Consider the following 130,915-nt stretch of genomic DNA (forward strand, 5'->3'; position numbering starts at 1 on the left):
GTCTGTTTACTGCATAGCTGACATTGTTTGGGGTTGTGGCTCAGTGGCTGCGGTGCCTCGAGAGGACAGAGAGCTGCCACAGAGGCTGGTGGTCAGGAGAAGGGAGGGCATGGGAGGGAGGAGGGAAGAGGTGAGGGTGGAAGGAGGGAGACATTGAGTGAGTTAGGGGAAGAAATAACTTCTCTCTGTTCATAACATAGACTATTAAAGAGAAAAAGGGAAAGTCAGCAGATTTAAAGTGCAGTAAGTGCCATATTTGGAAAAAATACAAAGACTGAAATGAAAGAGAGCAGAGTAAAAGACAGTTACAGTTAGATACAGTCCAGTAAAAGTAAAGCAAGAATCTGGGAAAAGACTGGAGATCTAGTAGGAGGCAAAGGGAGAGTAGGAAGGGAGGAAAGTATTGAGTCAGAACAATGGTTGTCTGTATTTATGTCTGTAGGAGTATATTTTGCCCTGCTGGCCATTGCTGCTGGGCGAAACTGTCTCAAGAGCTATTTTCAGCTCTAGTCCTGGATGGCAGGGTTGTAATCAAGTGAACATCAGGCCTGCTACTGTTGAATAATAGCTGCCTGATGCTTGGAAGAAATGAAGCAGTGAGCGTGTGAGAAAAGCAAAGATCACTGGGAGAAGAGGAGAATGAGAGGAAGAACGAGAGAGGGAGAGCACTTGAGAATAATTGGATGTTAGTGTCTTGTGCTCTGTGCTACATGAGGGGGGATGAATAAGAAGGAGATTGTGAATGGAGTACAAAAAAAGGACCATTACTGCTCCATCTGGTCATAAAATTTAGATTGGGTGTCCCACGAAAAATACCACAACCATACCTCAAGTGAGTGGCATTGCCAAAGTTTGTCAGTTGTGCCTCCAGAAATGAGGACTATGTCCATTATATTATTTGAAAACCACACAATAACCACTTACTACTTGTACAAAATGTCCTAACATGTATTTTTTATGTGTGTCTGGCTGGTTTAACTGGTTCTTCTCATTTTGATTTCATTTTATTTCATTTACCAGATTCCAATGGTCCTACCAGATAATGTGACAACAAACTGTTTGGAAAACTTAACAGAGATAAATGATGGAAGGACAAAATGGTAAAGAAAAAAAAAGTCCACAACATTACAACACAACAACATTATGGAATTTTACATTTTTTATTGGATACTAAATTTGTGTTTTAATGTTCACAGGAAATATCGCAGCTGATAAAACAACACAGAATGGAATCAAAGGGAAGCCCCCATACTCAGTGGAAACACCTTACGGTTTCCGACTTGACCTGGACTTCCTGAAGTATGTGGATGACATAGAGAAAGGCAACACCATCAAAAGAGTCCCAATCCAGCGTCGGAGCAAGGGTCCCCGGGCAAGCACTCTTCCCAGACTCCTCAACCCTTCTGCATGTGGCTACCGCCCAAACCTGTGGGGATCTACCGGAGCTCTTGGCCCCAGGTCCCGACTGTCGGACGTCCATCATCATGGTTATACCTCCTGGGCAAATGATCACAGATCGACTCTGTCTCCCACGGGGCTCAACTCCCTGGAAGAGATGGAGGCAAGAATCAAGGAGTTTGATGAGCAGCCTCTAGGTGAGCACATCAGACCTCATCTCCTCCGTGCCTCCAGTTTGCCTCTCACAGTATTACTGAGACAGGGCTCAGAGTCCACGGATGACCACAGCAGCCTCTGGAGTTCAAGAGATCACCTCGGAGGAAGGAACACCTCCTGTGAAGATGTTTTCCACTCCTCGGATAGCCCTCGACCCCAGGACTGCTCGGGGTTGCTGAGACGTCTGACCGAGGCCATTGAACGTGTTGGAGAGCTGGAGATGGAGGTGAGGGTCATACCGGAGCTCCGGGCTCAGATATGCATCCTCCAAGAGGAACGAGAAAGACTCCGCCTGGGCCTGAGTCCACATATCCATACACCTTCAATGAATGGAACCACTGACCCTCTTCCTTTGTCCCACTACAGCAATGTAGACAGCAAAAGGCCTCGGCATGAAAGTCATACCAGGTTTTCTAAAAATCATAGTGTCAGACAGGATGACTCTAATCCAAAACATGAGTGGAGAGCCAGTACAGATCTGGACGAGCTGTTGACAGTGACTTCCCTGCAGGCTAAGGTAGCTGTGCTGGAGCAGAAGCTCCATGAGACTGGCCTGGAGCTCCAGAGGGCCTTGGGTCTGCTGAGGGAACAACAGGAGGAGGGCAGAAGGAAAGACGAGAAGGTGGAACACCTTATCAAGAATCCTGGCATGTGGGTCCGGGCTGAGAGGGTGGTGGTAGACCAGGTTGGAAATGAGATGATGGTGAGATCCATTGAATCTGATTTTAAGAAAGCCCCTTCCTCAAGGAGCTCAGATGCATTTGGTGGAGCAAGAACTGTTTCCACAAATGGACAAAGGAGTCGACAACAAGACTCAGTATTTGATTTCATGTCAGCTGGAAGGAGTCCACCTCTATCTGGTGATTTTGGAGAGACTTTGAATGGGGACACAGCAGTGGCTGTCCACCACATTAAGAAGCTCAAAAGGCTCCTGGATCAGCAGTGGGAGTGTTTGTGTGCAGACAGTGAGTCAAGAGAGGAGGGTAAACCCTCAAAGCACCCAGATCCTAAGATAAACTCTCTACAGCAGGAGATGATGGGACTTGTTGATATCCTCACCTCCTACTACACCCAGCATGGAAACAATAATGAAGAAAGAACACAAGATAGAGGTACTGTCATCCACAGATACATGATATCAAGATTATCATTAAATCTCTTTTAGGGCAAACACACAGGGCTGAATTATGACGTCATTAGATTAGACTGTATAATCCACAAGACTCAACTGGAAGCAAATTATGTTACTGAAAAATGATTTGTGTCTCATACAGGCTTTCAGGCTTTTCTTCCCACAGACTATTTTGACCACGGTTGTTATAGTGAAGTAGCTGCACTGTAGAGAGGCAGTGCTCACACATTAAGACTAACTTGAATCGTAATAGTGTGGTTTGGACATGGTTTGGGAAAGAAGAAGTCAATCTGTTGGACAAAAGGGAGAACCTCAGAGCTGGACCTCCTCTCTTGACTTCATTCGTGTGAAGAAGTGATTTACATCACATTTAAATTATAAATCAGAAAAACTGGAAATCTTTTAGTTGACAACTTGTATTTAATTAAAGCACATGGTTGGTTGACTTGACTAGTTGACAGAAATGCTGGTTTTAAGTGTTTCTGAGCTGCTGCTACTTTGTTTTAGAGTTTTTCCCATTTGAATGGTCATATTTTCCAGCATGCTGAAAGCTGAAACACCAGATGTGAGTCTCTGAGGAGTGTAGTCAACACACGTCCCTTTAAAAACAAGTGATTTATGTTTCCTTAGTGTATGGTCTGAAGATAAAGCTTATATTACAAAAACTGCAAACAATACGGATAGAAAAAGGCTATCACAGGTATCATTATTTTAAGTTTTGAAATCCAACCTGTACTTTTAAAACCTTACTATCAACCTTAAATATTTACCAGTCAGGAATGCCATTAAGAAACAGGGGATGACGTGTTATCATTGTTTTATATGAGCCTGAAAGAATTGAATAGAGACTTAGCATGAAATGAGCCACTAAGCTCTATATAGAGCTGGTCCTATGCACAGAGTTCCAGTTAAATGTTGAAGTGAAATAGGAACCATCTCCTCTAGTCAATGCTAACAGCTGTGTCAACACAGGAATGAGAGCTTGATGAGTAGATGAGTTGTTGAAAAAAAATCCTCATTTGATTTCAACGAAGAAATACCATATATGTCTTCAAAAGGTAGGGACATTTGTTTGAAGTCGTATTCTCACATTTGTTTCATGGTACAGAAGTCCTGTCAAAATCAAGTGTGTTTGGTGAAACATTAAAGTTAATAAAGTAATTTGAACACTGTTTGCTTTAGAAAAGCTGACATCATTAAGTTCCTCTGTCAAATTCAGATCCACAATGTACTTATTAGGTGTAAAAGTAATGGAATTTGTTGGTTTGTTTTTTTTGTAGCCATAGTGTTTATAACTCTTGACAAGTAGGTGACCGACAGTTTTTGTGAAGAAACTGTGGCGTCCAAAAGAATTCTGTCAAAATGTTGTTGTTCAGCTGTGTTGATATTTCATCATCATCATTCTCTGTGTCTGTCTCTCTCCCTACAGCCTCTAAATCCATCACCAAGCCAGATGGATGTGGCCAGACGTCAAAAAAACAACTTTCAGGGGGTGTTAATGAAGGGTTAGTAAATAACTCTCTCTGACCTTAAAAGCAATGATTATCGGTTAGTGACTGTATTTGAGGTTCTTTAAGCGACTTTTCTGACTGAGGAAAACATCATAATTTAAATCTGAAAGATGAATACCAGTCATTTTAAAGCCTGGACTCCCATATCTTAGCAGGGTCATAGAGAACATTTGCCATTTTCCAAAGCCTCAAACAAGGATTTATTTTAATGGTAAAATAGTTGGACTAGTCTGTTTTCTAGCCCAGTTTTTATTCTAGTTGTGACAATCTGATGAATTGTCTTTCTTTTTTAAAACGAGGAAGCACTTTTTGTTTTGACTTTTGTCCAGCCTTTGATGCTCTAAAAAGATTGGATTCAAAGTATTGACTGAAATATTCTAGCCATAAATAATGCATCAGAGATCTCATCCAAGACTCTCGTTCCCGAATGAGCCACATGAGACATTGCAGGGGAAAATGGTTGATTGGCTTTCATGTTGATTCCTGATGCTGTAAATTTCAACTTTCAAACGAGTTTGAGGTTTTGAGGGGATTTAGTCAACTTTTTAGTTCCTCAGAGTCAGTGTTTCAGAGATCCAAGACTTTAGTGCTGACAATGACATGACACGTTTATTTTCCTGCCTCATTTTCATTTCTTTTAAAGATGTAAAGCAAGTAGAAATCTACTCGGGCAGGACGGTGTGAAGCGGAGTGTTCATGGTGATTGGGAGCAGAAGGAGAGCAGCAGCAGCCCTGGAGAGATGGCTGCTGCCCAGGTGGATGCAGACCCAGGGAAGAGGCGGATGGAGGGAGTGTGGCAAATTAACCCCGACAGACAGATGATATCTGGGGGTACAGGATCAGGGACAGATGGAGGAGTGGTGTCTGTAGAAGCTGAGGCTTCAGAGAAAATGGCCAAAGCAAAACCAAAGCCCCCAGGAGAACAGATGGAGAGGTACCCTGGCTCAGAAACAACCACAGGGGGCAGGTGAGAGCACCATAACAAATGCCTTGGAAAATGTAAATGTGCTGTTTACCCTGAGGGGAGCACTTTCAATGATACATTTGTGGAATATGGGAATATATTCCTACATGTAATGCTGTGAGGGAAGATTCTCCTTATTGTTTCTTTGTATCCTACATCAGACATGCATGATCTTTTTATCTTTCAGGGAGACTGTGAGTGCAGATTTCATGGCTGCTTGTCAGTTCCTTAGTGACCACATGGACAGCATGGATAACCCCAGTGATGATGTGGTATGTAACTCTGATTCAACCCTCAGAAACTCATGAAGGTGTTTACAGGAAGTTAATTTGAATGTTATGCTGAATAAGGATATTCCTCATCTTAATGGATTCTATATGATTTAAAAGCCTAAAGTTGATATCAACAATAGTTATTTCTGATATGAAAAGCAGCATTGAAGTCACAGAGTCATTAAAGCTCTAAAGCTCCTCTCAGCTCAGAGCAGTTTAGCATCTTTTAGTTCACTGTCTTGTTGGAGGGGTGTGAAATAGGCCAGAGAAGAATCTATCACATTTGGGGGAAGATCCTGTTCAATAATTATGAATTTGAATTTTTACTCTGAAGACTGATTGTTTGATACAGGCCACTGTGTTCTCTGATCCAGCTGCATTTAATGCGAAAGCTCTAATAAACTGTATGCAATGTGTGCAGAACTAAACATTGTAGCTGACGACAATTTCAAAGGCATGATGAATATAGCCTTTTGCATTAAGAGTAAGATATTTGGTGGGGGAGAGTGAATATTGGACTGGGTGAACAGAAACACCACATTACCACTACAGTAAATGAAAGCTTAAGTTGCTACGTGCTTTTAGATGTAAAGTAGGCATTTGTGGACATGTTTGTCTACAGAACACAATGTTAACACACCTTTAAGGCAAACAGATCAATTTACAAGGCTTTAAAGTGTGTCAAATCAGTGTCAGAGTCATCCTTCCTTCCTTCTTGCCTGTTTTCCAGAGAAAAGCCCTGGTCATGTTGTTTCAACACTGGTTCAGTGCGGCAGCAGAAGAGGCTTCAGTGGCCAGCAAGGTGGCTGTGTACCTGAAAGAGGTGAAGAAAGCCACACCTTCGCTGCTGGCATTCCTCATCAACCTGGCAGACGACAATGGCAACACAGTGCTGCACTACAGTGTGTCCCACTGCAACTACAGCATCGTCAGCCTGCTCCTAGACACAGGTAATGGCACTAGTGTGATCAGAGTCACTGCACAAAGATCAGCTGTCTTGGAAACATTAAACATGTTGATATTTCCTTTGCACCACCAGGTGTGAGTGATGTGAACCTTCAGAACAACGCTGGCTACACAGCGGTGATGCTGGCCTCGCTGACGGCCCCTGATGGCCCAGGTGGCATGGAGGTGGTCCGCAAGATAATGGAGCTGGGCAACATTAACATTCGCTCCAGCCAGGTAGTGCAAACAAGGAGAAATTACGCAAGTGGAGCTTGATTCCCAGCAGCAACAATCTAGTGCAATATCTAAGGGTCAATCTACTGATTTTATACATGAATATCAGTTTACGGGTGATAATGAGTACAGAACAGTTGTATAATATTTTAGCTCTGAAGGGAGCTTTTCTACGCAGATAAAATCAAATTAGACTTGAGTCAGGCTTGAAGCGGTAAATGATATAGGAATTTAACAGGCATGGAGGGTCTAATACACTATTACATTGGATTATGGGAAACACAAGAGACATTAGAGACTAGAAATCACAAATATTTGGCATCTTCTATTTGGCATCTTCTATTATTCTCTGCTTACATTGTCTCCTGTGACTTCCCAAGCTTAATGAGAGTGCAAAACTAAGTTGTTAGCATGCTCTAAGAGCTCCTTTAACAAGAACTGAGCTCTAAATTTTGTGTCTCTGTCCCATCGTCTCTCCCTCTCTGTACAGACTGGCCAAACAGCGCTGCACTTAGCGGTGAGACACGGCCGCGTTGTGATGGTTCGCCTGTTGCTGAGCTGCGGAGCCGACACAAATGTTCAGGACAGCCAGGGAACCACGGCCCTGATGTTCGCGTCTGAGAGAGGCCACACACACATCGCAAGGCTGCTGCTAGAGAGGAGCCAGTGTGACCTCACCCTCACTGACAAGGTGATCCTGCAGCAAACAAGTCCCATTATCAGCTTTTCATTTGATAAGAGAATATACAGTTTTAACTGCTACCAGTGTGAGATATAGGCAGTTGTTTGTGGTCATCATACCAAAAGAAAAACTGTTAACTGGACAATATTTTTTTTCAAATTCTACAGGCATCACTCCTGGTAATTAAATTTCATACTTGAAATAATGACTCCAACTCCATTTATCATATGAAATCCTGTTATATCTGTTTAAAAAATGGCATATGTCCCTTTCTATTCGCATAACTAAACACAAAAAGGAGCTTAGATGTGTGAAAGCTTGAATGTTTTGACTCGTGCTGTGTGGACGTGGGTGGACTGACAGTCTGGATGCAGCAGAATAGAGCTTCCCCAGGATTAATCAGGGCTACAGGAAGACAAATCTCCCTGGGCTGAGATGAGCTAATCCGCCAACAGTACCTTATCTGCCAGTCTGGAGCGAGTGGAAGCAGGGAAGAGAGCATGCATATGTATTTTCTACTTTTGACACAGCCTGCCTTTATAGCAGAGTTTAAGAGATGAAAAAAAAAAAATCAGCAGGTGTCCTATCGCAACCCTACAAAGTGTTTCACCTTGACACAAACCCAGATTGATTACACCAATTAAACTCTCATGAAATTAATTCTTAACCCATTTGTCTTTTGAACTAAAAATGCAAACTTGCTTTTAAATTTGCTATTTAATCTGTCCTTTGGGAGGCACAATTCTGCAGCTGGAAAATAGTCATATGCTATGCCAGTGGCTCTGTGAAGCTACACTTGAGCTAAATGCCAATGCCAATGTGATAATGACACTGAAGTTTAGTAAATATGTTTACTTTCTTCACCACAATGGTTACATTTGTCAAACTTGTGGTGGTGTCAGAGGAAAAGTCAGGGGGTGGACAAAGTTCATCCTCTGGGGATTGTGAATTTCTTCAAGTAAATTTATTAAGTCTAGTAACCATTACCTGGAACATTTATGATAACATGGCTAAAATTACATGTCTTTCTTTCTGTCCTCCAGCGTGGTCAGACTGCGCTCTCTGTCGCCATGCGAGGTTCCCACACGGACACGGCCGCCCTCCTGCAGGCCCACGCTAAAGCTCGAGCTCAGTAGTGCTGGAAAACTGGAAAAAGAATCAGCAGACGTATGATCCTCTTTTCTGTGTGAGGTTTAAGTTTGGCGCTCTGTGCTTCGATTAAGCTGTTTGTTCCAAGTTATTGTTTTTGAATCCTTTTTTGAGATGGGATGACATCATTTCAACAAAACTATGTCACCACAAGCGGTTGAAGCTTTAGATGAGTGTTTGGCACCATTGCCGGAGAAATCAATGTACAGTTGTCTGTTGTCTTTACTGTTGAAGTTTATAGTTTAGATCTGATCTTTGCACACCCAAGCAGCAGCTTCACTCAACAACTATGCAATGAAAAAATATATTTATTTTATGTTTATTGTATTGCCAAGTATTGCTATTTGCATTGTTGCAGCAGCTCAGCACTTTTAAAAAGAAATAAAATATGTAAAATATATCAAGTAATGCAAAGTACTTTCTTTGATGCTGCATGAAAGACAGACAAATCTAAATCAACCTGTTGATTTCACTCATTAATGATTTCTATCATGATGTTCACAATGTTTGTTTTTAATAAAAAATATGACTGAAAACTGTTGCCATTGTGTTGATTCAACCAAGGTAAGTTTACACATTGCAATGAAAACCCAGTGGTCAGCTTTGTTGCTGTAGTAACAAGCCCAACCAGCAGATGGCGTAGCTCCTCCATTCCAGCATCACTATTGTGAGTCAAATACAATAACACACAGAAAGCAACAATATACAAAAATCTGGAATTCTAAAATGAGCATATCCAAGGGATTAGATCTAATCCCTTTCAAGTGTGACAGACAATTATAAACATGACACCCACCAAAATGCTCTAATTCCACTGTGAGCGGGGACACAATGAGATTCACCTGCAATCCAGCTGTGGAACGGCCCAGTCAGGCATGAAAGCAGATGTGCTGCAAGTGGCCCCTTTGTTCCTCCAGCCCACGGGGGCACGGTAAGGGGCGACGGTGCTGTAGTCTCGCAGCAAGGATTTGAGATTACGTTTGTGAGATAAAACAAAAGGATTGAGAGTAGAGACTGGCAGGAGGCTGGATTTGTGACGGACAGAGCAAAGCCACCTCATTTCCCCTGAGGATTTTTTCCAGCCTGGCTGACTGACTGCCCTGCTGCTGTAATGACCCTGAGCAAATATAGGGCGAGAGATGGAGTCAGCTCCTTTACTATCAGTCAAGTGTCAAAGATATTAGCAACGCATATTATTTTATCAAATGGCATAAGTACTGAAATCTGTTTTTGTTTTATTGCATAAAACACTGTGTTTAAAATCGAGGATCAACGTTGATGAACTATAGATTTAAATCTTTTTGACTGTACGTATTCATGTCTGTACAGGCCCCTGTGCTGCCTCCACACATATATATTGTTGATGTAAACACACCATCCCCCACACAGACAGGCCTTCACACCACAATGAATCAAGGTGTACATCATATGTGGACCAGTGAATATCTGTGACACCTCTTTTGTCTGCTACAGGCACCACAAAACATTACATTGTATCCGAATGCAGCAACAAAGAAGATGAGTCTTATGGCATTTGCCCTACTTCACTAATAATGTTAATGGGTTTGCTTTATCTGATACTGTTGTTCTGTCTGCTGATGGATCACTTTGTCTGGATGGATGTAAAACAAATCTCAGTGAGTGTGGTTTACAAAGGGAGAAGCATGTTGTGTTCTGCTACAAAGAGTGACTAGATTTTGAATTGAGCCAATAACCCATTTTCCCTCTGACAAATAAAAATGTGGAATCATAAGAAATAAAACACACTTTTCTCAATTTAACATAAGCAGGAATCTTGCTGCAGTGGTCTTGGTAGCTCAGAACATGCTTCTTAGCAGATCAACCTTTAAGGAGCTTTATACAACAGTTAGTTCCGACCGGTCCCAACCGAGCAATTTGATTGGACAACGAGACATTCCATAGTGCTGATATACAGTACAACAGCACTGGGACTTTTCACAGACATAATCACTCCGCTGTTCAGCAGGAGCTAAGTCAGAGCCAGGCTCCCCATACAGGAGCTGCCCCATCTCTCTGCTGCTGCTGCTGCTGCTAACTTACAGTTATAAACGGACCTGAACATTAAAACCTGGACCTGACCTGGTCCGTCTAATTGGCGATAAATCTCTACTAAACCCGGCTGGAAAAAAAATCGCCGCGGGGGCAACTACGTTTTGACGGTGATGTGTTTTGATATTAGCGTCAGCTGTTGTTAGCCACGTAGCTCAGCTACTTAGCTTCAACTGTGTTTATATTGATTACATAGATGATAAACAAATGTAATACGGTATCGATAACGTCTCTGTGTGTCTTCACGCTGGTCCTGTTGCTGCGGTGCTGATCAGACACGGACTCAGAACCAGAACCAGCACTGGAAGCAGCTCGGTGGAGAAGCTTGTAGCTAGTAGCAAGCTAGTATGAAATGTTTATGTGCCTTGTCTCCCTTCCAGTTGCAGAACTATTTCTGTTGGCGGAGCCAAATAAATGATTAAATAAACAAACAAATCATAATCTCTTGTAGTTTATTACTGTTCTAAAAATGCGCTCGTAGCACTGTTGTATAAAAGCAATATCACACTCGAGGTCGTGCTGTTGTACTGTATATCAGCACGGTGTGATTATCTGCGGCACTCGGCCTGCGGCCTCGTGCCTACGACCGAATCACAGCCGTGCTGATATACAGTACAACAGCACTCCCTCTCATGTGATATTGCTTAAATAATGTTTTACATTTTACTATGACTAATTAGCCAATGTTAACATTGTTAGTTTTATGCCTACCACTCTTAGTTAAATACTGTACACCCTCTGATCAGCGCTATTAGTTCAGGGCAGACTGGGCGCCACAGTGACTATCGCAAAGTGATGAGGCTAACCGGTCCAGTTGCAGATGGATAGCATGCTAATTTCAGCTGAAGAAATGATGTGAAATGAAAGCGTTGCTTTCCACCACTGGAGACAGTTCTTGGTGAATAAAGGACATTTTTTCATGTACAGCATCATATTGTGCTACATGTAAGCAAATCACAGATAATAAAAAAGGTACATAGCAGTTCCACTAGATTTAAAGTCTCCTAAATACAACAATTTTAAAAACATTACAGTGATGGCCAAAATGTTAGTAAATAATTGTTTACAAATCTATATCACATTAAAATTAGAATTCATTTGGTGACCTAACAGAGGGTGACCTGATGAAAAGTCCAGTATTTTATCTCTGTTTTTTAACCTTGAACAATCCCTGAGGGAAATATCTGGCTCAGTAGCCACTAAATGCACTGCTGTGTTCATTAGCCTGCTCTTTGATGCTCAGCAAGGTGAGTGCATTTTTTTTTCTCCAACTGTTAGTTTGTGGTCTACTTTTTACACAATCATTTGGCTCATTTTAAAACATCAACTACTGCAGCCTTAAGGGACTGATGGCTGTGGTTCAGCAAACGTTACATAGGCCTGTTTTTGACAGTAGATCTATGATATGAGATTGTTTGTAGGAGGAAATGAAGCAGCACACACTGAGGAAATTTTCAGTCAGATTTTATATATCAATATATAGAGATATTCAAAAGTAATCCATTACAGAAAATCAAAAAGTGGAACCAGTTTGGTCTTATTACAGTATATCTTTGCATGTACAGCAGTTGGCTGATCCCTGTCTGTTCAATGAAAAACCCTAGAGGAAGATGAAAAAAGAAAGAAAAACAAAGGCACAAATAAACAAAACCAATCATTTCAATAACCATGAGGTTGGGAAGCGTTGCAAAGATGTGGGAGTTTTTTTTTTAAGAGAAGACACCATGTGTTACGTGGGTAAACAAAAAAAGAAAGGGTTGCACACAAAGAGGATGCTAAATGATGCACAGCAAGAAACAACACAAACCACTTTGGTGGATAATTCAAATTTCTTACAATCAGGGAATGCGGTGCTCTCCTTTATACAAATAAATTAATATACCTGTCAACACTTTATCTAAAATCTTATGTACATCTTTTCTTTTACATAATTGTATAATACATTATCAAAAACCTTATGAAAACATATTTACAAATCAATGAATCAAAAAGCACCCTCAGAGCTTCTCCAGTGTCACACATTCACACACATACAACACACACGCGCACTTACACACCTGTGTATCCACACACACTGTTTATCTTCCATGCAATACACAATACAGAAGGCATTCTAAGAGGGTTGTGCAACAAAGAGCATACAAAACAGTTTCAAATATGGCTGTGGGATGAAAATTAGCACTCACATGCATAATAATTAACACACGCGCACACACACACACACCTAGACTTTTGAGGTTTATGAATGGCATTATGAAACAGCTTTAATGACGGGACTAAACCAGCATGAAACATCTTCACCAAGTCGACCACAACCTCATTACATCAGAGTCTGATTTTGTTTTCTGTGGTTACATCACATAACAATTCGTACTCATCATGCAGCCACCAGCTGGGCCCTCCCACATGGCACGTTCCAAAACTGTCTACTCAGATATCGGCCATCTCAGGAGGAGGAGAGCAGGCGTGGAATCTAGCTCGCTTTTGTGAATTTGTGCGTGCATGTGCGTGTGTTTGTATCTTGCCTGGAACAATGAATGGCTGCATTGTCAGCTGGTGAGCAATTATGCATGCTATTTGTGTTTTTCGGAGGGCAAGTGCGCATTGTCTCCGTCCTCTGGAGAGCAGCATGAGTTTGCCATCACTGTGCCCCATGAGTATTCATGTGCACATTTCTCACAGTCAAAAGCAGGTGATCAAATAAAACTCTAAACACTCAAGGATTTCTGTCGACCATGTGACTCTGCAGCCTGACTAAAAGCTGCAGTCTATTGCTTCTCACAAACCATTTAACATAGAGAAAAAAAGAGTCAGTTAAAGAAGACAGAAACCCAACCTGTGTAACCACCTTTTCTCTGACCTCATGACCTCTCTACTGTGAAAAACAAACATCCCAACACTATGTATGTCCACTTACTCCCTTGCAGCCTGCAAACCTGCTGTACTCACAAAACTCTGGTGTGTTGGAGGTCAAATAAAAACGTAACCTCGCAAATCAATTGTATTGGACTGCACTCTGTACTGTTAGACAACTCATCCTGACAGGCTTGCCTCTGAACCAGGGAGAAAGCACAAATGTAGGTGGTAACCTTTCAAATCAATCAGAAAATGGAAAAAATCTCAAAGAAGAAACCATCCAACTGTTAACGTCACACGACAGCTCCAGTACTGACACTTATGATTGATTCTAACATGAATCTGTACAGATTGTCCCATCAACGCAGGTGCTGCCACGCTTCCACAGCTCCTTCACCTTCCTAAAATAGGGATAACACCCTACGTCAAATAAATATATCAAGGACGAAACATGACCTCCCTAGCCCTGTCACAAAATATAAGACACACAGCACACAACTCACTCAGTGTAATGTAAAAAGACTGACAGTATGACTCCATATTCATGTTTAGGTCAATGTTGGGAACACACATTAATTATTGGGAGCACACAGTAATAAACCTGTAATTAATTCTCAGCATTTACCAGAGAAAAAAAGACAGATCAAGCTCCAGCACAGAAAATGTATGAAATTACTTATATTAAGAATCATGTTTATCTCATTGAATACTGGTGTTTTTCAAATGGAAAATTGGCATAGTACATGGATATGAGAGTCTGCATGTAACACTTGATGATATGTTGTTTGTCCCTTCAGAAAACTCAGTCCATGTCACCCCTGACCTCACTGTGTGTGCGTGTGCCTGAGCGGCCATCTTCTTCTCCGGAAGTCGCCCTCGTGGGTCACTTTGCCGTGGAGAGCATGGGCTGCTCCGTGTACCAGTGAGTCCCGGGATCGGGCATGCTGCCCCCGAGCGGCAAGGCGATGAACTGCGGGCAAGTTCCGCCTCCCGCTCCCACCACGCCCACGCTGACGCCCTGCGGGTACGGGTGATGGTGCGCGTGGTGTCCCATGCCGTCGGTCCGCCCGATGTGGATCTCGTCCTCCTCGCCCTCGCCGGTGGTTTTGCGGTAGACGGGGTTGTCGAAGTTCATGCTTTTGGTGGAGTTGCGCCGCCAGTTGCGCCACACCAGGTAGACGCCGGCGCAGACCAGGCCGAACACCACTGTGGCAACGATAGGAACTGCATGCGTTTAACACACAGCGGCAGGGAAATGGGAAGGGGGGGAGCGTTAACGAGGCAGAACGAGTCCATGGCATGAAATGACCGGCACAGAGAGGAGCACAACAGGCATGCGGGGGACACAGAGGGCAGGGGGGCAGCGGTACGGAGGTTGTGTGTGTATGTGGCTCAGCCAAACACCGGGTCAAAGTCGGGTCAAACCACCTACCAACTGATTTTTAACACAGACTCTAAATCAGCCGTGCAGAACACCATTAGTGGCCTGGCTTTGGAGTAAATTACTTTTAAACTATCCTTGGGGAGAACAAATTTAAACTATCACATTACATCACAATCTCTTGGCGACTCATTCACAGCACATCTGCCCTTGAATAAGCAATGTAATTTAATAATGCCTTTTTAAATTGCGCCACTAAAGCACTAATAAAGCTTTCATGTTTTATTGGTGCCTTTTTTTTCTCTCCTGTACTATCTGTTCACCTTATGAAGTATCATGAGAGCAGTCCATCTGAGCTAATTGGCTGACTCATTTTGTTTAGGATCAATAGTATTAGTGTTGCATTTGTTTTGTTGTTTTCACCTAAAAGTATGCATGAATAGAAAAGGAGTCTGTGCTCAAATATGTTTTTTGTTTTTTTTGTTTTTTACAGACTTTTTACTTTGCAACAAATGGTGTCAAAGCAGGACCATTATTCCTGGGGGAAATGAATATTTTAATCAAAGTGTATAATTCTTTAAAAGAGGGTTTCTTTTTTCCCAGTGTTTTCCGTGTGAAAACACTTTAGTAAAAGTGGTAAGGAGTGGATTAAACTGTCTGTTTATCAGCTGTATTTAGTCTGTTTATTCTGCAGTGTCTGGCTATTTTCACCTCCTACTTACAGTCATGAACAAACATTACTCTGAGGGCTAATAGGCACATCATTAACACATTCACATTACAGTAAAAGACCTGTTTACAACGATCACATACAATTTCCCTAATGTTTGGATCCTATCAGAGTTTAGGCTAATGTTGGCAACTATGTTGAGCTTATTAACTTCCAAGGATGTTTACACTCAGGCAACATGAGCACTGTTACCAGAGATTTGTAACAACTGCTAAAAACAGTCTTCATCCTAAAAGTCTTTGGGTCCTTTATACATAAAATAAAGTTTCTTTGCATGTATCATCTAGTTCACATGGTTCACATGCTGACTTTTTGTCTGGGATATTCAAGGTTTAGCCTTAGTGTGTTAGCGTATTAACATGTCTGCCACCCATATCAAGTATTTGTATTTATAATAAGACTCTCCTTTAAAAAAACGTTGGAAACACACTGGACAGTTACAGTGTTTCAACCACCTAATAAAGCGGATGTTAGGACAATTAGTAAGTTAGTTACAGCTAGTAATAATTAAATGGGTCATTTTCAAATCGATTGATACTGGATAGAAAATTAGCAGATGATTTTGTCTATTGTGTGAAATTAAGAGTCTGTTATTTCAGGTTTACTGAGCCTTTTAGATGATATATCTTCCACCATTATCAGTGTAAACTACATATAGGATGAGAATAATGAGAAGGACAGGTGCAGCAGGAAGTAGTTCACCATTAGAGCTAAGTGAGAAGATTGTTTTTTTTTTCATATTGCCCTATACTATGTTAAACTAAAGGGAAACAAAAGGTCTACTGCAGGGAGTCCTGTGGCTGTAGCAGAACCCAACACAACAACACAGTGTGAAGTGAGTAATGCAGTGTGGCAGCAATGTCAGACTCACAGAAAATGACTTGTGAGAAAACTCGAGCGAGGAACACCTGTGGGCCAGGCTTCTCTCATCCTGCCACAGCAGGGTCAGTGTGAATGGACTACAAAGAGAGCGGCCATAGGCAGCAGGTAGACAGCAGCTTTACACAGCCCTGCGGGCCTTTAGTGTGGACAGACAAACATGGACAAGGAAAGCTTACCGATGGGGATGACCACTCCCAAAACAGCTACTGTCAGGTTCTCGCCCATGAGGAAATGTTCACCTCCAGCTGTACAGGGAGAGATGAAACGAGAAAGAGTTAGAGCAAGAGGATGAAAACACAGCGGAGCGAGAGAGGGTACGAGTGAGAAAGCGTCTAGGATATATAAAAAAAAAAGAATGTAAGAAATAGAGTGAGAGATAAGCAGGAGGGGAAAGCTGGTGGAAGAGAGGGGAGATAAAACAGCGAGGCAGGAGGCAGGTGATCATGCGTGTGCAGCCGTGAGTGTTTTACAAAGAAGTCAGATAGTGAAAAAGAGGCTGGAATAAAAATGAAAGAGGGAGCGAAAGATGATGAGTTGGTTGACATTTGCCGGGTGCGACCTTGACACTACCCTGTGACCTTCTACTCTTTATCCTTCTCTGCTCCGTCGGGCTCCAATGTCAGCTCACGGCTCGCACTCATTTACATAACACACGATTACTAACGCTCTTACACAACAGCACACATGCACTCTCCGGCATGCAACAGCCCACGCAGAGCACAATTTATGGAGGGAAAGGTGGCATTTCCTCTGCGACAAGGTACCATCCATCACTCTTATTAAAGTCAGTAGAGCGTGGTTGTTGGGTCTTGCAGATATCTCACTTTAATGTCATCATTACAGTCAGGGTGAGGTTGTTAGCTACATTACGAGTGTGAACAGGACTAGAGGATGTGGTACTTGGCGGGAGATGTGGGAGTTCAGGTGAAAGTGGCACTTTATCAGAAGACTGGGACTCATCTCGTGTACTCCTGAATGAGCCACTCTGCCCTTTCAAAATCATACAAGAGACTTCACATTAGAAATGTTGATCATTTAGGGTCGGAGATTATAATCTAAAGAGATACATTTCCAAATCTGAGTGTTCAAATGTGACAACAGGGCGCCGATGCCCATATCCTTTCTCTGTTGTTCGGGTCACCAGTGACTTTGTGAGGAACCTCAATTTAAACAAAATAAAACACAAAATTCTAAAATGCTCTGGTTAAAATTATGACATTTGTGGTGTTAGGGTCAATTTTGACCCAGTTATAACGATAAGAACAATAATGAGTATTCAAACTGAAATCATAAGTGCAAAACCAATATTTTCATGGATAAGGAAGCCTAACAATGTAACCAAGAGATGAGAAAAAAATGGGATGATAAATAATTGTTTTAGTGTGTTTTACAGCTGATTTAAGACACCATAGATGGTAGCAGAAAGAGGAAGGTTACATTGAAGCCAAGCGGTATACTGACAAAACAGGCCCAGGGGCCCACACCAAAAATATTAAAACCAAAATTTTCATGGATAAGGAAGCCTAACAATGTAACCAAGAGACAAAAAAACAAATTGGATGATTTAAAACACGGGTCAAAACTGACCCGAACACCATAGATGGCAGTAGAAAGCTAACACAAGACGAAGGATATGTCAGTTTTTTAGAATCTAAATAAGACATATTTGCAGTATTTGTAGATCATATATACAGGATAGAAGTATTTGCGGAAATCACACGGGCAGAATTGACCGACGATTTTGAATTCACTCACAATGTTGCGACACGCTGCTGTCACCCGCAGGTGTGGTGGAGATGACCATAGTGGTGGCCGTGGAGTGGGAGCCCAGCGCCTTCGACTCCTGTGACGACACAGGCTTAAGCGTGGAGAGGGGTGTGAGGGGCTCGGGGGCATCGGAGGGAGCTGTGGTCAAGTGGGGGGTGGCGTCCGCTTGTGATACTCCCCTGGAAGGCGGAGGGAGGTTTTCAGCGTCAGTCGCTCTGGTGCCGGGTGTGAGTCCAGTGGGAGGTGTGGACGTGGGTGTTGTGTCATTTCGTGGTGCGGCTACAAGGAGATAGAGGGCACAGCAAAGATGCTCAGCTCAGAAAAAATTAATTAGTGTAAATGTGTTAAAGATCCTCAAAGTTCGAGTTTTGAAATTCGAGCCTTTATAACCTGGGTAGCATTTTGACATTTTGGAAAATATGCGCTGTCTTGCAGAGACTTGGATGAGGTGATTGATATCACTCTCAGTTCAGTCTCTGTCTATTAAACACAAAGCTACAGCTGAGAGATGGCAGGCTTATCTCAGCGTGACTGGAAACAGCGGGCTTGTCTCAGTCAAACTGGAACAAGATCAGCCTATCATCAGCTGGTGGTAAACTCATTTAACTTTTGGAAAGAAATTGAAAAACCTCATTCAAACTATTCCATTAAAAATTATTTAAAGATCACAACTTATAATCTCAACTATTAGAGTTCAGGGACAAAAATCCTCAGACATGATTCATTGGCAAAACTCATCAAATGACTGACAGCCTGTCAACGTAAGAAAACAAACCTACAACTGAGGTCAAATTTTGATCAAAATATTCCAGTGAGATGAGTAGAGATAATGCCACAGATACTTCACATGAGAGATTTCTGTAAGATTGATGGTTTCAGGGCTTTTTGGTGTATCTTCTAGTGTTGACATATTATTACACATGGATATATTCATTGATATTTCTGTATGGCTGTAGTTGTCTGCATACTCCTGCTGTATGATCCATCATATGCAAAACAACCAAAAATCAACTTTTAACCTAACAGTATAAACATGAACTCAGACCAAGCAGCATGGAATTTATAATGCTTTGTCAATATACTGCTTTATAATTATGGGGCACACAACTGATCCTGGGTCTGTTAAAGCAGTTGTCTCCTCCCATGGGCGACAAGACAGCAGGCACACAGCACAGTCTGCAATAAAGCAGTGTGACACAATTTCATAAGCAATACCAAGGCTGTATTTGTTCCAGAGATGTTGTGTTAGATTGCATTACATTGCATAGTGGTCCATGTTATTGTATCTAACCACTGCATGTGTTGCTTAGCAACTACCTTTTTTAGTTCAGTAGCTACTGTACTGTATGTTGCTTCAGGAGGAAGCATATCTAATAAATTATTATCAATTATCACCTACTACAAATTAATTATTTATTGGTGCACTGCATGTACTGCATTACCTCTGATAAAATTCATAAAGCCACTTACAGAATTCTGGGCATTTTTCTTTCTTGAGTAAAATGTAAAATAACAGTGAAACAATTTTTGAATATTTTGTAATTTTACAGCTTGCCTCCTTATTGAACCCGAGCATGATGTTACTTACTCAGCTGATAATGACTTGGTAATTGTATTATACTTAGCTGATAATATGTACAGTATGACTTTGCAACTGTACAGTATGACTTTGCAACTGTATTACGTCATACAAGTCATACATATTTGCCAACTATAAACTATCCACTTACTAAACATTTGTCAACAGTCGGGTCTCTTTTTAATTCAGTAGGTGGCTGCTGAAAATCAGTCAAAGTTTCCCTCACTTGACACACAGAAAAAAGCTTCCTCGAGTGAGGCAAAATCAGATTATCTGCACAGTAAGCACTGTGGCGCTCTGCCCAACATGTCCCTTTAGGTGCTATTGATTATTAAATACTCTCAATTACCATTCATAAACACACTCACCTGGCACACAGCCTCTCATATCCGGGCCCAGGTCCTGTCCGTCGGGGCAGGCGCAGGTGTATTTGGGAGAGTGTTCGGTTATCTGTGGAGCCTTGAGACACAAGTACTCACATCGTCCATTGGCCACGCTTCCCAGATTACAGCTGTCTGGGCCTGGAGACAGTGACAGAGAGAAAGAGAGGCGACATGAAGAACATCGCAGCTATGGTTACATAAATAAGATTATCACTTATTCAGCTTGGGGAGATAGACAGAGTCAGACAGAGACAGAAGAAGCTGCTGTTCTCCAATGTTCCCTTTCATCAAAGCCTGTTACTTTGCTTAAACAAAACCAAGAAAACAAAGACGGAGGTCTGGCAACATACAGAAAAGTGCTGAAAAGCTTAACTACTGCTGTGCTGCTGTCCCAGGTGCAGCTCCACTGTGTTCATCCTAAATCCTTGTTAAGTACAACTCAGATAGACAAGACTGCATTGAAAGATGGTGATGAAATGCCGTGAAATATATAGAAATAGGCATAGACTATGCACTGGAAGGTAAGAGTAAGAAGAGGCAGGCAGATATGGAAACTGACACAGGAGGAAAACACAATCCGCCAACACATTTATTCAAGTGCTCTGTTCAGGTCAACTCAGATCTGGATTTGACAGACGTGCAAATGTGCTGCTGCTCCCACAGCTTTAATCACTCCACCACACTCACAAGCCTCACCATCATTTATTCATGTGCCTGGGTTGACACGAAACCCACGGAGGAAACTTGGTCACAGAGATGCGACCGAGCTCACACAGCGAGATGAGGTGTGATAGCACACGAACGGATATCACAGGCACACTAGCCCTTACACATTCTGCACACACACCTTGCGGCTGCCGGAGCTGGTGGAAGACCACGATGTCATGAGGGTCGTTGAGGTTTTCAGCCAGTGTGTGGATTTCTTGACCCGTCAGCCTGTTGGCCATGAACACTGCTGCTCTGTCTCTGTCTGTCCAGTAGATCCGATCCTGAGAAACAGGAACAGATATGTCTTGACATTAATAATACACAAGATCAGCAATGTTGTGTTGGGTAAACAGGATTTCATTAAGCTTTCTATGCATCATTTTAAAAAATATTGTATGTCTTATTTGCTGTTCAACTTGGAGTGAGTTTATTTATAAAGATATAGGCATTAGGTCTGTTGGGCTTGTTGGTAGTATGATGTCACCCAGCCACTCGGACTTAGTCATGATTATTCTTAGCAATGCTAAAGGCAGGGCTCTAGGATTGGCAATGTAGGTCTGTTGGTTTGCCCAGCTCTCCATGGATTTTCATGAAATTTTGTACTAATAGTCGTCATCTGTGACATAAACTGTAATCTGTCTTGTATGTAACATCTATTGCACGTCTGTCCGTCCTGGGTGAGGGATCCCCCCTCTGTTGCTCACCCTGAGGTTTCTCCGATTTTTCCCTGTTAAAAGGGTTTTCTTTTTTCTTTAAAAAAAATTTTTTTTTGGCGTTTTTGCCTTTATTTGATAGTGAGTGAGATAGACAGGAAAGGGGGAGGCAGAGAGAGGGGGAATGACATGCAGGAAAGGTCTGCCCGACGCGGGAATCGAACCGGGGACGCCTGCGTTGAGGACTCCACTGCGCCTCGCACCGCCCCGTTAAAAGGGTTTTCTATGGAGTTTTTCCTCAGTCAATGTGAGGGTCTAAGGACAGAGGATGTTGTTACGATGCCATGTAAAACCCTTTGAGACAAACTGTTTGTAAAAACGGGCTATACAAATAAAATTGCCTTGTCTTGCCTTGCCATCCCAGAAAATGAATCCTGTATTTGGTCATCCTTTGACTTTTCTTCTGGACACACCGTGAAGTTGACATTTGTGGTTTTAGGTGAAATGTCAGCAACTCTGCCCTTAGATTGACCACATCTGACACACTTATGATGTTGCCCAGCTTGCTTTTGACACTCAAAAGCTGATGCCCTATCTCAGCTGTGTTTTCATGGTTTGCACTAATTAGCACAGCCTATATCAGCATGCTAACATGTTATCCGCTGAGGTTAGCTTTATCTGTACGCATGTTAGCATGATGGTATTAGCATTTACATATACTCATTTAGTATCGATGCTTTCATGCAAAGCGACTTACAGATGAGATTCAGTGGGAGACTCTGGTGTAAGTGCTACCGGTACATCTAATGTACAGCCTCACAGAGCTGCTAGTGGGGATCAGTATTGGATTTAATCATGCTGTCCTCTATTAATTGAGTCCCTTTCTTCTCCTACTGTATGTCAAATAAACTGCACTAAAACTAGAAATAGTCTATTTTTTTCACACAGAATAGGCAAAACGTACTGACAAGGCTGGCTACAGTTCAGGTTCTGGAAGTAAAGAATGTTATATATTTGTTTTAATTCAGATGAAAGTATGTGGACAAATCAAACAAAAGAACAATGAATAAAACAGATGACTGAGAAGAAGCAACTAGGAACTAACAAATGACCCACAAAGAGCAGAGAAAGAGGAGGAATGCTGGGGAGGAAGGCAACTTAACTCATTGAGTGCCAACCACGTAATTTCTCGTTTTTCGTTCCCATGCGTTGAGTGCCAAAAACGTAATTTTACGTTTTTTGCTTTTTTTTTAAATTATGAAAATAGACACTTTAATACACATTATATGTAAATTTGGGGACTCTACGACGAGGAGAACTGAAATAGATGACGATCAAAGTCACATGACAGCTCATGATCTGGAAGTTTTTATCATAACTCGGCTTCTGCAAACGAGTTCTGCATGCAGATGCAGCGCAGCTGCTCTGCTCTCACCTGCGCTGCTGCTCCAGCTGCTCGAGCTGCTCGGAGCTGAACCAGGAAGCTCTCAGCCGACAGTCCGCCCGGTCTTCAGCTGGAGCAACACCGTGTCCTCCCCAAAGTCCTCCCGCGGTAAAATCTGATGGTCTCTGGGCCAAAGCAGACCGGTACCACCGACCTGTACCACAGAAGGACCGCGACCACCGGCGGGACCGGTCTTCCCGAGCCGCGGTGGCCGACTGACCCTCACGTTCAGCGGGGAGAAGCTGTGACACGGCACGGTGCGTCTGTGTTATTGTTGTTTAGTGGCGCCCCCCCCGCCCCCGATGGTGGTTTTGTGAATAGAACAACAACTGTTGTATATATTTATCTTATACGAGCCCTTTGATCCAGAAATGCGAGTGTGAGAAGAGCGACAGACACAAACAGCGCACCTTTCATAAAAGACGCTCCATCTCCTTTTCTAGAAAAAAAGGAGGGATTTTGGTGAAACCCAGCCATGTTTAGCTTGACTTTTCTCAGGAACGGAGGCACGTAGAAACAAACGGTTTGTGGCCACTTGAAGCATTAAGTTAAACCTTTCAATTGAGCCACAGTATGTGTTGGTGGCAATAATATAGAATACACTGTGGCTCTACATAAAAAGTCAAAAATGGTCTAAATTGCCGGTACACTTGACTAAAACTTTGGAAAGGAGCGCGGCACTCAATGAGTTAAATATGCTATACTGATACATATTTATTCATACAAAGACTGTAATTCGTTATCTTTTGTAGAAGAGGTGATGTTCATTTTTCTTTGCCAATAATACGAGGGAATGACTACAGTACATCAAGGAAACAAACATGCAGGTTTGGTGGCGACAGACGGGTTTTCCTTCAGTAAGCAGACATGAAAACTGGGACAGTGACATATTGTTGTAAAAGATGAGTCAATCGATCATTTGGTTTTCTTTTTATTGGTTTTCTGTGTCTGGCATATCCTTTGTGGTTTCTTACAGCCTTGGCTCTTAAATGATTAAAACATATCCTATTTAAATCAAAGTACAGTTGCTTAAAGGCACATTTTCACCATCCTTGTTGTTTATTAATTGATTTGTTTGCTTTGTTTCCCAAGTTCACTCCCACAGCAGTTTTAAAAAAAATGCTTTAGACAGAAGCTGATATTTTTTGTGGTTGCCTTAGAAACTACGGGCTAATCTCCAGCAAGTGGCGAGACAATATGCCTTGCAACATGAATGTGTGTGTTGAGTCAGTTATTGAGTCAGACAGACATGGTTATGTGATGTAGGCTACATCTAGCTAGGTTGTTCAGCTGTACGAACAAGAAGGTCACCTTGTCGTCACAACATAGAGCAGAGAATCCCAGATCCATTAAGTTTTACACCAGAGGGGATTTATCATTATTGCTCTGAGTGACGCTAAAAAGCAGTTGAGTCTGCAAGAGGGAAATTTGAATCCACTCTTGGTGATCTGAAATTAGGGATGTCACGATTATAAATTTTCTTGGTATGATTATTGTCAGAGAAAAAATCACGATCATCCTGATTAGTATGCACTAATTAATTTCACAACACTATGAATGTGTAAAATCAAATATAGTCAAAATATAACTGCATTACTCATTGTTTACATAAAATATTTCAAGTATCTATTAATATAGGACCAAGTATTAATCCCCAGGGGAAATGTTTGAAATATTCAGGTCATAAATTGTTATCTATACCAAATGTTTGTGTTTATTTGTTTTTTATTAAAAATGACACACTTAAATTCCTACCAATTCAATGTTACGTAACCTGTGCATTTACCTTTATTTTTGCGCACATCTGCCGATAAGGTTCCAACATAATCTTTTTGGGAAAGCAACAGTATTTAGGAATCTTTACAATTAATTAATTGTGGCGTTTAATACCACGATCAGACCAGTCTAAGGTCGTCTTAAGTGGAGGTGTAGTGGGGAATAGGCCATGGGTGATGTTGTTACCACTCATCTGAAACTGGCTGGGACATAGCTGCAGCTTCAACAACAGGGACATCCCAGACAGACACAGGCGAAAACCACAAGGTAGCAGCTTTGCTGGGCCGCTTGGCAACAAACCAGACTTAAGCACTCTGATGGCCCTGACATATCACATGCAGGGAGGCTGGCTGATGACCAAGAGCATGAGTGTGTGTGTGTTGCTTTAGGCTGCCCTCTGTTCTGTATAGCAGTCATCTGTTTAGTATGCTCAGCCCGTCAATCCCACAAGCAAAAAGAGCCTAAATGAGCAAACATGCACCCGCACACAAACACACTCTCAGGGAATACAATAAATTGAATTTAACAGTCATTACATTCAAATTCACTGTTACGCTGCAATGCCCTGAGCGGCTAATGAGAGAGATGTAGATATGATGAGTTGCGGGAGGCTGGATGAGATCATGGACAACTGCCCAAAATCCTTCCAGCCCATTGCTGAGTGTTACAGAATGAGAGACTGAGATATGTCTGTTACAGAGACACACGGACCTCAAACACAGCCAGAGCGTAGGGGTGTCCCAGTCTCTCTGCAGACGACATGTGTGTCCTGCGGTGAGCGCCGTTCAGGTCCACGCTGGCAATCAGGTGCAGCTTTGAATCCACCCAGTACAGACGCCTGTTGGCTACATCTGAGGAACACATACACAAACACACACGCACGCACACGCACACGCACACGCACACACACACACACACACACACACACACACACAAGATAAGACTCTCCTAAGCTGAGTAGAAATTGACTGTCTTCACGATAAGCACTCTGGTATACTAGCCAACAAATCCCTTAAGGTAATATTGATTAAGTTTTAAAATGTCAGATTTGTATGATTACATCACTGAAACATTTCAAATATTAGTCCAAAGCAAATGTGAAAATGTCATAAATCTGTGTTTTGACATTATCATTAAACATTTGTCCTTCATATTTCAATTTCATTTGCCCTTTACAGTACCTACAACGACTTGAATGAGTGCATCAGCTCCTTTCAGACACATGACACTTACAGATCAGTTTAAAATAAAGCACAATATAATCAGGTGTTCTCACCTAAAGTGATGCCATTGGGCCATTCAATGTTATCAGCCACCAAGACCTGTCGGTCAACTCCATTCATCCCGGCCTTCTCTATCTTGGCTCGCGTTCCCCAGTCTGACCAGTACATGAAGCTGGAATGGACAAAAGAAGAAAATGTAAACTTACGGTATTACTTACTAAGTCTGTTGTGTTGGTCCAACAATCATTTTGTTTGTTGGTTTTTTGTTGATGAAGTTTTGAGTTTCTACACAGTAGGTAGTGCTCTGTGTCTTCCAAAAAACATCCTAACTTTTAGGGGTAAAAGTCAGATATTTTTTTCTATAGTTATTGTAGGCACTCCACAACAGTTTTTGCCGAGCAAGATGAACAAAGCAGTGGTGCTGAAAATCTCTTATGCACTATGCCTACATAAGAAGGCAAAATACAGCAAAGAAATTAACGTTTTTAGGGATGGCAGCTAAAAACATGATTTTTGACCACGGACTGAACACTTTTTCAGGGAAAATGTTGTCTCTGGTTTAAATGGTAAATAGAACTGCACTTATATATTGCTTTTGAAGTCTTATCGACCACTCAAAGTGCCTTATACTACAAACCACATTCATCTATTCACACACACATTCATACAGTGCCTCTACTATACACACATTCACACACTGATGGAACAGCAATCAGAGGCAATTTGGGGTTCAGTATCTTGCCAGGAGACACTTTGACATGCAGACTGGAGGAGCTGGGGATCGAACCACCGACCCTCTGATTAGGGGACATTGTGACATCTGCGAATTCTAGAAAGAGTTCACATTTCTGAAAATAGCCCCTGGTACGACACAAGACCAGCTGTGATGGCAGATGCAGCAAGATTACTGCAGTAAAAGCGAGGATCAGTGTGAGGTGCAGTTCATGGGAGCTGTCCATTCAGCACCACGGTACCACAGTACCACAACACAGGTCAACTTGTCTCCCAGTTGCTTTCTGCCTTAATTTTCAATTACCTAGCACCTCACAGTAGTCGAGTTAACTGTTATATGCTGACCTATACTCAGTTCATGTAACTTTTCATATGCATTTTGTCGGTGAGTGTGAGAAATAGTCATTTTGCAAGGATGAGGCTCTTTAAATTATTAATTTTTTTAATGACTAAACCCCCCCCCCCCCCCAGGTTGCTCCTTAATAATTCCAGGAGGCCTCTGACCTTGGACAAGCTGACAGGAATATTTAACTATTTCATTACAGCTTTTGTCCTTGATGGTGGAGTATGTCCTTCTGCCTAATATTTCAAGTTTATTAGCAGGCTTACCAGCCCTCCATGTCATAATTAGCAGCCATGCATTCAGTTTCACTCTGTGGATGTGTTTAATCATAAGCATTATAAAATACTCAGCCAATTCAAATGCTGTTGCTGTGAGAGTTCAGCATAGTTTGAATGGTTATTGGACAATCAAAGATCATAGCAGGAAAAGTACACACTGATTTACACAGTTCATTTCCATGGAAATGATTATTACAGACATCAAGTGCATTCCTCGGCAAAGACAGAACTGTCGTTTTGTCGTCACAGTGAGCGGCCGGCATGTGCTGGATTCCTGTTAGGCAGTTATGATTGGGTCTGTGAACTGTGGACAAAGGCCCCATCCACACGAAAACGCGGCTTCACTGAATCCGATCTTTTTCTTAATCGTTTTGAAAAAAATCTCCGTAAACACGGCATCGTTTTCAAAAATATCTGCGTCCACACTGATCCAGTGAAAACGACCCAAAACGCTGTAGTACCTACATACTGCAGGCGTGTCTGTGGAGTGTGTGTGTCGCTGCAGCGCTGCCTGCCACACATAAACACATAAGACAGCTGAAGAAGACGGGAAGTCCCCGCTGTAATTCAATAGAAGAAGAAGTTCCCCGCTGTATTCAAACTCAGACATGGGATTAAATGTTGACAGGGAGTCGTGTCAGAGTAAATATGATGATCAGTGATGATTAAACAGGCGCGATTCAGCCGCAGCGTCTGAGCGATGCGACGTTAGTCGGCCGTTGTTGTTGTTACGTGCATAGACTGTCAGTGTGCAGCAGCTGCTGCAGCGGTGTGTGTGTGTGTGTGTCTCAGGTTACAGGTAGAGCGGCGGGGGGCATGACATCATCGTTTCTGAAAAAGTCCGTATTGGCCGTCCAGACGGATACGCTGGGGCGGCGTTTTCAAATTTTCCCACTCTGGGACCCGTTTTCAAAAAATACCGTTTTCACCCCCTGAAAACGACGGATCCGTGTGGACGCGAGGCCAATCCGATAAAGTATTTATCCGGATTCGAAAAAAACGGCATAGTCTGGACGGGGACAAAGTCTCACAGTGTGTATGCTTGTGTTGAGGCCATGTGCCTGCTTGTTTTAGTTTCATTTCTGTGGATTTTTGTTTTCATCTGGGTTTGGATCACCAGAACAAAAAAAAGCCGCAGAAGCACAAACTGACACAAATTCATAAAGCTTCCCAGATTAGGCATGATCATCTAGGACAGAATTTCTAAAAATTCATTGAGTCAGGATTCTAAATGGGTCACAGGCTTGTTACTCTGGATCTCCATGTGCAGCAACAAGACTTCTCTTATGTTTATCATTAGACATGGTCCCAGAAGAGGATTATCTTTATTCAATTTCTGGGTCCCGAGCTAAAATCACTTTACAAATCTTTATCTGAGGTCATCGACCAACATCTTCAATACTGCAGATGAGGAATAAAGTAGATCAGTGCAGTGCCTGCCAGCATATTCAACAAGATATGGAAGAATTTCTCAACAATTTGACATCAATATAAACAGCGTGACACCATTTTATCTTGGCATAGTGTCAGCTGTTATGTAAATTTACTGCATGTGGTTAAGTAATTAGCATACTTTTTTGAAATTAGAGGTAAACTGCAGGTCAGTAGTTTTTCAGACTCTATAGAGGTAATGGTTTAACAACTTTAATAATTGATCCATTCATTCAGATCTTTCAGACTGGGAGTTACATAGAAAAGGGATCAGTGTTTGATTTGTAAGCCTAAGGTGTTTGACATTGTATGCCAAGACACACACTCGAGACATCCCTCTTACCCATGGTGGGGGTCCAGCGCTATGGCTCGGGGCTCGCTGAGGTCAGTGTTGATGAGGACACGTCTTTTGGTGCCGTCCACTGAGGCCACAGAGATGGATTTATCTCCAGAGTCGGTCCAGTAGAGGTTGTGCTGGAGCCAGTCCAGAGCCAGTCCCACAGGGGTCTGCAGAGATAACTCCACCAGCAACACCTGCTGGGAGGGGTCACTGGCCTCGTGGATGAAGGCACTGCAGGGGAGGGAGGCAGGCGATGAGAAGAGGGCAGGGAAGACAAAGGAGGGACACAGAGGGCATGAGGAATACTCTGAGTGCAGGAGAATATGTAAGGCATCATCTGCAGGAAGCAAGCTATTATTGCTAAATCGATGCGAGGTGGAGGGAGGCTGACAACCTGGTGGGCCTTATTTTGTGATAATGGGTCTGTAAACACTATCATCCTTATTAAATGGCAGCCTACCAAAAACATTTATCCTTGTAAAATATTGACTCTGGTGATTTCATTGCAAGCAGTTTACAAACATTTCCTTATTTAGATTGAAAAAGTGGCTATAGAACAGTGACTATACAGGATGCAAGTCTAACAAAAATCTTGAATTGTGCCTTTGTGTTGAGTCTAGATTTAAATCTGTGTGGTGCATTAATTTGATAAATTGTGTGTATGGATATAAAGTGGATGTGTGGACCGATACAGGACAATCTCAAGCATCTACAATATAAATATTATATATGATCTCTGCTGACATGTGAAGAAATTCTCCACCCTCCACTGTGCTGTGAGGCGACAGAGAGCGCAGAGTGGGACTGGTGTGCGAGCTGTAGCCTTGGGCTGTACGCTGAGCAGGTTCATCCGGGGGTTAGCGTCCTTCTTAAGGTGGACCCCTTATCAGAATAGACAAGGCCTCACTCAGGGGTTGACCTGCGCGTTAATAACTTGGCCCCAGCAGAGGTGCAGGGTGAGGGCCAGGCAGCTGTGCTCCCAAACAGGAATTTCAGTTTCAATTTTAGTTTCCCCAGAGATCTTTTCTCTTAACATCCATTTTACGAGGAGAACGCAGTGCTCCAATTAGAAATCACTCTGGCGGGGGGGGGGGCGTAGTTGGGATAACAAAAGAAGAGCTAGAAATAATATGGAATAAAGGAGGTCTCAGACATAGACTTCAGCTTATTCATGCCAAAAACGGAAAAAATATGAACACATAAATAGACCAAATATGTGTTCTGTTCTTGGTTGACATAACATCACATGCACATAATTGCAAAGAATGAAAGTCAAGCTTTTATATAATAAGGAATCTATTGTATAGTCACACTAGCCTTTGTCTAGTGTCACTAGACAAAGGCTTCCTAGCCTTTGTCTCTGACCTACATTCAAATCAATGATCATGTTTGTTTTCAGTCCTAGGAACCTTGAGGAGCAGTTCACCACTAGTGGAGCTGGGGAGCAATGTTTTTTAAGAATGAATGAAGACATTCACCGCATTCCACTGACTGTCTGTGCATTGCTAAAATAAATCACCACCTTCAGCTTTCAAAGGCAGAGAAGAATAAGTTTTATTATGAAGGGAAAACATTTGACACCTGTATTTTGCATCGAAGATACACACAACACATTTTTGGAAAGGAACACTAAATATAAGTAAAACCTCAGTTGTTTCCAATACAACTCACCAGGGTAGCTAAAATAAATGTATTATACCAATGATTTTAACATTTTTTTCTGATTTTTGATGGGTCATATAGTTTTTGATCAATCCCTGATCAATGACCATGATCATTTTTGGAGAAATTATGAGATTATAATGGTTGTGTATTGCACGGAATGTTCGTGTCAGAGTGCGTCACATCATCGGTTAGAGTGGGAGAGATGCCAGAAAAACTCCAGATTTTTTCTCTTTCCACACTCGGCCCGGCCACAATTTGCACTCTACACAAATAATTTTTTCAGAATTTGTAAGACAAACTTGTTATCTCTCATATCATGTGCTCAAAATATCAGAGAGACTTACAGAATTTACAGAATCAGCCTCTGAGTGCGGCCACGTCTGTCTCTGCTCCTCATTGACTCCAATACAAATATTTTCTGAGAGAAGCAGAACGGACCGATGTTTTAAAACTAGGGCCCGACCGATATGGATTTTTTGGGGCCGATGCCGATTACGATTATTAGGGGGAAAAAAAACCGATAACCGATTAATCGGCCGATTATTATTATTTTTTTATTAAGTTTTAAAATTGTATTACTATAATAATATATCTATACATATTATATAATATATAAATTAGGGCTGCCTGGTCGACCAAAAAATCATTAGTCGACTAAAATTTCATTGGTCGATTGGTTGCATGAAAAAAAAAAACATTTGAAGCCCCGTCTTGTCAAAATGAAGTCAAAATCAATATGGGCTTTTATTTTGAAGGGCCAAATACAGGAAGTCATGACACGTGATACTTTTTTGTTGTTGTTTTTTTTACACGGCACGGCGTCTCTCTCTCTCTCTCTCTCTTTTCAATCAAAAGCGATCAGCGGTTGCTGCTGTGCCCGGCACCGTGTCAAAGCGCTCACTGGCGGTCAGTCTCACAGCAGTGTCACGGAGCGGATCCATGATAGTCCCCGCTGCAGTCAGAGTCCCGCAATGCTCCACACCGCGGACCCCCCCACCCGTCACACAGCCTCAGCTCAGTCACTCACCCTCAGCTACTGTGTTTATTGGTGATAAATGAGCATACTGCCGTGCCGGTATATAACGGTAAAACCCAACCCCGACTGGCTTGTTGAATCTCGGACCCAACGCGGCCGGAGACGAGCATTAATTAATTAATTCACAACCCGACCGCGGTAAAAAAAAAAAAAAAAAAAAGGGAAACAGAAAGCCAGTGGCAACACTGGTTTTGAGACAGATCAGTCACTCTGCTGTGTGCTGTGACTGAGGTGGTAGTGGATGGAGTTTGTCATGAGGTCGGCGCCGGTGCGGGGGAATCTTTTCAAAGTAAAACCAAGTTTTATTCCCTGCATTTTATTCCTGAAAATATCGGCGACAATCGCAGAGTTTTGGCCGATTACCGATTAGTTTCAAACGGGCTATAATCGGCCGATTTAATCGGCTCGCCGATAAATCGGTCGGGCCCTATTTAAAACTGCCAGCGTCTCCAAAATATTTACTGTAGAAACACCAAATCGTACCAATTTTTTCAGGAAGTCTTTAGAGCAACGTGATCTGTGTTTTGTTCTGATAGGAGTTACCGTTTTGTCATGCTAAGCCTAAATGTGAGACCGGTGCAGAGGCAGAAAATCGCTCTTTTTCTCCACGTTTCTGTCTGTCTCAGCATGGGGGGGCCCCTATCACCGTGGTAACCTCTGTGATTCTCAGGCCAGAGCTCGTTAACTTCATAAACAATCCACCTGGCTCTCGTTTAAATGTTTATAAACACAGACACAGCTAAATCAGACTGACACAGGATGCAGCTCATAACATGTGTCAAGTCAGTCACATACACACACAGACTAATGTGGTTACAGCTCCTCCATATCAGTGCTTATAGAAAGATGATCATGTGTCTGATCAGCTCTGTCTTGACCTTGATTCCCATGTTGACAGAGATGGCAAAACCGGCAGTAGCCCCGTGGGCCTTTCAAAATTTCCCCAGAGGAAATTTTCTAGTTATTATTATTATAATACCAAGTATGGATGATGCCAAATGAATGTGTAGCACTACCCCTGTATGGATGCAATACTATTTTTATTAATGCTTGCTCAGGTTGAACCCTTTGTTAAAAAACAAATCAAGTTGTGCCTTAACACTAGAAACACCCATTTAAATTTAAAGCATTGTATACTGCTGGGACTTTTCAGTGCAACACATTGTCACACTGTTGCTGACAGTTTGCTTACAATGAATGTTCAATATTTACAGGAAATCAATTCTCTTCCACTTACTGGCCTAAAACAGTAGTCACCAGTGGCTATACAGCACAACTACCTGTGTTACTTACTGTTTCAGGTCAGGGTAAAAACTGATTTCCAGATAGACTGCCGTTTAATCCAGATTTGAAAATAAAATCCATGGATAATTTAGGTGCTCTCAATGAAGCTTGCCAATACCCAGTCCAATATTTTAGGTAGTATCAGAGTTATTCCTAATACACTAATATTGGTACAACTCAATCCAAAAGTACAAATTCAAACATACAAAATCCAATTGAGATCAAGTTTCTGATCCACAACGGTGTCTCTAAAATGAACTGAAATCAGGAACTGTAGCTCTGGCCCCCGCTCTTCACTTACCTGTAGATTTTGCGGTGAAAGCGATCGCACCAGAACACACGGTTGTTGGCCACGTCCAAGTCCAGAGCCACTGCGTTCTTCTGCGTGGACACCACCTGACTGTAGTCCCTCTTCACCAGGTCGATGCGTCGGATCTCATGCCGGTTGGTGAACAGCAGGTACGGGCTTTTCCCTACACACAAAAGCAGAGCACTTTTATGGCTCCATTTGGTCACAAATGTGTCACAAAAGCAAACATGAAGTCAGCATCAGAGTGTGGATGAGTGCACGCAGCAAAGTTTTACGGTGCAGGGGCAATTTATAAAAAGGTGCTGAAGCAGGATGAATACATTGTTAGTGAGATGAATACATTAGAGTTGGGATGTGCTTCAGTAATGCCCAGTCAAATCAGCTCTGACAGCTTGGTCGTGGGCCAAAAGAAGAGCTCAAGCTTGTATCTCTTATTAGAAAAATGCTCTCGTCCAGGAGCTCCACTCATCATCTAAACAGAGCACTGCTAATGTGATTTAAATTCTGCAGCAAGGGCAGCATATTAAAACAATCCTGACCTTTATCTAGTGAAATCAAGTTCACTAAAACACATTCAGCAAAGATTGCCAGTTTTAGATTGAATCAGAAAAAAAGGCTGTGTCTGCACTGTCAATAATTAAACCCAGAACGTACAGCCCTGTTCTGGAGTAAAGGAAGGATATAAAACAAACAAAACAGAATATGCTGATAAGCCTGAGAGATTGGATTTCCATTCCAGCATCCAAATGTTTGTGTGTTGGACTCAAGACCGTCGACCCTGATGGGAAACGCTGCGTGTCAACGATGTGTGGACATTTCTCCACCAGCTCCGTGTCGAAAGGCTTCGCAGCCTAATGTGCTGCTGCACATCTGTACCACCAAAGTCAATGTCTTTCAATGTGATCTTTTCACACAGATAAATAACACGGCAAAGCTTGTGCGATACGGCTCAATATCCTCTTCTAACAAGAGAGCGGGGGACAATAATCCTTCATTAAAAACTGCTGAATAGTCGTCGTATTGATCAGTCCGTCTGTATGCATCATTAAGTTGTACGCTCCTTATTATTTCCTGCTTGCAAGTATAGATCAGTTGTACGTTAGCATTCTGCTGCACCTCCTTCAACAGCACACAGGCAGCAGAATTAAATATACGTGAATGTAAACACACACACACACACACAATAATAAACTATAATTTCCTCTGAGGTCTGATAAACAACCTTGAGCAAAGTGAAAGGAAGGAGAGTGCTCTCTCCTTATCCTAGCTTTGGCTAACACAGAAAGTCAGGATCAGTTATAGAGTTTCCTCAAACTCAAGTGACACGAACTTGAAAGCATTAATTCAACAAAATGATACTAAATGATACTACTAAATGCTGAGGCCAGCAAGGTCCATCAAGTATATTGGTCTCACCAGGCAGCACAAAGCACCTGAAATGCATCTTTTGTGATCACTTGTGATTAGATTTTCTGAGCTCACTGTGAGTCAACCAACCACTACTGGCAAAAAAACAAAAAAACAAAGGCCCAGTGTGTGTTTTTTCATGCAGTACTCACAATCACTTACACTGGATACAACTACAACAACAATGCAAAGTGACATAGACAAATTCACAGACTGAAAGTTTTTTGTAATCATGTCAAAGAGTTGACTTTGCATTTCCTTGCTTGGAAACACGTCCCCTGCACCTCAGCGCCTATATCCCAGAGTGTCCTTGGTTCATTTTGGGTACATTAACACCTATTTTTAGAGCTGTCCGCTTGTGATAAGGTCGACCAGGATGCATTATAATTAGAGTCAGACCTGCACAGGGGCCTTACACACATTTATATTATCATTCCTTGGCACTAATTCTGTTGTAGTGTGTAACGGACACAGCGTGCAAGCAGGGTTTTATCACTGGAGCTAGCGACCACAGCCCACCTTTGTCTTGTAACATCTATATTGAGTCTATATCTTTCTGACAGTGTATGGTAATGGGGCGGCAGCTGCAGCCAGTTATCTCCAGAGGCAGATATGAAAATCTCTCATTAACGGCCCGCTTGCCTCAGTTTCCCCCTTTGACAGTCTGTGTCACAGCCTCATTGTAGTATCGTACTCTTGCACGTGGCCTCTTCTTGTCCTTCCCTTCCTCTCCTGGCCCAAAGTCTGAACCATGAGAGAGCCGCTCAGGACTAAGTGCTCTCCAAAACTGGCTCTGGCAATGACAACATTTCCAACCCCCCTCTAAAGCAAGAAAATGGTCCCCCTGCTGCTTTTATGGGCTGTCAAGGCAACAGTAGTGCTCATTGCCTCAAAAACCAAGAGGTGGAACTGCTGCATTCATTGTGACTTCTACTTTAACACACAAGTCACACACAGTTTTCTGCCGGACACGCTAAACTGATAGAAAACACACAGGGCAGTCATGCACACAGAAATACATAAGAGTTAGACAGCAGCAGCGGGGAGGCAGATACAATCAGTGCACAAATACAGTACGGACAATGGAAATACACACACACAGATGCACACACCTAAACACACACACACATAAGTGCTGAGCTTTGATATCAGCTTGGTTCAATTGAGGGAAATAAAACCACAGCACTTGACAGCCACAGGGACCGAATCAACACATTTCATTTGACTCACACTTTCCTGCCAATTAAATAATGAACATTTTGCAGGAAATGAAGTGTAAACACATAAACTGGCCCCTCTCTGTGTAATCCTGTTGCTAATAGCTTTTGGCCGTAGTTGGAGGTCAAGAAAAATTAACTGGCCGCAAAGCTGTTCACTTTTTTCTCCACTAGTGTGACAACTGTTGTCAACAAGAAGCCTAATGGGAGAGCAGATTAAACTGATGTAATTAGCCTCCACCGTGACTCAGCCAGGTACCCCGAAGACTTGCTATACCTAATTATAAGCGTTCGGCGTGGCTAAACACATCGGCCTGTCACTCATGAAACTGTCTAATGGGACGGGACATTGGAGGACAGATTTGGCCTGGAAGAAAGTGAGTGGTTGCCTTGGGGATGTTGTATTTTTGTTTGTTTGGATTTTTTAAAATATTTTCTTTATTGTGATTTGGCAATTATGTCAAGTACACAAGCGGGTGCAAAACAATAATGAGAACCTAACAGCAGAAAGATGTTTGTGATTATGAGATGAGGAGGTTTTGACACCGAGGCCCAAAAGCAGCGAGAGAGAAGTGCTGCACTAATGAGGCAGCACAACATCTTAGAGAATGTCTTGTTCTCAACAGTGCAACACGGCTTTTTAAACTTTAAGTACCGGCAAGTTTTTTATAAAAAAACCAAGCTTGTTTTGTCGGCAACTGATTTTTTACACTAAAAATAAAACAGACAAAATACAGCGTGTGTGCACTTATGAAACCCTCCGAAATAAAAGAGTTTGATTAAACACAGACCTATACTTTTTCCCTGATTTATTATTCCTAGCCCCAAACTTCAATTATAGTCTCAGCCGCACTGCTGATCACTGATGACTGTAACTCACCCTCTGCCTTGCAGGTTTTAGTGACGGGATCCATCTCATAACCTTCATAGCATTCACACTTAAAATCCCCCTTGTAGTTGATGCAGATCTGACTACAGGCGTCGGGGTTCTCACACTCATCAATGTCTGCAGAGAGAAGAGAGGCAGGTTATCAATCAGCTGGAGAGACGGAAGGAGTCAGAGGCAATCAGAGAGGGACAGACAATGATAGACAGTGACTGATTCACCCTCATGAGCTGCAGAGGGTGAGGTTACTAAATACCTAGAGTATAAATGTATTCATGGTGGCACGGTGATGCAGTGCAGCGGTTCACACTGTTGCCTAACAGCGAGAACGTTCTGTGTTTGATCCCCACGCCTGAAGCTTTTCTTCCGGGTGGAGTTTGCATGTTCTCCTTGTCCCTGGATGGGTTGTCCTCCAGGTCCACTCGTAGTGCAAAGACATGCATATTAGAATTATCGGTGACTTGAAATTTACGTCTCGGTCGGGCGCAAACCTCATATGATTTTTATTTTTTTCCTTAAATCAGTGCTATTGGTCACCCTTTACGTCTGACTGTGGTTTTACAAATATTTAACCAATGAAAAGTTTTTAAAACTGCCTGCGACTAAACCCTCTAACACCATTGGATCCTGAAACTGTCGACCAAACCTCCTAACTCCACCCCCACCCCTCCGCCAGGACTGGTGGTGCAGGTTCACTATTTTCTGATTAACAGGTATTCTTTGTCTATGCATTATTTTTTATTTATGGCAGTATTTTTTACCCGCCAGTAGGCAGCAGTACCGAGCCAGAAATGTTGGTAATTGCTTCACTCAACTGGTGAAGAATAACGCAAGCTGTTGATTGGAGCATGGATCTACAGTATAATACATCCATGGATTGGAGACACTCAGCTGGTCTTTGCATTGTTAGACTAAATAACTTTTCAATACATAGCTACAATGTTTAATTTACACATACGCTGTAAAGGAAAATGATTTATTTTGAGACCTGAGATGCGGAAGTGGAGGTGCTGGTGGAAAACGGTAGGTTGAAGTGCAGTTTAGTCCGTCATTTACCTGTTAATAGTGCACTTATCTTTAATAGATTTTGGCCACATGTATTAAACAACAAACATAGTTTTTCGAGAAAAACAGAATACAATAAACTATGTAACCTGTAAGTTGATGATAACGTAATGCAATAAGCTACTGTAGCCAATGCGTCCGTCAGTAATCAGTGACGGTAAAAACCTTCTATCTCCACTTTCGTTGGTCATAAACCTCCTAACTCCATGTGAGCCTGATTTGGGTAAAATATTAATAAAGTAATGACACATTCAAAAATCTGACTATTTGTAAAGTCACAATACCAAGTTTGATGATATCATGTCCAGTTATTACAAAACCACAAGGTTTTTTTCATTTCCTGAAAAAAGTTTTGGACATAGGAGGTTTGCGTCAGCGACGAGGGGATGTGTGAATGTGAGTGTGTGAGCACTGTATTATGTTCTTTTAGACAGTGATCATCAAATTGAAGACATAATGAACCTAATCGAACGATGTGAGTGTGTGAGGTTTGTCACTATATGTCGGCCATGACAGACTAGCAATCTGTCCAGAGTGTTCCCAACCCCCGCCTTACTGTATGTCAGCTGGGATTGCTCCAGCCCCCTGTGACTCTGTGCAGATAAGTGGTATAGCTGCTGGATGGATAAATATATTCATGCTTTTTAGTGAAATAACAGACATAATGGGTGGGAGTGAAAGTGCACATTCGTGGCTGTAAGTGCTGGAGAAACACACAGACACTGTTGCCGTTAAGATGAAAGGAGTCGACAGGGAGTTGGGGCGTGTGTCCCTGTCGACTTCTCTGATCTGCTTCCTTCCAGCAGATCTCTGGCTTTTTCCTTGGGTGTGATGAGGAAATGGCAGCGTTAAAAAAGGATGGGGAAGGGTGTGAAGGACATAGTGTCTGTGTGCGCGCACAAAGTGTGTGTGTGTGCACATTTTTGAGCGTGCAAGAGACTAGAATGAGTGTGGTGGGTTCCCTGTGGGAGTGACAGACTGGGCACACCAAACAAAAACAGACAACCAGAACACACACACACACACACACACACACACACACACACACACACACACACACACACACACACACACACACACACACACACACACACACACACACACACACACACACACACACACACACACACACACACACACACACACACACACACACACACACACACACACACACACACACACACACACACACACACACACACACACACACACCTGAAACATTTCTTTATTTACCTCCACAGGTCTTTTTGTCCAACAGCTGGTAGCCAGTGGGGCACTGACATTCAAAGCCGATTGGTCGGTCCATGCAGACATGAGAGCAGCCGCCGTTGTTGATCATACACTCATTCAGCCCTAGGAGACAAAGAGAAGGTACCAGCGGTCAAGCGCGGCCAATCACAGAAAAGGGTGTTTTAAATATGTGTAGCACACAGGTTGGGAGAATGGATGTCATCTCTGTGTTCTTCATTTTATCTCAGCTCCTGTGCTCAGCTTTTTTTTCCATCCTTTTTGAATCCTTATCAGATATTCTCAAAAGTGGAGGAGGAATCAAAGAAACACGACATCACAAACACAGTAAGCTCTTAAACTGAGAATCAGGTCCATCTGCAGGGATATGAAATACATGTGTAGGGGGGATTAATGCTGCGAACTGGGATTCTGATATGTCCCGTATGGATCCATCACAGGAGTGAGTGGGGATATCTAAATTAAGCAGATGTACTGAGTCGAGGCATACTGACGTAAATGCATCCGGAAAATGACAGAAGCTCTAAAAAAAAAAAAAAAAAAAGATGTTAAAAACACAACCACTCTCATTTAAAAGTAGGTCAAAGCAGCTGGCACACAATAAAGAGAGCAGAGGCAGTAAAATTTGATTGAGCGACACGCAAAGGGTTTATAGATTACTTGATCGCAAGGAGAAGAGTTTTTCAATCTTGATGAATGAGTTCTGTACAGATGACGATAAAATATCAGGAGCTGGTACACACTGTTCAGAGACGATCGTCATAGCTGGCTACAGACGTGTGTGCTTCAGGCTGCCCTTGAATCCACAGCTTTTGTTCTGAGATAAGTTATGACATTTCAGGCATGATTATGTTCATGTGTGGATGTGTTCGGAAATTGTACTTGGCTATTAACAGCACCGTCGACAACAGTTAATGTGTAGCAGAAGAGATGAGAAATTACACTGTAATTTTTCAACTCAGTTCAGTTTAATTTAAAACTAGTGTAGATTATGGAGCATCTTTTATATTTATTTTGCATGATGAGATATATCTATTCAATTAATGCATTACAATTCCCAAGTTTTGTTTTCAATCCGTTATGCTATCTAGTTATATCAATATATTTTCCTTTCAAGTTACAGGTTCTCTGCACGAAGTGTGAAGCTGCAAACTGAGGCAGGAAAATGCAGGGTTGCTGGAGTGTGTCATTATCAGTTAATGGTAATGATTTTGAAGGTTACCGTGGAAGTGAATTTTTTTTGCCTTTATTTGATAGCTCATAGTGAGATAGACAAGAAAGGGGGAGGCAGAGAGAGGGGAATGACATGCAGGAAAGGGCTGCCCGACGCGGGATTCGAACCGGGGACGCCTGCATTGAGGACTGTAGCCTCTACATGGGGCGGCCGCTTTAACCACTGCACCACGCACCGCCCCGTGGAAGTGATTTTTAAATGATATTTTTCCTCTACGTTGCACATTTGATATGTTTACTGTCAGTTCAATATCATAATCCTACAACTGGTTCTGATAGGAGGGAGAGAGAGACAGACGGTACAACATCATAAGACAGGACAGGACCTGATCTGGAGAGAGATTTGCTACTGCTGCTGTCATGAAAAGTTATGTTTTGGTCGGATCTGTTTTTCTGGTCAGGGTAGCAAACAGCTGAGTCACACACTGAGATGGTGGTTTGTTGACATAAGGTGTAGTTGGATCTTGTGCTTTGCTTACTCATCTGTAAAAGTCACTGTATGAATGCAGATTTCCGCCCATGTTTGGTTTGAGTAAAAAGTCTACTGTCTCAATAAATCATAAGACAAATGAGTGAAAACTAAGCTCACCGGGAAGAGAAAAACAGTCTCTCCATCATTTCATTCAACCACATACAGACTTTGTTTTTACACAAACAATTACGGATGGCTGCACAATGAACAACTGACAACTGGAAAGGGGTGCTAAAGAGAAAAAATGGATTAAGCTACAAGTGAAACTGCACTCTTCAATACCACAGAGTGCTTATTTCTGTCAACAGTATCCTACCCAATCTAGTGTAACACATTTGTCAATAGCCAGTGAGCTTTGTATCATCAGTCATTGAAAGCAAGGCCACTGTGTATGTTTGTGTTAGGGAGACAAGGAAGCCCTAAAGCAAAGTGGAGCATCAGTGAATTCCCCAATAAGACATTCACTTCCAAGATAAAACCTCACAGCTGTTACGCTTCCCTTTTTGTGAATGTTTGTCTGAGCTAGTAGTCTGTGTGCTATTCTATTAAATAATGAATGGGGCATTAGAAATTATAATCCTAAATGGATTTAGGGAAGACTTTTAATTTGAAAAGATTCACACTACCACATTTTTAAGCGAGTAAATAGAAATATATATAAAAAAAAAAAGGTTGCATGAAAAATTCATAGACTCTTCATTTTGGACTTTTCTTTACATATTTTTGATGAATACAAAGTAATTGTAAACAAATTAGACAGTATGTATGTTTATGAATTATGTTCCCTATGTCCTTGTTGTTCATTTTAATGGCTTTTAACACCTTGCAAGGAGGACTACAGTCGGAAATTAGCCTTTGGCTAACACTGGCACCTTTACATTTATTAATGTTCATTAATGTATACTGTCCTCCTTAAAGCAGAAGTAAGCGATCCGGTCGTTTTGGCTAATGCTGCGTTCCAGGCAGGCTTTTGAAACCGTAAATTACAGCTTCATGTCACAACTTACGATTTTGTAGCGTTCCAGGCAACCCACTCGTGTTTTTCCGACCTGTTTTACCGGTGAAAGTCACTATAACGGCCACTCGTAACTTCCGACCCGTGAACTCGTACCAGATCGAACTGGTACGACTTCACAGGTCGGAAATACACGAGTTACGAGTTGCCTTACTTCTCCTCCTGCTGCTTCCCCTCGTCTCTGAAGGAGGGAGGGAGACGTCATGGCGTCTTCAGCCTCTCTGCTGGACGCGGCCGCGGCGCACCGCGCTGATCTCTCGGTTCGTCGTCACGTCGGTTTACAGCAACTGGTGAAACTGACTCCGCGATCCGCTTTCGCTTCGGCATTTCGGTGCTGATCATCTAGATCAGTTTACCTTTCCTGCCTCCTCCGATCACTTCATGCTGGAGCTATGCTAATAGCATCCGTGGCTAAGCTTTCCTCCAGCTCCACGTTACACTTGTTCCAGGCTCTGCCCGTCGTTTTCCTCTAGAAATAGAAACTTTTCCCAACTTTTTTATCTCTGTACCGATCGCACTCGTCTTCTCCTTCCTCTTCACTTCTTGCTCTGATCTACAGTCTTCTTCGTTCTACACATCCCAGAAGCCCCAAAATTACTCACAGTGTGCGCAACAGCGTCCCCATTTACCAGCCGCATAAAACTGCATTTGACGTATATATACGTCAATGGCACTCAAGCGTTGGATTTTGATTGACGTATATATACGTCAATGGCACTCAATGAGTTAAAGACGGCCGAGGACCGACGAGACACCTCTCAGCCGGTTGCTCCTGCCCGCTCTGTCCACTCCTCTCATCCTCACTTCAGCACCTGTCCTGGGCTGCACAGTGTCGGCTCCGCTCGCTCCTTGTTTTAAATGACTTGTTACTCCTTTTAAAAGTAGCGTAAACAACCTATTCGCTGATTACTCATATACGTATTAGGTAGGCTATAGGCTATGTTGCATTATCTACTTCATTCCCTCAAAAAAAAAAGGACGGTGGTGCGAACCAATACAGGTGCTGAAGTGTGGGAGAGGAGCGGGGCTCTTGCAACTTGCGGCAGATCAGAGAGGGTGGAGGACCGACATGACAGGGGGTCTCGGTCTCCTGGTTCGCTACTACGGCCCCGGCCGCATTTAATGTCTCGAGAAAAGCGTATCGTTTCACCGCCGCCTGCGGCCACGGAATGAAACCTCTTTCCCCAGAAAGAGATCCAATTGTTATATCTGGTGAGGTTTAGGTTGAACACTATTAATAAACGCAGGTTCCTAATAAACGCCTGTTGATTTGAGCGATTTAAGCAAATAAACGCCCAGGCCTTTATTTGAAGTTTTACGAACACAGATATAAATGTACTTAATATTATATATTAACAAATAACAAAGTGTACATTAGCAGCAAAAAGAAATAAATAACACTAGATCGCTGTAACTGTATTAAACTGTATAAAAAAGGAATGACTGGATCTGCCTCATTCATCCGATATCCGATCCGGGTATTGGATCGGTGCATCTCTAAATATAACACAACTTTCTTTATTCATAATAAAGTTCAGAGTCCACAGATAAAGTGAAGGTTTTGTGGGTAAATTCTCATCTTCACTCCACTGTAACCACCTAACTTTAAATTCTCAACTCATATTCAGCTAAATGTGTGATAACATACCACTCCAGGCAGCTCCAGTTACTTTCTTTCTGTCAATTCAGTATTAACTGCAGGCAGAGGAAAAGACAGAGATGTGACTGCATTTGAGGACTCACTCCTCTCTTTTTCTTTGAGAAGAGCAGGGTGGGTAGCAAAGAAGCCCCAGAAGAGTTTCCTGTGTAAAAAACATGAGCTGTTTTTTCCAGACTGCTTCCAAGGACATGATTTAGAGGTCACCTCTCCTTTCCCATGGGCAAACAAACATGACGTCTCTCCATCTCAACCCCACTTTCTCTCTCCTCCTCCCTCTGTCTCACCATGGTAACCCATTACATCCTACACATTTTCAGCCGTTTCACGCATCGAAAACAGAAAGTGATGGCACAGAGCTAAGAAATGAATGGCATGGCGAGTAATGAGTCAGTCGGTACTGTGGTAATATGCCATTATTTTTAATGAGATGTGAAACAGAGTAAAAAAAATGGATGGAGAGTAATGCATTGTCTTTATTTTATCTGCTAAGGTTGTTGAAGCAAATGCAATCACACCGAGGGGCTTCGTATAAGTGTGTTTCAGTGCGGTTGGGGAACATCTTGTGGGTAAACAGTTGAGTGAGCAGAGCGATGAGCGAGGTGTGTGTGGACACGCTTTTAATGAGCTGAGAACAAGAGTTGAAGGCGAGAGAGAGCGAGAGAGAGAGAGAGGAACGTAGGACGAGGGAGAAGAGGAGAAGTACTCTCTGGAATACCTGTATCAGTCTGGGCAGAGGTCAGGCTCCTCTACCAGCTGTCACCTCTCCCTCCTCAACTCCATCATCCTCTGGGAAAATTCCATTTTTGGAGTGTATGTCAGCGCCTTTCTGTGTCTAATGCCAGAAATGTTCTTATTGACATCTTCAACACAGGAGAATTAACGCACACAGAGTGTTTTGTTTCTTTAGCGAAGACATCGACTTCATTTATTCATGGTCGATAAGCAGGTTAAGAGACGATGGTGTGAGGAGACAAGAGGAGAGATGGAGGGATGGAGCGAGATGACGGCAGAGGAGAAGAAGCCTTTTCTATCGTTTGATGGTAATTAGTACACGCAGGCTCTTGTTCTACGGAAGCTGCTGCTCATTTGAGTGCTCCTCTGAAGCCTTTGAAATGTGAGGTAATAGGAGGGAGGTAGCTGCATTTTGTTATGGCAAATACGATTACGCTGCTACATTAACGGCGTGAATCCATTTACAATAAATATGTACAACGCTCTCCCGCCACACGAGGCTGAAACAAAAGCTCGGCTGACGCACACATAACAAATGATTCTGTAACGTCGCTGCTGAGCATTTCTGTGGAGAGAGCTTTCACCTGTGAGCAGGCGAGATGAAAAAGCAACATGCTTTATTTTGTCAAGGGTAAAAGACCTTTTAAGAGGAAGTCCTCTTACCGCACTCTTTCTTCGGCTCATCTGATCGGTCCTTGCAGTCCTTGACAGAATCACAAACCTTGGAGCTGTCAATACATTCTCCATTCTTACACAGAAACTTCAGTGGACCCTCACATTTGGTGGCTGTGTCAAAAAAAAAGACAGATCAGTATCTGCATCATAAACTTCAGGAATTTTTATTTGCATATGCTACTCATGCATGCCAAGTGTGTGTCAAGTCAAATTGAATATCTCCAGTGGTTTTGCCCAATTATTGAAAGCTTGTATGAAAAAAAAAAAAAAAAAATTCCTGTTCAGATATTCATATCACACATAGAAAGTCAAGTGTAATAAAAGGGAACTTTAATTTGGTCCAGTTTCACAGTGCTGGGGCTTAATCTCCTGCAAAATAATTTTGCTCTACACTGGTAAATTATGCATCACAGTCAGAAGAGAGGAAATAAAATTGGCTTACAAAAAGCACTGGGCTGGATCCACACAACATAACATCAATGGTCATTATAGCAAATGACATGTCCAGATTGGAATTACCAATGTAATTCACACTAGTTTGCCTTTGACAACTGCTCAAGTTACAGTTTACATCCCTGTCTGTCCAGACTCAGAAAATATGTAGTGAAGACTTTGAAAGAACTTCACACACAAAAACTATTAAATGCATTTTCTTCTGGTAAAACGGTTATGACATTTGTGTCACCAGTTCTGTATCCAGAATCAATGTTGTAGTAACCCGAGTGGTTGCTTTACTTAGCAATAATACACGCAGATGTAGGGTACCGTGTTTGCTCTTTTACTCACATTGGCAGCTACATACACACATGGCACGCATTAGCCAGCAGGCGGAACATTGCATGTGCAACACGACAGGTGTGCCTATTTTACCAGGGCGGGGGAACACGAGCCCACTGACAAAGGTTCCGGGGGTGACGCCCTCTAACGCTAGCCTCGTAAACCAGCCGCTCCCGGAAATGCAATTCATTTCATTTCTGAGGGAGAGTCTGGCCTCATCCCCGTTGTAAGCGTTTGGGGTGGGCGGGAGCTGGGCGGGAGTAGTAGCGTTGACAGACAACCCCATTCAGCCAATCAGCAAGTTGGTGTAGTGACGGGGCTTTGCACCAGTCGGTCCCTGATTGGCCAAAGTGCTGTGTCAATCACAGCGGCGACGCTGATTGGCTCGGCCTTCTGAGGGTTTCAGGCCAAACGGTTACAACGGGGATGAGGCCAGACTCTCCCTCAGAAATGAAATGAATTGCATTTCCGGGAGCGGCTGGTTTATGAGGCTACTCTAACGCGGCAGTGATCTACATTCACTCTGCAACAAATGTCAGATTAAGGTTGACCTTTGACCTTTTGGATATAAAATGTTGTCCAATGACCTATGACCAGCAAAATCCAATCAGTTCATGATATAGTGATATTATTTTGGCATATTTTATGAAATTCCCTCAAGGTGAGATATCGTGTTAATGAGACTAGGATGGACAGATGGACGACCCATGAAGGCTCCAGCTCAGGCTTTGTATCCCGCACTGAGGTATAAAAATATCATGTGGAAAGCTGTAATTTCTTCCTGCTTCATTGGTTTTTAAAGCAAACCACAAGCTGAGATACAGAAATTTAAACTGAAACGAGAAAACTGAGCAGACACGCAAATATACAATTACATAATCACTATAACACAGGTTGACATTTCTGAAAAGTAATTTACAAATATAAATAACTGTAGACGCTGCAACAAATAGGAAGTAGATTCAAATGGACACATCCATAAAACAAGAGGACAGGTGAACCGACACTGAGGAGGAAGGGTTGTGGCAGGCGGACATGCAGACAGTGATGACAGCAGTACCCACCGTTGACACAGCCAGATTCATCGCTGTGGTCCAGACAGTCATGGACCTTATTACACTGCTTGGTGCCGTGGATGCAGGAACCGTCGCCACACTGGAACTCATCGGGGCGACACGTCAACAGGGCTGGAAAAGGTGCACAAAAACACTTAGATGAAATTCAGGCTTCTGGCTCTGTCTATATCCATTTCTACTGTTTTAATGGCTGTTGCTACACCAGGCACATGGTTCAAATGGGTTGTAATCCTCAAAATACTCATGTGAGTGTTTTCAGTGTAACATGCAATAAACCAATCAGAGTGCTATCTCCCATTCCTGTTAAAAGCCAGGCACACTGGCACCTGAGCAGATTGCTGTTACACGGTAATGGCACCGTGTTTTTGACACAGAATTAGATTCTATTTGTGGAGAGTTGATTATACATTGACCACTGACTTAATGGCCAGCGCGCCCAATATGGTACATGCATGTAGCAACTCTGTGCACCCTCAAGGACACATCAATGCTCTGTGAACAGCTCTTTGATGTTATTTTGATGTTATGATATTTTAAGTGAAAATTAAATTTTGGTTCAACATGGTATTGCAGTGAGATAAATTCAGTCTTTAGTGGGAAATGTGACAGATTCGACAGGTAGTACTGTTCAGCCTCACATCTGTAAAGCATTGGCAGCGTTATACAATACTTCACATCACAAAGTATCCTTCAACCTGTCCCACCTGATTGGATAAATCAGGCGGAACAGGTTGAAGGATACTTTGTGACCATCTGAAGTGCATTTTCAGTTCACTCTGCTTGGCTTCACAGGCAGAGTGTATGCTCTCTGTGCGCCTACCCATGTTACTTGATTATAGATTTCAAAATCATAATGCACACTTAAAAGCTCTTGTTGGTTTATTAGGGGTATAGCATTCAGTTTCTAGATCGGAGTTGGTCAGAAATGCACCTACTGTAAGACCAACAGGCTCAGGGTGTTCAAATGGGTGTGTTTGCTATTCTGTCGATCTGAGAGTAGAAAAGACACTCGAGTCTTGCTACTTTGTGATCCTAAAATCCCTTCTAACACCAAAACCAAGTTGAAAAATGTTGCTGCAGCCGATAGGTTTTATCAGATCTCTCCACTTTCACTTGTTAAGTAAAGCCGAGAAATTTGCTAACGTGCAGTAACATATAGGCTTGGGCGGTATTGCGGTAATACTGTATACTGCAGGTGTTTAAAAATAGCAACAGTATCAATTTCAATACCGTCATGAAAAAATGCAAAGCACTTATATAGGAGATAAGGATTAAATATGAAATAAAAGTAATTTAATGTCTAAAATTGATTATATGTCCAGTAGCACTTATGTGTGGTTGAATTTTCAGTTAGTTTAATATGTTACGTTTTTGAAACGTCTGGAACAACATCGGAAAAAGTCGCTCTTGACAAGGAAAAAAAAAAAAAATAGGGACCGGACCTGCCGTGCCGTGTAAAAAAACAAAACAAAACAAAACTGACAGCGAGTGCGTGCCATGACTTCCTGTATCTGGCCCTTCAAAATAAAAGCCCTATACCCTCACATATACAGTTCGGTCATATTGATTTTGACTTAATTTTGACAAGACAGGGCTCCAAATGTATTTTGTTTTTTTCCTGCGACCAATCGACCAATGAGATTTTGGTCTGCTAATGTTTAGCCCTAGTATTCAGTTTCTGAATGGTGAAGACACAAGCCAATGTTTGGTAATGCCACTTACGTCATCATTTTTAATTAGTCACGGTAATACCGTATACCGTGGTAAAATGTGGAGGAAGTTTGACGGTATCAAAATTTGGATACCGCCCAAGCCTAGTAACATAGTACACTGTACTTCTATCTGTTCCCAGCCTGTGCTCGGTGCCGCCTGTAGGACAGAGACTGTTAACCTGGGGGTGTGTGATGAATTATTTTCAATATAGTAATGCAGCCCCACCAAGTTTCATTAATGTCTCAAGCACAGACAAGCTTTTCATCAACAGGGCACAGTGTGCTCATATAACTCCTCTCTAAACCACACTAAAAGGCAGTATATATGACTGAGGGAGATATGATTTAATGTTATCCTAAGACGAGCAGGACACAGGGAGTGTAATGGAGGCTGGGCTGCTGTAGCCTGGACACACATTTGCACACACGGATGCACGTATACACAACGTGATGCTGAGACTAGAGATCAATCTAAAGATCTAACTTGACAATATCCTGCTGCAACGGTGTGCACAATTCATGTACTTTAAGGGACAAGCAGCAAATTTTGTTTTCAGCTCAAGAGTGGGCGGGGGATTACGTGCTTGCAGATAGGCTATTCCCACATCAACCTATAGAAGAGGTAGTGAAGGTAGGAATGGCTTCTATGGTAATCGGTGGTAAAATACAAGGTGGGTCGTCTTCACGCCTCTCCCTTAATGCAGAGATATAGCTGGTTAACAAAACATCAATCTCCTGTAAGAGCTGCTTATATGACACTGTAGAGTGTGAGTGGTGGGTTTGAAGTGTGCACCACACATCTTGATAATGAATAGTGGGACTATCTGGGCTTCACACTCAGGCTTAGTAAGACGGAGGCTTCAGGGCTCCCCCATCCATGACCAGCTAATAGGAAAACCTGTTTTATCACAAAGCCTCATCTTCATGCGGTGTTTATCAACAGAAACACATTCTTTATCCGACACATTTAGTAAAAGAAAACAAACAAACACCTAAACCAACTCCCAGCAGAGTGGAAATGTGCTAAATGACAAAGTAACACCTCAGAAGAGGCAGGAAATATTGTTTGTTGAGATCCCCCCCCCCCACTCTCCAGTCTCATATCAGACACATTATCTTACTGAGGTGTAAACTGTCCACATACAGATAATGTATAACACAACTGACCTCCAGTTGCACTCCTGAATGTGTGGGGAATTGATTGCTGTGTAGCCATCTTTGAATACGATTTTGTGCGGTAATACAGCATAGAATCAAAGAAAACAACCACAACTCGGCAGCCTTGAGCTGCAGCGATGTGTACCACCTCCATCCTACAGACTAATTCTATGGTGGCCCTGAGAGCTCAATGCACTGTGACTCAAGAAACATATGCAAAGAGAGAAAATACTAAGAAATTCAGGAAACATCTTCATCAGTTTGACAATATATGCACTGTAAATACACACAACACACACAACACAATGTAGTGTTTTATTCATTTGTGTATGTTTTCTTAAGATGTTTTCAGTTCTCTATGTATCTGGAACTGACAAAGAGAGAACCAAATATATGTTAAGATTTTATACTATTTGTTCTCTGTACTCCAGGATTAAATATTTATTATCAACGGAACGCTTAAAAATCAAGTCTATTTAATGTGTACAATGATCTGCTTACAATTATACAGCAGTTCCTACAAAGTAATTTGATTGGATCAGAGACAGCCCATGAGAGCTGATGTGGAGAACAGCACTAGGACTTTTTTACTGCATCATGCATGTATCACTCTGCTTTACAGGTGTTCAATTAACTGATAATTAGCCTCACATTAACAGTTATTTATCTTAGATTGCTAAAAGGATGACTATAATTACAGAGGGATTAACTGAATTTAATTACATAAGATTATCAGAGGAGGATGGAGGGAAGGACAGAGGCCTGGATACATTCAGAGCACACAAGTAAAAACATTAGCAGGCTAGGCTGTGTTTCGATCCACAGTGTACATAGATAGTGCTCCCTACTCCCTGTTCAGGGAATATCAGGGAACGTCCTCCACTGGGAACATCCTGCAACATCACAAACACATTTCCTTGACCTCCATCTGTCACCCTGGTAACGTAAAATACCGTGGATATGTGTTGCTGTGTGTTACATTTTACACAACAACAATAAAATGTTGAATAATTGAAACCAAAACTCTCACTATTAGAAAATGTATTCTATTGAAATGTATGTAACTATGTTACGAACAAATCAATGATCAATTTACAAGCAGGTGCAATGGCTGATGGGAAATCTTCTTGTCAACTTGTCAACGCTGTTCCTCCCAGCTCAGTTCAGTTTCCCTTGAAATAATGAACCTTTGCTCTTTATAGTTAGGAATCTTACTTAACATGGCTGAACACCGTGTAGTCCACTTCATCGGGAACTACTAGGAGATTTGAACACACTTCTAGTCTTCAGGTTAGGAAAATGTTAGTGTTGCTATCAACAGTGCTGCAGAACAGTTTGTGTTAGCGTAGCTAAATAACTTATGATTATACTGTACTGTTATTATGTGCTTGTAGAGCTGTTATATACTGCACAAGCAATACTCCACTGGAGCCCTGGCTGTGACTGGATTGTAGGTATGATATTGCTTAAGTATGACGTACGACACAGCCTCTTTATGTAACCTTGGTTACACATGTACTGTAAAGAGTTGCATTGCATTGGAATTATCTCTCAGCCCAGTTACACATGCTGTACAAAAATCCTCAGACACAGCAGCGTGCAAGACAAGAGAACGACCTTCTGAGTACAGAGAGATGTGATACAATAGAGAACATGAAGCTCTCAAAAGGTAAAATAAAAGAAAGAGAGACAAGGCCACAGGGGAGAAAAGCTACAGTATCTGTGGAGACATAGAGTGAGAGGCAAAGAGAGGAAACAGGAAGAGAAACTCACGGCAGTCAGACTCATCAGACTTGTCCTTGCAGTCCGGGTCTCCATCACATTTCCAGGTCAGTCTCACACACTCTCCATTGGCACAGCGAAACTCTCCAGCGGTGCAGTTTGCCCTATGGTTGGTCAAGTAGGGGACCCCGTCCCCGCCGCAGCGCTCTGGCCCCTCATCTGAGCTGTCGGAGCAGTCGGGATCTCCGTCACAGCTCCACATGAGCGGCACACACTCTGAGGTGTTACAGCGCAGGTGGTTGGGCCCGCAGGTGAGGGGGGAGGTGCATTTGAGCTCATCGCTGCCATCTCCACAGTCGTCATCCCCATCGCATACGTAGACCGTGGCCAAGCACTTGCGGTTTGCGCACATGAACTCACCAGTGGGGCAGGCCTTGGCATCTGGGAGACCAACAGAAAGATGGAAACCATTAGAGTGAGGGGTGAAGTGCAAATGAGAGTCTGCAGGGAACGGGGGGGGGGGGGGGGGGGGGGGGGCATGAGAAATGTTGTGTACTTGTTTATTTTTCATGCCTGTTATCACAACAGCACTCCTTTTAAAATGGTGTGCTGAGTTTCCTGCTCAATTTGTTTTTTTCATTCCCATGCTCCTGTAAAGCATTGTGTCTGATTGGTATAAATACACTTGGTCCTTTAATAGCTTACAAGTGGAATCTAATGGATAATATAAAGGACTGACCAGACTTTACAGACTGCAACAATTGAACAAGTAAAGACAGTCTGAAATGTATAGATCATGTTGGGTTAAATGAGCTTCAGATACAGGGGCCCAGGAGGAGATTATCAGACAGACTCATTGGTATCATAACAGGGGAGGAGACAGGAGAGCTGAGGAGGAGGGAGAGGGGATGACAGAGTCTTCTTCTCCTGAGGAGCGACAGAAAATAGACAGCACTCTCTCTCTCTCTGTCTCTCTCTGATGGGTCATTAGCACACATGCCACCATATTAGTCAGAGTTGACAATAAATGTGAATCTCCCTCAACGAAGAGGAAACTAGCACCGGCCCTTGTCCCTTCCTACGTGACTTAAATGTTTCCGAGCAGGACGGTGAAGTTTGCTCTGTGCCTGTCGTCTTCATGAAGCCAACCTCCAGGCCTCCTTAAATCCTTCTCTCTCACTCTCCAGCTTCCTCTAGCTCTAGCCATGCCTGGATATCTGGCAAAAAGCACTCAGGCTGTGAAGAGTGTTGGGGGTTCCCACAGTGAGCGGCAGCACAGGGAGAAGCACAATTTGATATTTACACTAAACCACAGGGAGTTCAGCTGCAACACTGCTGCCTTTGGCTGTTAGCACTGCTGTTAAGGTTTTTTTTTTCTTAGAGTATCAGTATCAGCAGTGACCTGCAGCAGAGAGCTCACATCTCTCCAAATATCAGCCATCTTGCACATCCCTCATCCCTCCTTCAATTGAGGATCAAAGTGGAAATCAAAATATTTGTGGATGCTAGTAGTTTCTGCTGTACTACATAGTCAGTTGAGGAAAAACACTGCAGTCATGCTAAGTACAGTAGCTAAACCCATCCCATCCTGTCTTGTTGTGGTAGCAAGTCACTGTAGCGTCCAACCTGCTCTCTGGTCAAGAGAAACTCACATTTAGCACTTTTAAAAAGCTACAGTAGGTGAATAGAAATACAAAATATCTCCTGAACTATAATCAAACAGAAACTAAACTGCTTGTACAAGAAAACAGAGAACCATGTGCGTTCCCACGTGACGAGTTAAACTGGGTGAACATATCCTCAGCTTGAAAAAACATCGTCCTAATTACTATCCTATGTAATTATACCATACGTTAAAGTCACTGTGTCTTTTTTTTCTTTGTAAACATTTAATCACTTTACTGCTGCCCTTGTGATTGCCACAGAGGCACAGGGAAAATGAAAAGCGTGTGTTGCTGATTCATTAATATTAAACAGGCTCCATCAGATTCTGATGTATTTTACAACTACTCTCCCTGTTATGCCCCTGCCCTCACTCCATACTAATTTGGCACTAAATAATTAAGGAGACTCAACAGACATGTGCATTATTACACAAGGGGAAGACCATTAGTAATGTACATGAATGGCCTGGTTACACTTGAGAGGGACTTTGTTTTCCAGCGGGGGCTCTGTGTAAATTAATTTCAAGACTTTTGAGCAACTTTGAGACCACAGACTGCCTGTGTGCGATGATGTTGTACAAGCCAGTGGGTTTTAAATTGTAAATAAACCACAGTGGGAATCACTCAGTGGGTTGTTTTGTCAGACTTATCATCCATCTATTGGCTTAATTGTTTATGGCAGTTTGATTAAACAAGAAAAATAACACACTTGTGTACGGTAGATTCATAAAGTATTCAGACCTCTTTACAGTACTGTGAGCTTGAGAGCTTCAAAAATTCTGTACAGAGATGAATGAATCAGCTGGAAGGAGACCAGCTAGACTGACCAATACCAACCTTGTGATGAAGCACAGTGGTGACACGTCATGCTATTGTGCACAGTTCACCTTTCAACACGACAATGACCTGAAGCACTACACAAGTAAGTGTTGTAGTGGATAATGAAGAGTGGGATAAACTGCTAAATCCAGGTGTGCAAAGACATTTACCCAAGAGGCTCCAATTACTGCCAAAGATGTTTCTATTAACTACTGAGTTAAGGGTCTGAATTGTAAATGACAGATTTACATTTTTTAATAGACTGGCATAAATTACATTACTTTGTCATTAAGGAATATTGAGTACAAACCTATGGACAAAAAAAATAAAATTACTCTAAAATGAGAAACCTGTTTTAACTTTCTGAAACTGTTCATGGACTCACATCTCCTCTGGGCCTTATTTTTTATTACTCGGTTCACCAACTTTAAAAATGTCTACAAACAAGCTTCGTTTTTTATAAAGGCAAGAACATCTTTGGGTCTGAATATAGAATGAAATAGAAGTGATGCAATATTGGTTAACAAATATAAATTCACCAGGATATTTACACCGGTGACTTTGGCTGGCAGTTTTGATGATGGGAGACTGTTGCCAGCAGCAACCAGTGGCTCAGATGTAGAGGCAAGAGATGAATGGTTGTTCCACTCAGATTAGCATTGCAGCGTGTGTGTGTGTGTGTGTGTGTGTGTGTGTGTGTGCATGAAGGAACACTGTGAAATGTGAGTAAATTGTTTTTTTGTGCGGGAGGGAACGAAAGGGTGTGGCTGGATGAAAAGAACGACACGCAGGTTGTGTGTGAGCATGCAAAGAGTTATTTATTTTTTATCTGTGCACAAATACCTCCGAGCACATCAGTCACTGTCTGTGTAGCTCAGCATCCTCTGGGCTTTCTTAGATATCCACAGATTTAAACTGAAGGGACGGTTCAGACCTGTCTGCTCCACTCAGTGAGCCCAGTTCTGCTGTGCAGCTACAGCCACCGCGGGAAGGTCGGTGGAAGTACTGCAATACTACTACTGCTACACATATAAGACAAAGCCAGAGTAAACACACACACACACACGGCTGTCGAGACAGGTCACAATGCTTCACTGGGGGAAATAGCTCAGTGATTGACCTTTCCTGTGATGCCACACACATTTACAGAGCAAACACAGCCGTACTCGTACTGGAGGCTTGTCTCTCTCCACAGTAACAACCAAGTGAGGATAATAGAGAACAAGAAGTGGAGTTTTTAACCTCCTCTCTGGTATCATTACTGACTTCGCTCCACAGGGGATGGAGGAGATAGAATAAGTGCTGGGATGGGACACAATATGCAACGTTAGGCTTAACTATAAATCTACATTTACAATTAAAAGGCTGAAATGAAGGAGGAAATTTTGTTTGTGAAGCACTTAAGTCCTGTAAAACGGTCCCATGTGAAAGCTTCATCACTGGGGATGCACGGTGTCTGCCAGTTCAGTTCCACCACAGAGACAGTGAGACAGCTGTACGGAGCACAGGAGGTAGTTGTTTTCCTCATACTATCAAAGCAGCGTTAAATATGAATAAAGAAAACAAGCAAAACTACTACCTCACAGGAAAATCGTATGTACACACCAGGCAGTGTGTGGGTACGAACGCAAACACGCAAATCCAGACTGGCTCCTGTGCCTCCTATAGTGTATCCCAGAACACAGGCGAGCTCAGGAGAGACGCCCCGGTGAGTAAGTGCACATTAATCTCCACATCGCTGAGGGTTGAGGACACAGTTCCACTTTCTTGCAGAGCCTCTCTCTCTCGAGCTGCTGCTTAATGTAATGTTGATCAGGGAAAGCTTCCTCTGGTGAGGGGAGAATTTCTATTTAATACATAATTCATCATGTGGACGACTCAATTAGCAAGATGCCTCTGCAAGATTTACTTTTTCAAGTCTGCAGCGGGTTATGCACTCTGTAAATTTCTACTAATAGCAGAGCACACAAGGCTAACCGAATACGTTCCAGCTCAGTCAGTTTTGGGGAGCCTAACGTCTTTGTTCATAGTCGGTTAACTAAAGGTTCGTGTTGATGCTTTGACAACTTACTGGCTCATTACCCCACCAGATTACAGTGTGGATTTGTGACACGTGTCTAAATTTGAATAAGATTTAAATAAGATTTTGATTAAATATCCTAAATAATCAACATTTTCATATTTTATCCGGCAACATAAAATACCTCAGTACATATAGTCTGACCATTTTTACCATTTCCATAATAGTGCAATAGAGATAGAGAGAGAGACAGGGAAGTCAGGGAGAGAGAGGGGACGACATGCAGCAAATGGCCGCAGGTCAGATTCAAACCCATTGAGAACGTAAACGCCATCACACTGAGCATGGAAACTGATATAACTCAACCTTGTATAATGACTTTATACTTGCACTCCTGCACATTATTACTGACTTTCTAAGAGGAAAGACTTTTGAAGAGCTAAGTGTGCTAAATAAAAGACGGTAGCATTAGAACCTCTTCTTCCCTGAGCCCCCGGATACGGGGGCTCTCCGACAACACAACAACAACTTCCGCACAAGCAACAAGCCCGCAGCATACACACAGTATGCTACATATCAATAGAAAGCTGAGAATCTCCGCTAAACGCTCATATAAACAATTCGTAGGACCAACCAACACAGTTACAACACCGAGCGATCAAACAATTTGTCGCGAAAACACGAACAAACACCGAAAAACGCGCTAGAACGAGAAACCGAGCCAGTAAACAGCCTTCTTTGATCTGACCAGGAGCTAATTGTAGCCACACGATAGCAGACACTCCACAGATTCCAAAAATACCATTTCTATCCCTCTACGACCAAGTTTCACTGATCCAGCAGCCCAATACGATAAACAACAACAAGCGCATTTGGTAAAAACAACCAGAAAAGCATTCTTACCTTGGAAAAACTCGGAGCGAAAAGTGATTCTGCAGCTATAAACGGCGTTTAGTTTGAAGGACTACAACTCCCAGCATGCAACTCTACTTCCTCCCGTGTCTGTGTAGCGTATTTCCGGCTCCGGGTGCACGGCAGCCAGAGGCTGTGGGCTCCGACGCGCAACAACAGCCTGGCTTATACTGGTTCCCATTGGCTGCCAGTGCTGTCAGTGAAACCAACGTGGGTCTAGCTTCATTCTACTGGCTCTTACGGTTACAACGATAGGTGAATGACCCTGATTGGTCGATCGGCTGCAGCGCTACAGCTGCGCGTCATGAGCACAGCCAAACAGGCTTTCCCTGCATCCAGACGCAGCAACATAGTTCAAAGGAGAAATAGGCGGATTTTTAAAAAAAACTGTGGATTCTTGTTCAGTTAGTTCATGCACATTGTGTGAAAATAAAAATTAAACAATGGTTTATAGTGGCAGGTGGTTCCAAGCTGTGCCAAAAATGGACATTTTGGAAAGCTCGCCTGAATATTTTGTAGTAAAATCTCAATAATTTTATGCTGCTTCAATTAATCATAATCAACCACTGCAGAGACAATGTTCATATGTTGTACAATGATTTTATAGAGAGTTTTAGCTATGTTAGCATTATTCTAAAGGACACTCATCAAAAATATGATTTTTTTTTTAGGCGAGCATTGAATTTATTTCATTTTTGCTGTGTGCCATCTTCATTTACTCTTCACCAGTAACAGATATACTGATAATTACATATCTCAACAATCCTCAAAGTGTCCCCTATTCAATGACACCAAAATTATTCAAATAGACCTTGTGGTTGCAGAGATATACTCATTTTATTATTGATATGCAATTTTCGAGCAGAGGCCTGGAAAATAGGCTCAGGGAAGAACAGGTTTTAATTGCCAGTGTTTATTTTTAGCCAACGGTTAAATTTTTAAGGCTTAAAACATGATAAAAGTGCTTTTTATGAATCATCTTGGCGAACCACATGCATAAGTAAGAGCTTATTTGTTTCAACAGTCCAAAAGCTAACGCAAAGATCCCAGCGTCTTCTTGCCGGGGGAACCAGTGATGCTAACTTGTGGGTTGGCCTACAAAAACCTATCCTCCCTGCAGAGCTTGGTAAAGTCACAAGGTACAGTGAAGTGGTAAACTTAAAGGGAAATTTCGTTTTTTTTTTTCAACCTGGGCCCTGTTTCACATGATTTTTTGTATACATGAGTGATGGATAATACAATTATTGAGGTGGCTGCAGTATTGAGCAGGGCAGGCAGCCTGCAGCCCAGCTAGCGCTCTTCAACCGGGCAAGTGGCTCCCATCAAAGTTCGCCCTATAAACGGGCATTTTTTTCACACTGACAGGCTCAGATAGTTACAATGAGTGTCCAACAACATACTAGAAAGGAGAAATGAACGTATGTCGCTGTTTGTTGTGATCTGTGCCCAAATCTCACCACGCTAGAAATCTCGTTCTAAAATCTTGCGATAACTCGCGGCAAAACACCGGTGGGGAATACTGTTACAGTACCTGACTGAGGGAAAGAGAGACGACCAGAGTGATTTTCTGTTGGATTACCAAACACTGTTACTTTATGTTGTGTATTGACAGCCTAAGTTTGTCCCTACAGGGATACGGTTACGCCCCCGTGTCATGTGTTGTGAAGTGACGTCATGTTTCCTGTGTCCTGAGTTGAAGTGCAATACATGCAGACGTGCAAAGCTTCCTGGTCTCCCGTTTCCTCATTAATAGTTATAATACTAAACGACAAAGTATTTAACACTTTAGTTTTAAATAAAAGGTTTAAAAAAAAAGTCATGGCTGAATTTTTGCCCGATGTGGACGACGTGGATGAAAGGGATTTCTAGCGTGGTGAGATTTGGACACAGATGACAACAAACAGCGACCTCCAGCTAAAGGTAGCGACATACGTTCATTTCTCCTTTCTAGTATGTCGTTGGACACTCATTGAGCTATCTGAGCCTGTCAGTGTGAAAAAAGATGCACCTTTATACGGCGAACTTTGACGGGAGCCACTTGCCCGGTTGAAGAGCGTGAGCTGGGCTGCAGGCTGCCTGCCCTGCTCAATACTGCAGCCACCTCAATAATTGTTGATTATCCATCACTCACGTATACAGAAAAACATATGAAAACAGGGCCCAGGTTGAAAAAAAACTAAGTTTCCCTTTAATGTGACTGGAGAAAAAAAAGAGCCAACTTTGCTTGGATTTTTCTCTGGTGGGTCAGGTCATAAGAACTGCCCAGTAAATGTGAATTCACGTCTACAACTATTGATTTGTTTTTGATTTGTCAGTGTTTACATGAAACTGACCACACGTGTTGCAAAAACCAGAGTGTGGTTGTTTCCATCCCCTTTAATTAAAGAGCACAAGACCACAACACAGAGGCGGTGAGGTGCTGCTTCGATCTAAAATGATAATCTGGTCATTTATACTCCTGGACACTCATGATGAGTCGCCTGTCACACTAAAACACAACAGGTGTGAAAGAGAAAAGATGAACAAGCCACTGTTTCATCTCAGATGATGTTGATTCTGCTGGGTACAGCTCTTAAGGATTCCCCTCAACATTGAATGCCCAGCTTTCTGTAGTGGTGACAGGGTCTTAATTCGTGCTTCAGTATTTTGAATGAAGTGCTTCCACACACAACTCTGTCACTTGGATCCACATTTCCAGCTGTGCAGACTGAGGCTCACAGCTGAGCCTTCGCTGGCAAGAACAAAATGCAACAGGAAACACACACTGTTCATTAAAAAGCTTCATTCTCACTCTTGTACGACTGCAGCTGTGTCACTTCACACATCTTTGTTCATTCATCTTCTCTCTCTCAACCTAAACATACAGCTGAGTTAATGCTGCTTTGAAGTCAATTCTCCAGCTGCCCGCATGCCAACAGCTAGCCCGCAACGAAACAGACGCACTGAGACACTGGTAATTTCCATCACTCCTTCCGTCGCCTTGCGTCATGACTGTAAATGTGAGAGATCTGCAGCAAAATTGGTGCTGCCGTGAGGCAACATTCAAAACTTTCTTGCCCTTTCACAGCATCAGGTCCAATCACTTTTCAGATAGCTGGCCTGAGCAGCGCTTCACACAGCTCATTTGTGATGCTGCCCAGCACCGTGCTGCTGCTGGGGACAGCCTCTTCCTCCTGGTCATGCTGAGCGGTGTTTACCTCTGGTGGGATTTTGGCCTTTGCCTGGGTGGGTGGCAGCCTGCTGCCTGCCCTCATGTCCCCACTGAGAAGCTTAAGACTGCCGCATCAATACAGACATTAGAATGAAAAAAGGATTAGCACAGGCTAGACTGCGTCTCAATGGACAGCACAGTGAAAAGCCATCTAAGCTAAGAAGGCATTAGATCTAAAGTCGATGGAATCGCTACTACTTGCTCTGGCATGAGTGCGTGGGGCCACTTTGAGGCGAGGACTCTTTGACGGGCCACTTAACAGGCTGATCTGGCAAAAGAAATATCTTTACAACTCTACAAATTAGAAGCTATTGTAAATTAAGACCTTTAAAGAGAAATGGGTAAATATTTATCCAAGAAGTAAACTTTTTTTTTTTTATTTAATGCCAAATAAATTTGGTTTACTCCTCAAATAAATACTCAAAATTGAGTGTATTAACAAATAAACTTGAACTGGTTAGATGCCAGGCTGTCACACTCTCAGCAACCACCCACTCACATACAACTGAAACGGAGCAGATATCTGTAAAAACAAAAATCATTTATATAGGATAATAAGGAGATGGCTTTTTTCTCTCCCCCTGTGTATTTGTCGCCACGTGCCATTTTACACAATCTTCAAAGTCTGAGCACCACACCCCCCTGAGCTCTGTTGCCTCAATCAATTTTTCTTGACGTGAAGAGGCAAGGGAGAGAGAAAAGAAGGAGCCGATTCTTCACGGCTCCTCAGAAGTAGGGCAAGGATAGTCCCTGCAGGGGTTGTCAGGGGGGAGGGGGCAGCCGCACGGTTGAGTCGTCTGATTGGTTGTATAGGGGTGATGTCATTTTTGATGGTTTTGAGAGCCCTGCAGTGGAAAGGCTAAAGACTAAAGGTTCAAAAATGTGACGACAGAAGCATCCAAACATCACCAGAAAAGCTGCAACATATCTGATATTCTCCAACTGGGGGAAAAAAAGAAAAAAGAAAAAAAAAGACATTGCACATCAAAGAGGACCTTGTTGTTGCAGCTGGCTTAAATCAAACCTCACTTCAAATCCCTCTAATTATATTGAGTATTTCCTACTGTGCTTTAATGTCTTAAGCCTCTGGATGATAAGCGAGCTCAGAGAGGATGAAACCCTCATACAAAAAAGGAGGGCTGTGATTTCTCTTCATTCTACTGACTTCAAGCCTCGTCAAGTCGTTCAATGCTGCACATCTGTCACGTCCACTATTTGAAACAGAGGTAGCGCATGCAGCAAAATAAAAGTAAAACCACCTGAAGCAATTACCCATGTGTTTTCTTATTCTTCTTTTCATTAAAGGGATAGTTCACCCAAAATTGAAATTTCACTCATTATCTACTCACCCTCATGTGGACTAAGGGCTGGGAGAAGTTTCAGAGTCCTCCGTGGCTTCTCTGAGTTACAGGGGGTCTCGGCGTAGCAGTGCATGTCCATATAACGGTTGCAAATGGATACCAACTGTCTTCGTAACAAAAAGACACACCAAAAAACATCCAGATACCTCCATAGTGCTCGTATGTATTGTCCGTCTTGTATTGAAGCCCCAAAATGCGAAATTGTCCCGAAGAAAATTTGATAAGTCTATATTTCAAGCTTGTTTGTAGCAGAAGCTCCTCTTCCCGGTTCGTCAAATTTGGACGAACCAGGGTCTGTCCTCTTCCCAGTTATTCCAAATTTGACAAACCGGGAAGAGGAGCTTCGAGAAGCTTCCGCTACAAACAAGCTTGAAATATAGTCTTATTTAATTTTTTTTCGGGACAATTTCGCATTTTGGGGCTTCAATACAAGACGGACAATACATACGAGCACTATGGAGGTATCTGGATGTTTTTTGGTGTGTCTTTTTGTTACGAAGACAGTTGGTATCCATTTGCAACCATTATATGGACATGCACTGCTACGCCGAGACCCCCTGTAACTCAGAGAAGCCACGGAGGACTCTGAAACTTCTCCCAGCCCTTAGTCCACATGAGGGGGAGTATAGATAATGAGTGAAATTTCAATTTTGGGTGAACTATCCCTTTAAAGACGAGAACTGATGCCCAACTTTGAGAAACTCACCGGAAGCGCAGTCCTCCTCGTCCGCACCGTTCTCGCAGTCCTTCTCCCCATCGCATCTCCATGACAACGAGACACACTTGTTGGTGGATCCCCCACAGTCAAATTTCTCCGGAGGGCATGTCTGTTTGCCTGTGGGTAGAGATAAAAGAGATATAGGGAGATTACCACAGTGGTTTTTATTGTCCTATAAAGGCAGCAACAAAAAAGACTACAAGACACCATTGGACTGGATTTCTGTCGCCCCCATGATGCAGTTAAAACTCAACCAGGACTCCACCACTCTGGCCAATTGATTTTACTGTCTGGACTGCATCTAAAGAGACATGCAGAAAGCTCATGAAATACAGCAAATGCACATTGGCTTTAGAGCAAAAGAACACCACCACCCCCCCTTCTCTGTTTTCCTGCCAATCTGCTCTAGTTGGCAGAGGGTGCGTTTGATCCAGATTACACTGCGTTTAATATGAAGCATGTTGTTAATTATACATTATACTTTGCTTATAGTCCAGCCTAAAGCATCCCAGCGTGAAATCAAAGGGTCAGTCTGCATGGCAAATCATTTAGCTCTTTGATTATTTCATTTTTAGATTATTTCTTGGTACACTTTTAATGGTTCCCATGTTCCAACTGTACTGTGGATTTTAAACTCATTATTATTAGTAATACAAAGGTGCGTACTGTTGAGGTTATGTTAATAATTTAGTTTTTTTTTTTTTTTTTTTAGCAATTTCAGATGTTTTCATTTGCAGCAAAGTATTTCTTTGGGATACTTTGAGGTATTAAAATGTTTTTGTTTTTTTTAACTGTTTCACCAATTTGCATGTTCCATTTTACAGTAATTAAATATTTTAACTGTTCATCCATTAGGCTAGGTTCTAAGAAAACTAAATCAACCATTTATCCATTTTAAGCTGATGTTTTAGCTTTCAGTATTTGCTTTTTCACACGCTATAGCTGACTTTCACACAATGTATACAGATTACATCTGAATGCATGGAAACTATTTTTTTCTTTGAATTCAAGCTAATCTATATTTAAATCTGAGCTACTGTCTTTATACACACATACTGTAGGCCCTAAAGTTTTTTATATCACCACCCTTTGCAAAGTTGCGTGTCAAGGTTAACTTTTGACAGTTATGTGGGCTCAGTGACACAGCTTCATTACAGCTGACAAACAATGTCACAGGAGGATCATTTGTAATGAGATGAACGAGAACAAACTCCATAATGAATACCATTTATGAAGTAAGAATAGAATATCTGATGCTGTCACTATAGCAATGTTAGCTGTAAACTGCACTGTGGGTAATTAGACCAGAAAGGGAGAATGTCTCTTGAGCCATATTTCTATGCAAAGCACATCTGTTCAGATGGAAATGCATTCATTACAGTGCTGCACTTAAGGTAAAATTGAATTCTATTCCAGCTAATGTAAATCCAATATTCAGTGGGCTTTAATTATTAAATGAACAACTGTATACAGTGTATTTCTATTACAATTAAGTCTGACTTGCAGAGTTTGTTTTAGCTTTCATCTGTGGTGCTATTATGTTACAAGTTGTTCTTTTTATTTGTTTGTTTTGATTTTGTATATTTCCTTTCCTACAATGTAAAATTAGCTTCTGTTGTATCAGTGAATTATTTCTGTCCAGGGTCACCGTGTACATTTGGGTGATTAGGGATTAGGGTATGTCCTGGACATGGTTAGGTGTTACATAATTACTGTACTACAGTAGTATAATGTATATTTCTTGAGATCACAAGGATATATTAACAGATATTCTCTCTTCTTTTTTTAAACAAAGATTTATGTTACACCCATATGATGTTTACATTATTTCCATTTCCACGGGAGGTCTCATTCTGTAACAAATAAAATATAACACATTTTTGAGATAACAAACATTTGTTTAGAACGATTCTTTAACTCTAGTTATAAAAGAGGTTGAAAACTAGAGTTGTCAGTGCTTTCTGACAAACATAGTTTTTCTTTTTCTTTCTTCATTAGGAACCAGGGGGTTAGAGAGACGTGCAATAAAGATTCCCAACTGGCGCCGAACCAGGATACAGCACATTGCCCTGATAGATCAACTTATAATAAGTGAGTGTGAACTCAAAGGAACAAATGTTAGATATCATCAGGACAACATAAAGCTGAAAGTTAAAGTGGTTGGTTGAGGTGAGTTGAGATCACCTCCATCACACTGTTTATAAAGGAGCCTGTCATGGCTGGCTGGCTGATGGTGACCCTGTAGCATGGAGGGGGGACACAGGAGACATGGGGAGACGAGGCTGGAGAGGCAGCTGGTGCCTTGGGAGACTGAGCAGCCAGAACGGCTGATGCAGCAGGGCCCTGACCCCGGGCACTCACAGAAAAAGCCCCGCCCACTGCGGTGTTGTTGGAGGCAAAGAACACCTCGGACTCAGGGAACATTTTATTTCTGAGGAGCGACATCTTCATTCAATCACGTTACAGTCCACAAATTGTAGCTCTAAGATAATTGCAGTATGAGGTCAGTGAAGAAAGGCTTAATGTAATTTGTGCTCTGTCACTCAACTAGGGCTGACCTTTTGTTTTTTCTTTTTTCCTTTTTGACACGGTTCTCATCGGCAATTGTTACATTACTGTAAAATGAGTGGGCTATTTGGCACCTGCCTGATTTTGGAGATATGCTGTGTTTGTTTGCCATTACTTTCATTATTCCCCCCCCCCCCCGTTACATTCGCGCACCCCCCCGGCCGTCGAAGCTTCGATTTTGATCGAATTTATGTCCGCGAAGCTTCGATTATCAAAATATGATAATCGGGCCAGCCCTACACTCAGCAATCAGTTGTAAGGACAATATTGTGCCACTGTTAAACCAGTGAAATGCATAAAACAACAGGGAAGCAAGAGATAAGCGTACCTCACACACACCTCCACCTGCAATCCAAGTCAGTTCCCTCTTGACTAATATTCAGGAACCAGTTATGAAAATTATTTTTAATTTATACTGTTTCTGCTTCATGAGCACAGGAAGTTTTGAGAGTGTATTACCAAGCAAAAAAACAAAACAAAACATTAATTTCGGAAGTGTGGCAGTCTTTGATGTTCCCTGCGTCAGTGCTAAATTCTTCATGCGCACAACAAGAGAGAAGTGACTAATCAGTGAAAAATTTGTCACTTATTTCGAGACATGACTGTCAAGTGGGCAAACAATTAAGCTTGTTTGCCCACTTGACAGACGGAAGTAGCAGAGGAAACTAAAGGGATGATGAGCCACAGTGAATGATTACAGCTGAGTTATGTGTAAGAAGCAGAAGACAGATGGCTGGTCAGAGAGAAGAGACAAAGTATTTTAGACATGTCTTAGATGAAAGAGATGAGGAGGTGGACTCTTTGAAAGTGCAAATAAGATGGTGTCAGAATAAATTCAAACTAACATAAGTCCACAAAGGACTTGACAGACAACAAGAAACAGGCAGAGAAAATGAAAGAAAGGGTGAGAGAGATCAGAGCAGGGGGGGGGGGGATTCAAAAGAAGGGAGAGATGCCAAGGGCAAGATACTGTACGTGAGACAAACTGCTGCCTGACCTTTCAGCTTTCTTATCCTAAAGCAAAATCAAAGCCAACCATACTGAGTGGAGAGAGATGAGGGAGGAAAAGGAGGTGGAAGTGCAGACTTGAGCACAATCTGAATCCACCAAGCGGAGGGCGAGCTGCTGTCCTGTCCTTTTGACTGATTACTCTTTAATGAAGCGTGAGCACAGTTTCCTCCCAAAACCAAACACAGACACAACTTCACTGCGACAAAGCAGGGAAACCTCGCTGCCTCTGATGACAGCTATTGATTGGAGAAACTGCAGATTTCATAAAGACATAGGTAATCTGTTTTTTTGCTTGAGGAGGAGGCAACTGAATAAAAAACAATTACTCAGAGACAAACTGACTTCCTCGCTGGTGTTTACCATCGGAGTGAAAAATGAGGAATCTCATCTCTGCTGTGGTGCTTTGGCAGAAGATCTGTTTAGACCCCAGGCAGTCTTCATCTCATCAGCACGGTGATATAACAGCTTTATTTTCATTATAAGAGGTGTACTGTCAAAGTTGTGTTCAGATCATTGATTCTGATTATGGCTGTTGTTAAATACTCTTAGTATTAAATGTCTGATTCAGTTGTGAACTGATATTGTGACATCGCTCACAAGTGACTGATAAAAGTTACAGTTGGTATAATTATAATGTAACTGCAACATGATGGAAACATTTGTTTTCTCCTAGAAGCCTGTGAATATTCTCATTTGTCCAGGTCATCGTTATCCCCATAGAAATTTAAGTCAAAAGCAACTGGACTTGGTTATTTTGTCTAGCGGGGTGTTCCCACCAAACGCGATGACACTTCATCGCGTGTCGAGATTACATGTAAAGTCAATGCAAACACGCGATTAGACGCGTCATCGCGCCGGGCGATGCGATGGACGCGATAGCGCGGCGCAATGGACGCGTTGGCCGCGAAAAATCGCCTCCATCGCGTCGCCCTGGAGCGTCTAGCGCGACGCGATTTCATTTGACGCGTGATTCAATCGCGTTCATCGCGTTTGGTGGGAACACCCCGTAGGAAGACGTTTCACCTCTTATCTAAGAGGCTTCTTGGATGAGAGCCCACTCCTTTGATGACAACAATGTCCACATCCTGGACAGAGAGGACAGATGGTTTGAAAGAGGAGCAAAAGAAGCCATCTATGTAAAACAGAGGATCCATCCCTAAACAGAGGAGGAGGTCTGAGACACCACCACCTATCTCCAATTTACAATGCTGCCCTTTTCATCCCTTCCCAGGAGATTCAACAATCTAATCTCAAAGAACTACTACTGTTCATGTGGCATACAGATCCATCAGTGGGGTAATATACCTAGGGCTGGGTATCAATCAATTTTTCGATACCGGTACCGATACCAATACCTTCACTTCGATACCGGTTCCTGAACGATACTTTTTTCGATACCAATTTTATAATATCAATTCTAAAAAAATTTAAATTACATTTCGCATTACGGTATATCTTGAGTTGTATTTTTCTATTTCAACCAGCAGCTTTTCTAAGGGTACAAACTACATTGCAGTCACTTTATTTAGATGAATTTTGCAACCTGAAAATATTACTTAAAACCACTTTCATACATTTTTTTTTGTAGTTGACATATTGAGGTTTTTAAATAGGCTAAATGTTTCTGATTTGTTGAGGGAAAATGCAAAAAGTGTTACAACTGTTCCTGGTCTCCCCTAAACATTACTGTCAGGTAGGCCTTTTTAAAAAAAAAAAAAAAAAACGGTCACGTGGTGGCCGCCGGCCGTGTTGTGATCCTCCAGAACACAGAGATGTCCAGTCCGCCCCTGTGTACAGCTACACTTGCGCCCCAGAACTTTGCGAGGAGAGGCAACGCTGCTCCGACGTCTGCTCCCTCTGTGCGCGTCGCGGAGCCGCACATACAGAGGCGACAGAAAGAGGCAGGAGGGACTGACAACATACATGAAGTTGCCAAGATCATAATCTGTATGTGCGCGTCGCGGAGCCGCACAGAGAGGCAGCCTCTCGGGAATTACGTCAATGAACGTCAACGAAATACCGGAGCATTCTGTGCAAAGCGCCAGTCAATTTAAGCACATGAAAAACAATGAAAACCGGACATTTTAATGAACAAACAAACAAACCCGGATGCCCTGGACAGGACGTAAAAGACATGTGCGGGTAAAAGAGGACGTTCACCCTGCATGCTCCAACCACGTAATGTTACAGCTGATCACCGACAGCATCTTGATCACGTGATTAACCTCTGGGTACCGAAACTTGGCACCGAAAAACGAGACATGTTTTGATACTCGGTACTACCGAAGCGTTTCGATCGGTGCCACAAAAGAACCAAAGTTCGGTACCCAGCCCTAAATATACCTACAGTATTATTATTATTATTATTTATGTTTAATGTTTAATATGATTTACATTCAGTACAGCTCATGTTCAGAGTGTGGTGAAAATTGTGTGTGTTTTATGGTGAGAAAAGAGTGGTTTGTTGTTTGAAAAATTTAGTTATCTAACAGTATGCAGTACCTAACTCTGACCAGCAGAGGGCGCGTTCGCTACACGGAGTGTGTTCAGGAACAAGGAAATCGCGCGTGAATACGTTCAGTGAATGAAAACACACACTTGAGTCTGAAGTTTCCGTATGTGTGTGGCGAACTGTGATGATAAAATAGATATTTTCTCTCTCTCTCTCACTTCTACCGTGCTTAATGATATGTTTGCAAACGGAAGAAGTAAGCATTGTAGGCTATCAACAACCTCCAAAACATAACCAAACTTGTGTATTGAATGGTGTCTGCCAGCCAGTTTATGTTTCAGTCATGTGTAACTTCCTGCCTCAGACAAACCATTGGGAATAGGTAATGTTAAATGTGATAATCCCAGCATGGCTCGGAGGAGCGATGGCATTGATTTGATTTTACCATTGATTTTTTTTTTTATTAACATATTTAGCCATCATTTGTCCAACTTGATGGTTAGCGTTATCTCCAGAACACCCAAATGAAGTTCCAAATGAAGTGGCAGCACAATTGTACACATTCAGGTGATTCTTACCCGTGCAGGGAAGTTACATAGTGCAGTTTCAGCCGACGCGACCCGGCCCAGGCTGCAGCGGCAGCACCATTCATCCTATTAACCATTTTTCTACCATTGCAGTGAGTCTGGAAACATTATTTTAAGGCCGAAAAACTCTGCAATGTTACTTTAATACTGTGAAAGTCTAAAGGTAGATGTTTGCATTGCTCCAGCCCATACAGTATAAAGGTAGTTTTTTTTTTTTTACATTTGTGAATGAAAAAACTACCTTTATACTTTCACAGTATAAATATAGAACCTATATTATCACTGTAAAAAACAAAAAAAACAACAACAAAAAAAACCACAAAATGTCACTTTATCCAACACGGGACCTTTAAGCTCAACGTGTTGGAAAAAAAAATTCAAATAGAAAGAGAAGGGTAAAACCAAATCAACTCCATTGCTCCTCCGAGCCATGCTGGGATTATCACATTTAACATTACCTATTCCCAATGGTTTGTCTGAGGCAGGAAGTAATACCTGACTGAAACATAAACTGGCTGCAGACACCATTCAATACACAAGTTTGGTTATGTTTTGGAGGTTGTTGATAGCCTACAATGCTTACTTCTTCCGTTTGCAAACATATCATGAAGCACGGTAGAATTCATCTTGGATGAATAAATATGACGACTATGTCATCCACTTACCTATTTTTGATTAGCAAACTGCACAAAAGCTGCAAAAAACCCTTTTATTTCCAAGAACTGCAGTCATATTTATGTATTATTACATTATCGACACCAGTTATTACCAGCCAATAATGTAATAAATTATTACATTATTGGCAAAAAGTTATTACGTTATTGGCTCAAAAGTTTTATTACATTATTGGCAGATTATTACATTATTGGCTTTATTACATTTAAAATGGCCAAAATTATTACATTATTGGCTGTTATTACGTTATTGGCCGTTATTACGTTTTTGGTTGCTACAAACCCCTTTTTCCCTTAGTGTTTATAAACTACACCGTGGTCACACCCAATAAAATCCTAGGTTCTCAGCTAAAGATGGTGAATTCGCTGTGGTTCTTATTTAAACAAGGGAATTTATCGTTAGAGTGGGAAAAAGGAAATAACTAGCGCGGTGCCTCCACTGAAAACTTACTATGCTAGGCCTATGTGTTAGCAAAATGTATGTAAGCCCTCAGAAATAGGCTACAAATTACTCTTAAAAGAATGTTAAACCACAATATGTAAAGGTAAGACACAAAACATTTATTTTTATTAAACCCTTTTTATATTTTGTGGAATGCTACCTTTAAATTTAGCAAGGCTTCAGCAAATAGAAAATAACAAACAAAAACACTTGTACCCTTTAAATCAATACAGTAATACCTGAAGCCTCAAAATGCTTTCTTTTTACCCTTCTTAAATCAATAGAACAGTTTCTAGTTTATTTCAACCAACCAATAATTTTTAATCACCAGATATATTTAAGTTTTAATCAGAAGAGTGTTTTTAACCCTTTCAGTTACCTCACTTAACTGAAATGAATTTGTTTTAGTTTGAGCTCAACCCAATCTTTTAAATGAAAATAATAAACCTACGAATGAGGTTTTTAGCTTATTTATAAACCAAATCACTTATGAAATAATTACCTAGATGTGTTCTTAATATTTCAACTGTATTCACACCTTTCAACTGTTCAAAATGTGATTTCAATAACCCAAATGCATAGAAATAGCAACCAAAAGTGCTTTTGTACACTCAAAATGCAGTAATTGTACCCACACCTGTACCACAGTATTTTTCACAGTTCACACAGATGATAATGATACCAGAAAAAAGTCTAACCCAAGCGCTTGGATAATTTTCCCTAACCGTTGGGGCCCATTTGAAACGTTGGTGCACATGAAGTTTTATCCAGTTGTGAGAAGAAGAGTTTACTTTGAAACCGAGTCTGTTTTAACACAGTCCCGTGCCTGTTCCCTGCACTCGGTATCGTCCCAATGTCAAGTACTCACGCAACCTCTCAGTGCCGAAGCAACATGGCGGTGTAGCCAGCCAGGCCGCAGAGCATGTCCAGACAGCTCCCCGCCGACTCTCGTAGCTCCGGCTACCTGCGACCATAGACTCGTTCCCTGCTGTCGACTCGTCCGGTCCGTCCGGTCCATGGATGTATTATATTAACGGTCCGGTCCCGCACTAATGTCCCCTGGCGACTTCCTCGTGTCCGTGTTGTGCAGCAGTCTGGTTCTCTGCCGAGGAGCTAACTGATAGCAACACTGCTAAGCTAATGTACGGAGATAATGGCGGAGACCACGCTGTCGCGGCTCGTTACACTTCACCGTCGTGTAAAGTAAACACACTCGACTGAGATACGTGAAAATAGTATTCTGACCGGTTAAAGTCTCTCTGGCAGTGCAATATCTGGGCCAACCTTTAGTCCAAGTCTCCAAACATTTCTCTTTGCCGAGGAAAAACCGAAAAACTCAGGCAGCTCCTTCACTGTCCCGGTGAACTGTGGGATATTTCCTCCCGGAGAATGTTCTAGTCTCTTTTTTAGGAAAAGTTAACCTTTATCATTTTTTTTAAAAAAAGACCATAGAATATTGTTAAACAATATAATACATGAATTACAGAGTTAATATATGAACAATATTTATTTTAATAGGACTATTGCAAAAACGAGAAAAACCAGAGGATTCTGGGAAATGAAGTCCTACTTTAATCTGTCTTAGAAGCAATATAAAAGGGATAATCTGTATATTTTTTAACATGACTAAGATTATAGAAACCCAGTAAAATAAGGAATGAATATTTATACACATTTTTAGAGAACCCTACATACAGATGTTAATGATTTTTCTGTTAGAATATTGAATACGTTCAGTGAATGACGTTCAGTGAATGACACACATATGTTCAGTGAATGACACACACACAGTTCGCCACACACAACTGTGATGATAAAATACATATTTTTGCTCTTTGCAGAACAAAATAAAAGACATTCAAATTAAATGTGTAGTGGAGGGTAGCTTCACTCTGCACCACGCTACATTCACAAATGGCCTCCTGTGACTCCAATAGTGTTGTCACGATACCAACATTTTGGTGCTGACATTGTTTACCAACATGTTTTTCGATACTTTTCGGTACTTTTCCAAATAAAAAGAGAACACAAAAAATGTCATTATTGGCTTTATTTTAATAGAAAATCTTAGAACTATAACATATGCATCAGTAATCAGTAAATCTAAACAGTTACTGCTGCTGCAGGATTAAATTTTCATCTATATTAATCTGAACTCTTCCTAAATTAAAACATTAGTGGTCTGTTTAAAAATGAATATCAACTTGTTTTCTTTGCATGATGAGGTCTGAAAACACTGCATCTTTTTTTGTTATTTTGACCAGTTGTAATGTTTGGGAGAGAAATTGTTATCAGTAGTTTATAGAATGAAACACAAACGTTCATGTTACTCAAACACACACCTATTGTTTCCCATACGTAGACCAAATTGATTCTGAAAGTACCGGTCCCATCGAAGCGCAGTATGGTACCGTTTTAAATGCGTCAGTACCCCGGTACCGCTCTAGTACCGGTATAGCCTACCGAACAACCCTAGACTCCAACGACTGTCGTTATAACACAGTAGGGCACTAACGAAGTCGAAATCAACTTCCCACCAAAGACAGTCACTCCAACGACTGTCGTTGGCACATGGAGCACAAAGGTTGCGGCAAGATGGCGGAGGGAGCAGACGCGCTGTAAACTGCTCCGAGTGGCAAAACCTTAAAAAATGTAAATACGAACTCAAAACTCACAAAACTCATCTCTGTTCGATGCGGGAAAATACACAAGTCAAGTTAAGTCAAGTCAAGTTAAAGTCGCTCAACTTCCAGTAAGTAATCCCGGACATCTAACAACACAAAAGGCTACATGGCTAAAGCTAATGTCAACGCTAAACCTCGTGCTCTCCAACAACACGAATACTGCGGTCCAGGAAACATGGAGACAAACGCCAAAGGCACAAAAAACTATCTAACATCGCCTTCTAAGCCACCAACTCAGCAGAAAAAACCAAGAGGAGAGGAAAACATGCTTGCAGGAGCCCGTGCAGACGATGCTTCAAACGCTGCTATCCTGGCTGCAATTGGGACACTTCAAAACATGATGGAGGACTTCAAAAAAGAACAAAAACAAAACACAGTCACCATGGCCAGCATCGCAAAATCAGTTGAATTTAATTCGGCTGAAATCAAAGAATGCAAAGAAAAAAACAAAGAGTTGGGAATAGAAATGAAACAACTCAAGAAGAAAAACACAGAGCTGGAAATGAGAGCTGCAGAGTTGGGGATGAAAACTGCAGAGTTGGAGAGATACAAAAGAAGATGGAATTTAAGACTAAATGGCCTGTTTGAAGAAAAAGAGGAAAACACACGTCAGATCATCAAGGACATCATCGGAAAGATTGTGCCACACTGGAAAGAGAACATGGACTTCATCATAGACTCTGTGCATCGTCTAGGACCATACAACACCGACCGTCCTCGCCAGATCATCATGCAGTTCACGGGGAGACACTTCAGAGATGAACTCTGGCGTACTACCAAACATCACTCAGTCTGCAAGGAGCTCAACATCCGCTTCGCAGAAGATCTCACCAAAGAAGACAGAGAGGCCCGAAGAGCTGTATGGCCAAAGATTGAACAAGCAAGGAAGGCAGGCCATAAGACTATATTCCGAGGCCCCCATGCCTTCATCAATGGACAGAGAGTCACACCATGATCAAAGTAACAGGGGATTTTTAATCCTACAAGCAAGTGAGTTTTGATAAGCAATTGACACACTTAAGGTTTTGCTACCATAATGGGTTAGTATCCTTATATAACACCGTATTCTTGTTTCTAAAACAGTTCAGTTAATTCATCTCATTTTTTGTTTGTTTTGAATCATATGTTCCAGTTAAAAAATGATATTTCTCTAATGTCTGTTAATGCAAGGGGTCTAAGAGACATGACCAAAAGAAAAAGCTTTTTTTTATTTTGTAAAGGGAAAAATGCTAATGTTATTTTTTTACAAGAAACGCATTCCAAGATAGAAGATATAACTTTCTGGTCTAAACAATGGGGAGACGAGGTTTATTTCAGCCATGGTACTTCAAGATCAGCAGGAGTCGCCATCTTGCTAAAAAATTTCAAAGGTCAGGTTATTTCTCATATGGCAGATGTTAATGGTCACTGGCTAATGCTCATACTAACCCTTGATGATTTCAAATTCATCTTAATCAATATTTATGGGTACAATGGAAGCACTGAAAATAAAAACCTGTTAGAACAAATTGGCTTACAATTAGCTAATATGAAATCAACATACTCAACTGATAACGTTATAATAGGTGGAGATCTTAACTTAGTCCATGATGAATTCTATGATAAATTTCCTACTAGATTCTCTGCAAGTCATCCAAACAACACTTTTATAAACTTCTGCAATGACCAAAGCTTAACGGATGCTTGGAGACACTTAAACCCAGGAATACTTAAATTCTCATGGTTCAACTCCAAATATAAATCCAGAATTGACCACTGGTTAATTGCAACCCACTTGCTATGCTATGATATCAGCTCTGATATATCTGCTGCTCCACTTACTGATCATAGTGTTATCTATCTATATGTGAAACCTAACAACAGTAGAACTTGTTCAAACAAATATTGGAAATTTAACTCTAGCCTAATCAAAAATAATGATTATTGTCAAAAGATGAAATCACTAATTACTGAAATTGTAAACTTGGAAGAACTAACAACACCTGTTAAAAAATGGGAATTCCTTAAATATAAAATACGCCAATTTTCCATTTCATTCAGTAAAAAAATTAAAAAAGAATTAGAGAAAAAGGAACTAGACATTATCAAACAATTAAATGTTTACTGCAATAAACTCAACCCTACTGAAGACGATAAACAGAAAATACTAATTCTTCAACCTAAATTAGATGAAATGTATATTCAAAGAGCGCAAGGGGCTTTCATTAGATCGAGAGCTAAATGGATAGAGGAGGGGGAAAAAAATTCAGCATATTTTTGTGGTCTTGAAAAATGGAGACAAAAGAAAAATAGCATCAGTTCCTTGATAGTAAATGATATAGAAATCACAGAACCAAAATTAATCTCCTCAGAAATCCTCAAATTCTATAAACAGCTTTATAGCTCTAAATTCTCGAATGAAGACTGCCATACATTCTTAAAGGATATAGAAAAATATATTCCCAAAGTTGAAGATATCTTTAAACAAACATGTGATAGTCAGATAACAATTACTGAACTGGACAAGGTAATTGGCCGCCTGTCTCTTAACAAGGCACCAGGTTCGGACGGACTCACAGGAGACTTTTATAGACATTTCTGGGAAGATATTAAAAAACTACTGCATTAAGTATTCCTTGAAATATTTGAAACTTGTATGCTTCCACCCACAATGAGACATGGGCTAATCATCTCAATTCCAAAACCTGGCAAGGACCCCAGATTCATAGAAAACAGAAGGCCTATTACTCTTAGAAATTCTGATTATAAATTACTCACGTACATCTTCACCACTCGTCTTCAGACAGGAATCTCAGAGCTTATTGCAGAAACACAGTCTGGTTTCTTAAAGGGAAGATCAATCCACAATAATATACGGCTGGTAATGGACATTATTGAATATAGAAATCAAATAGAACATGATGGTTTTCTTCTCTTTTTAGATTTCTATAAAGCGTTCGATTCCGTAGAGCACCCATTTATCTTCCAAGTTCTTGAACATTTAGGTTTCGGAGTCAAATTTAGGAATTTAGTTAGTGGATTATATCAGAATATCAACAGCTGTGTCATGCTACCTTGTGGAGCCACCCCCAGTTTTAATGTTAATGTGGGAATTCCACAAGGTTGTCCCATCTCACCATATTTGTTTATATTAGTCACAGAAATGTTAGCAATTTACATTAAAAATTGTACTGAAATTAAAAATTTAAATGTCTTGGGTACCGATATTGTCATCAGCCAACTTGCGGATGACACAACGATATTTGTACAAGACAGACACCAAATTCCAATAACAATAGAAAAAATAAAAAAATTCTCCAAAGCTTCAGGGTTAACATTGAACTTAAATAAATGTGAACTATTTGCAATTCATGATACAACTCTAAAAGACATCTGTAACATCCCAATCAAATCAGAAATTAAATACCTCGGAGTACACCTTACAAAAGACCAAAAACAAAGTCAATACTTGAATGTAGAAAAAAAAATAAAAGAAAGTAAAGCCAAGTTAAATTTATGGCTCCAAAGAGACCTCTCAATACTTGGCCGAATTTACCTTACCAAGATGGAATGTCTATCAAGATGCATTTACCCAGCCTACTCTAATGCCATTTCAAATAAATTAATCAAATCTATTAACCAAATTAATCTGAATTTTATTTGGAGGAACAAGCCACACTATATGAAAAAAAGTAATATGGTTAAAGAAATTAAAGATGGTGGTTTAAAAGTTATTGATTTTGATTGCCTCAATGGAACCTTAAAAATCAATTGGTTGAAATCTTGGATCAAACATAGCAACTCATTTTGGTACTGTGTTCCCAATTCCCTGTTCAATAAGATCGGAGGTTTAAAATGTCTTCTCATGGCAGACTTCAACATCAATAAATTGCCTATATCATTGTCAGAGTTTCATAAACAAATTCTATTATATTGGAAAATGTTATATGTGCATAACTTTTCACCCCACACTACTATGCTTTGGAATAATAGATATGTTTTATACCGAAATAAATCATTATTCTATCAGGAATGGTATGAGAGGAATATATGGTCTGTGGTTGACTTAATGGATACCAATGGTAATCTCCTAGATTATCAACAATTTTGCACTAAACATAAATTCAACCCATCCAAAACAGACTTTATTAAATTACAAAAAGCACTTCCTCATGGATTTGTATTTCTAACAAAAAATATATTGGCCCACCAACCTATAATACCACAACTGGGCCTATTGTCAGTACAGGGGATTTTAATCCTAGACAAAAAATGTAACAATCATTTTATAAGGAACTGCCTCACGGAAACACTGTTCCCCGGCAGACAAAACAAAAATAATATCCTACATAAATTTGATAATAAATCAATCGATAAACTAAGAACAATGTACCTAAAATTTCCTATACCCCCCAAAACGAAAGAAACACACTTTAAAATTATGAACAACATTTATCCTTCTAAAGAATTACTTAGACTACGCTTTAATATCGATGACAATTTATGCACATTTTGTGAAAATGACATTGAAACCACGGACCATATCTTCTTCTCATGTGATATAATACAAACCTTCTGGATTGACATCCACAATTGGATCAAACAAAAAATAGTATTATTTCCAGCTGCTATCTCTCGTGATGATGTCACTTTCGGTATGATCTTACAAAACAAATATGATGAACTCTGTTGCAATTTAATTCTTTGTCTAGCTAAATTTTTCATCCACAAGAATAGAGTTATGAAGTCATCCCCAAAATGTATTGTCTTCATGAATGAATTTAAATTGTACATGAAATCACTAAAACTTGTAACAGAAATAAAGGCACAAAAACTATATGATAATTTAAAGAATTTTCCCACTGAAATGAATAACTAAAATTGATTTGAATCCCCCTTATGAAATCAATGTTTATTCTATTTTATATTAAATTTATTTTTTGACTATTTATTTTGAGATGTTTATTTTAATTTTAATTTTATTTCAACTGCTCTAAATGTATTCTGTTGAAGCACTAATGTGTATGTTCCTATTGTGAATTAACTTGCACTAATGTTGAATGATGTTCATCTGGCATTCCCTTGACACTTATGGTATATGCACTATGAAAAATGCCAGTGTTGTTTATTTTTGTACTTTTTCAATAAAAATTTGAAAAAAAAAAAAAAAAAAAAAAAAAAAAAAAAAAAAAAAACATGGAGCACAAAGGGTTTCCAGTGACATCATCGGTCTTGTGAACGCCCCCACAAGAGGTTAAATAGTGAGTCTCCACACCAGATAGTTGGACCAGTCCCAGCCTGGTCAGATGCTACATGAACTGATGAAGCCTCTTGGATGAGAGGTGAAACATCTTCCTAGACAAATAACCAAGTCCAGTTGCTTTTGACTTAAATTTCTTTGGGGGGCGTTTTCTCCTAGCATTGAGAATACTAGACAGCCGATGGGGCTGAACTTCGTTTGTTCCACAGATTTGTAAAGCACCAAGACAAACATCAACCACTGCTCGTGAAGCACCACTGTACAAAAACTCTGTGATGCGAGCCTGCAGGCAAGAGAAATGAGTAGTACTGGCATAAATATGAATCATTCATGGGATCTTCCTGGAGTCCGAACAACGTTGAGAGGAGATGCCAGGGGAATATCCAATGTTCCTGGCACAGCACAATTAAAACACACAAGAACCATCCTGAAACACCCATGCAGTGCTAGCAGGACTGCTAACACGAGTGCTAACCTTGGGAGCGCTAACATCATTGCACCCTTCTGCAACATTTGCAGCATTAATGGCGGTTAAATGTTAATAATCGCCCCGGTGTAAAAGGACTGCGTTTGTTTGTTGCTTGGCAACCTTTCTGCAAAATGTCACAGAAGAACTATTGCTTGCAGAAAAATGATTATTTGTTATCAATAAATTATTATTTTTGGTTGCTGCGTGTATATGTAGTAATACATTACCACTGTGCAGAGCTGTTCTAAAATCCCAGTAAACCACAGCCTACGGTGGTTTGTTTCTTTATTTGATCTTTAAAGTTGACTTTGTTTTTGCTGCCAGCCTTTTGCTCTGAACGTTGCTTTGAGTGAGGAAGACTCTTCAATTTGTCACTTGTCATGAGGAATCTGATATTATACTGCAAAAAGCCTAATAAGCACTGTTTAAATGTGAAAAATGTGTTAAACTGATCTGATGTAATGAACCACCGTGTCATAAATGCAAGACTACAATGTAGCTTGGCATGGAAGTCATAATTTGAAGCCTATTCATATAAATTAATGTCTATTTTGCTGCTTCCAATTGCTAATAGATTTCATACAGTGGTTCGTCCTTCAGTCAGCTAGACAGCTCTGAATCTCTACTCTCAGCATATTGTGACAGCATGACTTCTCTGTGTGGCTGCCTCCACTTTGAAACATGTCACTGTTCAACACTAACAGACACTAATTCTGAGGTTTCATGAACCTATTTCTGAGCAGCCTTGACCCTTTATTCAAAGGCTTTTCTGTCTCTTCACTGCAGACAGGTTCCCAACCCAGTCCACCTGTGTGTGACAGTGTTGTGGCTCTGACGGTGAAGGAGATAAATCGCCCTCAGATCTAAAAGGGGACAAAACTCTCCGATAACATGAGTCATACTCAGATTCATTGCTTCATTAAACCGTGTTAGCGTGGCCATGTCCTCCTCTCTGAATTATAGATCTGCTGCAGCCGAGAACACACTGCCTGGCTGCAGACTACAAGATGGGAAATTGTTATTCCCAGCAAAGTGCATTAGCAGGTAATGTACTGTGTCATGTGGTTGTTTTCATGTGCTGCATCTGAGGCTCATTAGCTGAATAATGACAGACAAACATCCTTTATGTATTTTGGTTTCAAATCCCAGCTGGGTCCAGGCTATTAACGCACACACACACAGGACAGACAACCATTCACGTGGCTAATTTGGTCAATCTAAACGCTGTTGGTCAACAGCATGGAGCCACCGTGACAAACTCATATTTCATAGTTGTAATTTTTTATTTCACTTTTTATGAAGTAACTGCTCCAACTTTACTGCCACAATCAATGTCAGTCTGAAAACTCATTGAAAAGTGAGTAGTCATTGTTTAATCAAGTTTTCAAGGTCAAATACCAGATGTTACTTTGTTTCAGTGTTTCAGATGTGATGAAAATTTCTTCTGTGTGATGGGTTACTGGCAAAACCAGTCAAAAATATAATTTCCACTGTGTTCAAACTTGTTTTCAAATCTTTAAAGAGTAAATTAGTAAAGAAAATAGACCAAGTCTGATTAATTTAGGCAGATATTGTGCAAACAATATGAGTGATGATTTTAGTTGGAATGGTCATTATGCATTTCATTTGCACTGCAGAAAAGTCTAAATGATGATGATGGGAGCTTTGTTGGGCCTTGTACCATCTGTGCAGAAGATGACTGGTAGGCGGGGGCATCTCAGTAACAACACAGTGCTTCATTAATAATGTTATGTTGTGACACATTTTACCACTTTCCAAGAATTGCAGCTCCTGCCATTTGGATATGGCTGTGTAGACTTTGATTAATTGCGCAGCTCTGCCATTTAGATGCCATAATTCCCATCTAACTGTTACTGTTATCATTGCATAACTAAGAAAACAATATAAACAACAGAACACATGGTGCAAAAATATTCCTCTCTTCCAATGTAAAAAAAATCTCCACCTCTACAAAACATCATCATTCCTAACCACTACATGTTAAAGACCAGTCAATTGTTTGTTTCTCCAAACAAATTTAGGTGAAAAGAGTTCAGTGCAGGAGGAAGGCACCTGCTTCCTCTCAGTTCCTCTTATGAACCCTATTACATCAAGTGTAACAGTACACACTGTAACAACATAGGAATAACAGTGTCAGGCTGTGTGGCTCATGAAAACCAGCCGTTTCTGAGTTTGCTCCTTGCATAAGAACCTGTTTCTGAGGGGAAACCCACTTCTGTGACACATCAACAATTCACTATGCAACAAAGTGTCAAAGACAGGAACAGAAAAACAACCCTTGGAATAGGAAGACTGCATCAGATCCGCATGAAAAAATGAACAATACAGTGTGAGTGTGTACGTATTCCTTTTACTCAACACTGTCTACATAAACAGGATACAGGAAGTTCACCTGCAACCTGCTCCTCTCACAAAACCTCACAATCCACACCTCCACAGGAGAGGAAATCCAAAGGATTAAACACACGCAGGGCAGTGAAATGTAGAATACACTGCATGTGCAACACAAACATCTTTACAAAGAAAATCTCAATTCAATAAAAAATCCAATAAAAAGTCAGGCTTTATTATTATTAACTCCCCCAGAAAACGCTGACAGAGGTTTGAAGCTCAATAGAGGTTTATAGAATGAAGTTTTCATCAAACCCCTCTCAGAGATAGATCTTTAATCCGCTGCAAATTACATAACACTTAAAAGACCAAAAGGAAAGCACAGTATAGTGGGTTTAAAACGAATAGCTCCATCTCCATCCAACAGCCCATATATCTCTAACCAATTCAGGGTTACATCCTCGTATAATGAAAGACTTCTCAAGGAAGAGGAAACACTGTGAAGTTCCCTCATGCCTGTCAGCCCCTAGGAATGAATTCACAAAACAGAGCACAAACTGACATGCAGAACTGAGCTGAACTCAGCAATTTTGTCAGAAAGCATCAAGTAGTTCACACTCACCCTTCCTCCTGGTAATCCTTAAAAGTGACTCAGGGCATCCAAGACCACAGAAAAAAATGGCCCTGCTTTGGCCGGAGGAGCCGAGACGCTGCCGCACAGCTGGCTGCAGTGGCCCACTTCCTCCTTGATTACACATTAATCTGATAGAAAAACGACGAGCCCTGGCACTTCACATGTTTCTCCAAAGAGTCATTCATATTTCAGCGCTCACAAGTAACTCACTGAGTGTGGCCCGAATTTGAATTCTTAATACGGCAGAGTAACGCTACTCCAGCGTGTAATTGAGAATCCACTCAGTGAGCCAGAATGATTGTGGCACAGATGTCTGCAGCACTGGGTCCAAAATGCCTGAGTGTGTGCATGAATGTGAGTGTGTGTACAGACTGTTTGTGCCCATGTGAAAGTGAAACAGAAAGTAAAGGAGAGTCAGGGAGGAGGCAAACTGAATGAAATGAGAAGATGAGGGTTTTCTGCATGTTACACACAACGGCAATGTCTTATCTGGCTTTAGCATAACTGGAGCGTGATGCATTAAGGTGTATACTCTGCTATATGTAATTAGCCCGTGTAAAGACAGTCGCGCACTCACCAGTCGTTGCCATTTACATAATGCCAATCTCATCGCAGGCTGTCGCGTTAAAGATTGGATGCAGGCTGTGTGAAATTTCACCCTGCACTATGTTGTTAAGATGGAAAAAAAAAACAAGCTCCACTTTAGCAAAGTTTAACTGATAAATGTGAAGCTCGGAGGCTTTTGATTTCAAAGTGAAGTGTTGCATGGGATTGAGGGTGTTCAGCAACATGCTAATGCTGGTGCCACTTCAGAGTGGATATGCTAAATTTGCATGTCAGGGGTGTTTTTTTGGCTTCTGTTTCAACCTAATCAGAAAAATATGGCACGTCAAGAGGTTTTCACCGACAGATGTACAGTTCTCATTATAGTTGTGTAATCCTACCAAGTGGCTGCCACACACAGGTAATTTACCAGTGAAATGAGGTTAATGAGACAGATGATGAGAGAGAGCCATTCAAGAGAAGGCTGGCTGCTGTTCCTTAAGATACTGCATGCATATTCGCACAATGTCCATCTTTAAGTGCCTTTTTTTTCTCCTCTCTTTTTCTCGTTTGTGTGATTATGGCACCGTTGAATCCACTCAAACAAAGAGACAGCTGTGATGAAGTGGATCTCAGCAACCCCTTTAGCAATCCCTCTGTTCAGGATACAGCCTCAGTCCAACACTTTGTATCTGAGCTCGTAATCAGGAGGGATACATGCTGCAGGGTGAGGACTACCTGTATTTATAGTTTGACTTTTAGGAGGAAGGAGGAAGAGGACATAAATGTTTTTGTTCTGCTCACAGCACAGCAAACAAATAATCAATCTATACCTGAGTAGATCATTGATTGAAACACTACTGTGTCTCTGTCAAACCTCATCAAAGTCAACTGATTTCAGTTTGGAAAGCAAAACAGGAACCTCAACATTTTTCAGTGTTGGTGTTCAGGATTTCCCCCCCCCCCACAAAATCATGTGAATACATATGGGATTTCCATATAAATGGCTTTCTTCTCAGCCCAGATCTCTTTCTCTTTATTCTGCAGCCAAGAGATGAATCCTTCCTTCATTTATCTTTAATTGGATTTCCAATATAAACTTGTTATCCTTCAGAGGTCCCTTCATGCCCCCCTCCCTGTACTCAACTTTCTGGGGGTGACATTAGAAGCTTAGCTTGGCTGCTACATTATTCATCGAACCGACCCACACACCCACAGCCAATAAAATGTAACAAAACTAGAATGAATATCCTCTGAAAGATTCATTCGGCTTTTTCTTGATTCATTTCCTGCTCGGCTGGATGCATTTTAATTCCCTCCCACAGCAACTTTAAAAAAGACTTTAAAGATCAAAGTAGGATATTGTGGCTAGAGCAAAAAATATCACTTTCAAACAGGTTGCACAATATAATTAAACAACTCCATCGACAGCCTGCTCCTATGTCTGAAAAACTCTGACAAGACATCATTATTAAGTCATTTTTGTAAGAAGACCATAACTTGGGTGAAACAATAGCTGTGTGTGACTGTTCATCCTGCAGCTATGAACTTTGATCATTACTTTCACTTACTGCCTGTTTAATGCCATGGTCAAGTTTTTAAGTCAACTTGTGTTTTTGTGGAGCTACGACGTCATCAGTCATGACTGACCCATAGGTCCTGAATCAAAGTCCACACTGAGCTAAGCACAGACCCTGTAAACTCATTAATAAGACTTGTGACGGTATCCCTGCATGCATTTTGCATTACAGCCACAACAAACCCCAAAATTGTTGAAGGTTCTTAAAACATGATAAGATTTATTCAATCATTCCAGCTTAACCTCACCCCAATCGCCAGCACATACTCTTCAATGCTCTTGGCACACAGAACAACACTCACACACACACATATGCACCTTCCACCACGGGGGGCAACTGCCATTCCGACATCCTACCAGTAGGTCTCTAATTGTGTAAATGGCAACACTTAATTTTCTATCAAATGTCCCATCATTCCGATAACTTTTGCCCCCTATGGTCAGAATGACGGTATTCTTTTTATTTTTATAAACATCCTGCCATTCCGACAATACCTTTAATAACGTATTTTTTCCCCAAAAGATTTTGCACTGGTTGGGTTTAGGCAATGAAGAAAGGAGTTGGTTAAGTTTAGGGTATTCCTCTATCAGCATGTCTTAAAGAAGGGAGTCACATGTTGAGTAACGCACATTTCCTTATATGGAAAGCCTTGTCGGAATGGTGGGATGTCCGCATGTCGAAATAGCGGTATGTCGGAATGGTGATATGTCTAAACGGTGGGATGTCAGAGTGGTGGGAGGCCGGAATGGTGGGATGTCGGAATGACAGCATGTAACCTTCCACCACAGTATATGAACAGCACCGCGAACAGCCCTTGTCTTTGTTATTTTGTCAAAGTTGTCTAGCTAATAAGTTGTTTTCTATGTCCCACTATTCGTGTTTTTTCCCCACTTGTCCTGTAACCGTAGCACCTAATAAAAACAAGATTTGAAACAGTCACATGGAATTGCTTTTTTTAGCAAGATTATGACTTTGTTCAGCGAATGTTGCTCATATCGACGTGTCATGGAGCATATTCTGAAAATGCTAGTGTGCTGCTGGTTGTCGCTGGGTTATTTTTGTTGGCTCTCAGGGTTAACTTTATTCAGTTTCCGTTGTGTGCCAAGTAGCCAGAGGTGTGACAGACAAAGGCGTTTGTTTTTGTCTGACATGTTGTTAGTGTGCCCTATCTAGTACCATTGAGGATCATTTAATACATCAATTAAGAGGAAGCTTTAGTATTTCTGTTATGGTGCTTAGATGGAGACAATAAAAAAACAGAACACATTTACATATCATTAATTAATAATTTAGTACCAAAAAACTAATCTAATCTGCTTCACTTTAGGGCTGCCACAAACGATTATTTTGATAGTCGACTAGTCAGTCACCGACAATTTATTTCGATTAGTCGACTAATTGGATCATACGTAAATTGAATGTAAAACATACAGCTTATCGCACCAGCATGCAGCTGCTCTTATATACCATCATTAGCTTTCAGCTTGAAGTGTTTAAGGTATATGCTAACTAAAAATAAAGACAGTTAAGATGATAGTTCATTAAACTTTTAATGAAATATGCAGCTCTAACTGTAGCATAATGTGCAAACAGCTGAGTAAAATAAGGATAAGGCACTGGCCTAAACAACACCAAAATAAATACTTAAAGGTTTTTTGTCTTTCCTTCATTTGTCTCTGGCATTAAACATAGCTACATTTAATTAAAAAGAGGTGGACACCTGAAACTAAGGAATTGTTCACAATAATAAAGTTTTGGTAGGCCTATCAATCAAATATAACTTGTGCTCATTGTAAATAATAGGAGTCGTTCTGTTAAAAAAAAAAATCAAATAGTTTATAAGACAATCGTCTTGTCTGAAAAAATGTAAATGTCCTTTTTACTGTCACAGAAGGAGAAACATAGAAAGACTCCACCAGAAAGTTCTGTGTGAAACTGTCAAATGAAAACAAGTGAAACTGAGGTGCAGCTCAAACTCTGCAAGGTGTGGACTGTGATTAGCCTGGTTGGCACGACTTTCCAATGTTGATACTCAGCATTGGGTCTGGCCAAGACGTTAAGAGAATCCATTTCTCAAAGCGCATCCTTCAAACCTGGTTTACCCGCCCCCCTCAAATGCCTCAGTCTGCTATTGGTCGAAGCCAGAATAGGCGGTGTCGAAGCTTAAACCAATCACACCGCTGTCCGCTGCTCCATGCTGCTGTTTACAATGAGGTTCCGGTCGCTGCTCTACTGCGTCACTTACTTGAACACGCCTCTACCCAGAGCCGTTGGAGAGGCTCGACGTTGATTGGCTCTCGAAAAAGAGGGTGGAGTTCCCAAAAATTCGGGAGACAGAAATCCAGTTAATAGCACAGTTGGCCAGACTAGCAGTCAGCAGCGCTTTTGCGAGGCGTGACGTCACTAGTGTGGGCGCGACCAGGCTAGACTGTGATGAGAAGCTACCGGAAAATATTGACGTAGATTTACGCCGGGAGAGAAGAATTGCTCGTTAAGATGAGCGCTCATTACGTGACCAGAACCGCTGTGACCAGACGCGGTAACGTTCCAATATTAACACCGAGTCTCAAAGTCTGCGATTTTATTTTTAAATGACGAACGGCTGTTTTTCAGTCCGTGATTTAAAACGATGGACCGGCGGTACCGCTCATAGTAGCGCTTCTTATTTAAAATGACACAGAGAGAGAAAGAGAGAGGGAGAGGAGAGGCTGCGGCGGAGACATACTATTGGTGGCGGCGGCGGGGGGGGGGGTTACACCGGTGCCGCTTGATGAGGGACAAGACAGGTAGACAGAGAAAAGAGAGAGACCACCTGTAAACTCACGTTGAGTGAGTGCATGTGTGTGTGTGTGGTGGGCGGCTGCAGCGGCGGGTGCGTGTGTGGAAGGTGCCCCAGCAGTTTTGAGAGAAAAACAAAGTTAAAAAAAACAAAAAAAAACGACGCATCGACTATTAAATTAGTTGTCGACGATTTTAATAGTCGACGTAGTCGTGACTAGTCAACTAATCGTGGCAGCCCTACTTCACTTACACAGTTGGATAAGTTTCAAATGTTGCTGTGTCAAATGAAAGTTCATGACATCATCTTTTACCATCTTTACCTGGCCCCCTGCAAACCAGCTGGAAGAGCACAGAGACAGCACAGAGGTCCCATGTGTAAAATAAACAAAACAAAGCACTTTTGGAAGAAAAGCTAAATTTGCTCATTTGGGATTATTAGGCTACTCATAGCAAGAAGCTGTTTACCCAAATCTTTAACTAACTGTTAAGATTTTAAATATGTTTTTGTAGAATTAAAAATAATATTGAATTGAACTTGGGGAGAGAGTAAAGTCAGTCAACTCATCTCAGCTGTGGTAAACCTCATGATTTAAAAATTGTATTTCTTTTGAAAGACAAAGCTAGGCCACAGAATATCCGTAGTTGTCACACAACAGCTGGTTTATCTGAGAGTCACAGTTCATTTTCTTTACCAATCCTGTACATTTGGTTTCCTGTATGTGCAGATTTTCCACAGCTACAGCTTTAAAAAGGTAGTCAGATCTATGACATGAAGACCTGATGGAGCTGAAATGCCTGTTCAGTGGAACAGATTTCAGTAGCAATATTCACTAGCCTCTGTGGATGCTCTCTGCTTTTCCCTAAGACATCATTATTTATCAGTGCGATGCCTTCAGCTCTGTCTGATATCTGTAACCCCCAGAGAGAAGCAGGAGCCAGGGGAGAAAGAGAAATTAGCATTTAAGAAAGACAGAAAACAATTAATAATTGGTTCAAGCCTCCCACTCATGTGTCCCTGCTCGGTTGTGGAGACGTCAACTCGCCTCACCCCCATCAGGGCCTGTGTGTGTGGGTGCACTAGACTGGCACCGGCTAAAAGCCAGACAGCCAGAGATCCTCAGCTCTAACAGCTTGGCAGAGAAGTAATCGAAGCCTTTTTTGCACTCACCATCAGACAGCATTGAGAATGGAAGTGCGTGGGTGATTGGAGGCAGGCGATTGGGGGCGGCTGAACTGCCGCCGGTGCTTAGATAACAAGGGAAATTAGCCACCTGAACACAGCTTCTTGGAGAGTCAAATTAAATCTCCTTTAAAATGACTGACTTGATAGTGCGACTGAATATCCAGCTGCAACAGGCAACCCGTTGACGTAATTTCCCAGCAACTGCTTCTCATTTTTTATTCTTAGAGTAAAGAATCTGGCTGTAAATGTTGAGATCAATGTTCTGCTCAAACAAAAACAAAAACAAAAACAAAACAACAACACAGAATTTGAAAAACCTTGAATAATTCAACCTGACTAGTTTTTTGTAGTTCCTGATTGAGCAAATCCAGAGAAACATGCAGCAAAAACATGCAGGTTTCAGTGAAATTTATATTCAAAGTAACAGCAAATCACTGTGTTTCATGATGTTCCTGTGCATGATTGGATCATAGCTGACAGTATGGGTGAATTCACTCCTCGTCTCAGCAGCATGTCATCAAACATACAGTGATTTTTTACCTTACCCAGGCTGTTCATTTCATTATTTTTGGAAGCCAGAAAAATCTGAGAAATAATCATCATTTGAAGAAAGTTCATTTTACTTTTCTCATTTCCTCTCCCAGTAATCTTTGTTCTTTATTTGGATCCTCATTAGCTTCCACAAAGTGGGCGTTAGTTTTCCCGGCGTAAACAAAACCATTTTCAATCACATTTTAGTAAAACAAGAAAAAGGCAAAATAAGCCCGATATAAAACTCAGAAAATATGTGAAATAAATAAATAACTAACCCTTCCATGGCACTTTGGATTCATCCCTTACAGCAGTCCCTTAGATTCAAAACCACTGGATAAACCGTTTTCATTTCTTGCTCCATCAGGCTTTGATGTAGCTACTGAGAGAAACTTCAAATATCATTCTAACATGTCCTTGAGGAGCTGAATGGCTTCACTTACTGCAGGTCTCCTCGGCCTCGTCAGAGCCATCAGGACATTCCGGCTCCCCGTCGCAGCGCCACCGTCCTGGGACACATTGGCCGTTTAAACAGGCGAACTCTGCAGGGGCACAGGTTTTCCTGGCTGCTCAGGTACAGACAGAGAGAAAGAGGGAGAGAGAGAGAGAGGGGGGGGGGCACAGACAGAGAAGAAACGAGTGAGAACAGGAAGTTAAAGACAGCGTGAGAGCATTGTCGGGCTGCAGCCGGGTTTAATCTCTGTCATGAAACTGGTCCCATTATCTGAATCCCAACAATCATCTCCCTCATCAGAGGAGATCAGGCTCATCATCGCTCACATTATTTCTTTGCAGCCCTCTCCAGTGCTCCCTTTCCTCTGATATCCCTCACTAATTATCTCCACTTTCCCCATTTTTTTGACTCTTATTCATTGTGCTCTACTCCCTCCTTCCCTCCGTCTGACTCCCCTCTCCTCCATGTGCTGGTCTCCGAAAACAGTCTAATCTCTGCTTCAGGTTTTCCATCGCAGAGCAGTGAAATGGATGCTGATTGCTGAACGCTGCAGTCTCGGGGAGGTTAAACCTTTTACTTTGCAAACCTGTTTACCACAGAGAGCTACAAGCAAGCACAGCGAGGCCACGGGCTGATAAACACGTCAAGTGGGCTGAGGATTGGAAAATCAAAAACATGTCGGGGTAAGGCTTGTTTAAGCGATAAGAGAAAACCGAAAGTGTGATCAAAACTTTCACGCAGCAGCCCAGAGATTATCACGGTTGTAACCCAAATCTCTCCAACCTGCTGTGTTCAAAGAGACATGTAACACACACAAACGTGCACACACATTCGAAAAACACTGTCCACCTGTAGCAGCTAAGCTGCAAAGCTCAGCCAGAGCGCCTGAAGCAGGCAGAGGTCAGAGCCATTCATTTTCCTCAGTCTGGTACTCCAGGAGGGACGCGTAGTAAGGTCTAATAAATCACTGGCTAAAAGGCCTTCAGCTGGGCCCTCCAGTGTTGTTACACATCCACAACTGTTCCTTAGCTGGCTCCCATCTTGGCTCTGATGCTTCAAATTAGATAAAGCGTTTAGAGATGTGCAGGAATCTTAAGCTTAGCTGAGGGGCTGTAAGGAAGGAGAACAAGCTGAATCTGTCTTTGCTGTGCTCAGCTCCAGCTACACTCTCACTGCTAACTCCAACTCATTTCAAAGGCACAAGACACACATCGCTTTTCATTCCATGTCACAGACGTAAACTTGTTTTTAAAAGTGGATACGACGAAATTGGGAGAAACAAGAAATGGTCAACACCTGATATGTGGCTGGGCTGCTTGTGGTTTTGACATTTTGAAAACAATCCCTGGCTGCAGCTCTTTGTAGGTCACCATATTTATGTGTGATCCAGCTTTACATCCTCATCCAAGCAGAACATCAGTGATCGATTAATGGTTATTGAATTATTAATGAGGAAATGAATGCTATATGAATGAATGAATTTTTTATTTTTCGTGTCATGCCACCACTGTAACAAATACAAGAAAAAAAAAAAGAAAAGTCATTCAAACACTATTTTAAATGAAATTAACTCACTTGCAGAACTCTTCTTTAACTGCTCACTATCACAGTCACTTGTGTTTAGGGTGTAGAGATGGTGCAGCTGAACAATGTGATGTATTAGCCTGCATGGATCGAACAAACCTTTGACTGTGGAACCACTTACTCTACGAGAGTGGTTTCCTACACTTGGCCAACTACCAAACCTACAAGACATGGAGGCAAAAAAATGCATTCTCAAAACATTTTTTTGTTTCAATGATAACGATCGAACATTCAGGACTGGACTAAAGCTTCTGGAAACAAAAGGTACAATTTTACATTATTTTACCAAAATGATGTTGTTTTGCAGATGATGCAATACCACCCACAGGTTGAAACCACTGTTTGACAAAATCAATATGTGTATCAATTCCACTCTCCGTCAATGACTGATCCATTTCTGCTGTCTAACCTTTACAACCCAGATGAGCATTACAGCATCACCACTGACCACGTCTCTTCTCAATAATGGCTGCTCGACAGTGAAGCCTGCTCCGTTTAGAGAGATTTTTGTGACTTTTTTTGTACCAACCACCTCCTCTCTCTTTCATTGGCTCTCTCCCAAAATCCATTAAATCGCACTGAAATCTAATTCTCACATTTCCAGTATGGGTCACCTAAAGAGTTATCTGTGGTGTGGTCTCATTCCTGCAGCCCAGCAGGATATCCTGCCAACGAGAAGCACTCAGATTATAAACCACTTGTGTCTAATTCTAAATCTTGTTTAATTGGCCCATTCTCAATTATCTCCTGTGTCAGAGTAACAAAGTCAAACCAATGACAGCTCATCTTGGCTTGTTGACACTATGAAGAGAATTTATGAAATGTCTCATCTGCTTTAATAGGACATGTGCTCTGGTGGTACAGTAAATGTGTTTTCACAATCGTGGACCCTGGTTTCATTTCACTTCACTACTCCAAATGAACATTCTTTCTCGCCTTCCCTGCAACACATAATGAACTGACCCCATTATGCTTTTGAGACAAACACTCCCTCTTCATCTTTTGTTCCTTCAAACATGGGTCATTCCATTTTTCTTTTCTTTGTTTCCCTAATACCTTGTCTTTGGTCTAAGTGAACACCACAGAAAACACATTATTTTTCAGCAGCTTAAAAGGATAGTTCACCCAAAATTCAAATTGCACTCATTATCTACTCACCCTCATGTTGACTAAGGGCTGGGAGAAGTTTCAGAGTCCTCCGTGGCTTCTCTGAGTTACAAGGGGTCTCGGCGTAGCAGTGCATGTCCATATAACGGTTGCAAATGGATACCACTTTTCTTCGTAACAAAAAGACACACCAAAAAACATACAAATACCTCCATGCTGCTCGTATGTAATGTCTGTCTTGTGTTGAAGCCCCGAAATGCAAAATTGTTCCCAAAAAAATTAAATAAGTCTATATATGTGTCTTTTTGGTGTCCGTTCGCAACCGTCATATGGACATGCAGTGCTGCACGGAGCCCCGCTGTAACTCAGAGAAGGCACGGAGGACTCTGAAACTTCGTCCAGCCCTTAGTCCACATGAGGGTGAGTAGATAATGAGTGAAATTTGAATTTTGGGTGAGCTATCCCTTTAAGTGCCACTTGTGTCCTCATTAGAGAGCTGATGTGGGCCTTTGTTAAAGGTGAAGCTAGATGCCGACAGAGCAAAGGATTGTGATCCTTTTAACTAACACCTCCCTCAAGTGTATAAACTCATTAGTGGTGTGCTCACATCAATAAAACAAAACAAAAAAAAAATGATGTTTCCTTCAACACACACACACACACACACACACACACACACACACACACACACACACACACACACACACACACACACACACACACACACACACACACACACACACACACACACACACACACACACACACACACACACACACACACACACACACACACACACACACACACACACACACACACACACACACACACACACACACACACACTTTTCTTGTTCACATTTTGTATGCATATTTTCAAACCCCATTTATCAACCTCGTAAGTAGGTGGGGCAGCAAAACCCAGAGACCCCAGCATACGAGTTTTAAAGGAACAACACCTTCCTCAACAGAATAATGAGATTCATAAGATCCTCCCGACAAATCCTAGAAGATGATACAGCACATCAAAAATCTTATTCAGGGCCAAGTTGAACAATTTTAACCTCCCCAACAAATTATCCCTTCCTACACAGCCAAAATCTCTGCATGAGTATTATTGTGTTGATAAATCTGACTCCCATGCGGTGAACAAAGGAAAAGATGAGGGCAGTGCTGAGAACATGAGGCACTGCAGAATGTGCAGATTAAGACTGTGTTTAAGGCTTTAGTTGATCACGTGACAAAGACCTTGAAAATCTCAGGTTGATCCATTAAATGGCCTCTGTGGGTCCAGATGTGCCTGCGTCGCATTGAGAGTCTGAGCTTCTTAGCCAATCCAACTGAGCCCGCTACTCATTGCACCCAGGGTCTACAGGGGCCATGGTTCACTTGGCAATAATTACCCAGGCCATCTCATGCCATCTGCTTAGAATGACTTTCTGCTTTAATTAGGAGAGTATTTTAAATGTTAGGCTTGTGTGTGAGGGTGGGCTGAAGGGGAAATTGACAGGAGAAGAAGGTAAGCTGTTAGATAGGAAGCCGAGAACTAAAAGAAGTGAGTAATAGGAGAGGAGATGGAGAGTGACATACACAGTTATAGTGCTTTATGGAATCCTAATGGAAAATGTGAAGCTGAATAAAAACAGGTAATAGTGTACACTTTGATGGCAAGGCCACTTACTAAACATCCCTAGCAGTGCTCTGCACATATGTAAATCCACTCACGCCACAGTATCCACACAGTGTGTTCTTGTGTGGTAGACTTTTATACAGCTCAGGTATATTTAAGAAAAATCTCAGCAAAAAACAAAAAAAAAAAAACACTGATGATTTGGTGTTGTGTGTGTATGTCACCTATCGTGAGTGTTACAAATGGGATGTGACACAGACAGAATGAGGGCCTCGCACAGGGGAGTTCACCCAGCCATGTTATGTCTCCTGGAGGAGGTACGGTGGGAAGGAGCTCCACGCTCTGACAAACCCACCTGGAGCCTTCTCCTATGGGGCCGATGTTGTCATCATCATTTCACTGCATTGACTCGTTCTTATCTTTCTTAAAGGAGAATTCCGGTGATTTTTGACCCCTAAATCGTAAGTATGAGGGCAATTTTTTCAACCACAACAAACACTCAAAAAACAATCAAATATCTATGGTACATGACTTGAATCCTTATGACACACCACTGAACTCATAAACTGTACGGCTATACTGAGTATAAACAGTATAAACTTTGTGTTTTTGCATGTAGTCACTCACCTCAGACAGCCGAACTCTGAAACGTCCTGGAAAGACATTGCTATTCAATGGCAGAACGCCTGCTCTCCCCGCCACAGAAACACTTTTTCCTTGTTGTAATGATTTCTTTACAAAAATAAATGGTCGAGTTCAGCTGTCTGAGGTGAGTGATTACCAAGGGGGGGGTTTTGGGTTCTCCAAGTGAAGACCACTTCTGCGTTCAAAAAGCTGCAGTACCCCGGCAGCCTCTGGGGGCTGGCTCCAGAAGGGGGGGGGTTTACCACATTTGTACTAGGGGTGTCAACATCTACACGTGTAAACGGATACACGGATAACAAATCATAACCGTTTAGAGAAATCAATAATCGTTTACACGCCTTTTTCCCCTCCTCCTCGTTCATTTCTCACCAATATAGTATTTTTAGGGGTGATAATGTTGCCTGAAAGCTTCAGATAATAATGGAACTGCGTGTCAATCCCCCCTCACTTTATCTCCGCGTAGCCTGCCCGTCTCTCTCCAGCTGTCCTTTCAAAATAAAGGCAGAGGAAAAAAAAAAAACACTGACTCCTCCGGCCTGTACTGCGAAGGAGGCTCAACATAGTCAGGCTTTGTGTTCATGTTCCAGCTCAACAAAACTTCTAGCCCCGCGGTCCCCCCCGGAGTTAACACGGTACTACGAAGCTTATCAACTTGCTCCTAACGCTCAACTCAACAGCTGAGGAGCATATTCCCTCAGCTGAACATCTGCAGGCGGAGACGCTCAGAGAGAAAGTCAACAGCAGCGGATCAGTGTGATCTCTCCCTCCGGTCAAACGCTCCGTTCTGATCCAGATCCACTGTCAATGTAAAGATGACGCCAGCCAGCTGTAAATGAGTTAAATAGTTAAACAGCGGCGCTTTTATAGCCGATTTTATATTAAACTCTGAACGGTTATGAGCTAAGCATAAGTTACCATGGTGATCTATCCGGGTTAAAAGAGAGCCACATTTGTAGTACAGGAGAGCCTGGCTTTAGACTCAACATACCTCGCTAACTCACTAAACTAGCTTCACATTACACCCCTCCGTCTCCTCTCTCTCTTCACGCTGCGCCGGTGGGGTGCGTTCACGCTCAGCACACTCCGGCCCGGAGCTGAAATCAAACGCACCCCTCCCGCGCGGCGGCAGACAATTTCAGCCCCCCCTCCCCCCGTGATAGAAAGAGATCATAATCTCCCTTCTAACCGTGTACAATGACCAGAATTCTCCTTTAAACACCATTCAAGTGGATGTGCATGGGAGATCTACAGTATATGCATTATGAAGTTGGTGTTGTAAAGCAGTCAGCGTGGCTCACTGCTGATATGAAATATTATTTTCCTCAGCAGCTTTAGGTGTGTCAGTTCATATTTTAAGCCAAGATAGCAGCATGGCTCATGGGAGGCCATGTCACACTGTCCGTCGGTTCGTTGGTTTGACTAACCAACCACAATCCCAATTTAATGATACTGTCAATGTTTCTTGACATAGAAACACGGGACTCTCCTGCGGACAGCAGTTTTAAATTTAATTTGAAAGGAAATTATATTTTATCATTTCAATTTGGCGAGTTGGAGTGTTCCAAATACTACAGTAGCCTACCCACTAGCCTCCTTCACTACAGAGAGGCAAACAATGTAAATCAGTAAATTTATCATCTGTAGCCAACATGAACTCTTCTCCTCCTCCTGTTTTTTTGTCATATTTTATGGCAGCTATATTGGACACTGTTACATTGCTGGGCTGATTGACATGCACTAGTGGTTTCTACAGTAGATGTGATATTGGCATTGTTCGATTGACATGGTGTTGCAGCTGTGGATGTGATGCATGGTTACAATCTTGCCTTTCCGAAACCCCGCCTTTCCGAAAATAGACTTCCATTCATCGTAATAGCGGGGTTTTCTATTTTTTCTAAAGACCCCGCTATTACGAAAAGGCTATTGGGGAAGCCCCTCCATTCCAAGACCCCCCCACTCTGAATGGACAGACGGACGTAATCAGAAAGGAACCGGAGGCTGTGCAGTGCGCAATGTGCATTGATCCTTTTTTCCTTTTTGGGGTCAAACGGATCATGTGCATAATTAACTGCAAAACAAGCAAATACTTCATATTAATGACATATAACGTTCATTATGCTTCTAGCCTCTACCTGGTCTTTTTACTAAACTTAACCAACTCCTTTCTTCATTGCCTAAGCCCAACCAAAGCATCTCCCTCAGTCTGCTGTCAGCAGCTGCAGCAGCCTCGCGCCCATGTGGGCTCAAGCCAGGTTCAGCCGCGCTGGAGCGCGGCGGGGGGGAGAAAAAAAGTGTATTTCTTTTACTCTGTGGAGATCTCCCACAACGGAGTGGGTGAGAACAGCGGTGTTTCGGGTGGACGTTTGGAATAGCGGTGTTTCGGAGTTGGGGGGTTTCGGAAGAGCGGGGTGTCGGAATGGAGGTGTGTCGGAATGGAGAGCCGTCCCCGTGATGCATATGAGATGAGTGTTACTTGTTGTGCAGTGTTGTTTAGCCCGCTTTACCTATTCATTATGTGTTTTGACCAATCCCCTATTGAAATGCCTTGATCACAGTCACATTAAAAATATTTTTGCATCTGAGCATCTTATATCTCTTTTTAGCACAAAATGACCTTGTGGAGTCATGTAACATTGCCTTTGGCAAAAACTAATGGTCAGTTTACACCTGGACCCTGCTGCATCCTAAATAGTTCCTCTTACTCTCACAGCTCGATTCCTGCAAAACTAAAATGAATTGCTAATTAGCTAATGATAGCATGCTAATACACTACACAGAGATGAAACATGGTAAACATTAACCCTCCCAGAACAACAGGATTATATTAGCAGGCTAACATTAGCTAGCATTTTTCTAAAAGCACCACTTTATCAGATAATAAGAACAGCCTGCAAGCTCTTAGCATGGCTGTTACACTCTTATTGCTCAAACACTGTTTAGTTGATTTTCAGCTTAATAAAAACATTTTTCAGTGTGAGAAGAATACAGTTTGATGGAAACAGTTGAATTATTTCTAAATATATTTTGGCTGCTCAAATGTGAGTGTGGGGCTACTGGACCTTGCTCCCTCCATCACTCAGTGATGTTCAAGAGCAGCAGGTAGCCTTCCGTCATCTGACACACACACACACCTCCTAAACTTTCTCTTTTTAACCATGAGGGATATTAATGACACCTCTTGCCATTTGGAGGCCAGGAGAAGCTTATAGGTATATATAGGTAATGCAGTGATAAGCACGTTCTCCTGGGCATCAGAAGACAAATGGCCTCATTAGCCGAGAGTAAAGTAGGGGAGCGTTGTCGAAGCAGGAAACATAATGTATCCTGTTGGCTAAAACTGACATGCAAATGATTAAACCTTCCAAAATTAATGGGATATCCTGATAGCATACAAAATACTAATACAGCAAGGTATCAACAAAGCTTCGGACAAGCTGTTCTCCTTTGCAAATGACATAATTTAATTAGCCTAGTTTGGCTGTTAAGATTTGCCAAAGGTGCAAGATACACAACCAGGAGATTCCTTTTCTAATTTCCTAAAGTTCACTTATAATATAATATTTTATGTGACTATATTATTATATTTTGATGGGGTCAATAAATAATTCCTCCTGTTGATTCCTTACTTTGATCTGTGAATAGAAGGCCTCATGTGTTATGTCCTGTCAGTCAGGCCTGTGTTCAGAGTAGTGAGCCCCTGGAACGAGCAGGAAGACAAAAAGGCACACGGGACAGAGCTCTAACTCAGCACTGGTTGATAGAGTATTGATCTGGAAACACAGAGCCACAGAGTAGTGGCATCTACAGATTAAATGTCACTCTCTCTCTCTTTCTGTACTTGTTTGCCCTTTCGGACAAACTGAGCAAATCAGATGTTAAAGGTAAAGCTAAAGATAAAGTTAAAGATTGCTTACTCTCTCCTGATAAAACCAATTTGAGCTGTTGTGTAAACTTAATCACATACCGTAATTTCCGGACTATAAGCCGCTACTTTTTTCTCACGCTTTGAACCCTGTGGACGATGTGGCTAATTTGACACAAACGCGCTCCGTAACCCGCAATCTCTTGTTTACTGTATGACAGTTGAAACTACACAAATACACACGTCGTAACATCGTATATGTAAATATGTTATATAACGTTATCTACCGCTCCATGGATTGATTTTTCGCCGGCTTACATAGCCGGGAGGCCAGGAGGGTTAGCAAAACAGAAGAAAAGTGACCAGACTTGCATAGTTACTCTTTAAAGTAGCTGCTAGAAATCTTAAAACAACAGGTTTATTATGGAAATCAATAGGAGATGGATGACAAAATAACAAAAGAAGAGATCCTCTCAGATCTGCAGAACAGCAGATTTAGGATGCCAGAGATAAGCAAGGTAACTTGGTGCTGTTCACATCCCAGCATCTCTTCTGACCTTGTGATCAAAGACACATACTGTGCTAATTATAGCCCTCAGCCTGCTAAAAGACATATTTTTTCTCCCCCTGTCAGGTCACATCGGCAAAAACACCTCCTGACCAAGGCAGAGACTGGGCAGCCTCATCTAGCTGTGCCTCTAAGGCAACCTGAGAGTGATTTAAACTGAAGACAGTGAGGTTCAGGCTGGCTAAAGCCAACGAGATTTACCTCAAAGCCTGAAGTATGACAGGGCAATATCAGACAGAGGTACAGGTGGTTGTACAGCAAGCCTGTGGGAAGGCAACGGGACACCACTGAGCTGCATCGACTCTCTGAAGAAGTCATGATTTATCAAGCTGTTTTCAAGCTGCGATGATTTCTTTTTTTAAATTCATGCTTCATGTGATGGTGCAATTCCTTTTGCTCTGCATGTTGATATGGAGCATGGGGTGGGCCTAAGCACACACAGACATGCAATCCAAAACACACGCAGACATACACAAGTGTTGCACATACCACAGAGCTGAAGTCAAACTGACAAATACTGCTGAAATAACACATACATCATTGTTTACAAGATGCACACACATATCCCTGAACCTCTCTGCATGATGTCGTCTCCATGTGTCTGACCTTCTGCTACACTCCCCCTTTTCCTGTGCTTGCTGGTTTAGAGAAGCCAAATATGTTTGATCTACAGCCATATGTCAACATTTTCTATCCTACAGCCTGGCATCAACACTGCGACACAATGTACTGCTATACAAAGTGGGGGGTGAGCCAAAGCTACAGAGTCAAACAAGCTGAACACTCTTTAAATTGAGTTTGGCCAAGTGTAGAAAGAAGGAGACATTAATGCTGCATTCTGGACACGTAGCACATTTCCCCCCATATATCCCTGGTTTGTTGAATATACAATCACGCTTGTGAACACAGGAAATTCTCCTGAAAACACATAGTGGGCCAACACAGTAACATTCAGTATAAATAAAGTGTGACTTCAGATTACCACAGAAACAACATAATTTGAAGGCCTTGTTCATCTGGGCAGGTGTGTAAATGCTTGAATGGAGCCAAATGATCAATTAAAAACAGACAAAGAAACAATTGCACCATTTTTGAGCTTCCTGTGACTCATAATAGGTTGCAGAATGAGAGTGTAAAATGATGACCTACATTAGTTTCCAATGCTTACACGTTGTCTTCCACTATACAATACAACAAACACAGAAAAATGCTATGTGACATGGATTAAAGGTCCCACATGATCCCGTAAGTGAGATGTCCATGTCTTTTGTTCAATATGTTCTATATTCATAATGCGAAACTATCTAAGTGCTCAGTCAGAGAAATGCACACAGTCTGTATTCAGAACCTGAGTCCTAAAACAAGCCTTCAGGACTTCTGTAACTTTGTGATGTCACAGCAAAGCAGTCACTGTCCTCAGGTATGCCCCAAACTCAGCCCGCCATCCAACTTTGCAGGATTTTGTTCTTCTGAATGATTAGACCTAAAATTGATCTTTCAAAAAAAACATCAAACAATCCGAGGAGAGGTTCACAGGCTCTCTTCTGATTGGCTCAGCAGTCTGTTGTTGCTAGAGCTCCAAGGACAAGCATGAGAGAGGAGATGAAAAACTGTGAGATTGGGTTTTTGTCGTTGATTTTTAGTGCTTTAACAAACAAATATACGTTTTTATGGATATCAACACCTGAAACAAAACACAAGAAAAGAGTGAGGTGTCGAAAGATTGAACAACATCCATTTCAAAAAGGAGGCATCACCAAAGAGTAGAGAGAAAGACGTATGATCATATGACTTGTTTATCCCACAGTTATGAATAAATAAGACCAGAATATGAGAACAGACAGAGGATTAGGATCATATACAGCACATCTCAGAATCTACTGCACCTACTTTACAGCTCACATATGTTATTTCTAAAGCAGTGACGCAACATAGCTGTAATGTCATCCAATCCTATGTAATCACCACTTCTGCTGGAAAATCTAACCTAGATTCAGCCAGTAACTGCACATCTCATTATGGAGTTAAAACAATTGTAACACATTTATATTTAGAGGTACAGATTGTGCTCTCTGGGGTGTTCCCAATAGTGGTAACCAGTATCGCCTTAATGATTTAGCTGGGACAACAATCAAACCCTGGAGGTGTCAGAACAGAGTCCAGCATATGCACATCACTGTGGAATGGAAGACATAGCTCCAGGAGATGACACAAACCTGACAGGAGGAAGGTGTGATGGCCAAGGGAGCAAACTGAAAAATCAATCTGCGGCAGAGCAGCAGGTAGAAACTGATGGTATACACCTTACATGAACTGTCCAGCTTCATGTAATTCCTGTTTAGCCAAGAAGAATCAGCTGATGTGGCACCACTGCTTTGTCTGACTGTTTCTGTGATTTTTTCTGCGCCTTCAGAAATATGAGCGCCTGTAATGATGAGCCAAGCAATTACTGGAAAACCTGTGCTTGGAGTGAAATAAAGCATTTTGGCAGAGTAATCTAATTACGGTAGGGCAATGGCGGAAGCAGGCAAGGTTTAACCAGCAGGTGTTTGCAGGAACCAGCCCCGACTGATGTCTCTAAATCCTTGACGAGGGTCAGATAGTGCTCCTCTCCACAGCCGGAGCGAGTGAGTGAGTGCGCCCTCACATCCTACTTTTATCAGAAAAGAACAGTAAACAGACAGGAAACTTCCTATTAAAACTAATCCCGCTAAACAGATGGAAGGCCTCTTGTGGTGAGGCTTAATTTGATCAAGGGCTGATTCTCACATTCACACATAATTCAACAAAATAAAAGGGACAATTCAAAACGAATTAAAAGTAAAACTTTTATTACATTTTAATGATTGAAGTTTGGTCATTTCTAAATAAATGCATGAAACTATGGCTGGAAACCTTCCAAATGTAGAGACATCCAAATAAAACGAAACAAGCTGTTTGGTGCCGTCTGTCACCTGCCTCACAGTTTTTGGTAATAAAGTCTCACTGGTCTAGAAAACACAGAGACACACAGTTTGAGGACTGGTCCCTCAGCCAAACAACTGACACATTCACTGCTCTTCCCCTCCAGAGCGTCTCCTGCATGCTTCAGTGGAAATGACTCCAAATCAACACAGCAGCACAGATGCTCCTTCCTCCTGGCCTCAAACACACAGTCTGCAGCCTGGACTTCAAACCAGGATCCTGTGATCAGGACTTAGATATTCTGCAGAGGTTGCATCCGTCTGCTTTATGTTGTGCTGTGTGTTTTAGAGTCCTGAGGTCCTTGTATTTCTCATTGCAGTCACAGCAGTCTACCCAGGCCTTTTCCTCAGAGATGTATTGATCAGACTCCCTGTTTTTAACCTTTAATGATTCAGGGAAGCTTGACAGCACACACATAATCTCTCTCAGCAATGACTTGTTTCACATTTAAGATGTTTACATCACCTTATATCTGCAGCTGTTCCACAAAAAAGTTCTGTCTTTTGCCAACACACAGGCTTCAGTAGTTTGCTTAAGGCAGATAGGCCTACTCCAAGTTATTTAGCAGGAGAAAGGACAATGATTTCACATTTTTAAATCTCTAACATCTTAAAACCACATCTTTAACATCTAGCCCTTTGCTATAGCTCACTATTAGTTTTGAATTTACCAAAGAGGTCTTGGATTAAAGCCTACACTACAGAGATAGTTAAGAAATTATTTGAGCTTTTCAAAGCCTCGGCAGAGATCTCAGGGGGAAATATCAGTGGTGAGTTTACAGTAAAACACGCTGTAGGATCGCTGAGTAATTAAGTGCACATTTACTCTTATGAGAATAGTTCAAAGACTGACTACAAAACATTGTGCAAATATGTGCCAGCGCACTGCAACTGCACTCATGCTTGTTGTGAACGTACATTCCTCTTTCTAGTCACTCTTACAGTATCAAGTCAAGTCAAGAATTCTTTATTGTCATTAGGCTATGTGCAACAGAGTTAAGAGGTAATGTGATTGCACTTGTCATAAAAACTCACCACACAACACAAAAACTTGTTTGTCCTATGGTAATTAAATGCATCACCCCCTGTGGATTAGGGTCGTGCACCCATCCAACCAGTCCATGTGAAAAATAAACGGCAAGATTGCCAACGGTGAAGGTTTGCCTCATATGTTAAAACTACACAACGCAATGATGAGTACCAAAACCGCTACGCATACACATAACAAAATTTCCTTCGGTTCCTCTTGGCATAAAAGACAAAAAAAAATCCTTAAATTAAATCTCATCCAGCAATTTGAGAACAAGTATGAAAGAGGAGAATGCCAGTGAGTTCCCCTTCACTTGGACAATCAAGTCTAAGTTTCAATCTAGCTGCACACAGGAGACTCTCCTCTTAAGAATCATTATCCAGCTGTCCAAAGTAATTATAACTCCAGGACCAAATGCCACCACTCACTGAGACCGGGCTGACACAGTTCATAAAGTCTGCAGTGATGACAGAGCAAGTGAAGGGGTTTGAGTGTGTGATGGGAATAATTCCCCACTTTTAAACATGATATTTAAATAAATGTTGGAGCTAAATGTGAGCGTCGACAAGCTAGCACCCTCATAATGATGACCTTAAAATCCACGGTTTAGGTAACGTTAACCATTTTCACCCTTGTGACATAGCAAGACATGTACGCTAACGTGCAAATTACCAAATTTCACAGTCAGTTACCATCTCATTAAAATCCACTCCACAGCTTTCAGAACTAGCTCACTATAAACCAAAACTCTGAATCTCATAGAAATCCATTCACAGAAATGGACTATCATGTCTCCATGTCTAGAGCCACATTATTAGCATGGCTAAATATCCACAGCACAAATGAGTTGCATTCCAGCCAGATGTGGAAATGCTGAGACGGTGTAAATGTATCTAACTCTCCAAGATGAAGTCTTAATTTCACTCCTCCCAAAACGTAACTAGGTCAGCGAGCGATCTGCCGAAGTAGCCGCTAACGGAATCTGTCCCTTGTGATAACGGCAGCTCAATTATCCGTCCTTCACCTGTCACATATAAGGGGACAGTTAGAAAGCCCCTCCAGCACTTCCAATACAAACGGTGCAGTTATACAGAAGATAAGATGCTGTTGTATGTATCATCTGATCCAGTGAATAATTTATAAGAAGGAAGAAAACTACAGTTTCACAGGCAATTAAAGGTAAGGTTGGAGATTCTGAAAAAATGGTTCTAGCAGGCCACGTTTTGAAAATACACAAGTCAAAAGTCCCAGCCCCTTTCCTCAGACTTCTCTCTGAAGCCACGCCTTCACTTTTCTGTGGACGTAGGTGAAGACACCCAACGCGCATTGCCAGAGCTACATTGCCACCATGGATCTATTGTAATACATTCAGGAATGCCACCCATCAGACTGGAGTGTGGCTTTTCCGCGGACTGTAGGTGAAGACTCTGGCCGCGCACGCGAGAAGAGGGAGAGCGGGAGAGTGATGGCAGCTTGATTGGGTGAAGCCAGAACATTTTGATTTGATTTGATCAACTTTATTAATCCCAGAGGGCAATTCTGTTTGCCAGTCCACCAAGAACAATAATACAAGCTCATCCACAACAACACATCAATACAAACTCAACAATACAGACTCATCCACATTCGTATATGCACAGGTGCCAGTTTGTATTTCCAATGTCAGTGGAAGCAAAAGATGACCTTTGTCTCCCGTTTGGCCTTCCAGCGTGTTAAAAAAAAAAAAAAAAAAAAAAATTAAATAAATCAGAAATCAAAAATCAAAAATAAATAGATCAATAAATAAATAAATAATAAAAAATAAAGATAAAAATGATTATTTCCACAAGCTTGGGTCTAGATTTAAGAGTCTGATAGCAGACGGGATGAATGATCTGGAGTAACGGCTGGTTTTCCGTAGTGGAGCTTTAAGATGGCGCCCTGATAGCATCAGCACAAATTCAGATGACAAGATATGGTCATGCTGATTAATAATTGCTTTTGCTTTTTTAGCCACACGTTTATCCCAAAGGGAACTCAAATCATCCTGCTGCACCCCTATTATTTTACATTATATTACATGAGGGCATCTGTTTTTCCTTTTCGGATCGAAAAGCATGGATTGGTCAGTTTTGTCAGTCCTGCAGCTGTCACAGAGGTCTGATTATTTTTGTTCCTTTTTCTGAATACATAAACTGTCAGGATAGAAGGACCATTTCACCCAGTATAACAAAAAGTGTTTCTGAACATGATTACCAACCATAACTTTAAGTCTGTCAGTGAGAAGATTTGTCTTTCACATGTTGTTGACGCTGGTTGTAAATAGTTGGTATACTTTTTTTCTTCTTGTTTTTTGGGAACTGAACTCTTCTGGAAGTCGACTTCTTATTAATCATTACCAAAACCACCATTACTTACACAAGTTGGACTAAACCCTAAGGTTGACTACAATACTGATTTATTACATGTAGCCAGATCTTCCATGAAACTCACGTTTCTGCTTCAAAGATTGTTCCCCTGTATTTTTCCTGTAGCCCTGTCCAACATGATATGGGTTTGGTTCTTGAGGATGTTCAGGAGGCATCAAGGAGATCAGTGGCAGTGTGAAAGTAACACAAATCAATGATCCTGCATGGGAAGATCAAGGCAAACATAATCAAAATTGTAATCCTGCTAATGAAGACATATGCGACCAAGAGTGAAAGAAATAGGAAAATAAAACCAAGAAACTCATAGGTAAATAAGGTCTATTATCCACAACGGGAGCTATTTGTCATGGATATCTGGGTCCCTGCACTCTCATTTCTCTGGATTCACACAGTTGGACTCAGACTAGGCCTTTATAAATTAATCTATAAAATTGCTCACAAGCCACAGAACACAACACAGAAAATAAGAAAGTTGGTAAAAGCCTTCAGAGAGGTTTACGTCTGGTCTCATTACTTTTGAGTAGTCTTGCATTATTCCTCTTGAGCTTACAATAGGTCTGGATTTAAGAATAAACGCTCAAAGTGCCTTGCCACTCTAAGTCACGGGCAGCCAAATGCATTAAGAGAGCCTAAAGCGCAGTCACTCCTGTATATGGAAATGTGTGCCACACTAGATTACAGTGTCTGTCTACAAACTGAGGGACTGTAATGGGAATTGTGGGATTAGCCTTTTACCCTGCAAAGGGAATGAGCCACATCTCTGTCGTTTCTCCATCTCTCCTTCCTCCCCTCTTTCCCCTGTAAAAACCCAACCCCAGTAAGATGAAATACAATGGCAGCTGCAGACCAACTTCTCAGAAAGACCCTTGCTGTCCTAAAGACTGAGGCATTCAAATTGGTGTGAAAAGGCACTGGGAGCAGAATTGTACATTTCCCACTGCAGACGAAAATTAGCATAAGTGTAATAGCGCCCGAGGTTAAACTTCTTGTTCTAGAAAATCTGCCCCTAGCAACAAGAGAGCGTAATTAAGACACTCTCAGATTTTAGTCCCAGCTGTCGTTTGCCTTTGAACATAACTCAGCAGTAACATGCAAACACAACACACTTGCATGCCCATTCACCCTCTTCTGCATGTGTGCGAATGGACCTCGTTTCTTTGGTTCTTTGAGCATTAGCCTGTTTTTTAGCGAGTGAGCGAGTGTGTTTGTTTTTGGTCTTCTCAGCCACAAACACAAGTAGCACAAGTAGGCAGACAGGTGGGACAAAGTCACAGACAGCTATTGACGGACTCACCGAGGGCCGATATCCTTCAGTGCCGGCCCAACAAATGCCCACTAGGAAAAAAAGGAAACCAATTAAAGAGTCCGGCCACCACCCAGCACAGAAACAGATTACTCGGACTGTGACTAAAGGCTTCCCTCTCACCACCAGAGCAGCTGAACATAAGCAAAGTAGCACAATGCAGCTGCTGTAGCGGGCGAGGACATGATATGAGCTGCTAATGCTTCAGATTAATTCTGTGTATGAATAGATTGAATACACCTTGAAGCCATAGGGGTCAGAAGGGCATGTTATAGCCCTGGGGTTGCGACTACTTCCTGTTAATCATTAAGAATCGAACGCAACTGCCACATTGCACTGTCGAAACACACAAAGCTCTTCCCCCTCACTTTCTCTCAGCACTGATATTTTTCTTTTTGCAGTGCAAGACTCTTTCTGCATGTGCTGCTTATAGTGTCAACACAATACAGTGCATTTCCAAGTGAGTGTCTGAAGGTAACACAGCAACTGTGCCCTTCACTGCAGTTTCTTTCATGCATGTGAATCTCAGATGGCTCCATTAAAAGCACGGTACATTTGCTAAGCACTGGAGATGTGGCGTTTTCACTTGGCCTCACTTAAAGGGACAACGAGGAGTTTCTATTTGGTTATAAAAAAGTCTCACGTTAATGTGGATGAATCTACGTTACCACTTGTTAATGGGTCCATTTTCGATAAATATATCGTTTTGTCTCTATCGTTATTTTGTTATTATTAGTCGTGGCGGAAATGCTGGTCGAGCCGACTCGCTGCCGAATCGCTGTTTATGGTTGGAACTACTGTTGTAATTTTGAAAAAGTCTCCACCGGACAAGTGTTTTGGTATTGGATCAGAAATAACCATTGTCTGTGATAACATGCCTGAAAACACATAGAGGTGACCGCGCTCACATACACTGGACATTTATGTGCTGGCTGGGGGAAATATGAAGACAGTTGTCTATGACAGCATAAAACGTAGGTCAGGGATCTTTGTTTCGTTTAGTTTTTTCAAGGAAAAGGGCCAAGAGACACATCAGGAAAAGATACATTGTGACTAAGAAGACCCAATCAGGGTCTCAAAAACCCTGCAGCAGAGTGGATTCCATGTAGCAAGAAGGTTTTAAAGCCAAGCATGTTATTGTGGATGTGGACCATACAGTATACTCATATACATTAGCACTAATACAGTATGCAGTGTTAGACCACAATTGTTACCACAGTTTATGCATTCAAAAAATACATCTCTACAAGCTTTCAAATGCAATGGTGGCTTCCTGTTGCATGGGGCTAATTAATGAAGGTTTTTCTGGGGCATTTTTGCTATTTCTACCCGATAAAAATGTATGTGCTGTTGAGCGTCCTGTTGAAGGACGTATAGCACTGTATGTAACAGTTAGGTTTCTGCTGCGTGAATGCACTTGTGGATCACTGCAAATTAAAGGATGAAAAAGATAGTGATTTATGAGAGGGGTCTGCAAAAAAATAATACTTTTGAGTAGGTAATTATACTGCAGGGCTGCACTTTGTAGTTTCTGCTATTGGGCTGAAACTGTTATTCTGCCAATGTAACGTATCTCAAATACACAATCTGTGTTGTTTTAAATGTCAAAAAAAAGGAAGCCTGATCGTTAAATCCAGAAAACGTACTTCAAACAGCATTGAAAGTAGAGCAGGAGAGCTGCACGTATGCCAAGTGTTCCCAGCAGTCTGGCTGTCTGATGGGACGAGCAGATGTTCTGCAGCGAGTTGAAGCCTCCTGTAAAGATGCTCAGCTTCATTCAAGCCAAACAGGTGCCGCCGGTTTTGACTGTCTTCCTGGTACTCTCTGGTAGTCCAATACTTAGATGTTTACACCAGTTTGTGCAGTGTGCAAATTAAAACACATCCTCAACTTTGACCTCTCTGAGGAAGACAACAGGTGATTTGGAATGGGCTGTTGGTCTTATCCCACCACATTTTGTCTTTTCTGCATCACAACAATAACAAAGCTAAACAGGCACTCTAAAATCAATGACACTGCAGCAGTCTTCGTCCCTGCTCGCCCACTCCCCCCCACCTCAACCCCCACCTCACAACAACACTCTCCTTAGCTTGCCTCTGCGCTCCCTAGCTCCTTTCTTCTCTCCTGTTTTCCTCCTCTTTCCATCGTTCTTGTTCATCTTTCTCTGGCGATCCATGTCACAAACGATTACATCATTTCTCGTGCACAAACTAATAAAACAGCCCTGTGTTTGTGAGCATCAAGTAATTCCATCTGTGTCTGTCAGCGTGAAGCCTACAGCACCCATACTGCTGTGTGTGTTAGTGTGTGCGTGCCTGTGCCTGTACATATTTGTGTGTGCATGTGAGTGACCGTTGGCTATGCATTTAAAACATATCTGTCTCTAGGCAGAGCTTAGCTACTGAGCTTTGATCATAATACAACTCCCCGAAGCGCACAAGGTCAGGCCCAACTCAAGAAACCAGCTGGGGCTAACAGTTCACTCTACTCTGCTTTCTACCGGTGATACAGTTTCTAACAGTTCCAAGAAAACTTCTGCAGAAGAACTGAGCTAAAACTTTGATGTTAACACCAACACACACACATACACTCAGGGTGAGTGAAGCATTAGACTGTGATTTAAATGTTAAACTGAACTTTTCTCATGCAAGGCCTGCTTTTTCCATCAATGAGTGAGGAAATCTGTTGAAAGCTCCACATTACACATTAAATATTAAAATGAAGAAAATTACTTTCATTTTAAATACAAAATCAAGTTGTGTGTTTGCAAATATTTGGGAATATAGGGTGGTTTTGAACATTCATGTTCTACATCTGAATCATGACCAAACTGTGCTTGTTTTGATGAACAGTAACATTTTCAAACACCACCCACTTACTATGAACATTTCAAATACATTTTCAAACAAATGATTCAACACCAGCCCCTGTTTTACGATCTAAATTTTAGAAGAATGAATGTCATGTAAAACAGGGTTACAGAACACTGAGGAGAAAAAGCTGCTCTGCAGAAAAGCTCTAAACTCTGCACGCAGCTGCTAAATTGTCTCAGTCTGTTACATTATACTCCTCCAGTCAAAAGTGTCACATCTTTCTTTGTATAGATCCACACTGAGCAGAGTGTGAAGCATCATGAGGCCGTTATCTAGACATTTAATCAGCACATGTAAAACCAGCCATCCATTATGTTGAAGCCTAGTTTCAGGTACATAATTTGATTGTACCTGACTGGCTGGATTCAAGACTTCACCCACTTTAAACTCTATAGCTGAGAGAATAGGTGAGTAAATGAGTCTGAGATCCATTTGCTATCACTGTTCAGGTAATGCAGTGTTTGACACTATTAAATCCCCATTTAACTTAGGCTTAGCTCATAAATTCTGCATTTGTTCCTCAAGAGGAGAGGGAAACTAGTTTCTCTCTACTACTACAGTGACTAAAAAGCCTTGCTAACATCCAGAGCCTAATTCAGCTGACATTCTCTAATGACCAGCTGAACCGAGGAAAAGAAGAGAAATGCTGAACATAATGAGTGTATATACATCTTTTCCAACACTCCCTCACAGCCACACAGGAGTGGGCAGCACCAAGGAGACCCAGGGTGCTCACTCCAGTCATAACACGTTATTATGAAAAGCTGATTTAATTGGGGTTTCCATGAAATTACACTGAGGTCATGTCTAAATTAGACCTGTTCTCTACGGCTAGAATAGACCAGAACTAGGGGTGGGTGATGTGTCAAAATGAATACTGTAATATTATCATATAATTATCTAGCGTTGATACAGTAGCTTAATATTTAGTGTCAAAGACCACATTTAGTGCATAAACCGTTCACCAAGATGAAAAGAGTGACTATTGTTGCTGTGCCAACTGGTGATATTAGACCGTCGCTTTTCATCCAGTGTGGAAGAGTCCATGTGAGACTCTCTCTCCATAGTAAACAGTTAGTGGGGGAGGGGGTCAAGGGTACTTAGCCTATCCAGTCATACTTTTGACCCCTCCTTTCAAAGCTTTACACAATTGTATTGGTTAAATACAGGAAAGCGTAGAGGTTGGTTTTAGGAAACCAATGTCTTCTGGTATGTCATAACTGTACCATGACAACTTCCACCTGTTTCATGTGCTTAAAAATTTCTGAATGAGAAATTAAGAAGAAAATATATATATATATATATATAACCAAAGGATTTTATGACTCTTTGTCACCATTTAAAGTTTGACTTTTTTTTTTATTAGTTCTGAAAATCTGATAAAAAAGGAGACTAAAATGGATTCAAACCTGACCATTGAAAATCAAATATATTTTTGTTTTAGACTGTTGGACAAAAACATGTGAGGGGTATTTTTGTTTCATTTTACAGATTCAATAAATAAGGAATTAATAAAGGACATAATCAGCAGATTAATTGATGAGAGAGATGACAAGTGATAAATATCAAATCACTAACAGTGGCTGCTCTGTGGCTCTTTGAGAGGAAGTCAACAGTTCATTTCAGAGTTCAGAGCTAATTTCTAAGCGGCACAGTGTGTATGACGGTTGTGTGGATGGACGGGGCGTGTATAGGCAGGTGGAATGATTTCACTGCAGTGACAGCCTGCATGTAAAGCTTTTACATTGTGATGGTGGCAATGTAATGAGTCACTGTGTATTTGAGCAAGAGGAGGCTAACGCTACTGCATTGTGTGAGTGGAGTTGACGCTCGCGATTCATCCAGCTCCACTGAATCATCAATAAAACGAAAGAGACCGAGGGCTTCGGCTGCTGCTGTGTCAGAGCTATTTGCTCATCATTTCAATTTATAGGCGCATGTGTTGCTGACGCTTTCTTGACTTCAGGAGTGGAATAACGTCCTCTTAAGGTCTCTGACGAGTGTGTGTACTCATCCACAAACAGATAAATGAAAATAAAGCGAGAGTCACAGTCGCACTCGTCCAGTCCCAGCAACATCGGAGCTGTCAGCTAAAATTCACAGGCCCGCCCGTTGAGTCACACGAAGTGGCATTTTTCCACAAAAAATGACTCACGAGTTGCAAAGGGCCACATCTCTTGCGATGGCTGCCAACATGCTCCCTTGTGGGTCTGTTTTTTCTGACAGTGATTGTGGATGAAAGGCACTGTCTGCCTGGATGCCTGTGGCCCCTAGGTCTGGGTTCACGGAGCAGGCAGCCGTTCTCAAACATCCAGCATTGATTTTCAAGCAAACCTGGGTTCATTTCACTGCCACTACTGAATCACTGTTACAAAAACTACAGCAGCATCACTTTACAGCTGTGAATTATAGGAGGCGATTTCAAAACTAGCTCAGCTCTCAACTCATTAAAAAACCAACAAACTTTCACCAAATGCAAGAACAGGACGTCCTGATTTGTAAAAGTTTACATCAGTTGTCGGTGGTCTTCAAGATCTGACTGAATTAATGACTTGATGTCAGAAGCTTCTGTGTTTCAAACACCTTGTTACTGTAAATCTTTATAAACTACTACTACTATAAAAACAACTAAGTTTAATAAAACAACGTTGTGCAGACAGTTTATACTGTTGTTTTAATACCACAGCAATATTTCAAAGATTCAACTGAACTGCAACAGCAATTTTTCATGAGGCAAGACACAGTGCCCCCAGAGAAACATCTGCGTCTTACCATTAGAAATGAGCAGAGATTTTTGGGAAGGGTAACGTAAAAATGCTTTCTTTTAGGTGTTAAGCACTAACAAAAAAAGTTAAGTGGCATGGGGAATAAATACATTTTGGATGAGGGCAGGAGGTTGAGGCTGAGTGATGTTTTATACCCACATTAATCCCCCCCCCCCCCCACTTCTCTCTCTCGCTCATCCTCTCTGTCTCTCAGCATCTCTGCATCGCAGCATGCGCTAATCTGAGATAAAGACTTCTTAATGATCACTTTGGGCTAGGTGGCTTTGAGACATGCAGACACAGGGCAGTGGGCCAGTGGGGCCAGCAACCAAGCAAACACACACAACACATTCACATACACACGTGTGTGTGGATGGGCACCAGACATAAGCTGTGTCAGAGGAAGGGCTTTCATCTGATTCCCTTCTCTTGATGTCAGTAAATGTAAGGAGCAGAGGATTCTGGGAAAAAATGTCCCGTCAGTGTTCAACAGTTTTTTAGATTTAAAACCTGATTAATGCCTTTAAACCTTGAAAAAAGGGCCAAATTATGCACCACATGTTTAATAATTAATGGTAAAATATCATACATCTGTATCTTACATCTGGTGTTATTCACTGAAATTAAACATATTCAAACTTAAATTAACATAATAGCAGATTGGGCTCTGCCAAATGCTGAATGCTGTCAATGGACAGATGTCTTGAACTGCATAAAACAATGCACTGGACTTGTTGAAAAAAATAGTATGAGAAGGTTCAAAAGGACTAAATTTGAGAAATGGTTCAATTCTCCTTGAAAAATATAAAAAAAGCTGCATGCTCTGCAGGATCACAATCGCTATTTCCTTAAAGGTGTACAGAAATGGCCGTTTGTCCTGTTTGTCGTGCCGAATTGTCACGAGCTGCAACACGAGTTTACCCGAGTAAGGAAAACAAATTTGATTGGTCGTTATCGAGCGGGCGGGATATTCAAAGCTTGGGGCGAGACCATAGACTGTAAGGGAGAGCCCGAGCTCCGTGTGTGTGTGTGCGTGTCTCAGACGTTTGAATGACGGATGACGGATCCAATATCAGTGGCTGATGAATCGTGTACAGGCTGACGTATAATCCGTGTGCCTGCATTATCCAATGCGGAAAAAAAAATACACACTTTCATCCCGGATTTACTCAAAAATAGAATTTTGCACAAAGTTTGGCCTACATCGTCTGAAAGATGAGTTATTACATTAATTTTATGATCCAGAGTGGGCTCAAATTCAATTTTCTTTTCTGTACACCTTTAAACGCTCAGTCAATTCTGCTGTAATGGGCTGATTTTGAGCAAAACAATAAAAAAGAATTTGGTGAATTCACAATAACATGGGATCGTGGGAGACGTTGGCTTCACCACCATTGTCACCAACTTCTATCAGATTCATTAACAAATAAGTACATTACAATATCACGGAAAGGCAATTTCCAGTAGTTCAACCCCAACCAAGTATTGAGTGCATATAGATGGACATAGTTTTCAGAAGGTCAACATTTCTATATTAAAAATGGTTAAAAAAAAAAAAAAACCTTTGCAATATTTCCATTTTGGAGATACTGATTTTTAGGTCTTCACTGAATGTTAGTCATAATTATTACTATTAAAATAAACTGAATAAATAAAGACATGGGATGTGTCATTCAGTGTGTAATGGACATATAGGCCTATATAATGTGTTAGTTTCACTTTAATTGAACACATTCTACATCGCGGAGGTGACGTCTTTCCACTTAGGGCTTCCTTCACCTCTGAAACGGGGCAGAGCTCCGTGGGAGACACCTGCCTGACACAGCAACGTAGGGAACCGTGCATGTCCGCGGCGCACAGCTCCACGGACATCACAGCTCCACGGACATGCACGGGGGGAAAAACGGCGTCGCTGTCGCACCGATGTACGCAGATACGCGCCGCTTTAATGAGCGCGCATGTCGCGCGTCTACATTGGAGGTCGGCTGTTATCAGTATAATCAGAGACAACCATGAATGAGTTCGCCTCAGTTTCACGTGATTGTCACTGTCAGCCTGTTAGAAAAACATTTTACTGAGACGCTGAGACCCCCCCCCCTCAAAACAAAAACTCTTCGGATCTGAACGATTCACACAAGTCACCTAATTGGTCATGAAAAAAGCGAGTTTCGCTTTTCGGCGCGCTGTTTGCATCCATGAACTTCTGAGCCAGTCGTTTTTCAGGTTTTCACTGGCAGCTGAATTATTTGAGAAGGTTTCTCTATAAAAACTGATACAAACAGTTTTAGAACGTACACATTAAAAATCAGTGATTCACCAGTGTGTTCCAGACTTCTTGGGAGTCTAGGAGGACTGAGCTGAGCTGAGCTGCCTAACTATGACTATGCTTTTTTCCTGATAAAGATCCAGACATGGATAACTAAAATCCTTTATACTAAAAATATATGGTTGAAAACAAAGTGTACAAACTATGTGTGGCTTCAAATTGGTTAAAAATCCATTTAGAGCATCTGGCAGACAACCAGAATACCCACGCACACATGGATAGGGCGTTATTTTTTATACATTTTAATACGGAAAAGTTACATGTTATAACTTTGAACAAAAAAGTGTGAAAATTTGAATTTCAGCTCAACTTTAATGACTCTTCAATCTTCTTACAATAAAACCAGAAACAGCTCCAGACATAAATGAAAAAAAGTTTAAGATAATGCGACCGAGATCAGTTCAATTCACCTGCCAATAAAAAGGTTTTCAAAATTCAGCCAAGTTTGCTTTATCGAAGGTACGTTATCCCAATTAAGGCTCATAATTATATGATCAAGTGAACAGACAATAAATTGACCACAGGCCCAACAGAGAACATGCAACATTGCATAGAAGAGATAATAGTGTAATCTTTTCCTCGCTGTGTACAGTTGTCAACAGCTGAGATTATAGAGAGAATTTGAGAGATACACAAACAACCTCCTCAACTCACCCTGCAGGTCAAAATAATGCGTTTCCTCATTTTCTATCACTATCAAATTTTTTCCTGTGTTGTTCCACATCTCTCACTCCACTGTCAAACACATCAACAGACAGCGAGGCGCAAAGACTGTGGGGAAAGAGATGCACACACCAAGACTCTTAGTATAAGTCAGTACTACTACAGTATGATGGGCATCTCTCTTTTCCCCAAACCTCTTTGACAAGCAGTACATTACTGTTTTATTCTCCAGCATGTACAAGCACATCTCAACAGGTGGTCAAACAACCTGACAGAGCTTTAAAAAAACAAAGGAGAGGAGAGGAGAGGAGAGGAGAGGAGAGGAGAGGAGAGGAGAGGAGAGGAGAGGAGAGGAGAGGAGAGGAGAGGGAAGTTGCAGGTGGTAACAGGCAGGTATTTTTAAAAAGACATGCAGGTCACACAAGACTTGATTGTAAGTGAGCATTACGATGCCTGGAGGAGATTTCTTTTCTCTTTCTGAAAAGAAGGATAAGCAACAGGATAGGACAACATAAGATAACACTAAAGCAAATCCCATTATGAAAGGCTGACTTGCTTTCAGTCACCATTCAATGGCTTTTTCTCCCCCCACTCAATTTTCTGTCATTGTATCAAAAGAAATACCTGAAGCATTTTTAAGCGTGGTAAGTGGTAGGATTTCAAAGTTAAGGCCAGTGAGCTATTGCTGCTATTGTTGAGAGATGAAAGAGCATCAGACCCACATTTCAGCGGTGCATGACATTTATCTGCTCCAACAGAAACACAGCACTGAGGTTAGGAGCTAAAAACTGATCTTAGATTATTTGATCGATTTACAGAAAGCACAAGAAGATACAGAACATCCAAATAAAAGAAAAGTAGCTGCGCTCTGAACACACTGGACACCGATGCATTAAATATGCATTAATCAAGAGTGCGAATATAGTTTTCACAGCGTCTAAAACTTTGATCATGGTGTGTTGGCAGGACTTTGTGGGTACAACACTGCAGCAGAGGAGGCTGCATCCACTGATAGGCTTTGGGATAGAGAAATAAACAATGACTACAGGAGGTATGGAGGAGCGCCAGCGGTTTTCAAAAGTGAGTTTACCTCTGAAGTAGTACTGATTTATTAGGTAAAAAACAACAACAACAACAACAACACAGGGTGGGGGAGGGAGGCAGTTTGTTGCTGACTCTGCATCACAGAGCAAAATAAAAGAACACTTTGAGCTTTTACGCAGTGATGTGAGAAGCCTCCTCGCAGGTATGGATGTTAAATTCATGAACACAGATGAAATGGATCGTTATCATCACACCCGAGCATGAGAAGAAAGTCAGGCGTATGGGCTGGACTTTGAAGGTAACACAGACGTGATGGGGGCTGGCTGATATGGAGCTATAATCAGGATGAGGATTAAACAGCGGCTCCCTGTCAGAGTTGGCAGGAGAATTCAAGGCTATAAGACTCTTTTGTTTCCTCTGCTGCCATAAACTCCAGACGAGGCGGGAGGCAGCGTGGCTCTGCACCTCATCCTCACCGGAAAGGTTACGCAACCAGTTACACAAAATATAAACAGTCTGTGTTACGATGCCTGTGGATTCAACTTTGCCATTCTCTGTCAGAAAAGCAGCAGCACAGGAGTTCATTGCCATGCACTCATTTGTGTTTATGTTCTGTATATATGCATTAATGCCTGCATGCGTCTGGTCCATACTTGTGTCCACGCATACTTATGAGTGCAATTATGCATGTATGGATGCATGCAGCGGGTGACCGGTCAGTGGGGAATAGAGTTTGGATGATGGGGGATGGAGAGCTGGGAGTGCAGTCTGGGGGTGGGACGGTGGGGGATGGGGGTTAAGAGAAAGAGGGTGGAGGATGGAGGAGGAGGATCACGATGCATAAAAGGGTACGATGCTGGTATGAGCAGCGACAGGGTTTTAAGGCTGCTTTACATGTTCAGAGAGGTTCCGCTACAAGCTGCAGTCAGGTTGAAAATAAGAAAACACCGAGATGACAAACAAGGAGCTGGAGCACAGGTTCTTTCCTGTCAGCATATTTCACAACCACGGTCTGTTGCACGCATTCATTCACTGCATTCTCAGGCTTGGCATTGTGTAAAATAGCAAATTGGGACGACAAAAAAAGTGAGACCATCCACTCAAGCACCAGAAACTTAATTTAAAAAATGCAACCACTTCACAAGAAACTGTGTAAAGGATTTTCTGTGTGTACAAGCTAAAGCCTCACTGTACTCTCCCCCTCCTGGGCGGCATATGTTGTACGGGTTTACACTCCACTGCGCTACGCCAACTGTCTCTTAGCCCGCTCAGATGTAGAAACAGAAAAAGGTTTTACAGAGGCGACCCCTGAGAATGGCTTTAATAGTAGCACATTAATTAAATATTGCCAGAGCTGCACAGCGTGCCAGAGAACCTCTTCTCCAAATCAAACAGGGGAAAAGTTTAGCAGCTAATATCCTTATAGCCAATCAGTGGTCCAATACTATGAGGACAATGTGCACAGACAAACCAGCCTCATCTGCCTGCCCACACACAAACACACAGTGAGCCACACAGGCAAAGAGAGTGATGGCTGCTCCCTATTACAAAAGGCAAGTAATCCTGGACTGTCATAATCAACAGTGGGTTGACAGTTAGCCTCAGCTTAAAAGGCTTCAAGGAGAAGTGTTTTCACTCAAATCCTAAATGTGTCAGAAGCTCTGCCTGATGGGAAGCACACATGGGGTAATAAAACCTCATTGACAATTCCCCACTTCATTCATAAGGGAAATAGTGGGAAAATAAAGCGCAGCAGTAATTTTCTCCAAACATCAGTAGTTTGTGCATGTGTGTGTGAATATGCACGTGTGTGTTTGTGTGTGTGATGCATGAATGTTTTAGGAGCAAAGATGGTCCAAATGACCTGCTTTTTTTTTTTGGCCTGCCCGAGGACACATCCTGCTGCTCTCAGAGACAGGGCAACAATGGCAACACCTCCAGACACCTCCAGACTAACGCACACAGGATTCGTTAGGTGTATGTTGAGCGGCAGGTTTGCGTGAGTGGGAGTTTGCAGGAGACAGAAACAGAAACAAAGACGAAGACAGCTACGAGGAGAGAGAAAGAAAGACAAGAGTGTATATGTATGCATGTGTGGGGAGGTGGAGGAATTCCTCCCGAGCCACAATTAACCCGAACACATAGGAACATAGCTGCACGGAAAAACACGCAGAGCTTGGCTTCAGCTTTGGCACAGCTTCACTGGTTCGAGCGCAAGCACTGCTCTGAAATATAGGCCACTGGCTCGCAGTCAGAGAGGAAACTGGAATTCTATTATTTCCGCGCAGAACAACACATCCGCGATACCTGTCAGAGCTGTGTGTGAGCGGACTGATGCGCCTGTCTCTCAGCTGGATGGCTTTTTATATGATGATGATTGGAAAATGGCTCCGACCAATCAACCCTCAATTCAGAAAAAAACATGTTTGTTGAGCTTTTCTATATGTGGAAAAAAAAATAAGGGATGAAATCACCAGCACACACTCATGGTCTGAGGCACACACACACACACACACACACAAAAACACACACACATATACACAAATACATACACACACCTAATCCCCCACTCAGAGCATGATTTTATTTGTGTCTCTTTGGAAACTCTGTAAGCTTTTATGTCTCCCTGAAAATACACCACTGTCGTGCACAATGAGCACACAGGAAGAAAATAGATTAAACAAGCTAATGAAACAGTAAATCTACCGTAAATATAATTTGAAATCATATAGGGCGGAGAGCGAGTGGAGACACGGGTGCATTTTCTGGCTCATAACTGTTAACATTTTGAAGAAATGCCGCTCATTAGGACAAAGGGGCTTGGATAAACATTCCAGTCATGAACGGAGCATTAAGTCAGTCTGTAATGGACAGCTGATGGAGCAGGTCCAGGAGCTGTCTCCTGATCAGTCTAATGACATCACTCTAATTAGATTTTTTTTTTTTTTACTTTTGGAACATTTGTCTTTGAAAAGAATAGAAAAAAAGGGCGATTACTTTCTAAGATCACAATACAGTGGGATGTGAGGGGTGGGTATGAAGTGTTTATGGTTCGGATGTGTTGCTTTGACAGCTTCTTCCTCTGCACTGTGACATCAGCACCATCACTCGGCCGTTTGTGTCTAAGTCTCCACTGGTTTTTAACACTTACGGCAATTTTCTTCATCACTGTTGTCTGAGCAGTCGTCATCGTCGTCGCACCTCCAGATGGTCGGTATACACCTTTTGTTGTTGCACTGAAACTGTCCATCCTCACACTCATCCGTTGCTGGAAGAAGAGGAAGAAAAGAAGATGAAGATAGGGAACACACACACACACACACACACACACACACACACACACACACGAGGAGGAGGGAGGGGAGCAGAGTCCAGATGGGTTAGTGGAGTAGTAACCGCAAGTAGTTCAACTGTCATTTGCAAATGAATGCCTAATTAATATTCAGCTTTCATTCAGGTCAATTGGCTGTGGTGCTGGGAGCGTCATGCTTCCTGTTTTTCTTTCAGTTATTGATCTATTCTTTTTCTCCTTTTCTCCAAGATGATAAAAACCAGTTAAAGTGAGAGAGTGAGGAGGAGCAGAGGAGGAGGAGTAGGAGGAGGAGGAGGAGGAGGGTCCGTGTCTGCCGGTCACAATAATTCTCTGCAACACGGAGACAAAGATTCAGTGTGGGCCACCACATCCACATCCACATCCACTACCTCTGATGCAGTATGGATGCCCACAGCCGGGAAACACATGACAGACTCGCAGAGGTTTTTCCCACCCTGCACACACTCACTGCTCCATGGGCAGGCGATCACAGATTTACAGTGAAGATTAATATCATTAAAATGAAGCTAAATGATGAAGTATTTTTGTGTTTTTTTTTTTTTTCCTTCTTGGCATCACACGCGCTGAGTACTATCAGGAGCTCTTCCAGTCTCTCACCTCTAGTACAGCCCCATCACCAGACACTCACTCTCTGTCTCACACACACACACACACACACACACACACACACACACACACACACTACACACCACCGTTTACCTTGTATTTCATTTCATTCATGTCACACACACACACACACGCTCGTGGGGAAAAAAAGCAGCACTCACCTTCCGTTAAATGAAGCCTCAGGACAAACAAATGAAAAAGTAGCAATGTCCTTAAATCCGTCCACATTTCTAGCGGAGGTGATGGAGCTCATTCACATCCACTAAACAAAGCCCGAGAGCCGCTCTGGTTGTAGCTGCGACGCCGCTGCCGCTGCTGCCTCTTGGCTGTGAGACGCCCCCTCCCTCCGCCTCACTGGCTGCCCGGAGCGTGACGACACCGCGCAGGGCGGGGAGAGGAATAGAATAGAATAGAATAGAATAGAATAGAATAGAATAGAATAGAACAGAGCCTATTCTTTTCATAAGTTATTCTATTATGTTTAGTTATTATAAATAATAATAATAATAATAATAATAATAATAATAATAATAATAATAATAATAATAGTATAGAGACAACCTTTAGTCCCCAAAAATAGAATAGCATGGAATAGAATATTTTCCAATAGGCCTATATGTCCATCAAAAAGCTGCTCTGGAGCTTCCCATCACAGCTGTAGGGGCCTATATTTTCCTCAAATACCATTTACAATAGAATAAAATGGAATAGAATAGAATACCCCTGACTCAGTTCTTAAAGGTCCAATGTGTAATATGTGGCCAGGTTTATTGGCAAAATCTGAACATACCCATGAATATATATGTATATAATCACTATAAAATAAAATTTGTTTGGTTTTCGTAGCCTAAAAAATATTGTTTTATATACACATAGCAAGGGTCTTGCTTTAGAGAATGTCGCCATCTTGCGCCGCCATGTTTGTTCCACAGCCCGAACGGAAAATCCAGTCCGCCAGAGAGCACGTTTCGCAGTTTTGCGCACATAAATAAACCAACAAAGAAGGAGGAGGAGGAATAGGCAGAGAGAGTGAGGTAGTAGTTAGTCGGTAGAGAATAATGAGAAGCTTTTGAGTGAACCTGAAAGTTTCCAAATGTGTTTGTCCCTAGCTGAGACCATAATGAAAGCTTGAAACTTCTTGCTCTCATTTCACTTAAAATCTAGGGGTGGTTTGTTGATCTTTATTATTCTGCCTGTTTTTGGTTTCCACTTGTTACAGCACCTGTCACATTTGATCTTTAATAGCCTTCTACCTTCAAACCCACTCATAGCTATAGTATTCCTTCACCACAGGTGTGGACCAAATGCCCCCAAATAAACATCTGCAAAGACATTATAATAATTAATATAATATATAATATATAATAATATATATATATATATATATATATATAATATAATTAATTCCTCTGTCTTCTGTTATAGGTTAGGCTGAATATAGGTCAGGCTTAAAACACATTCATCACAGTTATGGAGCCGCAACTATATAATAAAATATTCCCTTCACATTTTTCTTGTGCTTATTTGTTTCTCTGTCTGTGGACCTGCAGTATTCCCGTGGATGATCAGATTTTTCTGAACATATTTGAATATGGGCTGTGCAACACCAACACTAGCTGGACTACTTGTTCTGGTGGGCTTGGACGTTATGATTATTTGATACGTTATGTGAAGTTAGCATTAGGATGCCACTGTCAGAGACCTTCAGTCCCTTTTGAGCAGCAAACCAATAAGTTGTGTGGGCTGTCCTCTGGTGCAGCTGCAGACATAGCAGTGGAAAAATAACTGTGGTGCCAAGTGAGTATGAGAAATGTAATGTGGTGACAGGCCGATTTATGGTTGTTGTTTTGCTTTGTTGTTGTTTGTTTTCTACTAATACTATAGTGAGAGACAGGGGGTCTTGGGTTGTCACATACGGAAGTCGAGAACCACCACGTCCATATGTAGGCTATATTTTTTATTACCATTTTCTCGTGATAACTAGCCTACTTATTCGTTATCTCGATATAATAAAGACAGTTTTCTAACATAGCTTAGCTGAAACAGGATAGATAGGACCGGTAGCCCCTTAAAGAAACCCAGCCCAGTAAACAAACTAACGTTAAAGGGACAGTGTGTAACTTATTTGGCTCGAGCAAAAATCCAAAATTTCTTTCATAAATACGTATACAAAGTCTAATCACAATCGCATACAAATGAAAGCTGTCACGTAGATTAGAAGAGGGAGTTGTTTACAAATACATAGGTGGCCAGTGCACCCACCGGAGGCTGCCGTCTTTGAATACGGTACACGAAAGCGGACAAACTTGGCTCAAACGCTCTATTGAGTGTCTGTGACTGTGCCCGGGGGATGATCGATGTTGTTGTTTTAGTTTTTTTCTGCCGTTATAAAACACACACGGTGTTAGCTGCGCAGTGTTAGCAGCTATTAAGATCTAGTTGAGCTGTTGTTATACAAAGTGCAGCCAAACACCAGGCTGAAGAGAGGGACAGCAGAGGCTGCTGTCCTGTTTGTCCTCTGATCTTCCTTCATGGGACCACACTGCGTAACTGGCACATCCTGTAAGTCCTCCTGTGTTACTTTTTGCTGTGAAATAGGCACGAGTGGAAGTCTACACGTGTGTTAAAAATAATAATAATAATTTCCAAAAACTATAGTAATCGGTCAATTATGATATTGTTATCAGTTAGCGGTTAGTTTGCGAACGTGTTTGTCCTCGGCGGCCACCGTCACTTTGCGGACGAGAGGGGTGCGCGAGTGAGCGCTGCAATCTAGAATCTGAACGCTGGATGTCATGGTTTAGCCCCAATACTACATGAGGCTTTAAGTGTAACTTACCTGTAAGTTATTGTTGACAGCTCAATTAAGTATTATTTGAGTGGACAATAATCACACCAGTGAGTAGACAGTGGACTGAAGTTAACTGCCCCATGCTCGAGCTCAACACATTCCAGCGGTGAACCCTGTTGTTAGGCAACCATGTCAACACATTCTACCATAAATTAATTTGTTATCACAAGAAAACAGGCTTTGTTATATCAAGACAACGAAATAATAGTCATTATCACGAGAAAACGGTAGGCTAATATATGGACGTGGCCGTTCACGGACGCATTGAGCCAGTGAAATAAATTTCAGAGCATGACAGGCAGGTAATACCGTGGTGAGGACTAGGAGCAGCAGATATGAGGGGGGTGTTCAGTGGGACAACCAATTTTGTGTCCCTGTGGTGTCTTTCTATCCAGGCTAGAGGGAGTAATTTAAAAAAGTTTTGTGATGTAGTTTCCTGGAGGTCTATTCAGAGATGTGCCACTTGATCTTCTTAAATCCTTCAAAACATAAACAATAAAAATGAAGAAATATTGTCCAGCTGCTGAAGAGAGAGGGGAAAGATGTGGGACGGTGTAGCTTCAGTCAGGCAGAAACCAGCACCCCAGGCCCCACCTGTTACTGCATGTGCACAAGTACTGTATCCTGTTCAACTACCCTATTATTAACACAGCCCCTAAGCAATAATGGGGTATGATTCTCATCTATATGCAAATTATGCGAATGCTAAGGTGAATGGTTGGCTATACAGTTTCTCAGAGGCAGCAGCAACAGGAAAAGGCCCCCTGTACATCTTTCATTAACCAAACTGCAGCATTATTGCTATTACTAAACACAATGAGGTAATACTCGTCTGCAGATGAAAGTGCATCAGTAGTGTTTACAAGGTCTAGGGGCTCTAGGCCAGAGTAAAGGAGGCAGTCTTTCAAATCTAGGCCACGACCATTGGTGACAGCATAATCAGTCATTTTAATGGAGATAAGCTGAAGGATAACTTAATCCCCCTCCAAACATCAACATATAGTAAACACACAAAGAGACATTGATTCACACAGGCGCACACATTTGCACAAACATTGTTATCACAGCCATTAAAACCATGACACTGAGGAGAAAATCATGGAGTAATTGGGGCCTGTTGTCATGGTTGCACAGCAACCAGCCAGCAAGAACGGGGCAGCGGGCACAGACTGAAAGGAAAAAAACACAGTGGTTGGTGAACAGGTGCTCAAATCTGTTCTCTGAAAATGAATGTTACTGTTACTGTAGCAGCACCGGCAGCCAGAGTGATATAGCTTTCTGAACCTGCCTGTAACAAATTCTGATTCTGACCCATGAACACTGAATTTAGTCATATAAACATCCCAACATACAGTACTGAATATAGACTACTCCATGTCCCTTCACAATAAAACCCACAGTGCTGCAAACTGGAAGACAAATGACTTGTGAAACACAAAGTAATGAGATCTTAGCTTAAATTTCTACCTTCTGAGGGTCCATGATCCCATCATGCAAATTATATAAATCATAAAAAACGTGGATTTCAAACATCATAAGGCAATTATAAAAGGGAAAACACAGTATTTGTTATCATTTGCGCCCATCTGGCCTGCTCAAGTAAAAACTAAAGCAATGAATATTGATGCAGCGAATGTTTTTGGTTATCTGATTCTCACCCATCAGAGATAACGCAGACTAAATCGAGTTTACAGTCAATTTGCTGTGAGGAATGAGTCATGACTAAATGAAAATGCTTTTAGCACACTGAGGATTAAACAGGAGGCAGGGTACATCCGAGAGAGAGATTGTCAGGCAACTGAAATACAGAAATAGTAGCGAGCTGATTTTGCATGCTTAACACAGGCCTCAGTGCCCGGTCCACCAGCCTTTGACCCTCCAGGCTCTCTGAGCAGTGAACCCCACTGAAAACTAGGGAGCTCTTGCATATAAACAAGGATGAAAAAAAAGATCAACTACAAGAAAAAAAAACTTTCTGTATAAGTTGAAAACCTTAAGCTAAAGACCTTTCAGTTCTGCATGCAAGTTTGCTACAGTATATTTACCGCCTTAGTTTACCATTTTAGCATGCTAATGTTGGCTAATTAGCAACAAACAGACTGCAGTTCAGGCTGAAGAAGATTTGTAGGCACTGAAGTTAAAAACCTAATCATGGTGCTCGATAAAATGTCAGAGGATAATCAGGGTTATATTATTCTTCATGGTGGTGGAGACATGATATTAATTTTAATGCATCCTTCCATTAGTTGTTAAAGTAGGCCTATTACTCAAAACAAATATCAACTTAATGGCAGCTCTAAAGGAAAGTGGCATGGGATCAACAGAGTCATCAAGGTTTTGATCCTCTGGGTGGCAAAGTGTTGAGTTATTTTTGATGAAAGTGAACACAAAAGCCTCTTAACATAACAAGTTTTCACATCCACTGCTACTACTAGGCTACTACTCATCATTACCCATTACTTCACAGCTGTTGAAGAGCTGATTTGCATGGTTGTCATGCATTGCAATAACTGCCCAATAATTTCCCCATGCAATAATACACTGCAGATGTGTACTGTAAAACACTTTTATTATCCTGCAGAGGGCTGCCTGTGCCACATAAAAATCCCTCACCACTCAAGTTTTTTGACAGCCCGTCTACAGAATTATCAGTGCTGTTACTGAGATAAAGTCGCTTCAAGAAACATCTTTAGATTTCTCTGTCTACCAGAGTGACATATGGTATACACTACATCTGTGTAGGAGATCATAATTTTGCAAGCAGCAATAGAGAAGTCAGGATTGCTGGTATGGTTTGTCTGTGTTTGAAGTGTGTCAGAAACTGGCAGCAGATCCCTCATTTTCTGCCACATTTTCTCAACATCGTTGATTCAGTAGCAGCTTCCATCATCCTCCCATACAGTCACAGCAATCATGGAAATCTGCATCTCCTCTTGCATGTGAACAACATTTCAGTAAATGGTGTGACTTAATTCTACCCAGGCCATATTTTTTATTTAACTAACCTTTAGGGCATATTTGCTGAGCATGCATAGGCTACTGTGTTTTTTTCTGCTTCTTTGCTCCACGTTCATGCAGCTGCAGTAGCTGGAATCGACAGGCGTCATGGTTCAGCTACAGTGACGCTATTCACTGATGGCTGACGCAGGTTTAAGTGATAGTTTTTGCTTTGTCCTGGTTTGTCCAGAGATACAAAGTATGTACAGCCCCCACTGCCTCTTGCTATGTCTGATTATTTGTATTGTTTTATTGTTTGTTTGTGCTCCATACCACTTACGTGGTCGTGAGAAAAATAAAGTGAAAGTGAAAGTGAAAGTGAAGTACCTTGCTCAAGAACACCTCAACAGCTGCTGTTGCGGGCTGACAAAAGTCACATTTGCTCACTGTTTCCTTCCACCTTTCACCAGCTGGTAGTGGGAAACTGGAACAGTGACGCTCTGGTTGGAAGCCCTGTTTGTCTAACCCAGTGGTCTGCAGCCATGAGATTAGCTCATCCTCTTCGGTTGATGTTGTACCTGTCAGTGAAATCGGCTGCTGGTGTGGCGAGCCAGAATGACAAACTGTTCACACAAATCTCTCCATGGCACATGCTTGGACATCAGTCTGTAAGACTTTGACTCACATACTGCTGCAGGTTTGTGGAGGCCCCCGACACTGACCACAGATTATCAGTTTTTTAAAGCTCATAACAGAATTCTATCTCGTCCATCACCAGTTTCTTATTCCAAACCTCAATCTTTAACAACTTGTGAATTATTTCTGTAAAGTTGATTCTTCAATGATACTGAAAGATGTAGTTGAACTGATTTTGTGCAATATATATGTATTAAGCATTGTGCAGATTAACAGTAGAAATAAATAAATAAATAAAATCATTAAAGCAGAAGTAAGCGGAATTTTTGTGTTAATATAAGTCTTAAATAGTTATATCTTCCGACAGCAATCACTTCTATAGAGTGTTTGGTCTGAAACACGGGTCTGTCAGTCACTCTGCTCTGCTGTAAGCCGAGGAGAAAACTTTCCTTGTATCCTACAACCTTTATCCAATGAAGAGAGAGAACGGCATAAAGGGGCGGTCCTCTCTGTGTGTGCAGCCAAGGGATGCGCCTGAAAGTCGTGACGTAGGGACGAGGACCAATTGATCCATGACGAGGGCGGGGACTGCTAACTCCATCGGCTGACAAGAAGTTAGCCAAGACGACCGGATCGCTTACTTCTGCTTTAAATGATCAAATTAACCTTGATCCTTGAGGGACAGGTGTCATGATGTCCACACAGTAGTTAATCTAAGTACATTTACAAAAATAGTACAAACAGTACTTGTACTTTAATTTGGTATTCTCATCCGTCTTTTTATCCTTATATTCCTTTTCAGTGGGAACTTTCTGGTTTTGATTTGACAGCTACTTGATACTTTGCACAGGATTTTCATACAAAACACACCATTAGCGAACACATTACCATTAATTACATGAAACTACTCAACAGTAGGCATATGTCAATGAAATAAACACCTACACCAGCAGTAACAGCTAAATGAAAATTACACCTAATAACTCTACATTTTGTTTATATGCATTTTCAGCATAATGCCTCTACAATTAAGATTTATATACAATATTTGGAGGTGAATACACTGCTGCACACCATTTAAGTGTGGGCATCATGCAGGCAGCTGTCCAAATCTGGAGGCTGCTGCCCTCTACAGGTCAAAGTTGTGCAACAACAGTACCACACAACCAGACAGACAATTTATCCTCTATCTTCAAGTGTCCAGCAGCTCATTAGTAGTATTAATAAGAGTTAATGATAAACAACAATAATGCAATAGATCAGGTCATGAGCCACCTCCTTTGGCTGAGGTGTTCTAATGGCAGTGTGGATAAAGGATCATCTGATCTAATTTCACTGCAGTTGTCAGGAGATGTCGTACATGTTCAGGGACTTAGTCCAGTTTACCGTCAAGGTGCAGCATACCTTTCAGAAAGTGTGCAACGCCCTAATGTCCTATAGGGACAGGTGTTGTGCCAAAAAGTAATTGCTTGCCAAAAACTGATTTCCGTCCACAGGAACATGCACAGTTTCTTAAAGCTGAAAAGCGTATTTTACATGGCTCTACAGCTGCTTTCATCGGGATCAAACAGCAAGTACAAACAAATACATTAACTGTTTGTCAGAGCTAATAGTGATGGTATGTATTTGTGAGCCATACATTTTAACAGAACGTGACCATTGTCAATAATGTTATTTTTATGTCTCTGTGTTTGTTATGTCTAATATCATTGTTAGACTGCAATTAGCATGATTTATATCTGGCTTGTGTGTATAATAAAGACATTTGGCACAGAAAGGTTTTTTTTTTTTTTTTTTTGCCTCAAAATGACTTTATGTGTAAAAATGAGACAGTAAAAAATGAGTAAAAGGCCATTGCAACACATACAGTACATTGCAGTTTTACACCTGCCAAAAATTGATTCCAGCCCCTGATGTTGAAGTGAAAAGGGATTTCTGCCACAAAATGACTTTTAGCACTAACCAGAGTTATAGTTAAAAGATTTGACCTTACTCAGTATCACTTGAAAAATAAGAAAGTCAGTTGGACTTTGGCTGCATAGTGTCCCATATGAGTTATTGAAGAACTCTTCTTCCCGTATTTTCCAGTAAATACCAACAAAAAGACTTTCCTGTCCACACCATTGCCTTTTTATTCCTCGCAGTTTGGAACTGAAATATCATTGAAAGTGATAGTTCAAGATTTTGGCAAATTCACCTATTGCCATGGTACAGGTCCCCTGTCCCTCAAACCTCATTAAATAGAGAGCCTAAGCGGAAGCAGGAAGTAGCTAATGCTCACCATGGGAACTGGGAGTAAAAATGTTATTTCATGATCTGATTGAATTGTGTCATGAGAAACATATATGACCTTAACCTACTTAAAACATTGTGTTTCATGCCAAATATTCAGCAGTTTGTCATAAAACAGCAATAGAAGAATTTATTTTGTGTGAAGACCACTCTACAGACTACAGTAACAGGCAGTGGAGAAGCTGACACGAGAAAGGGCAGTTTCACCTATGCAACCTGTTGTCTTTGTAACACTAATAGAAAGAGTAGTTAGTCTGAGGAATAGTATGACACCAATATCTAAGCTCCAAGTTCAGTTGGAGGATTAACTCATTGAGTGCCAACCACGTAATTTCTCGTTTTTCGTTCCCATGCGTTGAGTGCCGAAAACGTAATTTTACGTTTTTTGCTTTTTTTTAAATTATGAAAATAGACACTTTAATACACATTATATGTAAATTTGGGGACTCTACGACGAGGAGAACTGAAATAGATGACGATCAAAGTCACATGACAGCTCATGATCTGGAAGTTTTTATCATAACTCGGCTTCTGCAAACGAGTTCTGCATGCAGATGCAGCAGCTGCTGCAGCGCAGCTGCTCTGCTCTCACCCGCGCTGCTGCTCCAGCTGCTCGAGCTGCTCGGAGCTGAACCAGGAAGCTCTCAGCCGACAGTCCGCCCGGTCTTCATCTGGAGCAACACCGTGTCCTCCCCAAAGTCCTCCCGCGGTAAAATCTGATGGTCTCTGGGCCAAAGCAGACCGGCATCACCGACCCGAACCACAGAAGGACCGCGACCACCGGCGGGACCGGTCTTCCCGAGCCGCGGTGGCCGACTGACCCTCACGCTCCGCGGCGAGAAGCTGTGACACGGCACGGTGCGTCTGTGTTATTGTTGTTTAGTGGCGCCCCCCCCGCCCCCGATGGTGGTTTTGTGAATAGAACAACAACTGTTGTATATATTTATCTTATACGAGCCCTTTGATCCAGAAATGCGAGTGTCAGAAGAGCGACAGACACAAACAGCGCACCTTTCATAAAAGACGCTCTATCTCCTTTTCTAGAAAAAAAGGAGGGATTTTGGTGAAACCCAGCCATGTTTAGCTTGACTTTCCTCAGGAACGGAGGCACGTAGAAACAAACGGTTTGTGGCCACTTGAAGCATTAAGGTAAACCTTTCAATTGAGCCACAGTATGTGTTGGTGGCAATAATATAGAATACACTGTGGCTCTACATAAAAAGTCAAAAATGGTCTAAATTGCCGGTACACTTGACTAAAACTTTGGAAAGGAGCGCGGCACTCAATGAGTTAATAAGCAAAACACAAGTGTTAAATTTAGACAATAACTGGGTGCATTTATTCACCATAGAAAATAGAAACACTTCTCTCAATAAGGTCTAATTCACCTCTATGTTATGCTTTGACAAAATGATAAAACCAAATACAGTAGACCAAGTTCAAGTGAAATTAAATGTACCTCTGTTTACCTCAGAGCTCTGTAAGATATCACAAATAAGAAAGAAAACACAATGACTCAATTGGCCAATATAAATTACTGTACCCGGGTACTGAAAATAATAAACTTAAATAAAATCACCTCCACTATAAAGTGGGATCTTCCTCACAAAAGGAAATTAGTTCTTCAGTTCAGTTCCAGTCATTTCAAGTTCAGTTTAGTCAAGTCAAAAGTTTCAATGTCTCCTAAGTTACTTCAGTCTCAGTTCAGTTATGTAGGGGCCCCTTTTTATGTGGTTTTGTCAAATCTTATCTGGAATCCAGTTGAAGCTGTCCTCTTGTACCCCGATCCACAGAGTGGCTCCACTTGCAGCTGTAGTAGCGGCCTGGCTGCCGCTCACCCGCTGAACCCACCGCGAGTCGCCGTTGTCTCCTCTCAGAAGTCAACCATAAAAAACCAACCTGCATAGTGCACAGTTTAACCTTAGTTAAAGTCCATATTGATTCTTTAAACTATGCAGCATTAGTAGAACCTAACAGCTCGTTTTTCTTATGTCTTTTTCATCTTTACTTTTTTCACACAGTCACAACAGAATACATATGCCTTCAAGAAAATAAAACTTAAAAGGCTATTTTTCTGTTAGCAGTATTTCTTTTACATCTTGAAATCAACAGCGATATGCATTTTCCAAACACATCACATTTCTCCGATTGGTTTTTTCATCATTCATGGTCATTGAAATGAGCTCAGGCTAACACAGTTAAAGCTAACACTGAAAATACAACACACTCACCGGAGAATAGTCATCAAAACACACTAGTTAGTTATCCTCCTTAAACTTCTGGCAACACAACGTCGTCCCGAACAACTTTGACATCTTCTCGGACAGCAAAAACATAAAACTTAACCAATATATCAACATTCACTCCACGCTGCTCACGAAAAGCTGCATTCACACTTGCGTTCATCTTGTTTTTGTTCACTTCCTCCTTCTTCCTCATTTCTACCGCTGATTTCTGGACCCACTGGTGAGCGTAATACGCCACCTTGTGGACATTTATATGCTACTACATGCAAAAATCACAACACTTAAAACCATATACATGTTAGATTTATGGGGGCTACATCTTTCTGTTTACGGATTTTCAGAATTTTATTTTCTAATAGTTTTACAACAAACTGCTGATTTCTTGGCATGAAACGCGATGTTTTAAATAGGTAGAGGTCATATATTTTTCTCATGGCACTGTAGTGTATTATACACCTTAACTTTCTTGCTTAAATATCTTGTATTGTCTTATGTTCTTCTTTGTGTGTGTGCTTTCTCTGAACTGAAGGAATGTGTGAACTGATGCTCTGCTTCATGGGTTCCATATCCTGCCTAGAAGCAATTTGGTCTGTTGGAAAGTTGATGATTGTTTTGTTCAGCCTAAAGGCTGAAACCTTAGGTCAAGGGCATCTTCTTCCGTTGACCTATGGTAGCCCAATAGTTATCGATTTGGTCAAGAGGTTAAATGCCAGAAAGTAAATGATCCAGATCAAGGTAGTCTTTGTTGATTAGTTGCATTCCTTAGTTTGGAGAAGGTGGAGTGTTTGGAGTTAGAAACATATATAAGGTCAGAGCTTTGGGCCAGTAGAGAGAGATCTCATTTTGGACCAGAGATGCTCAAGGATTCGGCATTTTTGTACACTGATCGTCTTCTTGTTAATAAACTTCTTTTTTGATTACAATT

General features: G+C 41.6%; 2 protein-coding genes across 2 annotated transcripts in view; one reads left to right on the forward strand and one right to left on the reverse strand.

The window, feature by feature from the left end:
• LOC311000916 (KN motif and ankyrin repeat domain-containing protein 4-like) overlaps positions 1–8,970 on the forward strand; it is a 14,531-nt gene extending 5,561 nt beyond the window's left edge. The window contains exons 2-10 of the mRNA XM_083991821.1: positions 1,021–1,100; positions 1,197–2,726; positions 4,176–4,251; positions 4,901–5,224; positions 5,409–5,493; positions 6,224–6,443; positions 6,533–6,675; positions 7,163–7,363; positions 8,398–8,970. Coding sequence (XP_083847947.1) covers positions 1,082–1,100; positions 1,197–2,726; positions 4,176–4,251; positions 4,901–5,224; positions 5,409–5,493; positions 6,224–6,443; positions 6,533–6,675; positions 7,163–7,363; positions 8,398–8,490 — 2,691 coding nt within the window. The 5' untranslated portion in view covers positions 1,021–1,081 and the 3' untranslated portion in view covers positions 8,491–8,970. The remainder of the gene's footprint in view (positions 1–1,020; positions 1,101–1,196; positions 2,727–4,175; positions 4,252–4,900; positions 5,225–5,408; positions 5,494–6,223; positions 6,444–6,532; positions 6,676–7,162; positions 7,364–8,397) is intronic.
• Positions 8,971–13,906: 4,936 nt separating this feature from the next.
• Positions 13,907–119,256, reverse strand: LOC311000435 (low-density lipoprotein receptor-related protein 8-like; the record flags this gene model as incomplete). Its single annotated transcript, XM_083991150.1, has 18 exons — positions 13,907–14,653; positions 16,599–16,667; positions 18,178–18,468; positions 20,137–20,289; positions 20,999–21,140; positions 25,444–25,583; positions 26,009–26,127; positions 29,083–29,310; positions 33,366–33,537; positions 36,879–37,004; positions 39,183–39,302; positions 44,973–45,095; positions 46,826–46,948; positions 51,481–51,870; positions 62,123–62,251; positions 88,308–88,430; positions 118,240–118,356; positions 119,190–119,256. The coding sequence occupies 18 exons, from the start codon at positions 119,254–119,256 to the stop codon at positions 14,313–14,315; spliced, it is 2,973 nt and encodes a 990-aa protein (XP_083847276.1). The 3' UTR covers positions 13,907–14,312.
• Positions 119,257–130,915: the final 11,659 nt, after the last annotated feature.

Source organism: Trachurus trachurus (genome assembly GCF_905171665.1).
Source record: "Trachurus trachurus genome assembly, chromosome: 17".
Taxonomy (NCBI): domain Eukaryota; kingdom Metazoa; phylum Chordata; class Actinopteri; order Carangiformes; family Carangidae; genus Trachurus; species Trachurus trachurus.